Raw genomic sequence first — 116,343 nt, forward strand, 5'->3', positions numbered from 1 at the left:
TATCTACATGTTTTATGCACACTTTATGTCATATTCGTGCATTTTCTGGAACTAATCTATTAACAAGATGCCGAAGTGCCAGTTCCTGTTTTGTGCTGTTTTTGGTTTCAGAAATCCTAGTAACGAAATATTCTCGGAATCGGACGAAATCAACGCCCAGGTTCCTATTTTTCCCGGAACCATCCAGAACACCCGAGAGCCGCCAGAGGGGATCCCTGGGGGCCCCACACCACACCCTGGCGCGGCCAGAGGGGGGGGGCCGCGCCGCCCTATGGTGTGGGCCCCCCAGAAGCCCTCCTGCGCCGCCTCTTCGCCTATATAAAGCCTCTGTCGCGAAAACCCTGATGCGTTCGACGAAACCCACAGAAACCTTCCAGAGCCGCCGCCATCGCGAAGCCAAGATCTGGGGGACAGAGTCTCTGCTCGCACGCCGCCGGAACGGGGAAGTGCCCCCGGAAGGCTTCTCCATCGACACCGCTGCCATCTTCACCGCCATCTTCATCACCGCTGCTGCTCCCATGAGGAGGGAGTAGTTCTCCATCGAGGCTCGGGGCTGTACCGGTAGCTATGTGGTTCATCTCTCTCCTATGTACTTCAATACAATAATCTCATGAGCTGCCTTACATGATTGAGATTCATATGATGATGCTTGTAATCTAGATGTCATTATGCTAGTCAAGTGAGTTTTACTTATGTGATCTCCGGAGACTCCTTGTCCCACGTGTGTAAAGGTGACAGTGTGTGCACCGTGTGGGTCTCTTAGGCTATATTTCACAGAATACTTATTCACTGTTGAATGGCATAGTGAGGTGCTTATTTATATCTCTTTATGATTGCAATGTGTTTGTATCACAATTTATCTATGTGCTACTCTAGCAATGTTATTAAAGTAGTTTTATTCCTCCTGCACGATGTAATGGTAACAGTGTGTGCATCCGTGTTAGTACTTGGTTTATGCTATGATCATGATCTCTTGTAGATTGCGAAGTTAACTATTGCTATGATAGTATTGATGTGATCTATTCCTCCTACATATGCATGAAGGTGACAGTGTGCATGCTATGTTAGTACTTGGTTTAGTCTTTTGATCTATCTTACACTATAAGGTTACTAAAATATGAACATTAATTGTGGAGCTTGTTAACTCCGGCATTGAGGGTTCGTGTAATCCTACGCAATGTGTTCATCATCCAACAAAAGTGTAGAGTATGCATTTATCTATTCTGTTATGTGATCAATGTTGAGAGTGTCCACTAGTGAAAGTGTAATCCCTAGGCCTTGTTCCTAAATATCGCTTATCGCTGCTTGTTTACTATTTTACTGTGTTACTACTGCTGCAATACTACCACCATCAACTACACGCCAGCAAGCTATTTTCTGGCACCGTTGCTACTGCTCATATATATTCATACCACCTGTATTTCACTATCTCTTCGCCGAACTAGTGCACCTATTAGGTGTGTTGGGGACACAAGAGACTTCTTGCTTTGTGGTTGCAGGGTTGCATGAGAGGGATATCTTTGACCTCTTCCTCCCTGAGTTCGATAAACCTTGGGTGATCCACTTAAGGGAAAACTTGTTGCTGTTCTACAAACCTCTGCTCTTGGAGGCCCAACACTGTCTACAGGAAAGGAGGGGGAACGTAGACATCAATGACGCCAGAGAGATAACATCAAATCTGACTAAATCTTTCATGACCATGGATACCGCGGGCATGCCACGGCCAAAAACCGTTGCAGCAGCAACGGCCAACCTCGCCGCTTACCTCATCAACCAGCGCCCTGAAGGATCTATGGCTCAGGCTCACCGAGGTGCCCTCGAGAGTCTCGCGATATTGGGAAACAACCTGGTCCCGCAAAAGGAAAAAACTATGGCCCAAGGCAGTGGGTCAAAACATCATGCGAGAGACGCTCGGGACGAGATCACCCAGAGCAGGATCGACAAAGCAAGGCGTCGACGCGCCACCAGGAAAGACGACGATAGCGATTCTTCGGATGAAGACCAGGAGTACGACGGCAAGCTCAGGGGAGCCGACTGCCTAAGTTACAAGATACGCGAAGCAATGCCGCCTAAAAAGTTTAAGCCTACCCCTACTGACGCCGCCAAGTACGATGGGCAGCAAGAACCGAGATCTTGGATAGATGATTACCTGCAGACAGTGATCTTGCACAAAGGAAACCAGATAGCGGCAATGCAATGCTTACAACTTTACTTGAAGGATTCAGCACGGGCCTGGCTACGGGGTCTGCCGAAAGGTTCTGTCAAATCATGGGATGACCTAGTAGACGCCTTCGTTGCCAACTTCCAAGCAACATATAAGAGGCCCGTCGGGATCGAAGAGCTACGGAATTGTCGGCAGAAGCAGAAGGAGCCGATGCGTTCTTACATTGGGAGATTCACAAAGCTCCTGAATGCTGCCGAAGACGTATCTGTCGACAGAGCAATCGACGCTTTCAGCGACGGCGTCCAGTGGGAAAGTTACATAGAAGAACTCGGGCGCAAAAAACCATAACCAAGTTAATGGAAATTGCCAACAGCTGGGCCGACGGCGAAGATAACGTGCGAAGGCCACGGCAGCGCAGCGATGACGAAGATGATGATCAGCCGAAGCACGACTCGGGTAGCCGAAGGGATCGACACAAGAGGAGGAAAAACCGCAACTACGATGATAACAATCTGGTAGCAGCAGGGTATGCCGATCGGCAGGACGACCGAAACGACGGGCACGATGGTAACCGGAACAACTCTGGGAACCGTGGTAACTATAAACCACGGCAGCAGAGGACTCCCGAACTACCCTACGCTGAACAGGTCAACGCCCCTTGTTACCTACATTCGTATGTCGATTCCAAAGACGGCAAAACGAAGTCGAGTCACCTGCTCAGGGACTGTCGACAGTTCCTTGACATGCACAAACTCATCCAGCCGTCAGGCCAACAACAGCTACCACCACCGCCACCACCTCCCCCGCAGCACCAAGTCCAGCAGGCTCAACCCAACGAGGCATTCCCACCGCCACGTGGGCAGATGAGTATGATCCACAGGACAGGCGTTTCAAAAAGAGAGATGAAGAGGCTCACCCGAGAGATCAATTTGGCAGAAAGCATCATGGCAAACATCCCTGAGTACGTCGATTGGTCTTCTCAGAACATTACATTTAGTCGAGCAGATCACCCGATGACCATACCAAAACCCGGACACGCCGCATTGGTAGTCGAAGCACAAATTGGGGGGTTCAAGATGAGCAAAGTCTTCATGAATGGTGGAAGCGGACTAAACCTGATATTCGTCGACACAATCAGAAGCATGGGGATCACCATGAACATGCTGGAAGAAACAGACACCTGCTTCCACGGGATCCTTCCAACCGCACCGGGTCACTCTCTTGGCAAAGTTTACCTGAATGTTATCTTCGGTAGAGCCGATAATTTCAGGAAGGAAAAAATCGAGTTTGAAGTGGTGAACTGGGAGTCGCAGTATCACGCTATACTCGGGAGACCAGCGTATGCCAAGTTCATGGCTGTACCACATTATGCTCAAGCTGAAAATGCCTGGGAATAATGGGACAAACATCACAGTCTATGGAAGTTTTTCGCGCTCGGACAATTGTGATCGCGACTTTCAGAGGATTGCTGCGAAGTTCGGGAAACAGCAAGAAATCATCGACCTTCCGCCCAAGCTGTCTTTATGAGAGATCAAGGAAGAAAAAGATGGCCGGGAAATAAAGAAGAAGCCAGCCGCTCTCGCCCTTAAAGCTTCGGCAGCAGAAGCTTCTACAGAAGCTTCGGCAGCAAAGGGTTCGGCTTGATGGCACGTAAGGTTTAGGAGAAAGCAAGACGCTGGCAACCACCGCTCAAACCCCTGATGAAACCAGCAACGCTGCAGCAATCACTAACGCGGAGAAGAAGCCAGAAGAAGAAAAGAACCCCTTCCTTGACTAAGCAGTTTACCAGCCTTTACTTTCTTTCTTTCCCTTCATTATAAACATGGCCTTCCTCTTTTCGCCCTCTAGCATCGTGCTTACCTTATTAATAAGTACTTAAAGCTTCGATTCTTGTTAAGCATTGCAGTAACTACAAACTTCTAAGCCCCATCACTATGCAAACATAGTACAGGGCGGAAGATCGTGCTCCAAAAAGCCTCTACGAGTGCTACAATGACGTCACCTTTCCCTCTGCTTCAGATGCCTCTACGAGTGCCGTATAAAGCAAGAGTTTGGAAAAACTTACACACAACCCACGCTCGATATTTTACTTATGGAAATATCAGAGAGCAACGGGCTTATCGGCAGAACCATTACACCCGAAAAATTCGGGAATGACTGCCGAAATTTACAAACGGTTGAAAGCAAAGTTGCGCATACAACAGGTTTAGCAAAACCTGCAACACGAGCTGATCACTCATAATGATTTGCTAACCAACTAGTACTCATACATCCAACGGGCAATTAAGCTTCGCCCCTTTAAATATTTGCCAACGGCATGGTAAAAGTACACATTCATGTACCAACCAGATAAGAAGTTTTTGGCCCAAAAAACCCGAACACTCGGATGAATTAGCCAATACAATTTACAAAAGTAACTTTACACCTTTACATCACCCTTGCGGAGTTTCCTTTTCCTCAGGTACCTTTGACATCTCCTCAAGCCTGTCGACAATTACATGAGCAGGAGCTAAAACCTTCGGGTACAGCTCCCCGAAATCACCAAATATGCGTTGGCAATAGACAGAAGCAAGTCAAGGATAACAAGCAAGCACAAGGGCAAGCGTACATTTGGCCCCCGCAAAGACTTGAGATCTTACTAGCTCCCGAACCTTCTTGGCACTTCCAAATTCAGACATCAAAGTCAAAAGGGTAGGGGAATCGCATTGAGAGGAAACATTGTTTTCCAAACTACCCTCATGGCCTTGTAGCACTTGTCGAAGAACTGGTGGACCTGTTGCACTCGATCTTGAAATTTGACGACGGCCGAAGCCTTCGAGTGTTCCCGCCAGAAAATCTCTTCGGCTTAGGAAAGCTGAGTCAAAGCATGCACCCGCTCGTGTATCCGCTTGTTCTCTTCCGCAGGGTTCAACGCTATGACTGCCAAAAGAATTAGTAAAAGACTCAGACAAGAAGTTGCTAGCAAGCAGGCAAAAGGATCAAGAAACTTACAGTTTAAACCTTCGGTAGCCTTATGCAGCTCGCCAAGAATATACCGCTCCACGTCGGCTGCAATCTCGCTCTTTTTATTGACGATAGCAGCTAAGGCGTAAGTGCTGCGTAAATCCTTCTCCATCTGTGTTATTCGGTCTTTCATGCGCTGGATCCGATCGCTTTCAGGAAGCGCACCCGACGAGTCGTCTGCAAATGAGGGCACTGGAAGACTCGTGCGCATCGGCTATAAAAAAGTGATGGATATGGTACAGCCCAACGTCCAAAATAACTCCCATCGGGAGAAGTGCAAGAAAGTGATATCATAGCAAAACTGGGCCTACAACAAATGCTAGCACGAAGTTTATTACAAAAACATGAGTTTGGCGGCAGAGCAATGTTTCGCATCAACTCAAGGCACAAGTTTGGTACAAGAATCAAGGAAGCTGTGTTTGAGTCGATGAACTAGGGCCAGTCGATGATTTCCTTGATGAAACCAGTTCAAGAAGCTGACGGGCACAAGTAAGAGCAGATGCCTTAAAGGTGCTGAAATCAACAGCGTCTGCCTTGCCCTTTTGGAAGCCCCTTAGTCATTCCCTCGATGTCACCCTTAAAGCCGTAACCCATCATAAGCTGGAAGGCTAGGACAGCACCAAAAGTGCGCGATGTACGCTTGAATACCTCGATGACCTCCTTGGTGTCAACCGCGAAGGTATCGATCAGCTGTCCCAGGGTCTTCTCTTGCTTAATCTTGGGGAAGATCATCGAGTGCATCCGCGCCAGAGCACCCTTCCCCTTCACAAGAAGCTCTTGTGTAAGCTGGTGAGAAGCGAGAATCGTTGACACCGCGTTCGCCGGGGAATTATTTGGAACTCTTTCCAGGGCATCGACAGGAATGTTTGCTGCCTCTGCAACACAAAAGAAGGAAAAAATTCAGTCATTGACAAAAAGTTCAAATCCATAAGAACGTCTCCCGACAAAAGTATGTTAGAGATTACCAAGCAAGGCCAAAGAAGATTGACGAAGGACTTCATCCTTTTTGGCTGCTCGAGCCTCAGCTACCAGCCTGGATGCTTCTTCTTCCTTCAGCTTCCCTTTCAGTTTGGCCAGCTCCTCCTTCAGAGAATCAATCTCTTGGCGAGCCGTGATACGTCCCCGACGTATCCATAATTTCTGTTGTTCCATGCTTGTTTTATGACAATACTTACATGTTTTGCTTGCACTTTATGATGTTTTCATGCATTTTCCGGAACTAACCTATTAACGAGATGCCACAGTGCGCTTCCGTTTTCTGCTGTTTTTGGTTCCAGAAAGGCTGTTCGGGCAATATTCTCGGAATTGGACGAAATCAACGCCAAACCTCCTATTTTTCCCGGAAGGCTCCAGAACACCGAAGAAGGGTCGGAGAGGGGCCAGGGGGCCACCACACCACATGGCGGCGCGGCCGACCCCTGGCCGCACCGGCCTAGGGTGTGGCGCCCCCAGGTGCCCCCCTGCGCCGCCTCTTCGCCTATAAAATCCCTTTCGACCTAAAAACGCAGTACCAATTGACGAAACTCCAGAAAGACTCTAGGGGCGCCGCCACCGTCGCGAAACTCCACCCGGGGACAGACTCGTCCGGCACCCTGCCGGGACGGGGAAGTGCCCCCGGAAGCCATCTCCATCAACGCCACTGCCTCCGCCATGCTCCGTGAGTAGTTCCCCCATGGACTACGGGTTCTAGCAGTAGCTATGTCGGTATACTCTCCCCCATGTACTTCAATACAATGGTCTCATGAGCTGCCTTACATGATTGAGATTCATCTGGTGTAATCGGTGTTGTGTTTGTTGGGATCCGATGGATGATACATTATGATTAGTCTATCTATAAAGTTTGTGAAGTTATTGTTGCTGCAATCTTGTTATTCTTAATGCTTGTCACTAGGGCCCGAGTGGCATGATCTTAGATTTGAGCTCTATATTGTTGCTAGATTGTATCTACAAGTTGTATGCACATGTCACTGTCCGGAACCAATGGCCCCGAAGTGACAGAAATCGGGACAACCGGAGGGGATGGTAGTGATGTGAGGATCACATGTTTTCACGGTGTGTTAATGCTTTGCTCCGGTACTCTATTAAAAGGAGTACCTTAATATCCAGTAGTTTCCCTTGAGGCCCGGCTGCCACCGGCTGGTAGGACAAAAGATGTTGTGCAAGTTTCTCATTGCGAGCACGTACGACTATATACGGAAAACATGCCTACATAATTAATAAGCCTGATGTTCTATCTTAATGCTTTGATTCCTATCAATTGCCCAACTGTAATTTGTTCACCCAACACTTGTCACTTATTGGAGAGTTACCACTAGTGTAGATCGCTGGGAACCCCGGTCCATCTCTCATCATTATATACTTGTTCTACATGTCATTGGAAGTAGTATCTACTATTTTCTGGTGCCATTGCTCTCATATTGCTATTACTGCTGCTGTGTTACTGTTACTACTGCTCTCATATTACTGCTACTTTCACATCACCCCTGTTGCTAGTGTTTTTCCAGGTGCAGCTGAATTGACAACTCAGTTGTTAAGGCTTATCAGTATTCTTTACCTCCCCTTGTGTCGAATCAATAAATTGGGTTATACTACCCTCGAAGACTGTTGCGATCCCCTATACTTGTGGGTCATCAAGACTATTTTCTGGCGCCGTTGCCGGGGAGGCATAGCTCTACTCATAAGTTCACCTGGGGAGTACACTCTACCTCTCTCTCTGTTTTTAATTTGTTTTATTTTGCTTTGCTTAGTTTACTTTTGCCTAGTTTATTTGTGCTTAGTTTATTTCTGTCTAGTATTAGTTTGCGTAGTTTACTTTTGCTTAGTTTATTTTTGTCTTGTTTTATTTGTCTCATATACCCAAAAATCCATAAATATTTGAAAAACCGAAAAATTAAAAACTGCTATTATGGGAGAACCTACAACCTACTTGGAGCTTATGGAATGTTATAATTGTTATAGAGAATCAAGAACGGGAAAAGTGATGAGTGCTATGATAGAAAAATTAAATACAATTGCTAGAATCTTGCTTAGACGCCATGACATAAACTGTTGCTCTCAACAGGATACTAAACATCTTAAATTTCAATGTGGCTTTAGTGAGGAATATTTTATTAAGAGCTATAATCGGAATTGCTATATTCATTATGGGTTCGAAGAGGTAGAACAATTTGTCTTATTTATGGGAGCCTCCGAGATAGAATCCTTCATGGTTGAGAATTATGAAACTTGTGCTATTTGTAAGGACCTTAAAGATTATGTCTCTACTATCCTTAATTCTTGCATAGAATGCTACAGTAGGAATCTTTATATCCTTGATTATAAAGAGAGACACATTAATGCACAAGAATGCACTCACAATTTGCAGGAACCGGTGGAAGAAGAAATTGATGAACCTGAAAGCTCATTGGATGAAAAAGAGGAGGAAATTGATGAACCTGAAAGCTCATTGGATGAAAAAGAAGAGGAGAGCGACGAACAAAAGGAGGAAGAATGGATTAGCTACCCATGCCAACCTTCTAATGAGAGTAACTCTTCATCTCTTACACTATTTGATTGTCCTTCATGCTTACCAAAAGAGGTTGAATGTTATGTTCCTGTGGATTCTCTTGAAATGTTACCTATAAGTAAAACTTGTGAGAATAATTATGCTACTGTTATTTATGATAATCCATGCTACTTTGATAAATCTTATGATAATGCTTTGTTTGTGCCTGATGTCGAAATGCATGGTACTAAAGAATTTTGCTTGGCAAATGTTTATGATAAAGCTCTAGATGATGGTCCTATGTTACTTGATAATATTAATTGTACTACTAATGAAAATGGGATTGGAGAGGATTTAACTTTATCTATGTGTCCCATATCTCTTGAGATTGATCAACTACCTTGTTATATTATTAATAAAAGTAAGTTTGAAAGTTTTAATTCCACTATTCTTGAACTTGATAAAAATTATGTGTTTGGAAATCATGGAAAGTATGCTGCATGTGATAGTTATATTGTTGAGTTTGTTCATGAAGCTACTGAAAATTATTATGAGAGAGGAAAATATGGTTGTAGAAATTTTCATGGTACTAATACACCTCTCTATATGCTGAAATTGTTGAAGTTACACTTGTTCTATCTTCTTATGCTTGTCACTTTGTTCTTCATGAATTTATTTGTGTACAAGATTTCTTTTCATAGGAAGCATGTTAGGCTTAAATGTGTTTTGAATTTGCCTCTTGATGCTCTCTTTTGCTTCAAATACTATTTCTTGCGAGTGCATCATTAAAATTGCTGAGCCCATCTTAACGGCTATAAAGAAAGCAACTTCTTGGGAGATAACCCATGTGTTATTTTGCTACAGTACTTTGTTTTATATTTGTATCTTGGAAGTTGTTTACTACTGTAGCAACCTCTCCTTATCTTAGTTTTGTGTTTTGTTGTGCCAAGTGAAGCCTCTAATCGAAGGTTGATGCTAGATTTGGATTTCTGCGCAGAAACAGATTTCTATCTGTCACGAATCTGGGTCAAATTCTCTGTAGGAAACTCAGAAAATTATGCCAATTTACGTGCGTGTTCCGCAGATATGTACGCAACTTTCATTAGTTTTGAGTTTTCTGATTTGAGCAACGGAAGTATTTTATTAAAATTCGTCTTTACTGGCTGTTCTGTTTTGGCAGATTCTGTCTCTGTTTTTTGCATTGTCTCTTGTGGACTTTAAGCGAGCTTTTCTAGACATAGAGAGCTGTAGCTAATGTTTTATTGAGTTCTTGCAATGTGCCACTACAGGACCAAGGTGGATTCAAATTTTTTTGTTGAGTACTAACCCCTCTAATGAAGTTTATGAGAAGTTTGTTGTGAAGGAAGTTTTCAAGGGTCAAGAGAGGAGGATGATATATGATCAAGAAGAGTGAAAAGTCTAAGCTTGGGGATGCCCCCGTGGTTCATCCCTGCATATTTCGAGGAGACTCAAGCGTCTAAGCTTGGGGATGCCCAAGGCATCCCCTTCTTCATCAACTTATCAGGTTCCTCCCCTGAAACTATATTTTTATTCGGTCACATCATATGTGCTTTACTTGGAGTGTCTGTGTGTTTATTTTTGTTTTGTTTGTTTGAATAAGATCGGATCCTAGCAATCCTTGTTTGGGAGAGAGACACGCTCCGCTTTTTCATATGAACGCTTGTTCTTCGTTTTACTTTTAATGTTCAATGATAAAAGTTGGAAGCTACAATAATAATTATTATTTGGTTGGAAAAAGAAAATGCCTCATAATGTCTTGGATAATTTGACACTTAGCAATTGTTTTGAGCTCTCAAGTAGATCATGATTAAGTTTTTTCATGTAGTTTAAACCTATTAGTGGAGAACTACTGTAGAGCTTGTTAAAATTGGTTTGCATAATTGATCTCTCTTAAGGTCTAGATATTTTCTGGTAAAAGTGTTTGAACAACAAGGAAGACAGTGTAGAGTATTATAATGCTTGCAATATGTTCTTATGTAAGTTTTGCTGTACCGGTTCATACTTGTGTTTGCTTCAAACAACCTTGCTAGCCTAAGCCTTGTACTGAGAGGGAATACTTCTCATGCATCCAAAATCCTTGAGCCAACCACTATGCCATTTGTGTCCACCATACCTACCTACTATGTGGTATTTCCTGCCATTCCAAAGTAAATTGCTTGAGTGCTACCTTTAAACAATTCAAAATGCTTCTCAATTTGTGTTAATGTTTTATAGCTCATGAGGAAGTATGTGGTGTTTATCTTTCAATCTTGTTGGGCAACTTTCACCAATGGACTAGTGGCTTCATCCGCTTATCTAATAATTTTGCAAAAAGAGCTGGCAATGGGATTCCCAGTCCCAAATTAATTAACCTAAATAGACACTCCTCCATGGTATGTGATTGTTGGACGGCACCCGAAGGATTCGGTTAGCCATGGCTTGTGTAAGCAAAGGTTGGGAGGAGTGTCATCATAATAAAACTATAATAAAAAGGCACTCCTTCATGGTATGAGATTGTTGGCAGGCACCCGAGGATTCGGTTAGCCATGGTTTGTGAAAGAAAGGTTGGAAGGAGTGCCACCCAAAAATAAAATAAAATGGGAGCCGCTCTTTGAAGGTTTGTCTGGCGAGGGGGTTAGAGTGCCCACTACCATTCGTTGACAACAACAAACACCTCTCAAAACTTTAATTTTTATGCTCTCTATATGTTTTCAAAACCAAAGCTCTAGCACAAACATAGCAATCAATGCTTCCCTCTGCGAAGGGCCATTCTTTTACTTTTATGTTGAGTCAGTATACCTAATTCCTTCCACCTTAGAAGCAAACACTTGTGTCAACTGTGCATTGATTCTTACATACTTGCATATTTGCATTCATCATATTACTCTATGTTGACAATATCCATGAGATATACATGTTGAAAGTTGAAAGCAACCGCTGAAACTTATATCCTCCTTTGTGTTGCTTCGATGCCTTTACTTTGAATTTATTGCTTTATGAGTTAACTCTTGTGCAAGACTTTTGATGCTTGTCTTGAAAGTACTATTCATGAAAAGTTTTGCTATATGTTATCTACTTGTTAGCAACTATAGATCATTGCCTTGAGTCACTTCATTCATTTCATATGCTTTGTAATAGTATGATCAAGGTTATGTAAGTAGCATGTCACTACAGAAATTATTCTTTTTATCGTTTACCTACTGGACGAGCAGAACTAAGCTTGGGGATGCCGATACGTCCCCGACGTATCCATAATTTCGTTGTTCCATGCTTGTTTTATGACAATACTTACATGTTTTGCTTGCACTTTATGATGTTTTCATGCATTTTCCTAACTAACCTATTAACGAGATGCCACGGTGCCGCTTCTGTTTTCTGCTGCTTTTGGTTCCAGAAGGCTGTTCGGGCAATATTCTCGGAATTGGACGAAATCAACGCCAAACCTCCTATTTTTCCCGGAAGGCTCCGAACACCGAAGAAGGGTCGGAGAGGGGCCAGGCCACCACACCACATGGCGGCGCGGGGCTGCACTCGGCCGCGCCGGCCTAGGGTGTGGCGCCCTGTGTGCCCCCGCGCCGCCTCTTCGCCTATAAAATCCCTTTCGACCTAAAAACGCAGTACCAATTGACGAAACTCCGTAAAGACTCTAGGGCGCCGCCACCGTCGCGAAACTCCAATTCGGGGACAGAACTCGTCCCGGCACCTGCCGGACGGGGAAGTGCCCCTAAGCCATCTCCATCAACGCCACCGCCTCCGCCATGCTCCGTGAGTAGTTCCCCCATGGACTACGGGTTCTAGCAAAGTAGCTATGTCGGTATACTCTCCCCATGTACTTCAATACAATGGTCTCATGAGCTGCCTTACATGATTGAGATTCATCTGATGTAATCGGTGTTGTGTTTGTTGGGATCCGATGGATGATACATTATGATTAGTCTATCTATAAAGTTTGTGAAGTTATTGTTGCTGCAATCTTGTTATTCTTAATGCTTGTCACTAGGGCCCGAGTGGCATGATCTTAGATTTGAGCTCTATATTGTTGCTAGATTGTATCTACAAGTTGTATGCACATGTCACTGTCCGGAACCAATGGCCCCGAAGTGACAGAAATCGGGACAACCGGAGGGGATGGTAGTGATGTGAGGATCACATGTTTTCACGGTGTGTTAATGCTTTGCTCCGGTACTCTATTAAAAGGAGTACCTTAATATCCAGTAGTTTCCCTTGAGGCCCGGCTGCCACCGGCTGGTAGGACAAAAGATGTTGTGCAAGTTTCTCATTGCGAGCACGTACGACTATATATGGAAAACATGCCTACATAATTAATAAGCCTGATGTTCTATCTTAATGCTTTGATTCCTATCAATTGCCCAACTGTAATTTGTTCACCCAACACTTGTCACTTATTGGAGAGTTACCACTAGTGTAGATCGCTGGGAACCCCGGTCCATCTCTCATCATTATATACTTGTTCTACATGTCATTGGAAGTAGTATCTACTATTTTCTGGTGCCATTGCTCTCATATTGCTATTATCGTCGTGTTATCACATTACTACTGCTCTCATATTACTGCTACTTTCACATCACCCCTGTTGCTAGTGTTTTTCCAGGTGCAGCTGAATTGACAACTCAGTTGTTAAGGCTTATCAGTATTCTTTACCTCCCCTTGTGTCGAATCAATAAATTGGGTTATACTACCCCCGAAGACTGTTGCGATCCCCTATACTTGTGGGTCATCAAGCCGCGGCAGCTATCTTGACTGCGCCATCCAGTTTTGAGGAGGAAGATTCGACCTCCTTTTGTAGCCGAACTTTGTCAGCCTCTAGAGAAGTGAACCGGGAGGCGAAAATCTCCAGAGAAGAGATAACGCCACGCAGGTCCTTAAGAAAGAGAGAAACAAAATAATTAAACAAGGCACGCTCCAAGGAATTCATATTGAGATCAAAAGAGGACTTACAGAAAAAGGAGCCGCAGTAGCAGCAGCTGGAGAAATATCCTTTCCTTTGGAAAGGGAAGACGCGGTCGAAGCTTAAGCCGTGGGAGCGGCCTTAGGCGCCGAAGCTTCAGAAGCTACCACGACTGGCGAAGCAGCATCGGACTTGGCCTTCTTAGGAGGAGGCTCAACAAAACCCTCGTCACTGCAAAAGTAAACAGTCGGCTGTGATTAAAATAGGAGTACGACAGATAAAAAAGGCACAGTATAACCTTCGAGAGGAAACTACTTACATGTCGAAGAGATCATCTTCATCGGCGAAGCCGCCGGTTGATCTCTTCGCGGGAGAAGCCTTGGCCCCATCCGCAGTTGCATCAACAAAAGTATCACGATCAGCGTCGACATTGCGCACTGATCCGTCTCATGCATGTGTGTTATCGGCTGAGGAGGGAAGATCAGCATGGGCTACTTCAAGATTCATTGGATCATTATATTCATCCTCTAAACCTGTTCGATCCATGGTATGAAAATCTATGGGGATTGAGGAGCCTTTTCCCTCAGAAGTGTCATCCGGTGAGTCATGTGTATTATCAGAAGGCACGAGGATCTGACAAAGAGGAATGACAAATAAGAACAAAGATAATCATGTCAGCTAAGCAAAGAGCTGTAATAAGAGATATGAGAAAGAAAGGAAAGTACCCCTAATGGCGGATGATCAACGTCTAGGGGAGCATAAGAAGAAATCAGCGGAATCGAATCTTCCTGGTTAAAGGAAGTGAGGCGACAGACTTCATCGAGCAATTCTTTTTCTGATAGATCGGCAGCATTGATCCTGGTCACATCCTTTGGACCTGAGTACAACCACATCGGGTGAATTCTGGCCATGACTGGTTGGATTCGGCGCCTCAGGAAAACTGCTGCCACCTCCGTACCAGTCATAGTTTGGCCGTCAGCTTCTTTAATTTGAAGGAATTTGGCAAACAATTCTTCGGCTGAGGCCCTTTCATCGGTTGAGAGGATGTTCTTCCAGGAGTCTTTAGGTTTGGCTTCAGAAACGTCGGCATAGCAGGGGAGTCGACATTCGGGTGACGAGGAATCCCTAACGTAAAACCATTTCAACCTCCATCCTTGCACGGATTCTCTCATTGGGAAATTAAAGTAATTAACTTCTGAGCGAGCAACAAAACCTACTCCTCCGGTGACAAAGTGCCCATTACTACTGCTGTATCTTTTCACATAGAAGATCTTCTTCCACAGCCCGAAGTGAGGCTCAATGCCCAAAAACGCCTCGCAAAGGGTGATGAACACAGCAACGTGAAGGATCGAATTGGGGGTAAGTTGCCATAATTGAATTTCATACGTCCGCAAGAGATGGAGGAGGAATCCATGAGCAGGGAGTGAAAGGCCTCGATGAAGAAAAGATAAGAACATCACAGAAAATCCAGCAGGAGGATCAGGCCGAGAGATCGCACCTGGAAGGATTACATCTCCGGCATTGGAGGATATCAATCCTAGGCTTCGAGACCTGTTTTCATCACGCTTGGTGACGGTTGAAGCTACCCAATCCCCGGGTTTGGCCATCGAGCCCGACGGCGCTGACGGCGCCGGAGCTGGGGGAGGGGCGTTCCCCTTCGGAAGGGAAGAAGAAGACTTGGCAGCGGCACCTTCGCTGGTGGAGCTAGCAGCGCCGGTGGTATTCCTCTTCTTCACCATCGCGAGATCTGGAGAAGATTGGAACTGTGGCGGCGGCGCAACAATGGCGGAAGAAGGAAGAAGAGGAAGAATGAGGAGCTGCTGCGGGAACTGTGGAGAAAACTGGGGACTTTGAGGGAAAAATTAAAGCAAGCACATGGCGCTTAAGGAAGGGAGAGAACTGACGGCCCACTACGCCCACGGTTGCGCGAAAATCGAGGAGCCACCTCGATCGTTACACGGTCAAGCCCTAAAACGTTGAATGAACAGAGCTAGGGCTAGCTTGTCATGATGGACCCGTCAAATCAGCCTGCAGCAGTTATACGTCATCAATGACGTCATGATTTGAAAGCATTCGAAGGAAACATGAAAAGTTATCGGATGAAGGACTTGAGTCTAAGCACGGATTGCAAGCATCCGTACCTAGACTCGGGGGCTACTCCCATCGGGAGCGCTGACGCGCACTCGATAAATGAGGACTCGACAGAATGAGCAGTCAAAGGATAAAGTTTTGAGCCAGCACTCGGTTGCAAAACGCTCGCACCCAGATACTCGGGGCCTGTTACTCCCATCGGGAGTTCGTGATGCACACCCGATAGAAATTTTTTGCACTCCAGGATCATGCCCGGGGACTTGATTCTGTGTAGGGTAACGGTGTTTTGCCATCGGCAGTTAACTAAACAACAGTTGGGCACGTTACTCAGTATCCTTTGCGTAAAAAATATATCAGATGATTTATGAAGACCTCGGCAGCGGAAAGTATTCGAGTGGTACAACTTGAGTCTACGCACAGATTGCAAGCATCCGTACCTAGACTCGGGGGCTACTCCCATCGGGAGCGCTGACGCGCACCCGATAAGAAGAAGATGAAGCACAATTAAGGATGAGCAAGAACAGTGAAGGAGAAGAAAACATGCATCAGTCTCTACCCGAATTATTTTCGGCTAGACACTCGGGGGCTACTGACGTGGGCATTACCCTTCGGGTAACCAGTATTGCCCTATCTGATATTGACAAGTTGGAGGCCCATGAAGCTACCAGAAGGCGAGATGGGCCACTAGGCCGGTGCGTCAGAAGATTCCTTGGCGGACAAGATCAGGAAACGGACAAACAAGGAAAGATTAGATCTAATCTACTGTAAACCTAGTCGTCCTCGGGTAGGACCCTTGAGACCTGGCCTTCTATATAAAGGCCAGGAGAGGGCCTGCCGAGGGACACAACCAATCTTAGCAGCAATAGCCAACAGAAGCTTAGAACTAGGTTACCCTAGCAACTAGCATCTCGACGAGATCACAGCCGAACTATTCGGCACCCCATTGTAATCTGTTTTCATCATAATCAAAGAACAGACAGGCAGGACGTAAGGGTTTTACCTCATCGAGGGCCCCGAACCTGGGTAAATCGCTCTCCCCGCTTGTCTGTGTACCGATGTCTCGTGTCAGCTTGCAGGATTCCATCAACCCTAAGCCCCTATCGGAGGGCATTGCCGAGGAGCACCCTCGACACACGTAGGTTTCTGGATGTTCTTCCTCGAAAGGACCAACAGAGCTATCATCACTAGCTGGAATTTGAAGTTTGAGTGATTGGGAGTGCCTATGAGTGTTTTTTCTTGGCAGGGAACACATGAAATCTGCTGTGCCAACACTAGTTAGATTTCCTCATTTTCCAATGTTTTAATTTGTGTCAATCATGGTTCAAACTATGTATTAGTTTGTGTAAACCATGTTTCAAACTATGTATTAGTTTGTGTAAAACCATGTGCCTAGCTATGTGTTAGTTTGTGTAAACCATTTTCCCAATTAGTTTGAGGAATGTTTCTTCTCTCTATTGAAATAAAAATGCAACAAAAAACAAAAAACAAAATTAATGTTAAAAAAATTTGGGGGCGGCATGGGGGATGCGGCTGGGGAGCGACATCCCACAAACGCGATATTAACAAAACATGTCCCCAAACGCTCAATCCGACGCCGTTTGAGGGACGCTTTGGGAGACGCGGCTAGGGAGATGCTCTTAGAGCTCATGTGTGATATAATGTAGTGTCCTATAATATTTGCTACGAAAGGAAGAGTCGTGTTCTTTGATGGGAAATTTGATGATTTGCCCTTTATTACTTTGCAAATGATTTTTTTTGCCACTCATTACTCTAGACTTTGACATTTTGCCATCTACCATACTGGGCCCACGTGACATGTTTTGTTTAGGGCATCTCGAATGAGGTGACGCAAACGGATGTTCAAATTGTCCGCGCGCGTTCGTTTGCGTCGCATTGCGGGCGCGAAAATGGTTGTTTTTATCCGCGCGTCCATTTACGCTTCGGGTGTCTCCAGCGACCCGACGCATATTATTTTCCTACTTTTTTTCCTCTTTTTAATTTAAACATAGTTAAAAACATTACACAAATAATACATAATTAGAAACATGGTTTTACATAAACTAATACATAGTTTGAAACATGCTTTACACAAACTAATACATAGTTAGAACATTGCAAAATAAGGAAATCTAGCTAGTGTTGGCGTCGCAGATTTTGTATGTTCGCTCCCAAGAAAGAACACTCTCGGGCACACTCAATCACCCAAACTGAAAAATCCAGCTGTCAATGATAGCCCTATTGTTCCCACCAAGGGAGGACATACGGAAACCGCCACTAGTGGCTTCAATAATTGGCCCGTGCCATCTTCGCTGCAAAGAAAGAACAAACTGACATTTCTAACTATCGGTGCTCGAGCCGGACTCGTCAGTGTGGTAGTGTCTGCGACAGGATGTATTGTCGAACACCTTGACGATCATCTCGCCACCCCCCTCGTAGAGGAAGGTGAGCTGGCAGCCGGGCTCGAGAGCGAGGTCGTGAGCGAACTTGTCCCACCCGGTGTGCAGGTACATCTTGCACTGCCCGTCGAACAAAACCTCGATAGGCAACAGGCAAAAGTTGCAGCTTGCCTCCCGTAGCTGCAACTGGGTCGGCTCGACGCCATCGACGAACTCGGTGAAGTTTTTCGGGAGCCGCTTGATGACGAGGGGGTCCTGGTCGATGTGGAGGAGGAACTCGAAGCACCGGTCCTCCTGCGAAGACGACGACGACAGAGGAGACGGCGATCGTGGGGCCGTAGCTTCTCCACCTCTGCAGCCCCGGCCCTGGGGGCGGCCTCGACCACCTCCCGGCCACCCGGACCCGCCATGGAGTTCCTCGCGGAGCTGGTTGCGTCGTAGGAAGAGCTAGTCGGCGCTACGGTGAAGGTTGTGGCGGCTAGGGTTTGTTTGGAGGAGAGGATGAGGAAGATGAGGAAGATGAGGATGTGCCCTCTTTATATATGCCGGAGGCAGGCGAGGGGCGTGGCACGCGTGGCATCGCCATAACTTTGTTGCCAGAGGTGGGTGGCCGCCGATCGGCATGGAAGGCATCGCCATTAACGTGGCATAGACTGCCGAAGCGACCCAGCGGCGCCAGTGACTGGTGCGCCTGAGAAGACGCATCGAGCCAGGGTCACTGCCAAGCGGGCCCGGCGGAACGTCTGCCAGACATGAGCAAACACTCGGCGCATCCGCGTAGCGTCCGGGGAGACGCATTCGAGTGGCATATTTGAGCCAGGTTTGCGTCTCCGCGGACGGCCCGTTCAATATACTCTAGGGTTCGTAGCATGGAAAACAAAAAATTCCTACTGCAAGAAGAACAAAGAGCCAAGATCTAATCTACTAGATGGCAGCAACAAGATGGGATCAACGTACCCTCGAAGATCCTAAGCGTTTAACGGGATGGATCTCGTGGATGATGTAGTCGATCACTTGCTGCTCTTAGGAGCGAGTAGAAGATCCCGTCGGTGCCGCAATCGGGCAGCACCTCTGCACCCGGTCACACGTACGGTGTTAATGAAGACGTCCTTCCCCCGTTCTAGCGGGCACCGGAAGTAGTAGATCCTCCTTGGAATCCCGGCAGCACGATGACGTGGTGACGGTGGTGGTGGAGATCTCCTGCAGGGCTTCGTCGTCGTCGTGCGGGAGATTGGTGGAGGAGGGTGAGGTCTGGAGCTAGGGTTTGGGGAGAGAGAGGAGTGCGGCCAATGCAGCCAAGGTGTAGCCGGTCATCCCTCTTTCCTCCTATTTATATAGGTGGAACCTCGTTACCGGTAATGGCTTCCATATATTCAACGATAACTTCATGATCAAAAGAACCATTACCATACGATATTGATTCCCTTTGTCGTGCGATACTTTACTTATCCGAGGTTCGATCATCGGTATCTCCATACCTTGTGGCCTAGTCACATGCTTGCAAGCTAGTTGGATGACATTCCACCGAGAGGGCCTAGAGCATATCTATCAGTCATTTGGATGGACAAATCTCACTATTTATCCATGCGCTTCAAATCATACTTTCAGAACACTTAATGCCACCTTTATAACCACCCAATTACGAAGTGGTGTTTGATGTCATCAAAGCATCCATCGGGTGCAAATGATTAACACGATCTCATGATCGAAAGATTAGGCAACTATGTATTTGAAAGCTTGTAGAAAAATGAACTTAATGAGTTGATCTTATCCTTTGCTTACTTTGGGTGTGTGTCCATCACATCATTCTGCTAATGATATGATCTTGTTATTAATAACATCCAATGTTCATGATCAGGAAACCATGATCATCTATTAATCAATAAGCTAGTTTAACAAGAGGCTTACTAGGGACCCTTTTATGTTTACAAAACACACAAGTAGTAATATTTTCGGTTAATACAATTGTAGCATGAGATGCAAATATTTATCATAAACACAAATATATAATAATAACCACTTTATTATTGCCTCTTGGGCATATCTTCAACATATGCGTCGCCCCGCTGGAGCAAGGTGCAGCCGCATTTTTCGACCGCGCGAACGCAAACGGTCACACAGCGTCCGAAATGTGTCGCCCCGCTGTAAGGGCATCTCCATCGGAGCGACACATTTCACACGCCAAAACGGACGCGTCACGTCCTTTTGCGTCGGGTCGAATTGTTGAAATCGACCGTGCGTCTGTTTGCATCTAAGGGTGTCCCTAACAGGGCCAACCCATAATTCCCCCCCATTGATGAACCCATAATTTACATTAATAAAAATACATAAAAAGATTTAAAAATGGTCAGCAAGGTCGTCGCTGACGAGGTCGATGAACTCCGGCGTCCGCCATGGAAGCTGGTACGCCGATGGTGGAGCAGGAAGGGCAACATGTGGCAATTGCGGCCAGGCCGGCGGCGGTAGGAGGTTGTGGTGAAGGTGGCCACGGATCCTAGGCCATTAAAGGAGTAAGAGTCGGCGTGCGGGCATTGGAACACGTCGACGTGGTCGGAGGAGTCGCCTGCCTCCCCTCCGCGAGCGCCGACTCGCGAAGCTGGATGGTGAGCCCGTCCCACATAGCGAGCTCGCTGAGCTCGCTATTGGCCAGTGCCATGGCAATGGCCTCCTCCTCTCTAATGTTGGCGGCTGGGTCTCCGGATCCCCGCCGGCCCACCATCATCGTGGTCATTGTATCCGCCTTGGACATGGCCGTACGACGAGGTCTCGCACTCGGCCTTGGTGGCGTTGTCCTCGTCCTCGTCCTCGTGCACATCTTCTTCCGCGGCGATCTCGCGGCCGAAGTAGTCGAGGTCGCCGAGGTATCCCGCTCGGCGGCGCGTGATGTCTACTTCCCCCTCCTTTTCCTGTAGACAGTGTTGGGCCTCCAAGAGCAGAGGTTTGTAGAACAGCAGCAAGTTTTCCCTTAAGTGGATCACCCAAGGTTTATCGAACTCAGGGAGGAAGAGGTCAAAGATATCCCTCTCATGCAACCCTGCAACCACAAAGCAAGAAGTCTCTTGTGTCCCCAACACACCTAATAGGTGCACTAGTTCGGCGAAGAGATAGTGAAATACAGGTGGTATGAATATATATGAGCAGTAGCAACGGTGCCAGAAAATAGCTTGCTGGCGTGTAGTCGATGGTGGTAGTATTGCAAGAAAGAGTAACGCAAAGAAACAAGAAACAAGCAGCGATAGCAGTATTTAGGAACAAGGCCTAGGGATTACACTTTCACTAGTGGACACTCTCAACATTGATCACATAACAGAATAGATAAATGCATACTCTACACTCTTGTTGGATGATGAACACATTGCGGAGGATTACACGAACCCTCAATGCCGGAGTTAACAAGCTCCACAATTAATGTTCATATTTTAGTAACCTTATAGTGTAAGATAGATCAAAAGACTAAACCAAGTACTAACATAGCATGCACACTGTCACCTTCATGCATATGTAGGAGGAATAGATCACATCAATACTATCATAGCAATAGTTAACTTCGCAATCTACAAGAGATCATGATCATAGCATAAACCAAGTACTAACACGGATGCACACACTGTCACCATTACATCGTGCAGGAGGAATAGAACTACTTTAATAACATTGCTAGAGTAGCACATAGATAAATTGTGATACAAACACATTGCAATCGTAAAGAGATATAAATAAGCACCTCACTATGCTATTCATCAGTGAATAAGTATTCTGTGAAATATAGCCTAAGAGACCCACACGGTGCACACACTGTCACCTTTACACACGTGGGACAAGGAGTCTCCGGAGATCACATAAGTAAAATTCACTTGACTAGCATAATGACATCTAGATTACAAGCATCATCATATGAATCTCAATCATGTAAAGCAGCTCATGAGATTATTGTATTGAAGCACATATGAGAGAGATGAACCACATAGCTACCGGTACAGCCCCGAGCCTCGATGGAGAACTACTCCCTCCTCATGGGAGCAGCAGCGGTGATGAAGATGGCGGTAGAGATGGCAGCGGTGTCGATGGAGAAGCCTTCCGGGCACTTCCCGTTCGGCAGCGTGCCGGAACAGAGACTCTGTCCCCGGATCTTGGCTTCGCGATGGCGGCGGCTCGAAGGTTTACGTGGGTTTCGTCGAACGCATCGGGGTTTTCGCGACGGAGGCTTTATATAGGCGAAGAGGCGGCGCAGAGGGCTTCTGGGGCCCACACCATAGGGCGGCGCGCCCCCTCTGGCCGCGCCAGGGTGTGGTGTGGGGCCCCTGTGGCTCCCCTCCGGCGGCTCTCGGGTGTTACGGATGGTTCCGGGAAAAATAGGAACCCGGGCGTTGATTTCGTCCGATTCCGAGAATATTTCGTTACTAGGATTTCTGAAACCAAAAACAGCAAAAAACAGAACCGGCACTTCGGCATCTTGTTAATAGGTTAGGTCCAGAAAATGCACGAATATGACATAAAGTGTGCATAAAACATGTAGATAACATCAATAATGTGGCATGGAACATAAGAAATTATCGATACGTCGGAGACGTATTAGCATCCCCAAGCTTAGTTCTGCTCGTTCCGAGCAGGTAAAACGATAACACAGATAATTTCTGGAGTGACATGCCATCATAACCTTGACCATACTATTTGTAAAGCATATGTAGTGAATGCAGCAATCAAAACAATGTATATGACATGAGTAAACAAGTGAATCATATAGCAAAGACTTTTCATGAATAGCACTTCAAGACAAGCATCAATAAGTCTTGCATAAGAGTTAACTCATAAAGCAATAATTCAAAGTAAAGGTATTGAAGCAACACAAAGGAAGATTAAGTTTCAGCGGTTGCTTTCAACTTATAACATGTATATCTCATGGATATTGTCAACATAGAGTAATATAATAAGTGCAATATGCAAGTATGTAGGAATCAATGCACAGTTCACACAAGTGTTTGCTTCTTGAGGTGGAGAGAAATAGGTGAACTGACTCAACATTGAAAGTAAAAGAATGGTCCTCATAGAGGAAAAGCATCGATTGCTATATTTGTGCTAGAGCTTTGATTTTGAAAACATGAAACAATTTTGTCAATGGTAGTAATAAAGCATATGAGTTATGTAAATTATATCTTACAAGTTGCAAGCCTCATGCATAGTATACTAATAGTGCCCGCACCTTGTCCTAATTAGCTTGGACTACCGGATCATCACAATACACATGTTTTAACCAAGTGTCACAATGGGGTACCTCTATGCCGCCTGTACAAAGGTCTAAGGAGAAAGCTCGCATTGGATTTCTCGCTATTGATTATTCTCAACTTAGACATCCATACCGGGACAACATAGACAACAGATAATGGACTCCTCTTTTATGCATAAGCATGTAACAACAATTAATAATTTTCTCATTTGAGATTGAGGATATATGTCCAAAACTGAAACTTCCACCATGGATCATGGCTTTAGTTAGCGGCCCAATGTTCTTCTCTAACAATATGTATGCTCCAACCATTAAGGTGGTAGATCTCTCTTACTTCAGACAAGACGGACATGCATAGCAACTCACATGATATTCAACAAAGAATAGTTGATGGCGTCCCCAGAAACATGGTTATCGCACAACAAGCAACTTAATAAGAGATAAAGTGCATAAGTACATATTCAATACCACAGTAGTTTTTAAGCTATTTGTCCCATGAGCTATATATTGTAAAGGTGAATGATGGAATTTTAAAGGTAGCACTCAAGCAATTTACTTTGGAATGGCGGAGAAATACCATGTAGTAGGTAGGTATGGTGGACACAAATGGCATAGTGGTTGGCTCAAGTATTTTGGATGCATGAGAAGTATTCCCTCTCGATACAAGGTTTAGGCTAGCAAGGCTTATTTGAAACAAACACAAGGATGAACCGGTGCAGCAAAACTCACATAAAAGACATATTGTAAACATTATAAGACTCTACACCGTCTTCCTTGTTGTTCAAACTCAATACTAGAAATTATCTAGACCTTAGAGAAACCAAATATGCAAACCAAATTTTAGCATGCTCTATGTATTTCTTCATTAATGGGTGCAAAGCATATGATGCAAGAGCTTAAACATGAGCACAACAATTGCCAAGTATCACATTACCCAAGACATTTATAGCAATTACTACATGTATCATTTTCCAATTCCAACCATATAACAATTTAACGAAGAAGAAACTTCGCCATGAATATTATGAGCTAAGAACACATGTGTTCATACGAACCAGCGGAGCGTGTCTCTCTCCCACACAAGCATGATGTAATCCAATTTATTCAAACACAAACAAAAACAAAAAACAAACCGACGCTCCAAGCAAAGCACATAAGATGTGATGGAATAAAAATATAGTTTCAGGGGAGGAACCTGATAATGTTGTCGATGAAGAAGGGGATGCCTTGGGCATCCCCAAGCTTAGACGCTTGAGTCTTCTTGATATATGCAGGGGTGAACCACCGGGGCATCCCCAAGCTTAGACTTTTCACTCTTCTTGATCGTAGTATATCATCCTCCTCTCTTGATCCTTGAAAACTTCCTCCACACCAAACTCGAAACAAACTCATTAGAGGGTTAGTGCATAATCAAAAACTCACATGTTCAGAGGTGACACAATCATTCTTAACACTTCTGGACATTGCCTAAAGCTACTGGAAGGTAATGGAACAAAGAAATCCACCCAACACAACGAAAGAAGCAATGCGAAATAAAAGGCAGAATCTGTCAAAACAGAACAGTCCGTAAAGACGAATTTTAAAAGGGCACCAGACTTGCTCAGATGAAAATGCTCAAATTGAATGAAAGTTGCGTACATATCTGAGGATCACTCACGTAAATTGGCATAATTTTCTGAGTTACCTACAGAGAATTTTGCCCAGATCCGTGACAGCAAAGAAAACAGTTTCTGCGCAGTAATCCAAATCTAGTATTGACTTTACTATCAAAGACTTTACTTGGCACAACAAAACACAAAACTAAGATAAGGAGAGGTTGCTACAGTAGTAAACAACTTCCAAGACACAAATATAAAACAAAGTACTGTAGCAAAATGACACATGGGTTATCTCCCAAGAAGTTCTTTTCTTTATAGCCATTAAGATGGGCTCAGCAGTTTTAATGATGCACTCGCAAGAAATAGTATTTGAAGCAAAAGAGAGCATCAAGAGGCAAATTCAAAACACATTTAAGTCTAACATGCTTCCTATGCATAGGAATCTTGTAAATAAACAAGTTCATGAAAAGAAAATTAACAAGCATAGGAAGATAAAACAAGTATAGCTTCAAAAATTTCAGCACATAGAGAGGTGTTTTAGTAACATGAAAATTTCTACAACCATATTTTCCTCTCTCATAATAACTTTCAGTAGTGTCATGAGCAAACTCAACAATATAACCATCACATAAAGCATTCTTATCATGAGTCTCATGCATAAAATTATTACTCTCCACATAAGCATAACAAATTTTATTAGTTGTTATGGGAGCAAATTCAACAAAGTAGCTATCATTATTATTCTCATCAAGTGTTGGAGGCATAGTATAATCACAACAAAATTTACTCTCCATAGTAGGTGGCACTAAAAGACCAATATCATTATAATCATCGTAAATAGGAGACAAAGTATCATCAAAGAAAATTTTCTCCTCAATGCTTGGGGGACTAAAAAGATCATGAAAACCAGCTTCCCCAAGCTTAGAACTTTCTATATTATTATCAACAATGGTGTTCAAAGCGTTCATACTAATATTACTACCAGCATGCAAATAAGATTCCATAGGTTTTTTAATTTTCGCATCAAACAATCCATGTTTTAAATCAGGAAATAGAATAAGAAGCTCATTGTTGTCCATTATGCCAAACTAGTGTAAACAAGAAATAAAAAGATGCAATTGCAGGATCTAAAGGAAATAGCTTCGAGTACTTACAACGGCGGAAAATAGCTTAGTAGCCGAGGTCCGGAGTGTGAGTACCTTTTACCTTTCCTCCCCGGCAACGGCGCCAGAAAATACTTGATGCTGTCCAGGACTGGCGCGTGGTTGACGAGGGAGGAAATCCCTGTTGTGTAGCTTTCTATTCCCCGGCAACGGCGCCAGAAAATAGCTTGATGTCTACTTCCCCCTCCTTTTCCTGTAGACAGTGTTGGGCCTCCAAGAGCAGAGGTTTGTAGAACAGCAACAAGTTTTCCCTTAAGTGGATCACCCAAGGTTTATCGAACTCAGGGAGGAAGAGGTCAAAGATATACCTCTCATGCAACCCTGCAACCACAAAGCAAGAAGTCTCTTGTGTCCCCAACACACCTAATAGGTGCACTAGTTCGGCGAAGAGATAGTGAAATACAGGTGGTATGAATATATATGAGCAGTAGCAACGGTGCCAGAAAATAGCTTGTTGGCGTGTAGTCGATGGTGGTAGTATTGCAGCAGTAGTAACGCAGTAAAACAGTAAACAAGCAGCGATAGCAGTATTTAGGAATAAGGCCTAGGGATTACACTTTCACTAGTGGACACTCTCAACATTGATCACATAACAGAATAGATAAATGCATACTCTACACTCTTGTTGGATGATGAACACATTGCGTAGGATTACACGAACCCTCAATACCGGAGTTAACAAGCTCCACAATTAATGTTCATATTTTAGTAACCTTATAGTGTAAGATAGATCAAAAGACTAAACCAAGTACTAACATAGCATGCACACTGTCACCTTCATGCATATGTAGGAGGAATAGATCACATCAATACTATCATAGCAATAGTTAACTTCGCAATCTACAAGAGATCATGATCATAGCATAAACCAAGTACTAACACGGATGCACACACTGTCACCATTACATCGTGCAAGAGGAATAGAACTACTTTAATAACATTGCTAGAGTAGCACATAGATAAATTATGATACAAACACATTGCAATCGTAAAGAGATATAAATAAGCACCTCACTATGCTATTCATCAGTGAATAAGTATTCTGTGAAATATAGCCTAAGAGACCCACACGGTGCACACACTGTCACCTTTACACACGTGGGACAAGGAGTCTCCGGAGATCACATAAGTAAAATTCACTTGACTAGCATAATGATATCTAGATTACAAGCATCATCATATGAATCTCAATCATGTAAAGCAGCTCATGAGATTATTGTATTGAAGCACATATGAGAGAGATGAACCACATAGCTACCGGTACAGCCCCGAGCCTCGATGGAGAACTACTCCCTCCTCATGGGAGCAGCAGCGGTGATGAAGATGGCGGTGGAGATGGCAGCGGTGTCGATGGAGAAGCCTTCCGGGGGCACTTCCCCGTTCCGGCAGCGTGCCGGAACAGAGACTCCTGTCCCCCAGATCTTGGCTTCGCGATGGCGACGGCTCTGGAAGGTTTCTGTGGGTTTCGTCGAACGCATCAGGGTTTTCGCGACGGAGGCTTTATATAGGCGAAGAGGCGGCGCAGGAGGGCTTCTGGGGGGCCTACACCATAGGGCGGCGCGGCCCCCCCTCTGGCCGCGCCAGGGTGTGGTGTGGGGCCCCAGGGCTCCCCTCTGGCGGCTCTCGGGTGTTCTGGATGGTTCCGGGAAAAATAGGAACCTGGGCGTTGATTTCGTCCGATTCCGAGAATATTTCGTTACTAGGATTTCTGAAACCAAAAACAGCAGAAAACAGGAACTGGCACTTCGGCATCTTGTTAATAGGTTAGTTCCAGAAAATGCACGAATATGACATAAAGTGTGCATAAAACATGTAGATAACATCAATAATGTGGCATGGAACATAAGAAATTATCGATACGTCGGAGACGTATCAGCGCGCATCGAACTCCCACGTCCCGAACAAGATCCAATTATAGGAGTTGAGCGTGTACGCCGGATCTTCTCAGAGATCGGCCGGCAAGATGGCTCGGCGGCGGCGCACCTCATCACGACGCTCTCGGCCCTCGCGTGGCACGAGGGGGGGGCATACGCCTGGAGTTTAGGTACCAACCTCCTCCAGGCAGGTTAGCGTCCGATCATGGCACCGGCCGGTTTTCCTCCTAGGGGTGGCATGCATAGTTGTCAGAATCATGATCCTACTGTTTGCGATCTTACCATGGAGGTTCCGATCCGATTCAAAATCACGATTCTGACAACATTGCCGCATGCGAACTCGATACGGACGTATCGCCCGACTCACGACTTTTTGCCGGACCGCGAGCCGCTAGCCTCGTGGTCATTCTTGGTTTTGCGGAACGGCCAATATTTCTTCTCCATGGCGTCGGTCGGGTGGATACGGAGGACTCTAGCAATGGTGTGGTCGAGAAAATGGGCGTCGCCATCGAACCTTTAAAAGGCCCGGACGCCATCTAGCCTTCAGTGTCATGCCACTTCGACACAAGCGCGCGAAAGGCGAGGCGCACCATTAACGTGGCCCTAAAAAGGTCCAGCGCACCGCCCGTAAGTTATGCCGCGTTGAAGACGAAGCATATGTGTCGCTGCCAGGCGGGCCCGTGCGAGAAGCGCGCGGACGACCGCTGTGTCCGCGCAGACGCAAACGTGCCGTATATTTAGGACGCGTTGCAGACTGGTCGGACACAATGCGTCTGGCCACTGGAACGGGATACAAACGCATTTTCGGTCCACCCGCGGATGCAAACGAACATTTGCCTCGCCCCGTTGGAGATCCAAAATCCCATCTGCCACCTCGAGCGATCGATCGAATTTGTATCGTTTCTTCCCCCTTCTCCGTCTCGTCCAAGCACATAGACCCGTACGTACATGTCAAAGAGTCAGTAGAAGAAGAATATCAGACGATATGTTTCTCGAAGTAAATGACAGAGCCGCCGCGATCTCCACCTACCGTACCTAGTGTAGCCACAACGTTTCCGTTATCACAAAGAGGAGCATGCACGTCGACGTTGTGACGGAAGACAAACGACGACCGGTCGATGGCGCCTTGGACCTTCATGTCGACGGCGGCGCCACGCCTCGTGAGAGGTCGAAGGGTGAGTGGGGATGAGCTGGAGGTGGAGGTTCTATTTGCTTTGAGATATTATGTTGTAATGGAGATTGGAGAGTGGCCTCACACGGGAGGAGATGCGGAAGTCGTAGGTGTCCACCGGTTTCCGCCGGGAATGCGGAAAGTCCAAACTCACGGACAGCGATTGCGGAAGGTGCGGCTCACGCCGACAGTCCGCGCCGCATCCTGAAGTTATCCGGATGGATGTCCATCACATCGGGCTCAGCTCTTTATCCGTTGAGCAAGAAAGTTCATTAACCTGTTGAGCGAGGAAACTTCTTTTACATGAGCGAAGAAAGTTCTGCCCCCAAACGCGACCCGTTGAGCCGAGGGACCTACTCCACGACATCTCCACCATGGTACAAATAGCGCTGCCGCGTTGCACTGAAAACGCCATCAGCATCATCATCAGCAGCAGCCATCCCACACGCACGTAGAAACACACGACGCCCCCCGGACGCCATGGCTTCTGTTGTTCCGGTGGTTGTGCCGCGCATGAAGCTGGGGTCGCAGGGGCTGGAGGTCTCGGCGCAGGGCCTCGGCTGCATGGGCATGTCTTGCGCCTACGGCGAGCGCAGGCCCGAGCCGGAAATGATCGCGCTCCTTCACCGCGCGGTCGCCGCCGGCGTCACCTTTCTCGACACGTCCGACGTCTACGGGCCTCACACCAACGAGATCCTCGTCGGCAAGGTCGGTTCTGGACTCTAAACTAGTTAGCCCCGTACGTCTTGTCACCTTGACCCTTGAGGGAAACGATGACAGGGGCAAGACATGTTTTTTCGTGTGCTTCGATGTAATGCTCGTATATGATACTATGACAGGGGCTGCAAGGCGGCGTGAGGGAGAAGGTGGAGCTGGCCACCAAGTTCGGCAGCGCGTTAGCCGACGGCCAGTGGGAGGTCCGCGGGGACCCGCCGTTCGTGCGAGCGGCATGTGAGGCCAGCCTCGCCCGGCTGGGCGTCGACTGCATCGACCTCTATTACCAGCACCGCATTGACAATAATGTCCCCGTCGAGATCACGGTCAGTAGTTATCTGTTCATTCCATGTAAAAAAAAACATCACGATATAGCTGTAGATATGGACGAGCCTGGCCGGTTTCTTGACTTGTGTGTTCTGTCGGCAGATGGGCGAACTCAAGAAACTAGTGGAAGAAGGAAAGGTGAAATATGTTGGGTTATCCGAAGCCTCGGCGTCCACAATCAGAAGGGCACATGCTGTTCATCCTATTACTGCCATCCAGCTGGAGTGGTCGCTGTGGTCAAGAGACGTCGAAGAAGATATAATCCCCACTTGCAGGTATTTGTCCATATTTTGTCTTCAAAAATAGTTCTGTAATGCTTACTTACCTCGCGCCCTGCTGTGTGTAATCCTACAAAGAACCTCCTAATTAATTGTTTTCATTTCAGAGAACTTGGCATTGGAATTGTGGCATACAGTCCACTAGGCAGAGGGTTCTTATCCAGTGGATCTAAACTGGTGGACACATTACGTGAGGACGATTTTCGCAAGGTGAATGAACACAAGTATAGCCATGATCATACATGCGGCTACCTACCTTACTTTTTCTAACAAATATCTCTCCTCAATGCATTCCTAGATTCTCCCAAGATTTCAACCCGAGAACATGGTGAAGAACGCTGCCATATTCGAGCATGTAAGTGAGATGGCTGCGAGGAAAGGATGCACGCCGTCGCAGCTCGCGCTGTCCTGGGTTCACCACCAGGGAAATGATGTGTGCCCAATACCTGGGACGACAAAAATTGAGAATTTCAACGACAACGTGATAGCTTTGTCTCTCAGGATCACGCCCGAGGAGATGGCTGAGCTAGAGTCCTATGCCGCCATGGAGTCTATTCATGGTGATCGGTATGCCAGTTCCCTCTACACCTGGAAGGACTCTGAGACCCCTCCCTTGTCATCATGGAAAGCTACTTAGATATTTCGCTCTTCCGCTCTCTCCTTATCTCTACAGTAAAGGAGACCGAAAGAGGCGATCGTTTCTTCCGGCTCTGGATCCGGCGTCTCCCCTCCCCTGGCGGCCCTGTGCTCGTCGGTGTGGAGAGGGTCGCCGGATCTGGAGCTCGGATATGTATAGCTGTAGGTTTTTAGGGCCTAGTAGCTTAGGTTTCGTCCGTCTGGCGGCGTGGTCTTCGGCAACGGCGTCGACGGTGTCGAAGGTCTGCACGTTTCCCCGTTCGTCCCCAGCGACGAGGGTGAAGGTGCTGAATAAATTGGCCTTGGTTCCCGTCAAATCGCAGCGTTTTCCGTTGCGGTTGTGGACGGACCTGTGTGCCAGGCTTCCTTGTGGGTTTGTCGCGGCGGCGGCGGCGATCCTGCTGTGGATTTTGTCCTCCGGCTCGGCCGCCGTAGCCGCGCGCGTTCCCGCGTCACTACGGAGCTTGGGAGGAGTTGTACAGGAGCGGGGCTGGCGGCTGCTGTCCTTCCTGGCGGCGCTGTCAGCGAACTCGAGGCGCTGGCGGACCCGGTGCTGGGCTCGTGGTCGAAGGTGGGCGGTGCTGTTTGGCTCAGTCGACTACGTCGACTGGCTCAGGCAGTACGGCGATCTGGACAAGCACGGGGTCTTCCCCGGCCGATGTTCCCCAGAGCTAGCGACTGCGTCGTTCGCGGCGAGTCCCAATAGAGGTCCACAAAGCAGCCTGTCTGCGAGGATGCTTCTCCAGGTCTTGGCGCAGTGGAAGCTCATCTTCGTCTCCGGCGTCGTCTTCGGCGGCGGCGGTCCTGCAAGCCGAGTGTTGGTGCTCTACGCAGAGATTCCCTGGGGCTTGTTTGTTTTTTCTTGTTGGTTGGGGGTCTTTTGTGTAAAGTATCGTGGTGTGCTGGCGCTTCTCGAGCGTTCTGGGTGGTGCGTGTGTTGTACCGTCTCGACTTGGCTTGAATGAACACATGGTAACCTTCAAAAAAAAAAAAAAAAAAGATATTTCTTGTGGGGTTCGCTATGCTCATGGAGTCATGGTTCCTGCATGCCACTGGTTGGAAATAGCTGCACGTCTCTTAATGACATACTACTAAACTAACGGAAGTTATACTTGGTGTAATTAACATGAAGATGCTACTTCACCCGCAAAAAAAAAAACATGAAGAATGCTACTTATGAAAGGCTAGCCACTTGTTTTTTGCCTTTTGTTAGATTTCTGCGGCTATGTGCATGTAGGTTATGGAGATGTGTGGTGTAAGCTCTTTTTAATTGTATCTTCACAATGTTATCTTATGAATAACAAAGCATCCTTTACCAAAGAAAAAAAAACATCAATTTGGTTTTCTGCATTTCGGGGAGGATAGCTATACCCTACTATGTGTATCTGCTCTAACTAAAACGTTGTGAGACCATATATACACCCTCTTACTTAAACTACAAGTGGGAGGGGCCGGATGCCTCCAATCTTTGGATGCTAGATTCATGTGGTCGATCATAGGCTAATTTGATGCAATATGGAATAACATATCGTATGCCAAAAAAGAAGTGTTACATGATTGTGACAAACTATATGTACAGCCTTTTCTGAACACAAATACATTTTTTTGGCAAAGGCATGGGACATGAACCTCCATGACACGCGTTAAGAAATAAAATATTATTTTTTGAGAGCAACACGTATCATTAATAGGAAATATAGTTACATACATGAAAAACAAATAAAAATAATTTTTTTTGGATGGTACCTTCGTCGAGGAGTCATCCTCACCAAAGACAATCTTGTTAAGCGGAATTGGCAAGGAAGCTCTAGATGTGTTTTTTGTCATCATGATGAAACTATTAAACACCTCTTCTTCCAGTGCCAGTTTGCGATATCTATTTGGTCTGTCATCCAAGTAGCGTCTACCTTGTATCCTCCCACTAGTGTGGCCAATGTCTTTGGTAATTGGCTTCATGGTATAGATTCAAGGTTCAAGTTGCTTCTTAGGGTGGGGGCGCTAGCAGTTATCTGGGCGCTTTGGCTGAGTAGAAATGACAAGATTTTTAATGACATTAACTCCTCTTTGTTGCAGGTCATCTACAGATGTACAGGGATTCTTCGTTCATGGTTACCTCTTCAGCGTATGGAGAACCGAGACCTATTTACGGAGGTCTGTACATGATTGGAGGCTACGGCGAGGGATACTTTTTCCCTACATGGGTGGCAGCATAGTCTACGGAATGAAGCCCCACCCACATCTTAGGCGTTTTGCGATTCATCGTTCCGATATGTATTTCGCCTAGATTTTAGTTTGGCGTCTTTTTAGACTTGACTATCATAAACGGCTGTGTGCATCCTGATTATGCAGAGGCTGGATGTAATTGCTTCCCATAAGTAATAAAGCATCCTTTATCAAAAAAATACATGAAAAACAAACATGGAAACGAAAAGATAGACCGGCAGAAAATGATTGTCCTAAAAACTTTGCAAATAGTAACCTAAAATATAGAAAATACAAAACAATCTTTAGAGTTTTCTACAGAAACCGAAGCCAGAAGTCATTGCCCAACTCCAGCGTCGCCACGGTATATGAAGGAAGAGATGTTGAACCTCCACCATTACCAAGATTCAAAGAAGCACTTGTCGATGATATATTTGCTTGCCAATGTTACACCAACTTATAGGTGGGCCCCTATAAGATAAGGATCAAGTATCTAGAAAAAAGAACTCGCTGACCTACGACTGGAAATCGAACTAGATTTCTGGATGCGTAGAATACTAACTCGAAAAGTGCGGTGGGGGAAAACCGACCAATACGTGAAGATCAAGGGGCAGAGACCTACCATGTCGCAGAAAAGTGGGCACCACTTTCAGGGCACGACGCCCACGGCGATTACATTTCATTTCTCTCACGGCAAATTTCATCTTATGGAAACGATCAACACTCACTTCATTAGTAATTGTGTCCATCAATCCATTTTCCACGTAGCATATAAGGCTATAGCTCAAATAATCATCACCATTTTTTTACGCAAAGCATCCTTCGCGGTCTTTATAGCTGAAAAACATATCTCTACGGTGATAGTAACAATAGGAAGAGTTAGGGCTAACGTCAACAGCCTATAGACCATAGGTTAAGAGAAATGGTTCCTTGTATCTACCATGAGTTTATCTAAATCAGTAATATTGTTCAGACTAGCAAACCTTGTATCATTGAGTATTTTCTCAATATAGAGGCTAAGTTCATGCTCAAGAGTGAACATATCTTTGTGATTAAAGTCATCAATATAAATCTTTGCTAATTTCAGCAACTTCTCCTCGTGAAACTGACAAAATAGATCACTTGGGCTCAAAGCAAACATACATAGAAGCAATTCAGAATTTACCACATTGAATCTATCATTAAAATCTTTTCCCAAGAGATCCAAAACAGCAAAAACAATCAACACGGTAATGATGCTCAATGAAGAGGACATGATGATCCTCGTAAAGGTTGTGTTCCCAGAAAGCAACCTCCGCCCAAACTTAGGTGTCATTCTCGTTCTTTAATTGAACCACCAAGCATATGAAGCTTGTGGCCCCATATGCGGAGGTGGAGTCATCACCGTCTTGGCAAGAAGGCTAAATATCAATGTAAGTAATTTACGAGCATTGAAAAGCCCTCGCCGTCTTGGTTTTACTACTCTTAATTCATGTGGTATGGTTAGAAAAATAGAAGGTAGAAATTACTTCAATATACCGGTAGCTGATCACTTGATCTCTGGCCCTCTACCTAATGGTCTATTGATAAGGGGTGGCCCGATCTTCTCAGTAAGCGACGGTGGTGATGATGATCACGGGGTGATGGCAGCGGAGGAACACGATGATGAAGTGGATGATAACTTGTATGACGCAACGAGATCTCTCGATTGGTCCCTGTCGCCAATGCAACAGCTCTCAACCCTGCAAGATATTCGCAACTCCACACACTTGCGCACGTAGCCGCCGACCACGAAGCGGTAAGTTGCAACCGTCTAATTCCCAATGGAACAACAGATCACACAAGACTTTTTCAAGATCTACACAATATCAAGCAATATGGTGTAGGGATTCAATAGTTTTGCTAGAGCAAACAACTAAGAACTAGGGTTTATCTTAAACGTGGTCTAAAGTAGCTAGGGGGCGTCCTAGGCACTTATATAGGCGTCCGAGACGAGTTCTGGTCGAAAAGATACAAAAATAACCGACCCAGAATAGATCTGGTCGAAACAGACTCGGACAAATCCGGTCTGGAATCCGCTCAACCGGGCCAGGGACCGGGTCGGCCGGTCTGGGGCCGGTCAACCGGGCGGCAACCGGGTCGGCCGGTCTGGGGTCCGGTCAACCGGGCGGCAACCGGATAGTTGCGAGGTTTTTCCGGTTTTCATCCGGTACGATAAATCACGTCCGGTTGGCGCCCGGTCGACCGGGTCAGTGACCGGGTTGGCCGGTCTGGCGGCCGGTCGGACCGGGTGCTGGACCGGCCTGGACGTATTCTTCTCCTCTCGCGCATGCCTCCCGCTCCTCCCTCGCGCGTCCATGAGATATCTTCATGTCCAGCTCCATGTCCAGCTTCACGTCCATCTTGACGTCCGTATTCATGTCCAGCTGCTCCTCTCCTCCTCGTGCGATGCTCGTCTCTTCTTGATACCTGATGATACATAAGTAATAGGACTTAGGCAGTATACAGTTCTCGTCAATCAAAGTACCGTTTAGAAACAAGTTCACCTGTTGTTTAAGTAGCTTCGCACGAGCCCTTGTAATTGGTCCAATCCGAACTTCATGGGACTTGAGCTCCACAGCAGGTTCATCTTCAATTATTAATGACGGAGGTAGTGGTGTAGTAGGGATGTCCTCATCATCTATTCTCTCTCAAGGAAAGGTCTCTGCATTATGATGCGCATGTTGAGGCAAATCTACCCCCACAGCAAGATGAACCCAGTGGCGGACCTACCAGGGGGGCGAGCAGGGGCGGCCACCCCGGGTCTCCTAGCGTGGAGCAGGGCACCCAAGCGGTTAGCAACTCCAAGTCTTGGATGGCCGGGCCGCCATTGACGAACAAAGAGCTCTGTGAGCTTTTCCGATCGAACTGGTACATGCAACGGAGGGCAAAGAAAACTGGGCTAGGTGGGCTCTTAGACTATTGGGCTGATAGGCACGTTGGTTATTAGAGCATCTTCAGCCGTTTGGGCTCCCCACGCCCAAATCCGGCGATATTGTCGTCCGGATTGGAGAAAAATTTGGCCTAGGGAGGCCCATTTTCCCAGCCGCGAGCACATGATGGATGTAACGGACTTCGGCGAATTCAGACAAAATTGGCGAGTTCGTTCAAACATAAGCGAAATTTAATGATATTTAACATATAGAGGCGAGTTCGTACATAAGTAGGCCGAATTCGAACATATATTTGAATTCGGTGATTGGCAAACTAAAATTTAAACTAAAGAACGGCCTACTACATGCCGAAATGGCGGTAGAAGGACGTGTAGTCGCCGCTGTCGCCGTCGTCGCTCGAGCCGGTGTTGTCCTGGGGCGGCGGAGCCTCGTACCAGCGGCTCGTGCCCTGGCCAGCGTCGCCGGCGCGTGGCGGCGATGGACGGTACATGTCGTCGTCGCTGCTGTCCTCGACCTTGACCACCTCCCTGGGCGCGGCGTTCCTAGCGGCGGATGGTGTGGCGGCGCGGGCGGCGCTGTTGACGCGCGGGCGGCGCTGCTGACGCGCGGCAGCCAGATCCGGCGGCCGCCGTTGTCGCTCCGCCTCCTCGCGCTCCCAGTCCCGCCTGGACCACTCCAGTGCGGCGTCTTCGGGGAGGGTGTTGTCGGCGGGCACCAGGTCCTTCAGCGACCTGGCGATCGCCTCCGCCACCGCGGCGTCCTCCGCGCGCCTCGCCTCCTCCTCGGCGAGCTGGTTTGCGGCGTCCTCCTTCTTCGATGTCTTCCTCTTCCGCCCGCTTTGCGGAGAGGTGAAGGAGATATGCCCTAGAGGCAATAATAAAGTGGTTATTATTTATATCTTAATGTTTATGATAAATGTTTATATATCATGCTAGAATTGTATTAACCGAAACATTAGTACATGTGTGATATGTAGACAAACAAGAAGTCCCTAGTATGCCTCTTAAACTAGCTTGTTGATTAATGGATGATTAGTTTCATAATCATGAACATTGGATGTTATTAATAACAAGGTTATATCATTATATGAATGATGTAATGGACACACCCAATTAAGCGTAGCATAAGATCTCGTCATTAAGTTATTTGCTATAAGCTTTCGATACATAGTTACCTAGTCCTTATGACCATGAGATCATGTAAATCACTTATACCGGAAAGGTACTTTGATTACACCAAACACCACTGCGTAAATGGGTGGCTATAAAGGTGGGATTAAGTATCCGGAAAGTATGAGTTGAGGCATATGGATCAACAGTGGGATTTGTCCATCCCGATGACTCGATAGATATACTCCGGGCCCTCTCGGTGGAATGTCGTCTAATGTCTTGCAAGCATATGAATGAGTTCATAAGAGACCACATACCACGGTACGAGTAAAGAGTACTTGTCAGGAGACGAGGTTGAACAAGGTATAGAGTGATACCGAAGATCAAACCTCGGACAAGTAAAATATCGCGAGACAAAGGGAATTGGTAATGTATGTGAATGGTTCATTCGATCACTAAAGTCATCGTTGAATATGTGGGAGCCATTATGGATCTCCAGATCCCGCTATTGGTTATTGGTCTGAGTGAGTACTCAACCATGTCCGCATAGTTCACGAACCGTAGGGTGACACACTTAAAGTTGGATGTTGAAATGGTAGTACTTGAATATGGAATGGAGTTCGAATATTTGTTCGGAGTCCCGGATGAGATCCCGGACATCACGAGGGAGTTCCGAATGGTCCGGAGAATAAGATTCATATATAGGATGTCATTTTATGTGAAATAAAATGTCGCGGAAGGTTCTATGGAAGGTTCTAGAAGGTTCTAGAAAAGTCTAGAAGAAACCACCAAGGAAGGTGGAGTCCACATGGGACTCCACCTCCATGGCCGGCCAGCCCTAGATGGGGTGGAGTCCCAAGTGGACTCCACCATAGGGGGCCGGCCACCCCCCACATGGGAGGTGGAAATCCCACCTTTGGGTGGGAGTCCTAGTTGGGCTAGGTTTCCTCTTATGGAAGGTTTTGGTTTCGGGTCTTATTCGAAGACTTGGACACCAACACTTGGGATCCACCTATATAATGAGGGGCCAAGGGAGGGGGCCGGCCACCCCAAGACCACAAGCTGGCCGCCCCACATATAGTGGCCGGCCACCCCCAACCAAACCCTAACCGCCCCCTTCTCCTCCATATTGCCCGCGTAGCTTAGCGAAGCTCCGCCGGACTTCTTCACCGCCACCGACACCACGCCGTCGTGCTGTCGGATTCAAGAGGAGCTACTACTTCCGCTGCCCGCTGGAACGGGAGGTGGACGTCGTCTTCATCAACAACCGAACGTGTGACCGAGTACGGAGGTGCTGCCCGTTCGTGGCGCCGGAACCGATCGTGATCAAGATCTTCTACGCGCTTTTGCAAGCGGCAAGTGATCGTCTACCGCAGCAACAAGAGCCTCATCTTGTAGGCTTTGGAATCTCTTCAAGGGTGAGACTCGATACCCCCTCGTTGCTACCGTCTTCTATATTGCATCTTTGCATGGATTGCGTGTTCGCCGTAGTAAATTTTTTTGATTTCTATGAAACGATATCCTACAAAGTGGTATCGTAGCCGTGTCTATGCATAGATGGTTGCACGAGTAGAACACAATGGTTTGTGGGCGTTGATGCTCTTGTTATCTTTAGTTTGAGTACTTTGCATCTTTATGGCATAGTGGGATGAAGCGGCTCGGACTAACTTTACATGACCGCGTTCATGAGACTTGTTCCTCGTTCGACATGCAACTTGTATTGCATAAGAGGCTTTGCGGGTGTCTGTCTCTCCTACTATAGTAAAGATTCAATTTACTCTTCTATTGAAAACATTAGTATCAACGTTGTGGTTCATGTTCGTAGGTAGATTAAATCTCTCTCGAAAACCCTAAACCACGTAAAATATGCAAACCAAATTAGAGACGTCTAACTTGTTTTTGCAGGGTTTGGTGATGTGATATGGCCATAATGTGATGATGAATATGTATGAGATGATCATTATTGTATTGTGGCAACCGGCAGGAGCCTTATGGTTGTCTTTAAATTTCATGTTGAGTAGTATTTCAAAGTAGTTGTAATAGTTGCTACATGGAGGACAATCATGAAGACGGCGCCATTGACCTTGACGCTACGCCGACGATGATGGAGATCATGCCCGAAGATGATGGAGATCATGTCCGTGCTTTGGAGATGAAGATCAAAGGCGCAAGAACAAAAGGGCCATATCATATCACATATGAACTGCATGTGATGTTAATCCTTTTTATGCATCTTATTTTGCTTAGATCGCGACGGTAGCATTATAAGATGATCCCTCACTAAAATCTCAAGATAATAAAGTGTTCATCCTTAGTAGCACCGTTGCCAAGACTTGTCGTTTCGAAGCATCTCGTGATGATCGGGTGTGATAGAATCAACAAGTGCATACAACGGGTGCAAGACAGTTTTGCACATGCGGATACTAAGGTGGCCTTGACGAGCCTAGCATGTACAGACATGGTCTCGGAACACGTGATACCGAAAGGTAGAGCATGAATCATATGGTTGATATGATGAACACTTTGAGTGTTCGCCATTGAAGTCACACCTTTTCTCGTGATGATCGGGCTTAGGTGCGGTGGATTTGGTTCGTGTAATCACTAAGACAATGCGAGGGATATTGTTTTGAGTGGGAGTTCACCTAGATTTTTAATTATGTTGAATTAAAATTTGAACTCAATTTGTCATAAACTTAGTCTAAACTATTGCAAATATATGTTGTAGAGATGGCGTCCCCAATCAATTTTAATCAGCTCCTAGAGAAAGAGAAACTTAAGAGCAACGGTAGCAACTTCACCGATCGGTTCCGTCATGTGAGGATCTTCCTCTCTCGGCGGAAATCTGCAATTTGTGCTTGATGCACCGCTAGGTGACCCTCCCGCAGAAGATGAATCCGATGAAGTAAAAGTCGTTTACGCGACTCGGAAAACTCGGTACTCTCAAGTTCGGTGTGCCATCCCGTGCGATCTGGAATCCGATCTTCAAAAACGTTTTGAGCACCACGATCCTCACGCGTTGATGAATGAGCCGAAAGCTATAGTCGAGACTCATGCGGCAGTGGAAGGCTATGAAGCATCGAAACATTTCTTCAACTGTATGATGGAAGAAGGCAGCTCCGTTAGTGAGCACATGCTCGCCATGACCGGCATGCGAAGAAACTCGGTGACTTGGGAATAGTGATTCCTAACAGATCGGGGATTAATCGTGTCCTTCAATCACCGCCACCAAGTTACAAGAACTTTGTGATGAACTACAATATGCGTAACATGAACAAGGAGTTACCTGAACTCTTTGGCATGCTAAAAGCTGCTGAGATTGAGACCAAGAAAGAGCACCAAGTGTTGATGGTCAACAAGACCACCGGGCTTCAAGAAACAGGGCAAGTCTAAGGGAAAATTCAAGAAGGGTGGCAAGAAAGCTGCCACGCCTCCTATGAAACCTAAGAACGGCCCTAAGCCCGATGCCGAGTGCTATTATCGCAAGGAGAAGGGACACCGGAAGCGTAATTGCTCCAAGTATCCGCTGATCCGAAGAAGCGGCCTTGTCAAGAAGAAGAAAGAAGGTATATCTGATATACATGTTATAGATGTTTATCTCAATCGGTTCTCGTACTAGTACACGGGTATTTGATACGGGTTCGGTTGCTCATATATGTAACTCGATACAGAACTAAAGAATAAACGAAGACTACGAAAGATGAAGTGACGATGCGCGTTGGAAATGGATCCAAAGTCGATGTGATCGGCTCGGCACACTTCCTCTACATCTACCTTCGGGATTAGTTTTAAGCCTAAATAATTGTTATTTTGTACCGCGTTGAGCATGAACATTATATCTGGATCTTGTTTAATGCAAGACGGTTATTCATTCAAGTCTAAGAATAATGGTTGTTCTATTTTTATGAATAATATCTTTTATGGTCGAGCACCACAAAAGAATGGCTTATTTCGTTAGATCTCGATAGTAGTGATACGCATATACATAACATTGATGCTAAGCGAATTAAATTGAATGATAATTCTACTTATATGTGGCACTCGCTGCCTTGGTCATATTGGAGTGAAACGCATGAAGAAACTCCATACCGATGGATTACTTGAATCACTTGACTTTGAGTCACTCGATAGATGCGAAGCATGTCTAATGGGAAAAATGACAAGGACTCCATTTTCTCAGTATGATGGAGCGAGCTACAGACTTGTTGGAAATCATACATACTGATGTATGTGGACCAATGAGTGTAGCATCGCGCGGTGGTTATCGTTATGTTCTAACCTTCACAGATGATCTGAGTAGATATGGGTATATCTATTTCATGAAACATAAATCCGAAACTTTCGAGAAGTTTAAGGAATTTCAAAGTGAAGTAGAAAATCAACGTAACAAGAAGATCAAATTTCTACGATCTGATCGTGGAGGTGAATATCTGAGTTATGAGTTTGGCATGCATTTAAAGAAATGCGGAATACTTTCACAATTGACACCGCCGGAACACCTCAACGAAACGGTGTGTCCGAACGTCGTAATCGAACTCTCTTAGATATGGTTCGTAGTATGATGTCTCTTACCGATTTGCCGTTATCATTTTGGAGTTATGCATTAGAGACAGCCGCATTCACTTTAAATAGAGCACCATCAAAATCCGTAGAAACGACACCGTATGAATTATGGTTTAATAAGAAACCTAAGCTGTCGTTCTGAAAGTTTGGGGTTGCGAAGCCTATGTAAAGAAGTTACAACCGGACAAGCTAGAACCCAAAGCGGAGAAATGCGTCTTCATAGGATACCCTAAGGAAACTATAGGGTACACTTTCTATCCACAGATCCGAAGGCAAAATCTTTGTTGCTAAGAACGGAACCTTTCTTGAGAAAGAATTTCTCACTAAAGAAGTGACTGGAAGAAAAGTAGAACTCGATGAGATTGATGAATCTATACTCGTTGATCGTAGTAGCGTAGTACGGAAGTTGTACCTGTACCGCCTACACCGGCAACAGAGGAAGCTAATGATAATGATCATGAAACTTCGAACGAGGAAACTACCGAACCTCGCAGATCGACAAGGAACGTGCCACTCCCGATTGGTATGATCCTTGTCTAAATGTCATGATTGTGGATAACAATGATGAGGACCCTGCGACGTATGAAGAAGCGATGATGAGCCCAGTATTCCAACAAATGGCAAGAAGCCATGAAATCCGAAATGGGATCCATGTATGATAACAAAGTATGGACTTTGGTAGACTTACCCGATAGCCGAAAGGCTGTCGAGAATAAATGGATCTTCAAGAGAAAAACAGATGCCGATGGTAATATTATCGTCTATAAAGCTCGACTTGTCGCAAAGGGTTTCCGAGCAAATTCAAGGAGTTGACTACGATGAGACTTTCTCACCCGTAGCGAAGCTAAAATCTGTGAGGATTTTGTTAGCAATAGCTGCATTTTTCGATTATGAGATTTGGCGTATGGATGTCAAAACGGCGTTCCTTAATGGAGACATTGAGGAAGAGTTGTATATGGTACAACCCAAAGGTTTTGTCGATCCTAAAAATGTCGACAAAGTATGCAAACTTCAGCGTTCAATCTATGGACCGAAGCAAGCATCAAGAAGTTGGAACCGACGCTTTGATAAGGTGATCAAAGACTTCGGGTTTATACAAGGTCATGGAGAGGCCTGTATTTACAAGAAAGTGAGTGGGAGCTCTGTAGCATTCCCGATATTATATGTAGATGACATATTATTGATCGGGAATGATATAGAACTATTAAGCAAGTTGTTAAGGGTTATTTGAATAATAGTTTTTCAATGAAAGACCTTGGTGAAGCATCGTATATATTAGGCATCAAGATTTATAGAGATAGATCAAGATGCCTAATAGGGCTATCACAGAGTACATATCTGGACAAGATTCTAAAGAAGTTTAGAATGGACGAAAGTAAGAAAGGGTTCTTACCTATGTTACCGTGCAAGGTATTGAGTAAGACTCAAGGACCGGCTACGGCAGAAGAAAGAGAAAGGATGAGTAATATCCCCTATGCTTCGGCAAGAGGATCTATCATGTATGCCATGCTATATACTAGACCGGATATAGCACATGCCGTTAGTTTGACTAGCAGATATCAAAGTGATCCAGAATGGAACACTGGATGATGGTCAAGAATATCCTGAAGTACTTGAAAAGAACTAAGGATATGTTTCTTTGTTATGGAGGTGACCAAGAGCTCGTTGTAAACGGTTACACCGATGCAAGTTGGAACACCGATCCCGATGACTCTAAGTCACAATCCAGGTACGTGTTTATATTGAATGGTGTCAGCAGAAGCTGGGCAAGCTCGAAGCGATTGCACGATGGCGAAGTCTTCAACGTAATCAGAGTACATAGCGGCTTCAGAGGCTTCATCGAAGCGGTATGGATGAAGAGGTTCATTGTAGAGCTCGGTGTGGTTCCTAGTGCATTGGACCCATTAATCATTTATCGTGATAACATGGGTGCCATCGCCAATGCACAAGAGCCAAGGTCACACAAGAGGCTGAAGCATATCAAGCTGCGTTACCACTCGATTCGCGAGTACATCGAAGATGGAGAAGTAAAGATTTGCAAAGTACACCGATCTGAATGTAGCAGATCCGTTGACTAAAGCTCTCCCTAGGGCAAAGCATGACCAACACCGTAATGCCATGGGTGTTAGGTATATTACAATGTAATCTAGATTATTGACTCTAGTGCAAGTGGGAGATCAAGGAGATATGCCCTAGAGGCAATAATAAAGTGGTTATTATTTATATCTTAATGCTTATGATAAATGTTTATATATCATGCTAGAATTGTATTAACCGAAACATTAGTACATGTGTGATATGTAGACAAACAAGAAGTCCCTAGTATGCCTCTTAAACTAGCTTGTTGATTAATGGATGATTAGTTTCATAATCATGAACATTGGATGTTATTAATAACAAGGTTATATCATTATATGAATGATGTAATGGACACACCCAATTAAGCGTAGCATAAGATCTCGTCATTAAGTTATTTGCTATAAGCTTTCGATACATAGTTACCTAGTCCTTATGACCATGAGATCATGTAAATCACTTATACCGGAAAGGTACTTTGATTACACCAAACACCACTGCGTAAATGGGTGGCTATAAAGGTGGGATTAAGTATCCTAAAGTATGAGTTGAGGCATATGGATCAACAAAGTGGGATTTGTCCATCCCGATGACGGATAGATATACTGGGCCCTCTCGGTGGAATGTCGTCTAATGTCTTGCAAGCATATGAATGAGTTCATAAGAGACCACATACCACGGTACGAGTAAAGAGTACTTGTCAGGAGACGAGGTTGAACAAGGTATAGAGTGATACCGAAGATCAAACCTCGGACAAGTAAAATATCGCGAGACAAAGGGAATTGGTAATGTATGTGAATGGTTCATTCGATCACTAAAGTCATCGTTGAATATGTGGGAGCCATTATGGATCTCCGTATCCCGCTATTGGTTATTGGTCGGAGTGAGTACTCAACCATGTCCGCATAGTTCACGAACCGTAGGGTGACACACTTAAAGTTGGATGTTGAAATGGTAGTACTTGAATATGGAATGGAGTTCGAATATTTGTTCGGAGTCCCGGATGAGATCCCGGACATCACGAGGAGTTCCGGAATGGTCCGGAGAATAAGATTCATATATAGGATGTCATTTTATGTGAAATAAAATGTCGCGGAAGGTTCTATGGAAGGTTCTAGAAGGTTCTAGAAAAGTCTGGAAGAAACCACCAAGGAAGGTGGAGTCCACATGGGACTCCACCTCCATGGCCGGCCAGCCCTAGATGGGGTGGAGTCCCAAGTGGACTCCACCATAGGGGGCCGGCCACCCCCCACATGGGAGGTGGAAATCCCACCTTTGGGTGGGAGTCCTAGTTGGGCTAGGTTTCCCCCTCTTATGGAAGGTTTTGGTTTCGGGTCTTATTCGAAGACTTGGACACCAACACTTGGGATCCACCTATATAATGAGGGGCCAAGGGAGGGGGCCGGCCACCCCAAGACCACAAGCTGGCCGCCCCCCATAGAGTGGCCGGCCACCCCTCCCAAACCCTAGCCGCCCCCTTCTCCTCCATATTGCCCGCGTAGCTTAGCGAAGCTCCGCCGGACTTCTTCACCGCCACCGACACCACGCCGTCGTGCTGTCGGATTCAAGAGGAGCTACTACTTCCGCTGCCCGCTGGAACGGGAGGTGGACGTCGTCTTCATCAACAACCGAACGTGTGACCGAGTACGGAGGTGCTGCCCGTTCGTGGCGCCGGAACCGATCGTGATCAAGATCTTCTACGCGCTTTTGCAAGCGGCAAGTGATCGTCTACCGCAGCAACAAGAGCCTCATCTTGTAGGCTTTGGAATCTCTTCAAGGGTGAGACTCGATACCCCCTCGTTGCTACCGTCTTCTAGATTGCATCTTGGCTTGGATTGCGTGTTCGCCGTAGGAATTTTTTTTGTTTTCTATGCAACGTTATCCTACAAGAGGACGGCTGGTCGCGGATGACGAGGGCGCCGCTACTGCGCCGTCTGCTCGGCGGTGGAGACGATGGTTCCTTCTTGATGGTCGAAGGAGCCGCCCATTCCTGCTTGACGGTGGCCGGCGTCGACCCACCGGAACTGGATGCCGACCGCGAGCCAGACGAGGAGGAGGACGGCGTCATCCTCCTCGGCATCCACGAACTACCGTGTCGGCGCGATACGGTAGCCGCCACCGGCGGTGGCATCCCCAGGACGGGGGAGTTTCCATCCTCGATGTGCGCGAGCACGTTCTCAAGGGTGCGGCCAGGCGCGCTCCACCATCGTTTGCGGCCGGCGGCGTTGTTCCTTGCCGGAGGAGGAGGAGGGCCGTCGTAGGACGCCAGTTCCCGTTCATACCTGCACCGGAAGAACGCGATCCACGACTCGTGGTTGTCGGGGAAGAAACGCGGTTCCGCGCGCTGCTCATCACTGAGAGTGACGAGCACCTCGTCGATCGCCGCTTCGAGTAAGGCACCGCCCGTTGGCGGCGGCGGGATCGGCACGCCGCCTGCGCTCAGCCTCCATCCCCCCGGTGCGCGGAAGTCCGGCGGCGCCGGGTAGCCCGCCGCGTGGAGGAGTCGTCCCTCCCATTGGTGGAGAGCGGCGGCCGAAGCCGTTGTTGGCCGCACCGTCGTTCGCCATTGCTCGTTCGAGTTCGGGGAAGATTTGGTGGAAGGCGAGTGAGGTGAATGCGGGGCAGACGCGGTAGTTCGGCGATAAATAGAGGTAGGCGCGCGTGATACCGAGGTGACGGCATTAACTCGCCGCGTGGAAGCTACGCGGCCGGCGAATGCTGACCGGCGGCAGGCTTTTACAGCGCGCGGAAGACGATGCGATGAGGACGACGATCGGTGTCTCTCGCCGACAAGTTGGGGCCACCAGACGCGCGGGAAGTTTCCTCGCCGTTTCACGCGCTTTTGTTTCGTCCGGAGTCCCCGAGAGCTCCCCGGGGGGGCCGGGGATGGCGTGGGATCGCCGGATGAATTTAGGCCCAAATCCGGACGAAAACGAGGAACCGGGGGCGCGACTGGGCGGAATTTCGCCGTCCGGATGGAAAAAACGTCGTTCGGGCGCCTCGTCGGGGAGACGAGTGGAGATGCTCTTATTTTTAATGCTGAAATACCACGCTTGCATACAGTATACTGTAGACACGACGATGGGTCCATCGTTCCGCATTGGAAAAATCCCCACATCGCTCGCCCTCAAATCCCTGAAGACTAGCACGTTCTCTCAATGCTTGACGGAGGACGAAGGATCTGCACCGTCGCACACAACGCCGGCCACTGTGAGGCCTTGAGCAGCTGGGCTCCTGATCTGGGCACCGACGCCGATGGTCCTGGACGAGGAGCCCGGTTCAATTGCATAGGTATTCCAGGTCCTTGAAGTTACTATTATGATTGCCAATGGGTATCTCACGCGGCAAGAGTCTATGTTAGTAGGTTTTAAATGTTTTTCTTTACATTTTCATGTTTCTCGTAGTTATATTTCATTGATTGTGGCTGCTGAACTTTTTGTGTACCACTTACCCTATAATTTCCATGTACTAGAATTTTATTTGTGCGTTAAGAATTTTTTCTTAAAATTGTTCGCCCCGGCTAACCAAAATTTCTGGGTCCGCCACTGGATGAACCTGAAGAAGAAGAGGAGGTTGAACATGTACCTCAAGGACCGGAACAAGAGCAGCAATCACTCAATGACTTCACCACCTACCAGGACATGTACGCACTCGAAGAAAGCATTGAAAACATGAGCAACCTCACCATCAACCTTTGAGATCACATCACCGAACTCAATTGTTCATTCGTTGGAGCAGCCAATGGAACGATGTGAATTATCCTCCACCACAATGAACCCACCAAAAGCGCTTGCAAAAGCCTAAGCTAGCATTTTTATTTGTGTTGAATAAATTTTTACTCCAGCTCTTTGAGAGAGCTTTGAAGCACTTGTGTTGGTTTGTTCCAACACTTAGTTGCCAATGATCTAAGGAGTAACTGTTGTAGTTGGTGCACTTATTTACTGAATCCATGAAAATGTACCTTCAGGAAAGTCAAGTGTTTTTTTATTGACCCCTCTTGTTTTCTGCGGTGTAGATTGTGAAAGCCATGGACGCAGTTTCAAGGTAGCAGTTGCTAACTTGCTACACCTTGCTGGATATTTTGGAGTCGGGAGCAGGCCCGGGCCCACGGGAGTGCGGCCCGTGCGGCCGCACAGGGCCCCAAATTTTGGGGGGCCCATAATTTCTAAGTTGGCCTTTTTATATAGATAATAGTCAAGTATGTCAAATATTAATCACGAAATCATCCTAGCTCAGGTGGTTCTATGGTCTCACCCGACGACCCGGATGTTACTCTGATTTTCTGTATTTTGATTAGTGCTTCTTTTTTTCCCTCTAATCCAACAACCTTTTCCAATTCTTTTTTTTACATTTTCCTATTCTGGTTGATGCCTATGCCTATGATACAAATACTTAATTATTCATTTTATTAGTATCAAATAAAACTTACCTGGTGGATGCATAAATCACACTATATCCACTTTTGAGACAAATTTTATAAATCACACCATATCTATTTTGGGTACAAATTTCTAATTCAAGCCTTAAACATATAAAGTTTGAAATTTGATATTATGATACTGCATTTCTCTCATAGGGTAGTTCTTATAATAGGATTACCCATATTTCTCTCATAGGCTTTACTCCTATTAGACATAGATATTTTTGGTTAGACCGTTGGTTCGATATTCAGAATATAGAGGTGTTGAGGGTAGTTATTGGGTTTGAATGTACATCGACGACATATATATGTTATAATTATTTAATATTTTATATTTATATAGTGAAATAGGGCCCATTTTAAAATGTCGCACAGGGCCCCGGATTTTGCCGGCCCGGCCCTGGTCGGGAGGAAGAGACGGGGAGGCCGAGCGGTGGTAGTGGCTAGTGAGATGGCTGGGTAGGGCCTTGGGGTCGTCGGAATCTCGGAAATGCGGCCCAACTAGGATGGGCCTGATGAACCCTGGGCCTCAATTTTTAACTGCGCTGCGGCCCGTATTCTGATTAAAGCGTGCCACCGTGCTCCGGTTGGTGGGGTGGGCCTCGTCTGCTCTCCCCTTTTCTTCTCCGGCGAGCTGTGCGCCACCGCCGCCGTCGACGGAATGGACGCTCAGGCGACCTGGAGGGCGGGGTCGGTGGGCTCCAGGATGTCTTACAAGAACGCCACCCTCGCCCTGTGCGCCATCAACGTCCTCGCGGTAGCCCTCCTCCTTCGCAACCACTTCTCGGCCTGGCCGCGCCTCGCCGGCAGCCACCGGTTCGACTCAGGTACGGTAGGGTAATCCACAGCCGACTGTGCTACTTACGAGAATCTGGTCTGCCGCTGGACCGTTCGGGTCGAGAAATCTGCTCGATTTCGTCCCAAATGTAGCACGATTAACTGCATCAGGCGCAGTAAATCTAACCCGATTGGGAATATTTTCCTTTAATTCAAGTAAATGTAGTGTATGATCTTTGAAATAACACCATACGAAACTAAATTTCGGATTGTTCGTTGCAACTTGCAAGGTCACCAAAAATTTCCTTTTTCATTCGGAATCCCATACGAGCAGAGCTTCTAAGCTTCTAAGTCCAGAGCGTGTTCTTTTTGCTCCAAATACAAGACATATCCCCTTGCTACAGTATACATGTAGCTTTGCATGTTTAGGTCATCATATACCAGCACCTTTCCTTTATCGCACTCGGTATCCTTCAAGCTTAGATGGCTTATCTTTATCCTTCCACTACAAATGATAGAATCATGGGACACAACTTCCTTAGGAGAAATCAGACCATACAGTTTCAATGTATTTCACTATTGATTGATAACTCAACTGAGTGGAAAGACCGGGCGCTACTGTTTGGCAGCTCAGCTGCGGTATATATGGGAGTCTGAAGAGTTGCGCCGTGCTATGGAGCCTGCGGATTTGATCAAGAGAGTAAGTCGATGCACGCTTTGTCCCTTTGTTTCTCCTGATTTGAAGAAACTCACCGTGTTGCCAAACAAACAAGGAAAAGTATCACCTAGTGGTAATGCTCATCGATTGTTGCATAGGTGAAGGAAATCGAGCAGGAATCTTATGGCGAGCATGGCATGTCAACGCAAGAAGATCCCAAGCAGACGGCTGCCGTTGACTTATCAAACAGGCTGAAGGATTTACGGCAAGGGAATGATGGCAGCAGCCAAAGAGGTTATTTAATCCATCTCTGCCTCTTTTCTTCGCTGCATATTTAGGAATATGCTATATATTCGGCAGAAATAGCTATACTATCTCTATCAGTTTAAAACCTGGAGGATTTTCATACATGGTTGTGCAAGTAACTGGTTTGAAATGCTGTTTTATTGCTGTCTGTGCCCCATAATTTCAAACGCCTTAGCACGCCAAGGTTATCGTATTTTGGTTCAACAGTGCTGCAAGCTCTCACAGTTAAAAATTAATCTTGGTGGTCTACTGATGCACTGGATCCACATCAAAATGGTCTTTCCTCTGTTTACATTCACTGCCCTTTACTGTGGCCTGCAACATAACATCATACTCCATGGAACAGAAGACTGGTTACACAGTGGAACTATCAACCAAACTAATCTGCAAATCATACACGTGGAACTTGAAGCTCTTCATCACAGCACTGACAATGTGAAACATTGAATTTAGTATTGTGCATGCTTAGCTAACATTAATTCTAAGCTGGTCTTTTATGCTCCAGCAATCCATTCTAGCCCACTGCAAAGACAATGACAGGAAACCATGAACGATGCAAACTAGGCATACATTTGTGTGTTCTCTCCATGAAGCAATATTTTGTTTTTCTAGACGAACTGGCCATTTGCCGTTCTCGAGCAGTACTGCTCTGTGATCATTAGTTTTCGCATTTGTTAGAGGCAGGCACATAGCATGCCCGATGCTTTCCCTACCTGGCCTGGTAGCCTGTAGAACCTAACGATCTCTTGTGTTAAAACATGCTCAGCTCTGGAGGAGTGGCGTAAGCGGAAGATGGAGCGCGCGAGGCAGCGAGCGATCGACAAGGACGCGGCGATGCCTGGGACGAAAGCGCGGTGAAGCGTATGTATGTATTAGAGGTGTTCCGGAACGCAAGGGCGGCGTTCTTCCTCTGCTTAGTTCGGAGCTGGTGCGGTGCGTAAATAATGATATATCTTGGCACGTTGGAGTGCCAGCACCTGCATGATCATGTCTGTAAAATGACCTGGGAATCTGGGATACTATCGTCCTGTCTGTGAATTCACCTGTAACACCGTTGTTCTGGAGAAGAACCGAAAATCAGATGGGTGTTTTTAGTGATTTGTCTTGCATTTTTGCCGGCAAACACAAAGAGCCGTGCTGGTCTTTGACGTTCCTACAAATTAGACTGCCTGTGTGTAGATGAGAAGAGTGCATCATGGTTCACTGGTCGTTGAAAGCAACATTGTTGTCGATTTTTATGCACTTGTAACCATCTGAATTTCCATGAAAGCAGCCGCCCTCTTTTCTTGAGCAGTAGCAAGATCACAGTGCTCTCTTGGGCCGTTGTGGTCTTGTGCAAATGAGCGATCCGATTTACCTTTCGGGTGAGTGGTAGAGACAGACCTGCTCCACTGGTCTTCCCGCCGTCCACGCGTTCGCCGTGGGCGCCAGGCGAGAGGCCACTGCCACCACAAGCGCCGCCCGCCCGCGCGCGTGGCCGCGCCTGCGCCCACCACCACCACCACCCACCGCGAGGCAAAAAGAGCACCGCGGCAGGCTAAAAACGTTATTCCCGTCCACCACTCCAGCTCGGAGTCTCCGTCCGGACTGTATTCGTCTTCACCTCCCGCCGTCCTGCACGCCGGGCCGCCATGGAGGCAACGGCATCGGCATCCGCGTCGGCGCCGCACCTCCTGCACTGCGGCGGCTTCGGCCGGACCCGCGTCGCGGGGCTCGTCTCCCCGCTCCCGCGCCGCTCCAGCCGGCGCCGCCTCCGCCGCGTGCTCGCCGTCGCCACCGACCCCAGGCCGCCGCCGCCGGCCTCCCGCCAAAGGGCTGCCGCCATCACCTCCACCGTAAGCCCATCCACACGGTTCACCTTCTGCCGCCTGCTGGCGTTTGTTATTTCTGCCTGCCTGCCTGCGATGATGATCTCGCTGACGCCTGCCAACGGATCGACAACGAATGCAGAGGTTCGGGGACGTGTCCCAGGAGATCAAGCGGGTGCGGAAGCAGATGGAGGAGGACGAGCAGCTGGCCTCCCTCATGCGCGGCCTCCGCGGCTCCAACCTCCGCGACGACCAGTTCGCCGACAAGGACGTCACCATGCGACTAGTCGAGGTCCGTTCCCCTCACCTCAATCCCCATATTCCCCCACCCCCACACCCCAATCCACTCTCGCCCGCACTTCAACATTTCCACACACTTCGATCATTAACACCCATGGAATCGGACAGTTTACTCGGCCCTTTTACTCTCTGAATGAATCTTGCTGCACACTCACGCACCTGCAATACCATGTCATCTGAATTCCGCTGCCCTTTTCTCTTGTCTGATTCCAGGTGACCAACACCGAGGGGCTGCCGCTCGTGTACAGCCCGGAGATCATCTCAGCCTACTGGGGCAAGCGCCCGGGGGCTGTCGCAACCCGAGTAGTGCAGCTGCTGTCCGTGGCCGGCGGCTTCATCTCCGGCATCATATCCGACCTCATCGGCGACAAAATCAAAGAGGTACTTACTTCCCTCAACACTCACCAGTTCATACAACACCTGCTGCAATTTTCTTTCAAAATGGTGTGTACCAGTCCATCGATCTACTCAACTGACCCTTCTCTTTGGATGGTTGGTAGAACGAAGTGACACGCGCGATCGAGCTGAGGGAGATCGTCACGTCCTTGGGCCCGGCCTACATTAAGCTCGGCCAGGCGCTGAGCATCCGGCCAGACATCCTGTCCCCCGCGGCCATGACCGAGCTGCAGAAGCTGTGCGACAAGGTTCCTTCGTTCCCGGACGACATCGCCATGGCCCTCCTTGAAGAGGAGCTTGGCAAGCCGTGGCAGGAAATATACTCGGAACTGTCTCCCTCCCCAATTGCTGCAGGTAATTTGATTATACTAGAAGAAATCATGGTGTTATAAGCTTTGCTGCACTGACCAGTTAAGGCTGAGCTAATTGCGTATACCGTGCCACAGCGTCTCTGGGACAGGTGTACAAAGGCCGGTTGAAAGAAACGGGAGAACTGGTGGCTGTGAAAGTGCAGAGACCGTTTGTGCTTGAGACTGTCACCATAGATCTATTCATCATTAGAAATCTGGGTCTGGTCCTCAAGAGGTTTCCCCAGGTAGAAATAGAATACTCTTTCGTATCGTTGGTGAGAGATGATTGTAAAGGCAACTGATGCTGAAATTACTGAATTCCGCCAGGTCGCCCTTGATGTTGTTGGCCTAGTAGATGAATGGGCTGCCCGGTTTTTTGAAGAACTTGATTACATAAATGAAGGGGAAAATGGCCTCCGCTTTGCTGAGATGATGAGAGAAGATCTTCCACAGGTAATCCCTTTGGTAGCTTAGTAGAAGCAGTGTAATGATATGGTTGTACTGAGTGATTTTATTTTTGTACTGTTGGATTTTTTTTTGAAGTATTTATTATGGTGTACACGTGCAAGCTTCACTGCCGTGCTGTCCACTTACGAATTTATTCAACAATCTTCCAGGTTGTTGTGCCAAAGACATATCCTAAATACACGTCCAGGAAAGTTCTTACTACAGGGTGGGTAGATGGAGAGAAGCTATCACAAAGTACTGAGGACGATGTTGGGTCATTGGTTAATGTAGGAGTTATATGCTATCTAAAGCAGGTTTGTTTTTCTTCTTCTTTCCTGTACATTACTCATGTTATTCAGAATTGCATGATTGCACACGTACTTTCTAATGGGAAGAAGTGTTACTTATTCAAAGAAATTTGTGGTCATGTTATGTATTGCAGTTGCTTGATACTGGATTCTTCCATGCGGACCCACATCCCGGAAATATGATTAGGACACCAGATGGAAAGCTTGCCATTCTTGATTTTGGTAAGTCAAGAGTATGAACAACCTATGCTTCTCAAGTTCTTATGTAGAACCTTAAAAAATTGCTCTGTTTCTCATTAACTGGTAAGCAAAACTTATAAATGTTTATTGATTCGGTGTTGCAGTAATGAAAAATTTATAACCTATGCTTCTCAAGTTCTCATGTACAACTTTACAACTTTCTAGTAGTACGATGACTTACTCGCAAAATAATTTCCAACCTGTTTTACTAATTAGTGTGTAATACACTAGATTAAGCATGACAAGTGCAAACGTTTTGATCTCATCATTTGCATATCTTAGCCTGTTTGCCCCTTTTGGTAAACAAATATTGTATAACATGGGAAACTAATTCTGCTGACTAAATTACAGCTGTTTATTCTTATCTCTTTAACACCCTATTTTTTTGTAAATTTTGATACCATCTTCTTTAATGCACATGAAAATAAGTAACAAAACAGACCTTCTTTTCTTCAGGGCTTGTAACAAAACTGACTGATGATCAAAAGTATGGAATGATTGAAGCAATAGCTCACCTTATTCATCGCGATTATGATGCAATCGTTAAGGACTTTGTGAAGCTTGGTTTCATCCCTGAGGGAGTAAACCTGGATCCAATCTTACCTGTGCTGGCTAAAGTTTTTGATCAAGCACTTGAAGGAGGCGGTGCAAAGAATATCAACTTCCAAGAGTTGGCAGCGGATCTAGCACAAATAACATTTGATTATCCATTCAGGATACCTCCGTATTTTGCTTTGATTATTAGAGCAATTGGAGTATTAGAAGGTATAGCTTTGGTAGGAGACCCTGAGTTTGCCATCGTGGATGAAGCATACCCATATATTGCACAGGTCAGCATCTTAACCTTTGATTTAACTTCATGTCATCCGCATGAATTTCTATGTTTTGAAATGATCCGATTTTAAGTATTGCATCTATGAAAAATACATAATACATGCATGTAGATATTAAAATATTACTTCTTTGGTTTCACAAAAAAAACATTCGTCTGTTGTGATGAGAGGCCAAGTTTTTCTATCACTTATTCATTTCTTTGGTTGATTCTAACAGAGGCTACTAACGGACGAATCGCCCCGACTAAGAAGTGCCTTGCGTTACACAATATATGGCAAAACAGGTGTCTTTGACGCAGAAAGGTTCATTGACGTTATGCAAGCTTTTGAGAATTTCATTACTGCAGCAAAAAGTGGTGGTGGGGAGGACATGCAGGGTAACATGGCTGGGCTGGGTGCTATAGGATTCCAACCTACTACTGGTTTAGTTCCTGCATTTCCAGTGGCCACATCGCAACCTGAGAACCCAATCCAGGCTCGGGCTGCTCTTGGTTTTCTACTCTCTGATCGGGGCGACTTCTTCCGGGAGTTCATTCTTGACGAGGTGAGCTCTCGTGTCGCAGCCGTTGTTCTTGGTGCAGTGATTTACTGAGTGCAGGAAAATTTACCTTTAGAAAATTTAAGTGCTTTTTATTGATCCCTCTTGTTTTCTCTGGTGTAGATTGTGAAAGCCATCGACGCAGTTTCAAGGGAGCAATTGCTACAAATTGCTGGATCTTTTGGGATCAGAAATCCGACCCCAGTTTTTGGTATGGTTCCTGTCAGGTCCAGTGCGTTGCTTCCTACAATCACAGAGGAGGACAGGATCATCTTGAACAATGTCGAGAAGGTTGTCAAATTCTTAACAGCTGGGACAGCAAGTCCAACAGCGAATGGGGTATGCATGCTAAACTGTTAGCACTTTTTTTCTTCTCAAGAAAACAAAAAAACATACATTTTGTATTTTCTTAGCAAGATGAATTGATATCGATACATGTTCTTTCTTTTTATTGCAGGACGTAAATATCGTGTCTGTAGTACAAGAGCTTCTACCTATTTTGCCGAGCATCTCGTCGAAGATCCTACCAGACATTTTGAGCCGGTTGTCATCAAGGGTGTTCGCACGGGTTATCCGGGAAGCATTTTTGTGAAGCGGTCTTTTTTTCTTCTTCTGACTGGAAACTAGAGAGTTGTTTCTCCTTTTCTTTGTATACAAACAACACACATACACAACGATAGAATGTTGTACAGAAGTACGATGTATATAATTATGCCTATATATATGCAGATTAACCACTGTTTAACCAGCAATTCTGACTTGTCTTGCGACACCTTGCATGTGAAAAGAAATGCATGAATAAATAGCAAACACATAATCATTTTTTGAGATATAGAAAACACATGATTCAGTATCTTAGAAGTCGGGCTCATCAGTCAATGGATACACGAACTCATATGAAACATCTCACGGAATGAGTTTCTGATATATCAACAATACAAATCAAGATGACTGCTGACATTTCAACAAAACAAAGGTTTTGAAGTCCAAGTTAATATCCGGTTGGCTTAGAGTTTCAACCTCTGGTCGCTCTCCGCCTCTGCTATCTCATCAATTCGGCCTACAATAGATTGGAAAAGCTGAAGACAAGATCACAAATAATGTTAAATTTTGCTATAAAAATCAGAACGGTACCAGAGTTGCTTTCAGGTCTGCCACTGCGGCGTCAAGTCTCTTATGGCAGTCTGGGACCATCATCCTTGACTCAGCCAAGACATTCTCCTGAAGAAGTGAATGGCATTAAGATGGAGTGCACATCATATAGAGCTACAACTTGAAATGACTGCGAGGGTACCAATAATCAACACTTGCTCATCTAAAAAGAGCACTTCCACTGTAGCTCTATATATGATGTGTGCTTGCTCTGATGGCAGACTCTGTTCTAAATAGTGAATAATTAGAATAGAGCATACTCTGTTCTAACTAAACCATTTTTTCTGACTTAGCTATCCATTGCCCCCTTGGAAGAATTGTACAGCAATCAAGTACGAAGAATATCAAGAAACGAGATTCCAAAAAGAGGAGCGAAAACACTTGACAAGCACGTTCTTACTCCCAAAATCACACTGCATATGATCTTAGCAAAAGAAAAGACAAACACTGCATGTCCAGCACTAGGAAGATGAGGAATAATCAAAAGGAAGTCCTGCCAGTGGAAGATTTTTTCACCTGCTGCTTGAGGTCGTCAAGATTGGCGCCTCTGTTCTTCATGACGGCGGCCTTGGCCGCCTCCCTCCCCACCACCTCCTCGTACGACCACAGCTCCTTGGCCACCCTCATGCACGTCGAGGTCTTGATCTTGAGGCTCCTCAGAGTCGCCATCCTGAAAACGCAAGAACCAGCGGCAGGCCGGCAGCAACAGATGGATGCAGTGAGCGAAGAGATGGAAATGAAGGGATTGTTTCTCTCCAGGGTGTCAGGTCGAGGAGGCGAATGCGAACCGGGAAAGGGTGGCCTACCTCAGGGTCAGGGTTGCTTCTCCGACGAGGCCTCGCGGCGGCGGCGGCAAGGCTGCACGGTCCGGCGGCTACAGGAAGCAAAGATGGGCGGTGAAGCCGTATGCTGGGCCAAGTAAGCTGAGGATCGGGTCGGTCCAGTAGAACAGAGAAACACTGCTCAGTGGTGCCCAGTAGATGCAACCCGTCGTCTCCAGCTCTGGTGCCAGAGCATGCTGAACACTTGTTTTTTTAACCTACTTTTTTTTGTTTGGGTGTACAAAATCCACTCTCATGAAAGGAAGATGAATTGATATTGAAAAAGGTTATTTTATTGATGCCAGGAGGTAAATATTGTGTCTCTTGTGCAAGAGCTTCTACCTGTTTTGCCGAGCATCTCGTCAAAGATCCTACCAGATATCTTGAGCCGGCTGTCATCAAGGGTATTGCATTTGTAAAATGATTATCTTTTCTTCTAAACAGGAAAATACATAGTCATTTCCCCTTTTTTACAAACAACACACACACCCGCAACAATAGAATGTTGTAGGCCAATACGATGTGCTCAAGTGTATAATTATGCCTATAAATATGCAGATTAACCAACATTCCAGACTTTTCTTGTGAATTCTTTGCATGTGGCAAGAAACACATGGTTATATATCCTAGAAGTCAGGCTCATGAGTCATAAATGAATACACTAATTCACAAATAACATCGCATGGAACGAGTTTCTGAGGTATCAGATATACAAAGAAAGATGCTTGCTAAATTTACTACTACAAAACAATAATTTTGATTTTAGATCTTCGGTTTGCTTGAATAGAGTTTCAACTTATGTGGTCACACTCTCCGCATCTGACATCTCCTACCTCGGCACCATTTTCACCTAACTCCTTCAATTCAGCCTTATGAAGCAGCTCAAGGTGTGGTGCACGGTTGATGGACTCTGAATTCAGCATGTTTTTTATTGATGAAAAAAATACACTGTATTATTGTATTGAGTTGTTTTAATGATTTTTAAGTTCCTTGAAATATCAAAAAAAATATGGCATGTTATAAATCGGTAGTCTATAAAAGTGTGAAAGCTGATGTATTGTAAACATTGTACTTATTTACCTTTTGTAGCAGCTGTACTGTTGCATACGGCCTCAGATGGATGTGCGTGCATATTTTTGACACATAATGGAGCTTTTATTTACTTTGGAACATCCAATGTTTATTTTTGTTCCCACATACATTTTGTTAACGGACTGGAAACATTCATACCAGTTCCCACATTCTACAGACGACATTATTATCAACCTTTGTTAACGGACTGAAAACATCACTACACTTTACCCAGCTGCTGAAGAAACACTGATCAACATACATTTTGACTGGTGTTTACAACAACCTACATTAGTAAAAAGAATGACCAAGCACCAAGACGGCCCATATTGCTAAAACCGACTCACTGATTAAGCATTTAAGCAGTTGTAGCTGATGTTTAAACACAGGGGCACGCTGTTGTATCAGTATACAAATGAGTGTCTGAACACACACTTAACAATTTAATCTCCCTACCATGTCCGCAGCACATACAAGTAAATACATTTCTTTTGTGAGGCGCAAATAGAATCAGCCTGATCAGAATGATTGTGGTTGAGAATGACAAAACTACTCAAAATTGGAATGACGCTTGAAGACAAGAATCAAGAACAGAATCAAGAACGATTAGCCAGATAAAAATCGCCAGCACTAAGAAAGACATGCTTTCCTAGCTGCAGAACGATCGGTGGATAGCCTTCCATGCAGCTCACCGTAATCTGCAAGAACAGAGTCAAAACATATAAGAGCTGAAGAACACACCATGGAAAATTGTTAACAGCAGTGTGGATTCCCTACCTTGCCATTTCCCGTCTGGAATTCGTTCTTCAGTCTGGAAATGGACCTTGATGACAAATACACTCTTAGCGCATCAACGTGGTCACTGTTACCTGCTCCGTTCAAGGTACCACATAGGTTACTCACATAATTTCTCGGACAATGCCATGATATGAACACAAAAAATAGCGACTACTTGCACGAGTTCTTCGCAATTGCACAATGTAGATACCTGAGGCATGGGGAAGGAGATCGGGTGCGAGCACAGGCATGCACCTCGCAATGTAGATGACAAACGACATGTCATGTACACCGTGAGACTCCTCACAGATAACTACCTGCAAACCATACAATTACATTGCCATGAGAAGTGTAATGACCCATTAAAATCACTTCAACACCATATTTTCCACAAATCACTTTGTGCATGTATTACCGAGTTATGGAATAAATGCTTGAAATTGGCAGTAAACCCAGACTGTATGATAGGCTCAAAACTTAACACCACAAAAGTTGCCCTCACATAGCTGCTTATGCTCACAAAGTTAGCCAAAAATCCAGCTTATCTGGTCTACTTTTGGCTCTCTTATGATGTGAAACTTGATCTTATATTTCAATTACCAGAGTCTGCTAAGTCACAGATATATTTCTCCATTTTCAAGGTTACTATTCAACAAAAAAACTATGAGCAAATGTACTGAAGATGCAAAGTAATTAAAGGTTGATGTTCAATTTAAATTTATTTGATGGTTGATGAAGGTTAAAGGTTGAAAATACAAGCTCACCGTATCTGATGGTGCCATTGCCTTTGGAACTAAAGAATTACCAAGAACTTCCCTAATATATTGATCCTGCACAAAATAATAATTTTCGTGAAAGGATGTTCCAGTTTCTGAAACAAGAAAGCTTAATTTGAGAAATTTGACTGGCCTGTGACAGCAAAATCTCTTCAAGTCTACTGCTGCAATCGTCCACAGGTTTGTAGTACACATCAATTAAGTCTGTAGGTTCTAGCTGAGCAGTCTTTCGCAATTTCTGGATTTTGTTTACAACCTGAACAGAGTTGCTCATGAATTAGGAGACCACACTATTGACTGAAGAAAAACAGAAAATAAACTGGAGTAATAACATGAAAGTTCAACACAAGAAATGCTATAGTTTTCCTTTATTCATTACCAAAGTTTCAGCAATGTCTGTATTCAATACTAAAACATCATGATGTGCGTCAGGGAGAATTAGTGAATTTTTGGGCATCAAGAAAATGTGTTACCATTTACCAGACAGCAAACATCAATTGTAAATTTTAATACACCAAAGACCAAAACAGTCTGTGTTAAGCAAGAACCAAGAGCACTAGTTATATATAAATAAATAATTGATTACCTCTCGAGCCACTCCGGCTTCGATCAATGATTGATCAGCTCTGAGATCCAAAATGACCAACACATCACCTACAAAAAAAAGGTACTGATGGTATCCATAGTAACTAACTAAGGATGAGCAGAACTACCAAGAGTGGCATTTATGGCATACCATCTCCTGCTGCATCAATTTCCTTCTCTGACACGTTTGCAGGACGCTTGAACTCTCGAACCACCTAAACACACAAAGTTCATCAGGTAATGTCATAGACATAGTGATGCAGTAAATTTTGTGCTAAATAATGTAACTGCACATGAAGGGAGCTCATGATAATCAGGAAGAGTGCCTAAATAATAAAAGAAACACCATGTATTATCTTGGCAATCAAACCAGTTGCTAGATAAAGATATGTTCTGGAATACCAACAAACCAATTGGGAAACTTATTTGTATCTTAGAGACTACAAAAATTAACCAACATAATACCACAGATGTATCTTCTTGAGATAAACTGAAAATTCTCAATTCAATTCGCATCTGCTATCAATCATTCCTGTCCTGAAACTAACAACCTAAAGACTAGAAGCATGTAATGTTACCTTAATGTCATCTAGCTTCAAGCAATGACCAAAGAAAGAAATCTCTCCGCTTTGCTCAAAGGCTAAGACTTGTTCCTGGGTCATTTTCTTCACTCCATTTGATACTTTGCCCATGTCCTTACCTAGTCTTTTCCCTAGAACACTGAGAAAATAGAAGGCAATGAGCCATGGCTAAAAATGGCAACAATTCTTGCACGTTAGGAACACATACCTAAAATTGGGTTCTGCCCGCAGAGAAGCATACATCATGGGATCATTACATGGAGTCACAGTCTTAACATTCATCTCCTCCATGACATACTGTATGGTAGAAAGTACATTATTTCAACATTAAAGAATAAGCAAACCAAGAAGCCACTCTACATGATGAAAACTAAATAGCAAGACAGTTACACAGTCCCAGAAAAGAAAAGGATTATAGGTGTAAATCTGACAACTTTTGGCCTCATAAACAAACCTCTTTTAATTTTCCCGTGATATCTTCGAGAAATTCACTGTCAGGATGAACAACCACCATTTCCCTGGGATTTGAACTGGTTAAGCCGGATTGTAATTTGTACTATAGTATGATGTCGAAAGGAACATATGCTTTTTAACAGGTGGTCTCATGAAGTAAAAGGATTACAGGTATACAATTTGAATAAAACTGATAATACTGTCTTCAGGTTGCAATAGAACTGCACCAATGTTATGACAACTACCACAATGATTCTGACTTGTATATACAGGGGGAACCGAACCGATGTTATGACAACTACTACAACCAAAAAAGTTACACGCACTTCTATGGTTGTGAGAGGAAAAGTTATAACCAACATGCGCACACTAAAAACAAAATCCTTGAAATTATCTTTTGTCATACCACTGCATTAATTAACAGGAAATTACAGATCACATAATACAATGCAGCCTACCTAACTAACCAAAATGCCCCTACAAAAAAACACTGTTACAGAAAAAAAGTAGAAGAGAGTCCGGACATACTTCAGTGGTGTTTTGAGAGCTTTGCTGTGCCGTTCACGAATATTGCGTGCAAGATCAATGATGGTCATCATCCTATTCACACTTTGCTCAACACGCTCATCTCTCTGATCATGTGGGGAGAGAAAGCATTAGAAGACAGAAATGGTAAATAAAAGCTGTATAGCTGCTTTGATCCTTGTATGTGCCTAATATAATGAAAAATACAGAAGAACACTATGTGCCTTATAGAAAGAACTGAAAGGAGTGAAGACTATCTGGTGAGAAAAAGTTACCTCCCCAGTTGTGGAAGGGAAACTGCAGAAATGAATGCTCTCATGTGATTTACTTGACACCTTCCTCAGATTTTGATAAAGAACTTCAGTAAAGAACGGCGTAAATGGAGCCATCGCCACACAAGTTGTTACAAGTGCCTACATTTCATGGTTAAAACCCTTAGAGAAGAAAAAACACCAAAAGGTATACTTGATACATAAACCACTGCACGAAATGTAGTAGATGGTACCAAACAAGAAAAAGATAATTCTCAGGACTTGAGTATCTTATTGATGTTAAGAAAATGAGGGGTCACAAGAAAATAGTCACAATGCTGGTTACAGGCTCGTGAACTACTTCCAGAAGAGAAAGGTGCAAAAAAAAAACCATTGGCTCATCAGCAACAGGTAAAAGGGCATCTAAGAGAGGTTGTAACGTGCAATATATGAGTATAGCACTTAAGGATAGAAATCCCAACACTCCATCAACTATTTGTAGCATTGACTACTCCTTCCGGTCGATAATAAGTGTCGTGGTTTTATTTCAAATTTGGTCAAATTTGAAATAAAATCAGACACTTATTATGGATCGGAGTATCTAAATAAGTTGAAACTGTACACTGCTTGATATTTACTTACATGGTAGAGAGTTGAAAGAGAAATTTTGCAGTCTACTTCTCCAGTCCGTCCTTTTAAACGTTTGCGGTTGAACCGCACATAAATATTGGTGAGATTGTCAATATATTTTACCAAGTATGGCACCACCTGTATGGGTAAACAAGCTATCAAGTTTGGCCATAGCACGGAAAGATGAATTGACATGACCAATACAAAATATCCAGGAAGATCTACCGTGTAAAGCCGATATGCATCCATCTCCTGGAGAACAAAGCTAACAAGACTTTCAGTTGCAGAGTTTATCCAATGATCCAACACATTGGATGACTTCTGAAGTGAAGCTTGATCAATTGGAGAAAATGCTCCAAGACCCTCAACTTCAAGTCTCTTCGCGTTTTGGACAAGAAACCTATAAGCATTATACCACGGGAGGAAAACATCTTTCACCTGATCAAATCAAAACCTGTTAGGTCACAGAAGATACTCTTCACAAAGACACTTACATACTGAAGGAAGACACTTACAACACCAAAAACACCAATCCTTTTAAACCGTAGAGACTCCGCACGTACAACTGGAGAATTTACCAAGTACAGCCTCAAAGCATCCTGGAAAGAAAAGGAAAGAAACAACAAATTAATTACAATTCTAACTCGGACAAATTGCACAATCGCAATCCTTATGAGCTCAAAACACATGTATCTTCAAACAAAACAATAATACTGTATACACTATAGAGCATCCGTCATATAACGAGTGAAAACTGGTAACAACCATTGACTTGTAAAGAGACACGACATACCGCTCCATATTCATTAATGACGTCCACGGGTGAAGGGTAATTCTTTTTACTCTTGCTCATTTTCTTACCATCCTCCGCCAAAACAAGACCATTGCATATAAGATTCTTAAAAGCAGGCTTCCCAAATAATGCTGTTGACAACACCATCAAGGTATAAAACCTGTAGGATGAAATCAAATCATGAAGGTGATTATAACACAAATGAGGAGCGCCTGAAGAAAAATATACTACTGGTATACATTATAGACTAATAGAAATGAGACTAGCATTATAAGTAGCAAGTAGCCAAATGATTGCTACAAACTCACACAAGTACAAAATTAAAAAAACATAAGTATTCCAAAAAAAGGATGCCAAATTATTTGAAAAGGGGAAAAAGATACCAGAAACAATATCAATGGACATAATTCATGTTAATCTTAGAATAATATTTCAAGCTCTTCTGTACAGGATATATCGGGATTTTAAGCCAAGAATTGAAAAGAACTAAAAGATGCCTGACAGTGAGCTATTAGCATTTTCTGTTGTGCTGCGTATTTTGTTGGTTTTCTGGCTTGGTTGTGCATTTCATCAGTTTTTTGGGCAGGTCCTTGAAATTTAAATCTTTGCCAAATGATGATAGCCATGCCATAATTTATAATTTATAAAGTAAATAAAAGCAACATCAGAATTTCCCATGTTGATTTGATGGCGAAACAAATTTTTGATCTAGATTGCTAGAGTGGTACACGAAAAGAATGAAATAAATAACAAAAACCCTACTAATTCTTAATTATTTGCGAGAACATGGTGACAAATAACTGCCGAAGATTGTGAAGGGAGTAACTAACCATCCACGTGTTTGGTCTAAGCCCTCTGCCACAAAGTTGCCAGGAAAATTCTTCTCAAATAGTTCACGATTCTCAAATGGATAATGAATGGAGGCGTATGGCATGGATCCACTCTCAAACCAGCAGTCAAAAACCTGAAGGCATCACAACCGTTGCTCAATGAGAACCATTTGAAATGAAAGCATTGATATGCAGTCACAAACATTCACATACATGACAGTTGATGGGTTGGCCAAAGTGTACCCTACAAATATTTTGGTCATCACCAGAAAATCGTTCTTTGTTTGAATAGTAGCCAATTTTTTAGCATACCGATGACACCAACTCTGGTTTGTTCTTTTAGCCAATGTGGCCAACTCATGGGCAAGCAAAACCTCAAGAAATATTTTGGCTAGCCAAATATTTGCTAGGATAACCGTGGGCAAAAAACAAACACATCCATAACCTTGGCATGGATAAATCATGAACTACACAAGTACAAGTTGAAAATAACCTTACGGCATGCAATTAACTAGGAAATTTAGCCATGTATATCATTCTAGCAATGCATGGGCTGTGGCACATTTCTCGTTTCTGTTCTTCCAAACTTCAGGAATCTGAATACTAGAAATAACTTACGCAAAAACCAATGTCACATATAATGCCATGAAGATTAGGCAACAAGACAAATAGGTGTAAATGGGTTTGTTAAGGGCTTCTTACCTAGACATTCCCAAAATATTAGTTCATCAAGCTTAAGAAAGCAATTCCATTACTTGATTGATATATAGATATAATATGTTTTCAAAAACATAATTTCATATACTCTCTCTGTCCTGAATTAAATGTCACGATTTGTCTGATTCGCATGTATCTATACATTAATTTATCTAGAAAAATCTGCGACAAGTAATTCAGGACAGAGGGAGTATTAGATATTACAGAACTATTAGTTAGCATCTAAATGACCATAGATCTGCAATCCGAGATCTACCTTTGCCACATTCCCTACCATACAAATCTAACCTCCCCTCCCACCTTTATAATTCTTTCTGTTCTAATCCTCTATTTTTTTATTATTGATCCAAGGACAGAGTTCGACAAAGTAACACATAGAACAATGTACAACGAAGATGTAGAAGGTAGGGAAATGTAATATATGTCAACATAAAAGAATATGTACTCCATCCATTTTAAAATATATAGCATACTAGTTTTTTGGTCGAAGTCAAATTTTTTGAAGTTTGCCCTAGTATGTTGATGTTGATATTATTTTCTACATACTAGTTTGACCAAGTATGTTGATGTTGATATTATTTTCTAGATACTTGGTCAAACTTCACAAAGTTTGACTTTGACCAAACTAAAATGGACTATACTTTCAAATGGAGGGAGTACTGGACAAGTGAGGCTAATGCACCCTAAATGTGGGTTGAAACGAACTTACATCCTCAACACGTTTGAGCACCCCACGCCCTTCTCTGCTAGGAATCGTAATATCATCAACATGGTGGCGGTGAAGATCGTTAACCTGACCGAAAAAATCCAAAATGCTTACATCAGGACCAAACACATTAATGTCCACGAAAAAACATGTGTAAAAAGGTTAACTATTGTTTCAATTTTTCAATTAAAACAACATCAAATCACAAGAATATGTATATTCAGCCACAAATAGCGCAAACAATGAAATGAATCTTGCACAGTGGAGATATTAACCTTGACGCCAGATAATCTTTCAAGTTCTTCAATGGAATCTATAACAACAATTTCTTCACCATCTTGGCTGATCCAAACTGGAAGTGGAGTACCCCAAAATCTACTTCTGCTAACAGCCCAGTCCCTAGCACCTTCTAGCCAATTATGGAATCTCTTTTCCTGCATATACATTGTTAACAAGAAAATATAGATCAAACACACTAGACCAAATCATCTTTCATAACTATACCATTTCCTGTCACCTAAACGCTCCAAGCAGTTTCGTAACAATCAACTGAACTATAGTACATAAGTACTAGGTGCACAAAACAGAAAGAAGGCTGGTATTAATTACATGGTTAGGGGAACAGAAATTGATATAGCAAGACAACGTGTGCATTGATGGGAAAAAAAACAAGGTAGCTGTAAGTACATATCAAAATGAATATTAATTATTAAAAAAAGGTGGAAAGCTTGAGCAGATCAAATGGCTAAGGGCACATCCATGAGTTAAGACCCGTAAGTTTCTTCCTAAATACACTGTCACAGGCTACAAACCATAACATACCTTGACATAATCTGGAACCCAGTAGGTCTCCTTGTTGCATTCGAGTAACTGGTCCCTAATCTTTTCAACCTTGATGAACCTACAGAAAAGTTCTTTCAGACTTTTATGCCTCAATAAAATAAGTAATGCAACCGGAAAACTGTAGTGGACATAAAAGCAGACAGGCACAGCTAAAAAAGGGAACCCAGAAGATTCAACAGAAGCCTATGATGGAACGATAGAAGGATAAAGCCAGACTTCATAAATGGATTGCTCCATGTAGTAAGAAGAGCACATAAAAATGGACTGAAATATCAGGTTCTTTAGAAAAGATAAAAGCATTTGGTGCTAACTTAATAGCAGGCAGAACAATGAATGCACGTAGATTGTGGAATTTCATTTCACATGAAAGAAAACAAATTTGATCACGATGCTACTCATGGAAGAAACTTAAGATAACATCCTATGATCTGTAGCATAAAGAGGCTCATATGTTTTTTTTTTGACAATAGGCTCATATATTTAGTTATTTGAACATTTGAGGAGAATTCCCCTTAACCACCAAAATTATAAGACGGAGAAAAAGGCTACCCTCTCCCCAAATAGCATGTGTTCCTTGTGGTGAGCTAGTTCATGTATAACAGCACTCGACACCAGTCAGCACATAATCAAACTAATTTACACAGTAGTGGCAGAAGATGTTTACCAGCTTGGAACAGCCCGGTAAATAAGAGGAGTGCCCGAGCGCCAACAAAATGGATAAGAGTGCTCGATGCTCCCTTTGCTAACAAGTCTCCCTTTATCCTGTTTATGTAGATGGTCAATCCTAAGGACAACATAAACTATCCAGTTTATGCAATGAACTATATTAAAGTGGTTTCGAAACAATGCACAGTATTATCTATAATAACAAGACAAAGTATGCTGAGAAAGTAAAGCACGCTTATGCTAACAGTCTATAGCGTACACTGGCATAGATTGAGACCATTCATGCTATAAACCTCATTTACTATTGCTTGTATTGTATTCCATGAAGATTACCAGGATAAAAAATATGATAATACATCAAGATTTATACACAAGCTTATAAGGCTGTTCGATACTAGAATCAAAAGTATATATCATGTAATGTCTTGTGCACTAGATTAGAACTCGACTCAAAAATAGTGTATAGTGGTTGCCAGTACTGCTGAGCAAGCAACTAAATGGCAATGTATTCTTTACAGCTAAGAGCACATTAAACACTGGAAAAACGGCTTACTTTAACAGCGCTGATGATATCCTTGTCAGCCTCTTTGACATGTCGCCCTTTGAAGTCAGTTATCTTCTCAATGAAGCAACCATCATCATCAACAGCTACAACAAGTCCACTAGCCTGGACGTGATGCAGATACCAACAGACAGAGAACAAAAGATATTCAAGCAAGTCATGCTCGCAGCAGAATACATGTGAAAGATGCATATATAACTTCAAAATGCTGGATAAAAAGCAACACATGACATGTCTATCTCGGAAAAGTGGCAGAGTTAAAAAGGCGACCTCTTCAAGAGATGGCTCGCTAGACGTAACAAGCTGCACAACTACAAAGCAGAAAGCATGCAATAAACAGTGAGGTCCCTCCAAATTGAAAAACAAGATAAGCGAATAAGATGGTGCGGTCGCGTGCCATCAAATGATTGGCAAAACCCCATAAACATGTTCTTCGATTCAACCTATGGGCACTGAGAGTGAGAGGATATTACTACATACTATCCAATAGTTTCAGCATCAATTTCGAAAAATCGGCAATTAATCAGCCAGTTAATCACTGCTCGTGGTGTGACCGTGTTGAATATTGGGTATTCGTCGAGTTAATTGGGAGATTCTCAATTAATCGGCATAGCTACATGTTGGTCCGGTCCAACTTAACTGTTCGATTAATGGTCGACCGATTAAATCACTTAATCAGATGATTAGCAGATACTCCCTAGCTAACCGAGCAGTTATCGATTAGCAACTAGCAGCACGTATAGTAAGTAGTTTGACTCATCTACTCTTTTCTCTCAGCCACCAAGGCCTTAGCAACACAGCAGCATGGTAGTTATTCAATATTCAAATCATATGAGAATTATTCTAACCTCAATTATCCCACCGCTAAGGCAGACACGATGATCATCTTCACCAAACGCGGGAGCACAATGAACAACTCCGGTTCCACTATCATCAGTTACATAGTTATCCGCAATCACCCTAAATGCAGTGTCTTGAAGCTCCAAGAAAAAATCAAACAGAGGAGTGTATCTGCGACCAGAGAAAACTAACAATGAAAACCCACAGAAAAACTCTAGATAGTCTTGGCTACAAAATTTTGGAATTGCTCAAACAACTCCAGCAGAATTATTGTGAACAAAGCTATAAGAGGCTACCTAAGGAGAATTGCTATCCTGCAGCATACTACATCCAGTTTTTTTTAAATAATAGTTAAGTAGTTACAGTCCTTATGGACACCTCCAAAGTAGAGGTTAGTGATAATGATAATGTTATTTCCATTATGCTGTCGATAACAAAACCCATATTCCCATGAGCTAAGACAGAAGTAGAAGATAACTCACTTTTTGCCTACTAAACTTGAGCCAGGAAACTTTTCCAATAATTCATATGATTCAGTGTCCAAACCACCCTGGGAAGCTTCAGCAGTGCTTCCCTTTGCTTGCTTCTTTCCAGCAGCTTTGGCTTTAACTGGCAACTGCCCAAGCCTAGTTTCCCCGACAATGTATACTGTTCCATTTGACTTGTCCTTAACCTGACAACACAGTACACATTCTCAACACAGAAACAAATAGAAGTTCGCAAGTGTAGAAGAGTGTCAAAAGATAGAATTCTTGTGACACAAGGACTACAGGTGATCTCGTCACACTGAGCATAGCAGACAGGCAGTATGACAAATACGATATTTGTTAGCAGCCAACTCGATACAGTTCTAAAAAAAAAGGTATCATCATAGTTGTTCCAAGAATAAATCATTAGAAATGTTATATATCCTTTGTGCACAAACATTACAAATATGTCTAGTTGGCATTGCTGCAGGTAAACGCTTCTCAATACTGATACTGTGATACATGAGGAATTATCCAGAACTTGGCAAATAAGTTCCTGGTGGAGAACTCAATTAATCCAGGAGATAGACGCGTGCATTGCACATGCAAGAGCATTGTAGAGACAGAGAATAATACGTAGAACCCTAAGAGTAAGATCAGGTAAATGATGCTAATATACCAGGCATAACATACTTCTAAGAAGCTGATTGACAGTTCTTGTTATGCTTGCATTATGCCATATAGTTTAGATGAACATCCAAGGTTCAAGTGTCACGTAATTGTTCACTTTATAAAATTCCTGGGTACCTTCAGTTTTTCACTGCGTTTTTTTTATCAGCTCTGTTCCTTGCAGAACAAGGTTTTCAAGTGTGGAGTGCAAAGTACTACTAACAGACAGGAAACTCGAAATAAACCATAGCATTGCAATGTGGAGAAAAAAAAAATGCAATGCAGCAAAACAGAGAAGCACTAACCTTGGCATACACAAGATTGGCATTGACACACAATGCTAGGTTGCTCGGGAGTGTCCAAGGTGTGGTAGTCCATGCAACAAGAGCCGCATTGTCGGCATCACCAACAACAGGGAAAGACACCATCACTGCTGGGTCTGGGACAGTCTATGGCAGCATAGAAGACACGGTTACTACAAACTGCAACAGCAGATTATTATGAGGTTAACCAGGAAGAAAGGGAATCACTCACCCTGTAGTCCAGGCCTGCCTCGAAGTTTGAGAGTGCGGTTTTGCAACCTGTGCTGTAAGGCATAACCTGGAACAAGAGCAACAGTTGAGGACTGCCAAATTCGGACATAGATATTCGATATTATTAAAAACAAATCAGACTATGAGCTTATGAAATGTCCACTACTACCCTGAACTAGCCTAAGCTTGCTTGTACCAAAGTATGAGCTCAGGATTGATTGTGCACAGATTCGAAGATTAACAGGGGGTTGGGGGTGGGATTACCTTGAAACCCTTGTAGACGAGGTCCTTCTTCCAGAGCTGTCCGAAGACCCACCATACGCTCTCCATGTAGTTGAGGTCCATGGTCTTGTAGTCGTCCCTGAAGTCGATCCACCTCCCGGAGCGCGTGACGACGGCCTCCCACTCGGCGACGTACTTGGTGACGATGCCGCGGCAGGTCTCGTTGTACTTGCCGATGCCGAGGTCGAGCACCTGCTGGCGGTTGGTGATGCCGAGCGCCTTGTCGATCTCGAACTCGACGGGGAGGCCGTGGCAGTCCCAGCCGAAGCGGCGCGAGACGTGGCGGCCGCGCATGGCCTGGTGCCGGGTGACCACGTCCTTGATGGTGCCGGCGAGGATGTGGCCGTAGTGCGGCAGGCCCGTGGCGAAGGGCGGCCCGTCGTAGAAGACGAACTCGTCGCCGCCCGCCGTGCGCCGCAGCTGCTCGTGGAAGGCGTCGATGTGCTGCCATAGCTTGAGCATGCGCTCCTCCTCCTCCGGGAAGGAGAAGTCCTTCCCCTCGCACACGTCGTCCATGGCGGGGAGGGGGGCTAGGGTTTGGGGCGGCGGCGGCGGCGGCGGAGAGGGGATGAGTTTGGGCGGAGGAGAGGAGAAAGGGTTTAGAGTGGGGGGCTTCACGTCACGTGCCGCGCGCGTGCTTCCTGTTCCTGCCTGCCGTCCAGAGGAAATTTTCACTTCGGTCCCTCCTTTCCTTCGCTCGAGGGAACAACAAGTTATTAGTACAGTCTGCTGCGCCGTGGGAGTCACGAAAGACACCAACGACTTTCAGCTATTTACATGAGGAAAGAAGACTTTGAGTTGTTTTTATATTACTATTACTATGATCCTCGTTCGTTCAAGGGTAGAGTGGAGTGCAAGTTTGGTGTCTGTATGTATGTACCAGTCATTAACCAAGTTATGACCTACATGAGCTGTGTATTTCGTCAAAAGACCTTCTTTTGTTAACTTTCTAAAGCTAATCTTGTATTCTTAACTACTCGTCTCAAGCTACTGGTTTTCATGGCGTTCTAGTAACGCCAACGCCATTTTGCCCGAAAGGAATTCCCATTGGATTTCGCATTGGTTCCTTTCTCGTTCATTTGATCTTACCGTCCAGATGATGTTACATGATCTGACCGTCCAAGAATAGTAGAAAGGGGGCTAATTAAACACTTAGGGGTCTATCCATGTATTATCTTGGGGGCTTTCAGAAAAAACCAGCGTAGGCGGCCATGGCCCACGTCTCCACCCTCTACCTATGTTGTTCTTCTGACCCTGCCGCATTCCTCTCTTGCGTTACTACCTCTCAATCATTGTCTCGTGTGTTCGAAAACGTATAGGTGGAGTAGTTGTTGTTTTCCTCATCCGGTTGTTCCTCTTCAATCCATTGAGCTTCCTTCCCTAATCCTCCATTAAATGGATGAAGAGTCATATCATGTCATCCCCCACTTCCAACCCCTATGTCCACATATGTGTAGCAGCAGGTTATAGGGTACGCCGCTACTGTGTTTGTCGGATTATGTATGTTTGGAAGATAGTAATCCGTGTTCCTTCTTGCGAGACAATCAATTCAACTTGGAATACGTGTTTGTCCATACTTATAGTGCTCACATTTGAGCAACTTAGCGAAATGCTTCGATCGTAGAGGTCAAAGCTTGACATAGAAACCACAACCGTAGCACCAATGATGGGTGCATTCACTGCCATCGAGAATGCCTAAGCTAACAGGACTAGGCAATGCATTTCATTAATTACCCCATGGTCGCACAAGGAGTACGGATATGAGCAGGGGAAGTTATGAGTTAGTCAAGCGTCGAGATGAAGCGCAAGAGGCGTTTGGACATACCGAAAACAGGAAACTCTCTTGATCTATCGAGTTGAAACTTGAAAGCCTTCGTATTGTGAGTGAGCTTGACATCCTGAACATGGCATAAATTTGTCGTCGTAAGAGCATCTCCAACAACCTTTCTAAATAGGATTGCTAAAAACTGGTTATATGAAAAGGAGAAAGAAGGTATATCAATTAATCCAGCGAACTTTTTTGCTTTGGTAGCATTCATGTAATAGCAATCCACAAACTAGAATGCCAAGCAGGCATTTTCTCGAACACCTCTTGGGCGGATCCGAGTCGAGTGGAGGACGCGGCGAAGTGTCAGCCCAGCGCAACCCCGAGGCGGGGCGGTGAGTAGTCGTCGCGCGAGCTCGCATGGTGGTACAGGTCTACGAGCCGGTGCGGGGCGAGGGAGTGCAAGCAGGGTGGGAAGGAGGCGAGGGGAAGCATAGCGAAGTATTATTGTAATGAGTTGTTATGTGAATTTTGTGAGTGTACTAATATGTTGAGCTAGAGCCCTGTTGTTTTCTGAGAATTTTTGTTTCTTCAGGAAGTATAATACTATTTTATAATGAAAACTCCTTGCGGAATGATGGCGTGTAACTCACACGTTCGTTGGGAACCCCAAGAGGAAGGTATGATGCGCACAGCAGCAAGTTTTCCCTTAGAAAGAAACCAAGGTTTATCGAACCAGGAGGAGCCAAGAAGCACGTTGAAGGTTGATGGCGGCGGGATGTAGTGCGGCGCAACACCGTAGATTCGGCGCCAACGTGGAACTGCACAACACAACCAAAGTACTTTGCCCCAACGAAAGCAGTGAGGTTGTCAATCTCACCGGCTTGTCAGTAACAAAGGATTAACCGTATTGTGTGGAAGATGATTGTTTGCGTAAAACAAAGAAACAAAGATTGCGATGGGATTGTATTTCAAGAAAGAGAATTGGACCGGGGTCCACAGTTCACTAGAGGTGTCTCTCCCATAAGACAAACAGCATGTTGGGTGAACAAATTACAGTTGGGCAATTGACAAATAAAGAGAGCATGACCATGCACATACATATCATGATGAGTATAGTGAGATTTAATTGGGCATTACGACAAAGTACATAGACCGCCATCCAACTGCATCTATGCCTAAAAAGTCCACCTTCAAAGTTATCATCCGAACCCCTTCCAAAGTATTAAGTTGCAAAGCAACAAACAATTGCATTAAGTATGGTGCGTAATGTAATCAACAACTACATCCTTAGACATAGCATCAATGTTTTATCCCTAGTGGCAACAAGACAACACAACCTTAGAACTTTCTCGTCACGTCCTGTGTCAATGCGAGGCATGAACCCACTATCGAGCATAAATACTCCCTCTTGGAGTTACAAGCATCTACTTGGCCAGAGCATCTACTAGTAACGGAGAGCATGCAAGATCATAAACAACACATAGATATAACTTTGATAATCAACATAACAAGTATTCTCTATTCATCGGATCCCAACAAATGCAACATATAGAATTACAGATAGATGATCTTGATCATGTTAGGCAGCTCACAAGATCCGACAATGATAGCACAATGGGGAGAAGACAACCATCTAGCTACAGCTATGGACCCATAGTCCAGGGGTAGACTACTCACACATCACACCGGAGGCGACCATGGCGGCGTAGAGTCCTCCGGAGATGATTCCCCTCTCGGCAGGTGCGGAGGCGATCTCTGGATCCCCCGAGATGGGATCGGCGGCGGCGGCGTCTCGCAAGGTTTTCCGTATCGTGGCTCTCGCATGCGGGGGTTTCGTCACGGATGCTTTAAGTAGGCGGAAGGGTAGGTCAAGAGGCGGCGCGAGGGGCCCAGACCATAGGGCTGCGCGGCCAGGGCAGGGGCCGCGCCGCCCTATGCTCTGGCTGCCTCGTGGCCCCTCTTCGTTTCGTCTTCGGACTTCTGGAAGCTTCGTGGAAAAATAGGCCCCTGGGCGTTGATTTCGTCCAATTCCGAGAATATTTCGTTACTAGGATTTCTGAAACCAAAAACAGCAGACAAAGAATCGGCACTTCGACATCTTGTTAATAGGTTAGTTCCAGAAAATGCACGAATATGACATAAAGTGTGCATAAAACATGTAGATAACATCAATAATGTGGCATGGAACATAAGAAATTACCGATACGTCGGAGACGTATCAGCATCCCCAAGCTTAGTTCTGCTCGTCCCGAGCAGGTAAAACGATAAACACGTATAATTTACGGAGTGACATGCCATCATAACCTTGATCATACTATTTGTAAAGCATATGTAGTGAATGCAGCGATCAAAACAATGTATATGACATGAGTAAACAAGTGAATCATAAAGCAAAGACTTTTCATGAATAGCACTTCAAGACAAGCATCAAATAGTCTTGCATAAGAGTTAACTCATAAAGCAATAATTCAAAGTAAAAGCATTGAAGCAACACAAAAGAAGATTAAGTTTCAGCGGTTGCTTTCAACTTGTAACATGTATATCTCATGGATATTGTCAACATAGAGTAATATAATAAGTGCAATAAGCAAGTATGTAGGAATCAATGCACAGTTCACACAAGTGTTTGCTTCTTGAGGTGGAGAGAAATAGGTGAACTGACTCAACATTGAAAGTAAAAGAATGGTCCTCCATAGAGGAAAAGCATCGATTGCTATATTTGTGCTAGAGCTTTGATTTTGAAAACATGAAACAATTTTGTCAACGGTAGTAATAAAGCATATGTATCATGTAAATTATATCTTACAAGTTGCAAGCCTCATGCATAGTGTACTAATAGTGCCCGCACCTTGTCCTAATTAGCTTGGACTACCGGATCATCACAATGCACATGTTTTGACCAAGTGTCACAAAGGGGTACCTCTATGCCGCCTGTACAAAGGTCTAAGGAGAAAGCTCGCATTGGATTTCTCGCTATTGATTATTCTTCAACTTAGACATCCATACCGGGACAACATAGACAACAGATAATGGACTCCTCTTTTATGCATAAGCATGTAACAACAATTAATAATTTTCTCATTTGAGATTGAGGATATTTGTCCAAAACTGAAACTTCCACCATGGATCATGGCTTTAGTTAGCGGCCCAATGTTCTTCTCTAACAATATGCATGCTTAACCATAAGGTGGTAGATCTCTCTTACTTCAGACAAGACGGACATGCATAGCAACTCACATGAAATTCAACAAAGAGTAGTTGATGGCGTCCCCAGTGAACATGGTTATTGCACAACAAGCAACTTAATAAGAGATAAAGTGCATAATTACATATTCAATACCACAATAGTTTTTAAGCTATTTGTCCCATGAGCTATATATTGCAAAGGTGAATGATGGAATTTTAAAGGTAGCACTCAAGCAATTTACTTTGGAATGGCGGAGAAATACCATGTAGTAGGTAGGTATGGTGGACACAAATGGCATAGTGGTTGGCTCAAGTATTTTGGATGCATGAGAAGTATTCCCTCTCGATACAAGGTTTAGGCTAGCAAGGCTTATTTGAAACAAACACAAGGATGAACCGGTGCAGCAAAACTCACATAAAAGACATATTGTAAACATTATAAGTGACATAGGCATCCCAAATGGGCCTGCCGAAAATAGTACCCGGGGTTTACTGAAGGCCCAATACTCGAAGAATAAGAAGATTCGGGAGCCCAAGATATATTAAGGAAAGTTAGAATTGTAATAGGAAGTGTTATTTGTAAATCTGGCGGGATGAGTTAGAAACCGTCCCGGACTCTGTAACTTGTACAAAACGAAACCCTCGGCTCCACCTCCTATATAAAGGGGGAGTCGAGGGACGAAGAGGCAATCGAATCATTGCTACAAACCCTAGTTCTCATAATCGTCGAGTACTTTTCGGCTGAAACCTTCGGGATCTACTTGCCCTCTACTTTCAACTAAACCCTAGCCTGTAATCCATAGGCATTGACAAGTCGATACCTTGTCAATTGGCACCGTCTGTGGGAACTAGAGGCGTAAGGATCTGATCTCGATGGCACGTTCAAGATCTTCAACATCATCAACCGCAAGCAACACAATGGATCGAGGTAAACAGATCGCTGCTGGTCTTGTCGATTTTGTTCCTCACCCACCCTCCCGTTTGGATGCATATGCGTACCTGGCGGAGCCTATGGAGATGACGTTCGGAAGGTTTCGCTTTCGCGTCGAGAAAGAAGGATCGTATCGTGTCAAAATTCCGATCTCGTCGGGATCGTCGGCGGTCGATTCCGATTTTTCAAGCTATACATCGCCAAACGAGTCAGAAGAAGAAGAAACTTCATCGACACGCTACGTCGGCACCAGGACAAGAGAGAAACTCGCCAAGATCTTCAACGACATGTTGTTTGAGTCATCTGCGGACTCACATATAAGTGATGGCTCAAGTGATGTCGACAGTTACGACTTCATAGACAAATCTATCACAGTGGGCAAGGTCTTCATCAATCTCAGCGATGATGTCACCAAACCCAACATAGATCTGAGTACAAAGCATCATCAGATTTACGCCATTGAAGATCAAGAGGAAACATCTGAGGCTTTCGACGATTTGGGAAATCCATACGTCGATCCCTCCAATCTGCGACAAGGCCTGGGCAACAAATACGTCGGACCAGAGCCGCGAGACAGAGTTCAACTTTCACAAGCAGCATGGGACAGAGCCACTAGAGCTATGAACGGTACCGAACCAATGGCTACCACGGCCACACCAGAGGAATTACAAGCATATCAATATAGGCTCGCACGAGCCGCCAGAGAGTTGGAAAAACAGACAGTCGAGTTAAACAGAAGAAAGGAGGCAGCTTCTGCATCCAGCAGAAGAAGGGCAGATCTAAGTCGACAATCTAGAACTTCGGGTGATAGCCACAGGGAGGCTCGGAACAGAGGAAGATCAAGGTTACAACACATACCCGAAGCTGAAAGAGAGCACTTGGTTCAAAATCTCGACATGTCCTTTATGTCGATAGATACAAGAGGGAACATTATCCCTAAGACACCAGAAGCTGGGTATATGGCGACACAAGCCTTTATCCTTGCATCTAAACCACCTCCAGGTGATCCAAGGGAAACACTATACAATATGGCGATAGCAGGGGTTGGAGCTATGGGAACAAAGATTTGTATCAACGCCTCCCGAAGGAACGGCAAGACAAAATAGTCCACGACCTGCAGCAGCAACGGCGGCAGCACCTGAAGGACCAAGTGGAGCCAGAGACACAGCAGCACAAACAAGGGTCGACAGAGCGCGGCAAAGCAGAAGGGATCATCGGCAATCTCCGGAGCTTAACGATGAAGATATGTGCGGCTTGCCATGCTTCACGAGGAGAGTCCGAAAAACTCGAGTCCCTTCAGGATTCAAGTTACCCGACAACTTCAAGAAGTTCGACGGCCTTCAAGATCCAGAGGATTGGCTAGTTGATTATCTCGAGACAGTGAAGCTCACAGGAGGAACCAGGGCAACAGCTATGCAAAGCATTCGGGTGCATTTGAGTGGAGCCGCACGATCGTGGATAAAGAAACTCACTCCGGATCTATCGGCAGTGGGAAAGTTTCGAGGACGTGTTCGTCAAGAACTTCAGATCCACGTGCAAAAAACCTGCGTCGTTAGAGGAGTTGAGAGCATGTCGACAAAAGCCGATGAGCCAATGAGAAAGTACATCCAAAGGTGGAATATCATCAAAAACTCGGCGAGAAAATATATCGACGAGAGAGCAATAGATGCGTTTGTCGCAAGAATCGAGCGTGGAGATTTTGTCGAGGACTTGGGAAGGACCAATCCAAAGACGAAGATTCTGCGTTAATGGAGATAGCAAACAAATGGGCAGATGGAGAAGATGGTGTCTACAACAAACGGCACAGTCGCCGAGAGGAGGACCGTGGTCGAAATTATCAACCGAGACGACGATTTCCTCGACAGTACCGAATTATGATGCTCCAGGCAAATTTCAGCAGGTTTTCGAGCAAACACAGGAGGAAACAACAGAGATGATTATCGTAGAAGCGATGAACAGCGAGGTGATAATAGGGATGATTCTCGCAACAACAGGCAAAATAGCGGGCCTAGGTTCCCAAGGCCTTTCGTGTCCCCTGAAGAGATGATGAACGGGCCGTGTCAGATGCACTTTTTCCTCGACAGCAACGGTAAAAGACAGTCAGGCACCTGCAGAAAGACCGTCGAAATTTTCAGGCAATGTTAAGATATGCAGAGCACGCTACGCGCGGGCAACACGGAGAAATCCTCGAGAACCCGGGAGCGAGATTCACTGCCACCACCTGCCGCGATTACAGACGACAATCGACACCAGCTCGAATAGCGGCGACACCCCACCACCACCTTATGTTGATCCCAACTCTCATGGGGCGGTGTCGATGATTCGAAGGCAAGGCCGTCAAATAGAGCTCAAAAGTAATCTCACGACAAGTGTTTATGGCAAAAAAATGCCTCCACCAACCGTCGAGTATCTTAATTGGTCGGGGCAAGATATTGGCTTCACAATAGCAGATCATCCGCAACAAGTTCCTCGACCAGGGGCAGTCAAGACTTATTCTACCGGTAGTTATTGCGGGGTTTGATGTCTCTCGGGTATTCATAGACGGCGGCAGAGCTTAAACCTCATGTATGCGGACACACCGAGGAAGATGAACATATCCTTAGCAAACCTCGAAGCCAACAGACACAAGGTTCCACGGTATCACACCGGAGAAGCCAAATTATCCATTGGGGAAAATTAATCTCGACGTTCGGTTTGGAACCCGAGAGAATTATAGAATCGAGAGGCTGGAATTTGAAGTCGTAGATTTTCCGTCAGCAATACACGCTTTGTTGGGACGACCAGCATATGCTAGATTCATGGCGGTGCCACACTATACATATCTGTTATGGAGATTGCCTGGACCAAGGGGACCAATCACAGTCAAAGGAAGCTTCGCTTTAGCCGATAAATGCGATAAGGATTTTCATCGGCTGTCAGAAACTTTCGGGATGCAAGCTGAGTATTTGGCGTCAAAAAGTATGACTGACTACGACGTGCTGCCAGATGTTGGAAGGCCAAATAAAGACTCAACCTTCAATACCGAGAAAAATTCTAAGGAGGTGCAGATTCACCCGACAGACCCGAAAAAGACGACGTCCATTGCAACAAATATGGATATCGCATAGGAAAGCGCGCTCGTCAAGTTCCTCCGTGAGAACTGGAAAATCTTCGCATGGTGTCCAGCTGACATGCCAGGAGTACCCAGGGAACTTGCCGGGCATCACCTCAACCTAGATCCTCTCGCGAGACCAATCAAACAACCCTTGCGGCGTTTTTCGGAACCAAACCGCAAATCTATGCTATCAGAAATAAATCGACTCAAGGATGCTGGTTTTATCAAAGAGATATCTATAGAAGCCACATGGGTAGCTAACCCAGTGATGGTGCCGAAGAAACACACGACAGTCCTTCGCATGTGCGTCGACTTTACGTGTCTCAATAAACATTGTCCAAAGGATCACTTTTCCCTCCCGAGGATCGATCAAATTATCGATTCCACGGCTGGATGCGAACGTCTTTCCTTCCTGGACGCTTATTCTGGTTATAACCAGATCAGATTGAAAAAAGAAGATGAAGTAAAGAACGCATTTATTACACCATACGGCGTGTTTTGCTACAGAACAATGCCCTTTGGTCTAAAAAATGCGGGAGCAACATATCAGAGGATGATGCAGAAGTGTTTGGCGACACAGATTGGGAAAAACGTGCAAGTATACATTGATGATGTCGTCATAACGTCAAAAAAGGGGCAACACTAATCGAGGATCTCAAGGAAACTTTTGACAACCTCGACAAATTTTGCCTCAAGCTGAACCCGACGAAATGTTCTTTTGGCGTCCCAGCAGGAGAACTTATGGGGTTTCTGGTCTCAGCAAGAGGGATTGAAGCAAATCCCGACAAAATACAAGCTATAGTAACAATGAGGAAGCCAACAAAGTTGAAAGAGATACAGCAGCTAACTGGGCGAGTCGCAGCATTGAGCAGATTCGTCGCCAGGCTGGGAGAAAAAGCGTTACCATTTTACGCTTTGATAAAGCAAGGAGATAAATTCCAATGGAACGAAGAGGCCGATAGAGCTTTCGAGGATTTGAAGCGCAAAATTTCGACACCACCAATCCTGGTGGGCCAAAGGAAAAGGAACCTCTCCTGCTGTATATTGCAGCCACACCTCAAGTGGTTAGCACGGTGCACTTTGCGTCAGTTGCACATCCTCAAACCAATGGGCAAGTCGAGAAAGCCAATGGCATCATTTGCAATAGCATCAAGAAACGCCTGTTAGGACCACTGGAAAAAGCTCGGCATACCTGGCCAGAAGAACTACCAAGTGTGTTGTGGAGCATCCGAACAACACCAAATACGGCGACACAGGAGACCCCGTTTTTTCTGGTCCATGGAGCAGAGGCAGTATTGCCAATAGAAATAGAGCACGACTCCCCCAGAGTCACAGAATATAATGAAAAAACTTCTAAGACAGCATTGGAAGATGATGTCGACGCACTCGACGAAGCTCGAGATGAAGTACTATCAAGGGTAACTAAATACCAACAGGACTTGAAGAACTACCACAGTCGACGTTTGCGGCCGAGATCTTTTCAGGTGGGAGACCTAGTTCTTCGGCTCACGCAAAAAAGTCATGAAAAACTCGAGTCACCATGGCTTGGCCCTTACATTGTCACGGAAGTAATCGGAGGAGGAGCATACAGGATAAAGGACAAGAAGACAGGGGTGGAGGAGCAAAACCCCTGGAACGTGGCGCAACTCAGGCGGTTCTATGCCTAGAGCCGAAATATAGTCCTTGTAAAACTTCAATGTACTGAAACGCCCGCGAGTTTTCAGACGCACTCTTTTCCTTTTTCGGGGCACCGAGTGGGGCCGGGAAAGGTTTTTAATGAGGCGGGCTCGCGGTGCTGCAATATAATAAAGATAGTATCAATCTAACTTTTCTTCATCGACACGCTCAAAGTCTCCGACATGACGAATTCCAATATAATTCCTCGAAAAGAAACGCCTCGCCTTGGTATTAAAATACCTCGCGAGTCAATAAAGATAAAAAATAGTACTTAACAAAAAAGCTCGGGGGCTGATTCTTGTTAAACACTGCGTATTGAATAAATGCTTTGGTTCAAAACCTCGCAATACACAAACACCAAAGTAGCCACCACAACACTCGGGGGCTAGACAAATATAGAAATATGATGATTGTTTCACAATACAAATCACAATAGTGAGTTACAAAGAAGAAGTTATCTACCCGAGGAAAATAATCAGTCATGATTCAATATATTATCAAGGGTAATTCTATTTTCTTCAGGAGCAGCGCCAAGAAAGTCAGCATAATGACCATCTGCAAAAAAGTCAGCATCCATCCGAAGAAGGTCTTCAATCATTTCTTCGGCTACAGGCGAAACCTTCGTGTTAATTCGGTCGACACCAATTCTTCGGCGCTTTACCTTCTCATGAACCTTCGCAACAACTTCGGTCAGATCAAGCTTTGAGTGGCAAATCTGAAGCATGATAAGGGCAAATCTGGCGCCAGCTACAAGTTGCGCTCTGACAAAATCATGGATCCTGTGGGCATCCTTGAATTTCTCCATTAACTCGGGAAGAGTTTTTGGCTGAACGTTCCGAGGAAACATGGAGTTGTAAACCATAAACAGGGTCTTGGTACAAAAGTTAAGGAAGTCGCGAGTTTGAGAGACGCGATCCTGAAATCTGACAATCTGGCGAGTCCTCTCTGGGGTAGCCCAAAACAGAGAACCATGGTCAAGGGAAAGGTTAACAAGGAAGTTCGTCCTAGTGTTTACCCTCTCTTCTTCGGCAACAGTATCAGCAAAGGAACCTATTCAAGTAATGAAGCAGAAAACTTCAAGAAACATAGCATGAAGACGGAAGATATTGGAGGATGAAACAAGCGTACCCGACATATCTGCACTGGCTTCACTCATTAACTCGAGCATGAAATTTTCTCGAGTAGTCGCCTTTTCAGCCTCAGAAGCAGCGATTTCTTTAGCAGCCACGGCCTCGCGAGCTTGCTGAAGTGCAATTTTTTCGGCTTCAGATGACTTACGATACTTCTCCATCATCGCAAGCGTTTGTTTCTTCATGGATTGAAGTTGCTGTCGAAGTTCTTGCAAATCTTCTGACGAATGTTTGTTTGAAAAACCTTCGAGAGGGTTATCGGCGATTGGCATTTTCTTCGAGAAGGAAGAAGCGGGAGAGGCATCGGCAGATCAAGGATTGGCAGAATAGTTGTCAAATATTAACTGGAAAAGAAAGCGCCAGGATCAATGATAGAGTCAGAGGAAATTTCATTAATTTCTAGAAACATTTACATAGGCATTACAAAAAAAAGTTTCTTCTAAAGGACTATCAGGGTGATTGTCGCCACAGCTAAATTTGGCGACAAGGGCAACAGAAGCAGAGAACGAAAAAACAAAGAGGCATGCAACTAGACCTCCGGCCTTGATGAGCTAGGAGTTGAAGCCGGTTTGATCCCAAGATAAGCCAGGATTTTCTTCGTGTTGGGCTTGGCTGCCTTAATCAGCGACCTCCATCTTGATTGCTCTATCTGATTGGTGTCGCCAACTTTCATCCAATCAATATTCTGTTGGCTGTCGGCAACCAGGGCAACAGTGCTTTCGACAACAATCTTCATGTTTTCCTGACGCATCTTCAGTCCAAGGTCTTCTGATGAATTAAAGCTCTTGGCTAAGGTAAGGAAAGTCGGGGGCTCTTCTTTCTTCGGGAAGAAGTAGGGAAACAGCGCCGACAGTCCCGCACTAGCATTCGCCACGCCTTCACGAATTTCGGCTCCATGAAGCTCAAGATAAGAAAGTGCGTCAAGGAGAGGATCATTGTCGGGATTCTCCAGGTCAAACTCTTGGTTTGTTTGGTCTGCCACATGAAATAAAACGTTGGTCAAAAACAAGAAACAGCGGGTAACACAAAAATAGAAGAAGTCAATAATATTACTTTGAGTGCGTCGACTTTGTGATTTCAGACGCTTGAGGATCCCCTGCTCACGATCAGCCTGTGCAGCTTTGTGCTCATTTAAAAAGCAGTTTCAGCATCCTCAAGTCTCTTCTGCAGTTCCTCGACACTAGCAGCCTTTGCTTTAGCTTGATCAGCCTCGGCTTTGGCTTTGCTAGCAACAAGTTCGGCCTTCTTGCGAGCCGCCTCACTTTGCTCGAGTTTTTGAGCAAGTGCGTCGGCACGTTTGTTGGCCTCTGCAAGTTTCTCTGTTAAAGTAAAAAAGAAAAAAGAAAGGTCAAAAAGGTTGCGACAAAGGACAGGAGCAAGAAGTCGAAAACAAAGACAGCAAAAAAGTTATTACCTTCAGCTCTGTTGGCATACTCACGATACCCGACGAATTGGGATCCGATGCGAATAAGCTCTTTGATCATGGGCTATCAAAGAAGAGCAAAGAAAGAAAAATAACGATATCAAAAACGAGTGAAGGCGTGAAAATTCAACACAGAGGAAATATAGATATCGACAAACTTACATCATCCAAGAGCAGGGTCGAAGAGCTGCTCAATTGAGGGGCAGGTTCACGAATTATTTCAACCCTTGTCCTTTTTGGTGACGGGGCAAGGGAGCTTGCTGGCGGAGTTGCGGTGACGACGTTTCGTTGAGGAGGCGAGGATTCTTCTCCTTCAACTAGCGTGTCTGAGGCAAGTACAGTATGTGACGTACTTGTTCGAGGAGCCACATCAACAGTTGGTACTTCTTCCTCGTCATCACTATTAGTTAAAAATCGACAGCTTAAAAAGCAAGACAAGATAAACATTTCGAGTACAGAAATAAGAAGAAAAGTAAAAAGGACTTACGAACTGACGAGGGATCCAAGATAAGGATCGTAAGCTGCCTTCTGATGTGAAGGATCAACTTCTTCGGCTTTGGAAGTGCCGGAATCTTCGACATCATTCCTTTTCCTTTTGCCTTTCGGGGAGACAGCGGGAGGAGGAGATTGTGCCGATAAAGTATCTTCGGAATTACCCGCAGATTTTCGAGAATCCACGGGTTCGTTCACAAAAGATGGAGCTTCCTGATTGTCATCCGTGACAATGGCCCTTTCTTCGACTTCTCCATCCTCAGGAAGAGGAGGAAGGGAAGCCATAGTAGGATGGTTCTGCAAGAAAATAGCGACAAAAGGAAAATTAGGGAGATATCAATACAATGAGATGCAGGGAAAGTTCGGAACAAGACAGAAACTCGAGAAGACAACATACCTCGGGGAGAGGATTGGCGGAGCTGTATGGTACCACGCGACAAGAGGAGGGAATAGGATCCTTCTTGGCCAAAGTAGAAACTCTTCGAATCAATTTTTCCAAGTCCTTTGCAGAAAGATCACTGGAGATTCTATTGGCATCGTTTTCACCAGAATACGTCCAAAGGGGATTTTTGCGAGCCTGAAGAGGCTGCACTCTAATCCTAAGGAAGTAGGCAGTGATTTGAACACCGGATATTTCTTTGCCTCGAGTATTTTGAAGCTGATGAATACGAGAGATAAGAGCTTCTATCGCCTTTCTTTCTTCTTCGGAAGCTTCAGCGTCCCAGGAACGGCGGCGCTGAATTCTGGCACTTCCGTCGAAAGGAATTATGTTGTGTTCCACAGAGTTGGCACTTTCTTCGTGAATATAGAGCCATCTTTTGCGCCATCCTTGAACAGAATCAGAAACTTGACGTCGAAATAATCAACGTCGGTTCGGACACGAGATAACAACGCCGCCTATGTTATAAGTGGCGTTGTGAGAGCCATTGCGGCGGAGGCGAGAAAATGCGTTTCCACGAGCCCAATTAGGAGGGATTCCGAGGAAGCATTCGCACGGTGTGATAAAAATGGAAATGTGAAGGATGGAATTGGGGGTCAAGCGGTGCAGTTGAATCCCGTAAACAAACGAAGGCCGCGGAGAAAATCGTGAATTGGGGCCGAAAGGCCGCGGATGAGGTGATCAACAAAACTAACCCGATACTCCATTGGAGGGTTGGGGTAGCTTTCTTATTTGGGAAAGCGGATGGCGTCTTCTTTCTTCATCGTGCCAAGCCTCTTCAAAGCGTGTTGACGTCCTGGTTGGAGATTTTAGATCTCTCCCACTCAAGATCTTCGGCGGCCATCTTGGACTCGGAGTCTTTGTGGCGAGTGAGTCGCGTGCGCGGTGGCATCAACAGCAATGGAAAAAGCAATGTTCGTGAATGCGGAAGATCAGCGAGAGCTGGGCGCAGGGGAAGTTTTTGCAAAGAGGAACAGATGTGCGGCGCAAGCGAAGGAGTGAACGGAGGTTGAAGAAAGATTTATATAAGAATCGGACGGAGCAATGCACCGTTGGATGAGGAAATCGTGTGGTGAAAAAAGATCTTCTAGATAAAAGGGTAAAAAGGTATTTTTACTGAGATAGGCGTTACCGTACATGCGCCAGGAAAAGCGGAGGACGTGTGTCCCCCACTTGCACGACGTGTCAACGTGGTGGAAGCAATGGACCCACAATACAGAAAAATCACGACTATTCACAGAAATAAAGTAAAGCATCTCGATAAAGAAAAATAAAAGAAGATTGGCGACAGGAGAAGCTATCAAATACTTCGGGAGCCTTTGATCAAATACAAGTTTTTGCCCAAATGCTCGGGGGCTACTTCGACAAAAAGTAAAATTTTGAGTATGGCAGTATAGAAATTGCGGGAGCCTACAACCAAGCACAAGTTCTTGGCTGTAGCCTCGGGGGCTACTCCCATCGGGAGCGCTGTTCGCGCACCCGAGAGATGAAGAGAAGATCATATTGGGAAATAATGACAATATAGCGACAAGGTGGACTAGAATGTTGAGCCTACAACCAAGCACAAGTTCTTGGCTGTAGCCTCGGGGGCTACTCCCATCGGGAACGCTGTTCGCGTGCCCGATGAAGTTAAAAAAGAAAAAAGATAGAAAAGCAAGAGAGTATATTTCGAGTTTTAATTAACTCTACATATACTCCCATCGGGAGCGCAATATAAGTCATACTTGACTCGATAAAATGTGCCATTTCAACAGCCGGAAAAGCACTCGATAATATATTCTCAGAACGCCAAAGTTGCGATCAATTTCTGAATGCCGCAAATTTGCGAAGGTAAGACCCCAGATCCGTTCTGCTGGGCGTGGCATCGCCGAAGACTGCGCTCTGCTAGTTTTATCCGTATCAACAGATACGAAGAAAAATCCTAACGGACGCGTTAGGTACTCGATAAATTTGACTGGGACTCGACAGAATGGTAAGACCTTAAGCGGCACCTGTCGAAGTTTACACCAGTATCCCGAGATCATGTCCAGGGACGTGATCTTGAAGTAGGTTTTTGCGGATTGCCACTAGAGCAGTTAACTAGTACCTGATCCATCAGATGAACTAGCCCCAATTACCAGTATCCCTGTACAATATAGAATTTTGTGTGAAGAAATATAGAAAGGTGAAAGCTCTCGAATAAAAATAGACAGTAGAGATTTTCCCTGACTCTACGATTCAAGCAAAATCTCGGGGGCTACTGACATAGGCATCCCAAATGGGCCTGCCGAAGATAGTACCCGGGGTTTACTGAAGGCCCAATACTCGAAGAATAAGAAGATTCGGGAGCCCAAGATATATTAAGGAAAGTTAGAATTGTAATAGGAAGTGTTATTTGTAAATCTGACGGGATGAGTTAGAAACCGTCCCGGACTCTGTAACTTGTACAAAACGAAACCCTCGGCTCCACCTCCTATATAAAGGGGGAGTCGAGGGACGAAGAGGCAATCGAATCATTGTTACAAACCCTAGTTCTCATAATCGTCGAGTACTTTTCGGCTGAAACCTTCGGGATCTACTTGCCCTCTACTTTCAACTAAACTCTAGCCTGTAATTCATAGGCATTGACAAGTCGATACCTTGTCAATAAGACTTTACACCGTCTTCCTTGTTGTTCAAACTCAATACTAGAAATTATCTAGACCTTAGAGAAACCAAATGTGCAAACCAAATTTTAGCATGCTCTATGTATTTCTTCATTAATAGGTGCAAAGCATATGATGCAAGAGCTTAATCATGATCACAACAATTGCCAAGTATCACATTACCCAAGACATTTATAGCAATTACTACATGTATCATTTTCCAATTCCAACCATATAACAATTTAACGAAGGAGAAACTTCGCCATGAATACTATGAGTAGAAACCAAGGACATACTTGTCCATATGCAACAGCGGAGCGTGTCTCTCTCCCATAAAGTGAATGCTAGGATCCATTTTATTCAAACAAAACAAAAAACAAAAACAAACCGACGCTCCAAGCAAAGCACATAAGATGTGATGGAATAAAAATATAGTTTCAGGGGAGGAACCTGATAATGTTGTCGATGAAGAAGGGGATGCCTTGGGCATCCCCAAGCTTAGACGCTTGAGTTTTCTTAATATATGCTGGGGTGAACCACCGGGGCATCCCCAAGCTTAGAGCTTTCACTCTCCTTGATCATGTTGCATCATACTCCTCTCTTGATCCTTGAAAACTTCCTCCACACCAAACTCGAAACAACTTATTAGAGGGTTAGTGCACAATAAAAATTAACATATTCAGAGGTGACACAATCATTCTTAACACTTCTGGACATTGCATAATGCTACTGGACATTAGTGGATCAAAGAAATTCATCCATCATAGCAAAAGAGGCAATGCGAAATAAAAGGCAGAATCTGTCAAAACAGAACAGTTCGTATTGACGAATTTTAAAATGGCACCAGACTTGCTCAAATGAAAATGCTCAAATTGAATGAAAGTTGCGTACATATCTGAGGATCATGCACGTAAATTGGCTTAATTTTCTGAGCTACCTACAGGGAGGTAGACCCAGATTCGTGACAGCAAAGAAATCTGGAACTGCGCAGTAATCCAAATCTAGTACTTACTTTTCTATCAAAGGCTTAACTTGGCACAACAAAACACAAAACTAAGATAAGGAGAGGTTGCTACAGTAGTAAACAACTTCCAAGACACAAAATAAAAACAAAGTACTGTAGGTAAAAACATGGGTTGTCTCCCATAAGCGCTTTTCTTTAACGCCTTTCAGCTAGGCGCAGAAAGTGTGTATCAAGTATTATCAAAGGGTGGTGCATTCTCAGCGGGGTGCGGAGTTTTCTCAACTATGCATACTATCTTTTCTATGTGAGTTTCAGAGGCTCCCTTTTCATTAGTCTTAGGCGTGCTACTCTCATCAAACAAATTTTCAGGAACAAGCCAAGCATAGTTATTTTCTAGTGCATCATTCATAGCTAGGAGCTTACATGGTATTGGTGCTTTGATCTCCCCACCATCATCAATATTATTAGTGTATCTTATTCTATCCATGTCCATCTTTTCAAGGAGACTAACAAAATTAGTATGGGAACCAAGCATATTAAATTTAGCAAAGACCTTTCTGGCTTCTCTTGCTAGACCACCAAATTCTCTAAGAAAGGTTTCTAAAACAAAATCTTTCTTTTCCCCTTACTTCCATATCACCAAGTGTGAGAAACATGTGTTGGATTATAGGATTAAGATTAACAAATTTAGTTTCCAACATGTGAACTAAAGAAGCAGCAGCAATTTCATAAGTAGGCGCAAGGTCTACCAAGTGTCTATCTTCAAAGTCTTCAATGGTACTAACATGATTGAAAAATTCTTCTATATTATTTCTCCCAACTATAGACCCACGTCCTACCGGTATGTCTTTCGTGGTAAAATTAAAAGGGAACATGATGAAATAAGTAAAGTAAATGCAAGTAACTAATTTTTTTTTGTGTTTTTGATATAGCAAACAAGATAGCAAATAAAGTAAAACTAGCAACTATTTTTTTTGTATTTTGATTTTGTGCAGCAAACAAAGTAGTAAATAAAACTAAGCAAGACAAAAACAAAGTAAAGAGATTGAGAAGTGGAGACTCCCCTTGCAGCGTGTCTTGATCTCCCCGGCAACGGCGCCAGAAATCTAGCTTGATGGCGTGTAACTCACACGTTCGTTGGGAACCCCAAGAGGAAGGTATGATGCGCACAGCAGCAAGTTTTCCCTCAGAAAGAAACCAAGGTTTATCGAACCAGGAGGAGCCAAGAAGCACGTTGAAGGTTGATGGCGGCGGGATGTAGTGCGGCGCAACACCAGCGATTCCGGCGCCAACGTGGAACCTGCACAACACAACCAAAGTACTTTGCCCCAACGAAACAGTGAGGTTGTCAATCTCACCGGCTTGCTGTAACAAAGGATTAACCGTATTGTGTGGAGGATGATTGTTTGCAGAAAATAGTAGAACAAGTATTGCAGTAGATTGTATTTCAGTAAAGAGAATTGGACCGGGGTCCACAGTTCACTAGAGGTGTCTCTCCCATAAGATAAACAGCATGTTGGGTGAACAAATTACAGTTGGGCAATTGACAAATAAAGAGAGCATGACAATGCACATACATATCATGATGAGTATAGTGAGATTTAATTGGGCATTACGACAAAGTACATAGACCGCCATCCAACTGCATCTATGCCTAAAAAGTCCACCTTCAGGTTATCATCCGAACCCCTCCGATATTAAGTTGCAAAGCAACAGACAATTGCATTAAGTATGGTGCGTAATGTAATCAACAACTACATCCTTAGACATAGCATCAATGTTTTATCCCTAGTGGCAACAGCACAACACAACCTTAGAACTTTCTCACATGTCGGTGTCAATGCGAGGCATGAACCCACTATCGAGCATAAATACTCCCTCTTGGAGTTACAAGCATCTACTTGGCCAGAGCATCTACTAGTAACGGAGAGCATGCAAGATCATAAACAACACATAGATATAACTTTGATAATCAACATAACAAGTATTCTCTATTCATCGGATCCCAACAAACGCAACATATAGAATTACAGATAGATGATCTTGATCATGTTAGGCAGCTCACAAGATCCGACAATGATAGCACAATGGGGAGAAGACAACCATCTAGCTACAGCTATGGACCCATAGTCCAGGGGTAGACTACTCACACATCACACCGGAGGCGACCATGGCGGCGTAGAGTCCTCCGGGAGATGATTCCCCTCTCCGGCAGGGTGCCGGAGGCGATCTCCTGGATCCCCCCGAGATGGGATCGGCGGCGGCGGCGTCTCAGTAAGGTTTTCCGTATCGTGGCTCTCGGTACTGGGGGTTTCGTCACGGAGGCTTTAAGTAGGCGGAAGGGTAGGTCAAGAGGCGGCGCGAGGGGCCCAGACCATAGGGCCGCGCGGCCGAGCGAGGGCCGCGCCGCCCTATGCTCGGCTGCCTCGTGGCCCCTCTTCGTTTCGTCTTCGGACTTACGGAAGCTTCGTGGAAAAATAGGCCCTGGCGTTGATTTCGTCCAATTCCGAGAATATTTCGTTACTAGGATTTCTGAAACCAAAAATAGCGAAAACAAAGAATCGGCACTTCGGCATCTTGTTAATAGGTTAGTTCCAGAAAATGCACGAATATGATATAAAGTGTGCATAAAACATGTAGATAACATCAATAATGTGGCATGGAACATAAGAAATTATCGATACGTCGGAGACGTATCACGGAACCATATTTTAATGATTTTCAAGTTCCTGGAAATATCAAAAAACATATGGCATGTTATAAATCAGTGTTCTATAAAAGTGTGAAAGCTGATGTCTTGGTAAACATTGATCTTATTTACCTTTTGTAACAATTGTACTGTTGCATACGGCCTCGTATGTAGGGTTGAAAATGAAACAGAAACGGACGAAAACATGCTTTATCGTTTTTGTTTCACTCTATCTTGTTAAAATTGAAAATAAAATCGGAAACCCCGCAAACGAATAGGAAAACGGAAATCATCAGATATGAATACAGAACGGATACGTAGAAACTACGTTACGAAAAATGGATATTTTCCACAATATAATACGGCATAATATCTTAATTTATAGACCGAAAGACACACATAAATAAAAAGACAATAAGACAAGATATATCACTTAACTTCGACAAGCGTCTATTCAACATAAAGTAACACAAATAGTTTAAGGGCTGCATGCACACACAATTATACAAAGTGAATAGGTTTAGAGTAATTAGTGGACTTGATACGTGGCTAAGCCTAGTTTCATGTGTAAATATAGATCTACTAAATACACGGGCCTCTCTAGGTTATATTTCCGAAAACTTTCCGTATTTATTTTTCCAAAATTTCCTCTGCCGTTTCCCCTTTCGTCGGAAAGGGCTTCCTCGTTTTCTTTTCCGTTTCCGCTTATGATTTTGCCGTTTCCGTTTCTTTTCCTCTAAATGCCGCTTCTTTTTCCGTATTTGGTCCTTCATTTTTTTTTCTTCGGAAATGGACGGAAAGTTTCCCTTTTATTTTCAACCCTACTCGTATGGATGTGCGTGCATATTTTTGACACATAATGGTGCTTTTATTTACTTTGGAACATCATATGTTTATTTGTGTTCCCACATACATTTTGTTAACGGACTGGAAACATTCATACCAGTTCCCACATTCTACAGACGACATCATTATCACTCTTTGTTAACGGACTGAAAACGTCACTACACTTACCCAGCTGCTGAAGAAACACTGATCAACATACATTTTGAGTGGTGTTTACAACAACCTACATTAGTAAAAATAATTGGAACTCGGTAACTAACACGGAAACCCCTGTGCAATTGGAACAGGCTGAGACACCAGACAACATATTAGGCTGCGCCAGATCGTAAGAGCTTTTGGTACGCGCAGGTGAGTATCCAGCACGCCCAAATCTTTTTGGGGACATGCTTGCTAGCTGCCAGCGGCTGCATGCGTCTTGCTAGCAGCGCAACCATCCATCTGCTAGCTATCTGGTCTAGCACAGCCAAACCGCTCGCATGCTGGCTTTGTGAATATTTGCCAACATTGCACAAAGTTTAAAATGGCTCAAACCTTAATAACCAACGGTTAACCATTTAAACCATAAACCTAATGGTTAACCAATATTATTATCCTTTTACACAAAATGGTTAGCCAATATTATCCTTTTACTCGCGGGAGCCGAGGTACCGCGTGGAGTTCCATCCCGTCGATTCTCCGTACCACCCGGTGATACATGACCTTTCTCTCGTTCAGAATTAGTGTGCTGTAATTTAAGCCACAAAAGGCTGGTACCAAGAAATAATCAATTCAGGACATCTTGATGTAGCTAAGTAGTACAGTACCAACTAGCTAGGATTTCAGAAGAGTGAGGGTAGCAGTTGGAAGAACTGCTGACCTGGCCTCTCTTTCTCGAATAGGAGAATGTGCTATAAGCAAATGCTGGCTCACCATGTTCCTACTAAAGTCATGTGTATCAGATGCCGTTTTGTCAGAAAATCCTGAATTTGAATCTTTTACCTAAATTCCTTGTTGCTATTTGACAAACCTACTTCCTCTAACTATGACCTCTTACTGACTGTTTTCTTTTTCTGCACGAGAACGGCCAGGAATCTGAACCGATGACTAGCCACGAGGGGAAACATTACACGTGCTACCTACCAGTCGAAGAGACTAAGACCATGAAGTCGATTATCCCGCAAAATGCAACCAATGTTATAGTAGAAAGCGAGCGGAAAGTTAAGCCAAAGGAGCCAGATGAACTGCTGGAGGTCCTCAAAGATCAGTGCTTTTACAGGGTGAGTGTACAACTCTTTCTCTGTGCTCGGGCGCGTGGGGCTTATGATTGGTCTTGTGTGAGGTTATTAGAATGTCCGAAACAAGTCCTGATCATTATTATTGTTGTTAACTCAGCACGAAGGTTGGTGGACCTATGAATTCTGCTATTATGGGAAAATCCGACAGGTTCATGTGGAGGGTGAGAAGGTGAAAGCTGTTTTCTTTTGCGAGGCTCATAATGGTTATGAATTGTTTTAGCACAAGAAACTAATTCTGAATTGTTTTAGCACAAGAATTGCTAGCTTTAAGAGATACCAGAACTGAACTCATTTATATTTCTTGTAGAAGAAAGAAACAATTTAATCTTTAGCTCCAATAGTACTAGTATGGCTTCATTTAAATGTTACCATGCTTTGACACTGTCGTATAGACACTTTGTAGTTGCTAGAGCTTTGGGGTTGCTTTATTAAGTGTGCATCTTTTGCTGAAGGTTATTCAAGAGTATGTTCTAGGTGAATTTGATGCTGATGCAACTGATGCTTACCATGAAAATCACACCTCTGAGTCTGATGATGAGGATCATGTGAAAGATACTTCTAAGCGGTATTATACTGAAATTTCGGAAAAGTATAGCTGTATAAGACTATACGTACAAACAGTAGACTACATCTGGAAGCAGAACTCGAATTAATACTTCCTCCACCGCAGATATCATGTCCACCTGTACTCAAATGGGACTGTCTGTGTACACAGAGGTACAGTAAAACTAGGGAAGTACTAGTATTGTAATCCATGTGGCTGTGGTGCTAACTTCAAGCAGTTTGATCGCCTAGGCGTCCTCCTGTTTAGTACTGCATTTGACTGTACCCGCCCTACCTTCTTCTTACAGGTCAGATTTGTTTGTTCTGAGACCATAGTACTGATCAGCTCGATAAAGGAGATATCCTCCTGCAAATACGTTTTGACAGTCCAAAGCCCAATGCTCTGCAAGAACCCGTAAGTGGATCACGTTTCTGTGTCAATTAATAGCATCGTATCTTTGGATGGTTTCAGCTCATTACCTTTTTCTGCCTGCAGATTATTTTAGCAGGAAAAAAGCGCACCTTCTTCATCAATTGCAACGAGGTGCTTGCTGAAGTTGATACCACTGTAGATGAAGACTCTCTGCCAAAAGAAGCTCAGATGTCCATCGTTCCAGATCCAGATGAATTGCATGATTACGCAGCTTATGCTACCTGATTACCTCCTAATCGCCATTCGTCGCTATCCTCGTCCACTGAAGAAATAGTTATTTTGGAGGTACAAGCAACGGCATGTTGGTAGCATCACCATCCCTTAACTTGTTCTTTCTGACAGTAATTAGTGTTATATGGTGCTTATGAGCATATATGCATTCATTCATCTGAAGCAGGTTGAGATTGTCAGACTAGCACTGATCATACAACAATATGAGAGCAAAGAGTGTCATTCTGTACTATAGTAGTATATAAGTTAGTAATGGAGATATTTGAGATCCATTGCCAGGCTATAGACACCAACATTTGGTTGAAATGTTTAAGAAATAATGCTTAAGAAATATTTGAGATCCATTGCCAGGCTATAAGACACCAACAGTTGTTTTGTAATGAACTTTTCTTTGCAAAGCTCTGATGTGAAGAATAGCAAATGATCTTGTGTGAGACTGAGCAAAGAGTGTCATTCTCGGAAATTCAATTCGGCTCCCGGGTGCGTATGCTCCCTCTACCAACAAAACATATTTTGAAGTGTGGAAAAATTTTGACAAAAAATTCTACATGTACATCTCCATAATATATGTGTATGCATCAAGTTTCACGAAAAAATAATATTTTTTTTGGCCTATGTAAAAAAGAGAAAACTTATCCTGTGAAAAGCATTTTTTTCAGCACTGAATTTTGTCTTTTTTACACACGTCACATGATAAGTTCATTTTTTATGAAACGACTTTGTGAGAGCGTAGCACGTGAATATGTACGTGCGAATTTTTTATTTTCAATTTTTCTGAAATTTAAAATATGTGTAAGATGCATTTCCAAATATAGGGAGCATATGCTCCCATGTTGTATATAAGTTAGTAATGGAGATATTTGAGATCCATTGCCAGGCTATAGACACCAACATTTGGTTGAAATGTTTAAGAAATAATGCTTAAGAAATATTTGAGATCCATTGCCAGGCTATAAGACACCAACAGTTGTTTTGTAATGAACTTTTCTTTGCAAAGCTCTGATGTGAAGAATAGCAAATGATCTTGTGTGAGGTTGGAGCAAAGCTGCAAAGGTAGTTTCTTCTGACTGCAGATCAAGCCAGCATGTAGGCAAGAACAGATTTGCTAGGTAATAGGATTGCCATAACAGCTTTGCGTTGCCATGCCATGCCCAAGTAGTATGTACGTGGTTCAGTGCTTGGAGAATAGTGGGAGTATCTCTGAAAAATCTGCACCCATGTTAGTATGTTACACAGTGCTAAAGATATGACATGCCGATATAATAAGAAGATTATCAATGGTGATTTCTAGCCAAGCAATTATGCCGGCAGAGAACTATAAAATCAAGAGAGCACTAAAAGAGAAATACAATCATGGGATGACTTAAAATACCAGCACTTGATGCAAGTAGCGGCGTCACATAGTGTCATCCACTAAAGAACAACAAACTAAGTATAGTTTGTTGCCAGTTCTCCACGGTGCAACTCTAGTCGTGAAGGTAAGAGGTAAGTGAGCGCCCTCCCCCCGTGCCGGCGCGCCGCCGCTGCCCGTCGCCGGCGGCCGGCCGTCCCGTCGGCTTTTCTCCCTCTTCCTCCTCTCCCCGCCATGCCTTCGTCCAGTAGAGTGGCCCTCTCAGACTCTGATCTCTCGTCCGCGTCGGCCTCTTCGGCGCGGGGGGAGAGAAGCGGTTCCCCCGTGGCGCAGGTTGTGGGTGAGCCTGGCCAGTTCCCTTGGCAGGTGGCCGAGGGGTCTCGCCAGCGCCGCCGCGCTCTGCGAAAGAGGCTCCTTCGGCCTCGAAGGCAGTTGCCTGCTCCACGTCCGCCGCCACATCGTCGTCTCCCGGCCGGCATGGAAGGTAAGTGCTACAACTGCCTTGGGGATAGCTGCATCGCGGCGCAGTGCTTGAACAGGGTGAGATGCGTGCTCTGTGGTGAGGAGGGGCACATCTCTCGTGCGTGTACCTCCGTCGGGGGCAAACGGCCCAGATCTCCGTCGTGCTCGGAAGGTGGGGGCTTTCCGCCGCCGCCGCCTTCCTCGAGGGCCCGGGGGCAATCTCCGCCCTGGTTGCCACCTCCGCCACCTGGGCCGCCGCCGCCCGGGGCTGTTCGGCTCGTTGAGGGCGCTCATCTCCCTCCGCCTCCGCCGCCGCCCCCCCCTGCTGGTGCGGTTCGGATGGAACGCTCGTGGAGCAGGGTCGTGCGTGAGGGATCAGAGGAGTCCTCCGCGCGCGGCCCGGCGTTTAGCGTTCCGTTCGTCCCACAGCCGAGGCTGGCCTCGCCGTCCGTGGCAAGGGGGGTGGGCGCGGCGCCGGTGGCTCCGGCGTTGTCGGCCTGTTTCCTCGAATATTCCGAGGAGATGGGGCACATGGAGGAGCAGCTTCGTCGGGCGGTCGTCGTCTCCATCACCGGGACGCGGCCGCATGTGGATCTTGCGGATGCGGCGTTGGCTCTACATCAGGAGTTCGACATTGGGCCAACTGACATGTCCATTCGGGCGTTTGCTCCGGAGGATTTTCTGGTTCTCTGCAGGTCCGCGGGTCTTCGAGATGAGATGGTGGCGAGAGGAAGCGCCCATGCGCCTTGGTTCTCACTCTCGCTCCGAGGGTGGCTTCGCCAGGCGCAGGCCACGGCCGTGCCGCTGCCGTTGCTCGTCCCTTTGGAGCTGCTGGGCGTGCCGGCGCACGCGTGGCATAGGCGCACTGCGGAGGCGGTGCTCGAGGGCACTGGCTTCGTCGTGGATGTGGCGGCGCCGACGGCGCGCAGGGATGATATGTCTGGGTTCAAGGTCTGGGTTCGTACTGACTCGCCTGCGCGCATTCCGGCAGGGAGGCTGCTGTTCATAGAAGAGCCACCGTTGTTGCATCGAGCTGGAGGCAGGCACAGAGGTCCGGCGGTCCGGCGCCGGGCGAAAACTCTGCGGTACTTCATCAAGATCAGACGCATCAGCGACGCTGTGGAGGCACTCATTTCGGACTCTCCGCCGCCACCCTCACCGCCACTGCCTCCTCCTCCTCCGCCACCGCCGTTCTTCGAAGGCGGACATTCTGTTGGGCCGGACGCAAGCTCATCTCCCAGCGGAGCGGGAGGGGCGGGGTCAGAGAGCTCGGCGCCAGCACCAGCTCCAGCTCCGGGGGGCAACGCGGCTGGTGGCGACAGAACGGCCCTTGGGGTCGGCGGCAACGGCGGCGGCGGCGCCGTCGGAGTTGCCGCTGCGGATCAGGGCAGCGAGACTGGGAGTTTTCGAATTTCGAACCGGTCCGTGGATGACGTGGAAAGAGCATGCGACAGGAGCGGTGACGAGCAACTGTCGGCCCCCCGCTCTGATTCTCCAGCTGACCGGCGTTCGATAGTGGGAGAAGAGACCGTTGGTCAAAAGATGTCTGTTCTTTTCGGAAGGGAGCAACTCTTGTCCTCGTGCGCTTCGGTACAACTTGGGTCCTTTGGATCCGTGCCATTGGTGGTGGAAGGTTCTCCGCTTTCTGTCCAAGGGCCAAGACTTGTGACACCTGTCGGCCGCTCAGTGGGTCCTGTCTCTGTCCAACCCAGGGGCAGCTATTCTTTGGGATCGCGTGTGGGGGTTGCGAGGGACCAGCATCTGTGTGGCGCGGCAAGGGGAAATTCACCAAGACCCTGTGATGGGGTTGTTCCCAGCGAAGGGGAAGGTAGCGCGCAGCTGATCGCGCGTGATGTCGGGGATTCTGGCCGGAGGTCGAGTGCAGTGCGAGCCACAGAAGAACCAGCCACTGAGGATCCAGTCCTTGAGGCCCAGATCAGGCGGGAAACGAGGAACTCTGGAGGCACACCTCCTTTGCAGGAGGAGCGCAGCTGTGCACCCCAGGGCACTGTTCATGTCCAGACAACTCCTCCACGCCCACAAGTCTCTGCTTCAGCCCCAGCTTCACCTGTGGATGGATTCTCCACACCGCCGGATCGAGATTTTGATCGTGGGGTAGATCAGTCAATTAGGGCAGTTATTTCGCAGATTCGTAGCCACATTCAAGCCCCGGTACTACCACTGCCTGAGGTACAACGTGGCCGGAAAAGGAGGCTTTTTGTTCCTGAAGATGAGAGGAGAAGAAGCTCGCGGATTGCACACAAGGCTCAAGGGAAGCCAGCATCCTACATCAAAAAGGCGCAGCTGGTGCTGATGACTCGCCTGGGCATCTGCGAGGTTGAGGGCGAGCCACCTGTTGATTGCCTGGAGAGGTATGCGAAATTCTTCCAGGAGCCACTGCCATCGTCACGTATTGATGCCTTGGCCAAGTTGTTCTTCCTTGAGTCTGCTGCGTTGGCAGGGACATGGGAATGATTTTGTAGACAGTGGATCACATTGTAGCTTGTTTCTTATGGATTTGTTAAACCATAATATTGTTGTGTGGAATCCCAGAGGGCTAAATGCTCCAAATAGAGGTACGGTGGTGAAAACTGTGGTTCAGGATGCAGCAGCCTCTGTTGTCTGTATGGTTGAATCCAAGCTGGATAACGTGGACAGATTCACTATCATGGGGCTTCTTGGGCAGAGTTTCGATGGTTTTGTGGCTTTGCCGGCCGTGGGTACCGCGGGTGGCATTATAGTAGCCTGGCAGAGTAATCTTGTCGATGTGTCGCATACCCAGGTGAATAATTTTTCGGTCACCATTACGTTGCAGTTCCAGGGAGGAGAACCTTGGTCGCTTACCACAGTTTATGGGCCAACTCAGGAGGCTTTGAAGGTGGATTTTTTGGAGGAGTTACGCGCTATACGGGCTGGGCTTCAAGGCTGTTGGGCGGTTACTGGAGATTTCAATCTCATATTGGAGGCGGCTGACAAGAATAACCCCAACCTGCACAGGCGAATGATGGGGCGTTTTCGCCGTCTGATCAATGACCTTGAGCTCAAGGAGGTGGACCTGATTGGCAGAAGGTACACATGGAGCAATGAGAGGCAAGCGCCTACTCTTGAAAAACTGGATCGTTGGTTCTGTACCGTGGATTGGGATGAGGGACATCCGGATTGCCTTCTACAAGCTCTCTCATCCTCCCTCTCTGATCATTGTGCTATCATGCTATCCACCAACGTGTCTTATCAGAGGAAATCCAGGTTCCACTTTCAGTCGTTTTGGTCTACCATGAAGGATTTCCAGGAGGTGGTGGCAACAGGCTGGTTCGATGTGGAGGAGCACCATGATCCATTCGTCGACCTCAGCAATAGGTTGAGATCCACTGCCAGGGTCCTCTCTCGATGGAGTCAGAGGAGAGTCGGCAACATCAAAGAGCAGATTTTGCTAGCTAATGAGGTCATTCTGCAGCTAGACAAAGCCATGGATTTCAGAGAACTCGTGTCGGAAGAGAGGTGGTTAAGAGGAGAGCTCAAGAAAAAGGTTCTCGGCTTGGCTTCGCTTGAGCGAACCATAGCGAGGCAGCGATCCAGAATTGCTTGGCTACAAGAGGGGGACGCAAACACGGCATTCTTTCACATTCATGCAAGCGCCCGTAGGAGGAAGAACCATATATTCAGGTTGCGCAAAGGAGATGTCACAGAAACTGAACCTGAGGCAATGTGTGCCGTGGCTACCCAACACTTTGTGGATTTGATGGGTACGCCAATTGCTAGAGGAGGCACTTTAAATCTTGGGGTTTTGAACTTACCAACCGTGGACACCTCTGACCTGGAGCTCCCCTTTTCCGAGGCTGAAATATGGGAAGTCATCAAGAGTTTGCCACCGGACAAGGCTCCAGGCCCTGACGGATTCACTGCCAGATTCTACCAATGCTGTTGGCCACTGATCAAGGATGCTGTCATGAGGGCGGTTGCTTGGTTTGACTCGGCAGATGGCCGGGGGTTTCATGCTGTCAACGATGCCTTCCTCACTCTCTTACCCAAACATACTGGTGCGGTGGACGTTGGGGAATTCAGACCAATTAGCTTGATTCACAGCTTTGCCAAAATCATCTCCAAGGCTATGGCTACCAGATTGGCCAAGCACTTGCCTCAGTTGGTGGATTACAATCAAAGTGCTTTTGTTAAAGGGAGAACCATCCAGGACAATTTTCATATGGTCAAGCACTCTGTCCAAACCCTACACAAGCGACACACCCCTGCTCTCATGTTGAAATTGGATATCGCAAAGGCCTTTGATTCGGTGGCGTGGGCTTTTCTGTTCGAGGTTCTCAGACATAGGGGTTTTGGCCCACGGTGGTTAGCTCGGGTGGCGCTTCTCCTCTCCACCTCTTCAACTCGGATACTGGTCAATGGACAGCCAGGGGATCAGTTCTGGCATGCCCGAGGGCTACGACAGGGTGATTCCAGTTCCCCAATGTTCTTCGTGTTGGTTTTCAATGTGCTGAATGCATTGTTCAGCTTTGCCGAGGGCGCGGGGATTTTTCATCCATTGGCAAATTTGGGGATCAAACACCGGCTATCCTTCTTTGCTGATGATGTTGTGCTGCTAATCCGCCCCTGCATCAGAGAAGTAAGGGCCACGGTGGAATTGCTGCAGGCTTTCGGGGACGCTTCTGGGCTTCAATGCAACTTGGCCAAGAGTTCAGTAACACCCATCAGATGCTCGGAGGCCGACATACAACCGCTGCTCAATGTCTTGGGATGCCCAGTGATCAACTTCCCTATCCAGTACCTTGGCCTGCCCCTTTCAGTCTACAGGCTTTCGAAGGCCCAGCTGCAGCCCCTCGTCGACAAAGTCGCCAAGAATGTGCCTTCCTGGTCTGCATCCCTTATGAAAAAGAGTGGGAGACTGATATACCTGAATTCCAAACTCGCAGCTACGCCCATCTATCACATGCTCTCGCTGGATCTACCACCTTGGTTCTTTGGCACAATCAATAAGCTCCTCCGTGGTTTCTTTTGGTCAGCTACTACAGAAGCTAGGAAGGGACACTGTGTTGTGGCTTGGAATGCAGTGTGTGCCCCAAAGGACTTAGGAGGCTTGGGGATCAAGAACCTAAACTTGCTAAACCATGCCCTACGCATGCGCTGGAGGTGGATGGAGATGTCTGGAGAGGATAAACCATGGGTAGGTCTCAACTTCAAGATCAACAACGAAGCAGAGGAGATGTTGCAAGCTTGTGTCAAGTGTGAAGTGGGCAATGGGCAACGGTTTCGCTTCTGGACGGATCGATGGCTCGGAGGACGCAACATTCAACAGATGGCGCCGAATCTGATGCAGTTTGTTCGTCATGGCGCCCTCACCATGACTGTGGCGGAGGCTCTAAGCGATGACAAGTGGATTGTACAGATTAGAGGAGCCCTCACAGTACCAGCAATTGTGGAATTTGTGGAGCTGTGGGACACAATCAGAGGGGTTCAGCTCACGGAGGAGAGTGACAAAACAACTTGGAAGCTCACAGCCTCTGGCACCTACACCACCAAGTCAGCCTACCTTGCCTTCTTCTCTGGCAGGACAAGGGCGCTGGCTGCCACCGAACTTTGGTCAGCCGGTGCTCCGTTGAAACATAAATTACACGTATGGTTTGCAATGAAGAATCGCCTCTGGACGGCGGATAGGCTGGAACGTAGAGGGTTGGATCACCCGGAGGAATGCGCGCTTTGTTGCCAGGAGCAGGAGACATGCAATCACATTATGGTGCAATGTTCGTTCTCGCGGCAAATCTGGTATACCTTACTACTGGAATACAGGCTGCATCGCTTTACCCCGGATATCCATGCTGAGTTTGCAACCTGGTGGACTTCTTTGTCTGAGGCTTTGCCAAGAAGCAAGAAAAAAGAGATCAATGCCCTTGTAATCCTTGTAGTTCGCTCCATTTGGCTGGAAAGAAATAGTAGAGTCTTTGATAGGTTTGCTACCTTGCCGATGGAAGTCTGTCGGAAACTTAGAGTAGAGTTTGCTCAATGGAAAAGAGCAAAACTGTGTGGAGATGTGGGCACTGGCGAGGAGTAGCACGTGAGTCTCAGTGGAGGTGTTGGAGCTCGATCGCCTGTGATCTGAGTTCCGGTGGAGTTTCTTGTACTTAAAGCCTCTTTCTATCTTAACATGAAAGACACGCAATTCTCGTGCGTGTTCTTGAAAAAAGAAATACAATCATACAGGTCCCAAAATCAAATGATGTACTGCAACTAATTAATCTGTCCAAGAGTACTAAAATTGAAACTATTGCCATTTTTCTTTTTTTTTCAAAAGTATGCCAATGCGTAACATGTTTTTTTAGGAGGATAATACAACTTTTTCTGATTTTCGCAAGGAACAAAAAAGTTGTTTTAGATGTTTCTGGTGTAGATCTCCTGTTTTGAATCTATTGCTTCTAAATAGTTTTGCAATAAGCCATATTTGCAGATAAATTTCACCACCTCTGCAGTTTTGTGGGGGATTTGGAATTCTAAAAGGAGAAGCGCTGGCGAAACGTGCCAATCTTTTGGGCAAGCGCGGAAATGACCGTCGTCGCGCGAGAGCCGGTAATCGACGGCGGCAGGCCTTGAGAGGACGTTAAACCGCCATTAACGATCTTGACGGTGGTTGTGGTAAAAAAAAATGCGTCCGCACCGCTGGGATACCCTGACGCAAACGGTCATCCTGGCTCGTATGGCGGCCGCGGACTGACGCAAACGGACGCTGGCGGGCAATTTGGACGTCCGAAAATGCGACGGAGATGCCCTTATAGACATGAGTATGTGACTCAATTTTGTATGGTTGGGGTATGGATTCTACATGGATATGGTTGGGGTGCCAGCCGTAGCCGAATGCACAGAGCTGCAGCTTGTGGCGTGAGGATTACCTTGACTAGATTTAGATGTGCGCCTTGGCGCACGATCCCGTGAAGCCCATGCCGACATACATTTTATATAACCGCGATATAAATTGCACGATTCAGCGATCAAAATTAACTGCCTACATGATAATACACTTTTTATGTTCTACCAAACTATATTGGTACGATGGAATTAGGGTCAATCACACAGAACTACAAACGGAGTAGCAAACTAAGTGTACCAAATAGGTGAGCAATCTCTTAGACAGATACACGGATATAACCATTGTATAGTTTGGGAGTTGTAGCAAAAAAAAAAACATACCAATATACAAATAGATGCAAAATGCTAAGCTCAGTGGCAGTGTGTGCAACCAAAATATAGTAAAAAGCATAAGATCTACACCTTATGCTTTTTTACTATGATGTTCGGGCTCCATCTTTTACACTGACAAACATTATGTCAAACATTTTCTATGTAGCTTAGAGAGTAATGGAGGAAGGAACCAATACGAAATCATTATCTGAGAAGAATTTATATACAGCCAACTATCATCTTGGTTATACAGAAGTGGCTTTCATTGTCCTTGCTTTCTCCTTAATCTGTGCTTCATATTTGGTTGCTTTACTGAGGAAAAAATTTCCAAAGTGATATTTATTGGCCTGCCAAGTGATATCTGTAGATTATATAAAAGCTTCTAAATTTGTCTTACCATATTGTCTCATAGCTCATGCAGGACCGGATAATGTGTAAAAAAATTATCTCCTCAAACTCAACCGGAGGTGCCAACTGAAACACACCTTCAGACCCAATCCGAGGCGAGCGATTCCTGGAACAACACTCTCCTGACAGATCAGTTGATAACAGTCTTGTCGTCGCTATACAAAATGCGAGATGGTATTTAGATTGAACAGAGTAACTCCTCATGTAGATGAACTAACACGTGAAGATCAAATCCGTGAAAACTTACCTAGGTCCAGTTGATTCGAAACAGAACATATAAATGTGATGAATGTACTGCATATTCCTGCAGCAGCCCACAACCTGAAACAGTGAAAATCAAAGACATAAAGTTAGGCAGCATATGATATATTTCTTAAGCAAATGTTTGTGATTTTCTCCAGCTCATCATGTTAGACACCAATGAAAACCAAGTTAGATTTTTTGGTAAATCAAATAGAAATTCGTAAATCAACAACGTGTTTCTCTAGCTCATCAAGTTAGTTAGCAAAGGAAATCAAAGGAAAAAAAAACTCCGTTGCAGTTAAGATATAAAAACTAACTAATTGGAGGAACTCATATGACCCTCTTAGCTAGTCCAAGCGGAAAAATAATCATTGCCCTATAGAACACTTATTATATCTGAAACCGAAAGAAAACCTCAATATCGCATATCGATTATATGCTTGTTATCTGATTAATGTATGAAGATGGATTGGTAAGCAGGTTTCAGCCATGAAAATCAACGAATGGTTTAGTAAGCAGGTTGGAAGATAGTTACTTTGCCATTGTAATCGAGAAATAGCATTGCACATCTTCAACTTTAGGTTCTACACCCGCTATCCAAGTCCATCTTCAAATTTAGAATTAACCCAGGTCTTTGGTATAAAAACAAGGTGAGCCGAGCCATGTTAAGTGCCAACCTAAGGTCCCCTCCAGGCTGCAATGAAGGGCAGATAGATGGTTAATTATCTACACGATGTGTATGAAACCAATTAAGACAACCATATTTAGGAGAAATAAAACCCGCTTCTCATGTTTTGGTATTACTGCGTATTCAACTAAACAGCATTGATAAAGTAAAATCCACTGAGACAAATAACAAGACGTTACAAATCTTAAGACCCTTCTAAATTTAGAGAGATTCAATCAAGAACAGCTAACAATTGACAATTGCAGTTCTTGTCTATATAAATGAGATCATCTTCTATTTAGCAGCATAATATATAATATATATGTCTAAGAAGCTAAAGCTTCATCCTGGATAAGACAGGCTATGGCATATTCACAATTTTTGAACCACCACTTGCCAAAAAATGGCACATAAATCCTAGACAAAATCCAAAATCTTAACACGGTCATGGGATTCAAATCTGAGACATTACTTGATGTGTTTCTCAGAAAATCCCGCGCAAATATGTTTCTCCATGAATTACTCATTTAATTTATCAGTGGCAGCTTACACAGGCAAGTACCATGACTGAGAGGGTCAAGTTATTAAACAGTCAAGTCACGTATTTAAGTGCAGCAGTATATTTCACATGCAACTATGCAAGTCGGGAAAAGCAAAATATTCAGAAGGCAATCAAACCATATACATTACAAAAATAAATCGTTTTGATGTTATACCTATTGATCTAGGACCTCTTCTTTGTCTGAACATTTGCCACAGTTGCCGCAACTTTCTGTGACAGCGGCCTTGCCAATAAACGGTTTACAGAAAACTTTGGTCAGCATAAAAACACATGACGGATACCTATACATCTAAGACTGTTCCCACTAAGAATAGAAGCTACCTTTTATCATTAGGCAGGTCAGGTGGCGGGTCCAAATCCCTAGCTGAACCAACCTCTTTAGACCCAATTTGAGGAAGCAACTCCAAAACAGGGCTCTCTTGACAGATAAAATACAACCCTCTTTGACAACACTATACAAACGACATCGGACATTTGTACCAACAAATCAAAGGGGCCGAGAACGAAAAATTCCTCGTCATTCCTCTTCAGTTCACAGATACTCCAGCCTGCAAGGAGAAAACTTCATGTTACAAGGGGCCGATTTTCCCATTTGGCGCAACACTTGCAAGTACGGTAAGCATAACAGGATGCTGGTGTGAAAAGGAAAGGACAATGGAACATATATGCGTTAAGGAATGTGTAACTGCAGCTCATAAGAAGTATTTCACCCTGTTATCTCTTCTCATGGCACAGTAGATAGCCTGGACCTCATCATCTATTTTAGAACAGAGGTAGTACAATATATACTCCTACCCGCTCAGTAGAAACCACACGAATTGGTTCGACCTTTTATATAAAACTATTTTCCGCTCGAAGATATTTTTTGAGTTACTTGTTCATGTACAAACCAAGTTGATCCATATTAAGAGAAGGAAAAAACAGCAAAAGATATATCCAATACACTTAAGCGTTGACGCCATCTAAGCAATAAAGTTTGACAGCCCCTAAAGTGTGGTACAAATTTTACTCCACCGTAAGAGAAACTTCTGAATCTAGGTCAGTGCATAATTAATATTTTCATCGTGAATAATCATTACCTTTAGTTGACAAATTTCTTCAACAAATGCAGACCAACCTTGGGAATTGGCTCTTGAAGAACTGATTAAACAACATCAACCATTGCGGGAGAAAATTCTTCACCTCCAATACCAATTGTTGTAAATCCTCGGTTCGTTGGGATACGAATTCACCTGTGAAATAGAAGTAGGGTATTATGGATCCCTAAAGTAAGATCCAAAATGTTCGGTCTTTCATGGTTCCTTAAAAATTAGTTGGAAAACTGATAGACCAAAGAATGCTCCTACATAATTATCATTGCTATGGCTTCCAAAATATACAATGTAACTAAACCCGGAGCAAACCTAGAGATCCAACATTGGCATACAACATGAATGATGGGATAATTTCTGGACAAAATTTGGTATACAAGGTATTTCATATACAGTTCTTCCATGTAAAGCTATTGCAGGCCATCTTGCAGTAAAACCACAACAACAAATAGGACATGGCCGATATAAGAGGATTACCTTTTGATCCAGATTAAGCCACTCATCACCTGAATCATCTTTGGCAATACCACCGATGATCATATTTGTGGTGAGTGCAGCCATACATTTTGATCCAGATTAAGCCGTTCATCACCTGAATCATCTTTGGCAGTACCACCGATGATCTAATTGTGGTGAGTGCAGCCATTCCTTTAGATATTGCCACCTCTGTAAGAAGTGAACAGTAAGGGGAAAAGTATATCTCAACTATCTTAGGATGCAATTTAGCCACACACACAATGGGCTATTATGTAAACTGCGACTGTGACCACTCATATAGCATTTAACAGTAGAAGATAAAACCATCTCAATACATCAATTTCATTTTGCATAGTAAGAATTTTGTAGAACGTCGTAACTAATACATGGCGTACAACTTAAATAAATCCAATGGTGTCCATGGATTTCAGTAAAGATGGATAATTATAAGAAGAAAACATTCTAGAAGCAGAAGACATAAGAAAAGAAAAAGAAGAGAGTGTAGACCTCATGTTTCACCATATCTCACAGTGAGGAGGCGAGGCATGAGCAGCATAATGGAACCGCTACAGCAAAGCTAGCTTAAGTGAGTTGGGCAAACTCAAATCCGATTCTTTATTATCCGTAGTCAACCAAAAGATCAATAAGTAGTACAACAATATGAGGACAGAGAGGATGACATGCATTTGCATGAGAATATTTAAACATACATGTATTTGGTCTAATTGAAGGGTTCCATGACACATATGGTTACTCCTCATCTCTAATTTAGGGAGATACTATAATTAATAATGAAGGTTAGTTAAAGTGTAAAAAACATCAAGAAAGAATAAAGAATTTCTACCTACATTGTGCCCAGTAACCACTCTACATGTTGATGCATATAAGGCCATCAGTCCACACCTGTGAAACAAACGCATGCCAACACCTAACAGAGACATCCCATGAAACTCGTCAGAGATATCGATCGTTTCAGCCTGTGCATCTTCTGAATTTGGAACAAGATATGGATAGGTTTGTTCTGCAGAGATGTTACCTACGAATGCCCATTGAGGAAGTTCTCTAAAGCTGGGATGCAGCAGCACCTTGCCCAGATCTGCACACTGTGACAACTCACATGAGCAACTGTACAACCACATAGACGGATCGAGCTGAGTTAAAATTTTGATTTTACAATGAAAATGGTAAGGTATTTTTGTCAAATGGCTATAAGTTGGAACATAACAACATACATCGCAGAGGCAAGTATTCTAGCAGTAAAATCAGATGTGAACCAAAGAAGCATCAGCTAGTAAAAATTAAACACCACTAATAGCACAATCTAGTCAATTGCCAATCAAACAAAAGAACAAATCTGCATAACAATTTGGTGCGGGAGGAAATATGCACTTACTATATTCTCCGGTGTGCATGTATGACTCCCTGACTTATTTCCATCCCTCTTCAAACAAATACCGATTGGCCAGCACACTTGCCACAACCGAATCCACCAGATTGAGCACCTCACATGTATCCTCCGGCCTGATTTTTTTCTCTAACACAACATAGAGCAAAAGTGTGGGTCACAATCACCATCCACCTGACACTCAAAAACATATTTGTAATCAAAGGGCTTACCTCTCATTGTAATACCTAATGCTGCACCATATATAAGAGGCTACACAAATTCAGTTAAACATTGATCAACAGAAGCTAGTGTAAGTGAAATAGACATAATTTTTTTTGCACAAGCAATAGAAAACAACGTCATCTAATCTCCAAGCAAAGTTAATCCAAAGGTGAAGGTGATGAAGAAGAATGTAGAAAGATGATCTGCTGCTACCTCTAGATCTGGTTGTCCATGACAACCAATGCGAAGGAGTTGTGACATAGTAGGCTTTGGTTCCCTGACCATACGTCCACCGAGTACTCCATCTTTGTGCACTCTCCCTGACACCAACCCCGGTTAACCCGTGATAACCTGCAACATAATCCTCAAATAAAATAGTTATATGTCTCATACACATATCATCAAACAAGTTACGTACATAGGTTTCTCTACAACCTTTTTCTGCCTCTCTCCTGAATGATGGTGGCAAAAACGATGGAACAAGCCTGGATAAAATTATGTTATGCATAAGATATGTATTATACCCGGTTAGGTGACTTCTCCAATTCCATGTTGGCCCTTTTTAACCAAACCAGCGACATCGCTGTGCTGATGCTCTGCAGCCATATGTCCTTGCAGAATCAGAGGTCTCGGGGAATCGTTGAGCATGAGAGTTTCTTTGCCTGTCTTTCCAAATAGAAAGTAAATCTTTTTATTTCACTACATATGCATATATCCCAATCAATTATTTCAGTCTAATCAAATAAACAAAGGTGCAGAGAAAACCATTTTTATTTTTGATAAAGTAGACTAAACATGAGTCAACTTACATCTGAATAATGTGGAGAAACTAAAAACAAAATTAGAGATGAGATGAGATTCAATTGGAACTTACATATAAATGATGTGCAAAATCGGTGTATGCTGATCCTTTTGCATCTCACGGTAGGAGAACACTATAAATGACACCCAACGCTCCTGGAGGATTCACGATCTTGTCATCCCTAGCAGCATTAACACGGACAAACGTAGCCACGATGAGTGAGGGGAGGAGACAAGGAGGCCACGAGGAGGAGATTTACCGACAAATGGTGCAGCAGCAGTAGCGTCATTGGTGGCCTCCTCCACGCTGCCAGTTTCATCAGGTGAAAGCCCCATGGCGGCGCAAAATCGCGGAGAGGAAGGGAGGGGAGGAGGAAGCAGCGATGGAGGTGCTGGTGGAGCCCTCCCTCAATCAGGCGCTCGTCCATGGCCTGGCGGCGTCTTCCCCTCGCGCGTCGATGTGGGCCTCCTCGTTGCGGCGTGCTAGGAGCGCTAGGGCGCTCGTGACGCCCGGAGGCGGCGGCCGCACCCAAGGCCGACGCTACTACCGGCCGACCATGGCGACGACGGGAGGCAGCACTCGCGCCCAAGGTTTGCGCTGCTCCTGGCCAGCCATGGCAACGATGGGAGATCGACCGGAGAAGGGAGAGGCCGGGGACGAACGGGAGTGGAGGGGGCAGGCAGAGAAATCTCCAGCAGCCATTGGAGAGGAGGAAGGTCGCGCGGGGATTGGGGGAAAGGCAGCTAGGGTTTCCCCCATCGCGACGAAGACGAGTTGGCGTTGGGGATGGCTCGGGTCGATGCTGGTGGGCGCGGAGGATGGAACCAGAAAGAGGAGGGGCGTCAAGTCGGAGGCTTCGCGCCATTGGAGCCGAGGAAGAGGGACGGGCGGGAGCTAGCAGCCAGTGAGGTGGGGATTTGGCTAGGGTTTGGAGGGATTGGGGGAGACGAGCTACTGAGGGATTGGGGGAGAGGAATGGTGCAGGGATTGGGTGGGCGGACGACCCTACGCCCGCAGCCACGCGTGACCAACTGCAAACCCACCCGCAACGACCGACGAGCGGCCCCAGCTGTACGTGGGACCCACATGCAGCCACAGGCAGGTAAAACACTGCCATTCCATGGCTTTACCTAGCCGGAGGAAAACCCCCACGCGCGACTCAGCCAACCAGCACACCTGCTGTGAGCCCACATCGAACGGACGAGATCAAATGTTGGTCAGTTACAGTAAAAATCGACGGTTCACACGCTGAAATCGCTGTGAGGCCCCCTATGGGGGGCATCGTTTATACCTTTAGATGTGAGTCACCCATGTACCCTCAGCCAACTGCAGCGTGTAGGCACATGTGACAGGGCAAGGGTGCTACGCCAAATGCAGATTTTCCGTTCAATCCCCAGTCTCTCCAAAAATGTGTTTTGTTCCACTGCCCACCAATACTGACCAAAGGCTTGTCGAGCTGGGTATCATTCATCATTGGTAGCCCGTGCCATGGTCTAGTGTCATCCGTTCTTCCCAGCGCATGCATCCTCAAAGAGAGTCCCCTCCCTGCAGTTGCAGTTTCAGGTGTTTGACTCGCAAACCACCGTAGCAGCATTTTGGTTTACATATAGTTTACCATGCTACCAGACATTGGCCGCCTAATCTTTCCCTGCCAGAAAAAAAGCTCTGAAACACTTGGCCACTTCTTCTTTCTGCCAGCCAACAAGGGGCTTCCGCGCGCCTTTATTTGCTTCATGGGCTGCAGGGTTAGGGTACACACTAAATTACATCCAGGATTCTACTTGCTAATCTGTCAACCGAGAACTGCCTCCTGGTGTCAGCAAAGGCCCAGGAGTTTCGGTTTTTCCACAACGACCACCAGACAAGCCATAAAATTGTGTCCAACCCTCTTCTGTGTCTTCCCTGAACCCTGTCTCTTTGTAAGCACAACTAATCCTGCAGGCTGATTGTAAATCTCGGGTGCTGCTATTTGGACCTGCAGGTCTTGAAACAAGTGTACTAAACTTGTCTGGCTACTAGGATGTGTTCAACCGTGTCTTCTTCCTGGAGACAGACAGAGCATGCATTGCTAGCCAGTAATACTTGCTCTACCAGCCAACAAGGGTCTTCCGCCTTATTTGATTCATGGGCTGCAGGGTACACACTAAATTACATGAGCACGACCCCCGAGTGAGCTTTGTGGTATCAAGTAGCAGCTTGTTTGGCGCTGGATGAAATGCAGCTCCGGCGTGAGCTCGACGGCCGTGAAGGAGACAAGGCTGCGCTTCTCAGAGTTGTGGCTGGTAACGGAGATGCAAAACCTGCCGCCTCCAAAGTAGCTCAGCTGGCCGATGTACGGGCATTGCATATATCCGCCGGCGCGCCACGCCTGCTGGGGACGGGGACACTTCCACGACGCAACAATCACCGGCGGCCTGGCATCCATGTCGACGACGCACAAGGGGCGACTTAAATCAAAGGAGTATTGAAAGCCGAAGAGCAGCCGCCGGCCGGTGCCCAGGAAGTCGGGGACCAAGATGGCCCGGCCTTGGACGGGTAGCACCCATGCGCCCTCATTGCGCCACCGGCGGCGCGCCGTGTCGTAGGAGTAGGTGCCTTGCCTCTCCAAGGAGACATAGACGAGCGCGCCCGAGACGAAGTATGCCGTCACGTCTTTTCTGCTTGAAACAGGCGACTGGGTGGGGCAAGCTGAGCACCGGCTCCGGCTCGCCGTCGGGTTGGGATGCCTCCGGCTGGGGGGAGAAGATATGCTTGAGGTTGAGGCTGAAGACGAGGTTGCCTACTACGCTTGCGTCTTGCGCCACAATTAACACTCGGCTGCGGCGGCGGGCGGCGGCGGCCATGGATCGACGACTCCTTGATGAGGAAAAGGTACAAATTTTGGACACGGATCCGGTGCCCCCATGAAGGCAGGGCACGGATGAACAGTACCGTGCCCTGCAGTTTCGGCCGTTGGATCAAAAATAGAGAGCCAAGATTAATCACTGTAGCTTGGTACTGTACACTACCCTGTAGCAGATGCACTGTAGATAAATACTGTAGCGAATGTCCTGTAGCAAGCGCACTGTTTGTTGTCCTGTAGCAGATGCACTGTTCATAGTCATCTGTCCATTCATTTTTGATCCGACGGCTAAAAAAGGGGGGAGGGCACCGTACTGTTCATCGGTGCCCTGCCTTAGTCAGGGCACCGGATCTCAATCCCAAATTTTCTTTGGCGATTTGATCTGGGTGGGATGAACTAATAATAAGATGGGGAGGGGAAGGGAGTCGGATCGGAACCGCTCCCGAATAGGACAGGGTTTGCTTTGGTGCTAGGGCCACCGGTTTGCTGACCCAGTAACTTCTATTCCACACAACAACCCTATCCCTAGTATTTGGGCCGGCCCTTCCTTTCTTTCTTCTTCCTATTTTTTTTCGCCAGAAAAGGCTGAGGCCCGGCTTAATTTCTTTCTTCTTCCTAATCTTTCTCCATTCCCTAATTCTTGTGGTTTTAGTTCAACGGAAGGCATGGATTAGGGTAAAAAAAAAACACAACCTAGCCCAACAATCAGAAAAAAAAGGAAAGGTAGAACTGTTCGTTTGCAATGGAGAAGAAATAACACGGCCATGAAATTCCATGTCATTATTTGTAATCTAGATGGCCAACATTTTTTTGTCAAAAAAGTTTCCGGGACAAATGATTATACATTGACCTCCCAAGTTTCCCTAAAACTCGGTAGAATCTTCCATGCACGAAGGAGATCGATCCCAACATAACGCCTCTCGAACCGCACAACAATCAAGCATACCAATAGAACACCGGAAGAGAAGATGGCCAACCATTTCTGCAGACCACAAAAGCTGTCATACCTATGGAATTTTTGTTATGGTGCAGTTTTTCAGACATACGTAGGTGCAAATGGGTGGTGTAAATATGTTTTCCTTGAGTTTGGAATGGAAGGGATGCCACATACGAGGCTCCCGATATACTAGTAGATAACGGATGTTGCGACGCTTCTATCGAGGTTTGACTGCTTGATTAGGTTTTAGTACACTATTCGTGGCTTGGTTTAGCAGTTCAATTAATTGCAAAATGGTGGAGGGGCGGCTTCATTGCGTTGCATCTGAGGTTTTCGTGAAGATATCCAGGGCATTCCCCAAAGTATCCAAAATCATATTCTAGGGCATGTTGATTCATAGGAATTCAAAAGCACACGTATAGAAAAAATGCAAAAAAAGTGTCATGACATGTCCTACAGAAAAATGCAAGAATTAGTTGCATTGCATGATAAGAAAGGGAAAAGGATCCACTTTTGAATCCATCTTTTCCCTAGTTGAACAATAGGTTTTTCCGGTGAACCCGCTCGCGTTCCTCCTGGATGGAATGACAGTCGATTAAGGACCTCCAGATCGAAAGGTTAGAACAGACTTGGTTATCCCTCCAATTGCTCCTCCACAGCATGATCGTGTTCTCATTGCGGAGACAAATAGATTCATACCTGTTCACTTGAGGCAATCTGCCAGAGAGGACATTAGGGATATGCTGGTAGAAGATGGTTTTATTGTTCGCTATTTTGATGATCATCCATTTGGTATTAGCGTCTATACTTTTGCTCAAACTTTGCGGCATATGCGGTAGTAGGTGTTACTCTGCAGCTAGATGAAATCACTACAGTTACTTTTGTGCGCCATGATGCTGCTAGGAATATGCCTCTGACAACTTTTGGTAGAGAAACCTGAATCCTCTACGTTGGTTTTCCTCTAGACTACCAGACAGACTATTATATCAATGGAGCTGTGGAAGATTTTGGTCAGTTATCTATCTGGTACAACCCTAGGGGTAATAACAAATTTGTTCTAGTCAAGGCCTGGATTGTTGATCCAAAGTTTGTGCCCAAGTGTCTTGTTTATGCATCAACTTGGTGGTGCAAGACGTAGTTGGGCTGTACCTGTCATTATGCTCAGGAGTGCTGATTGGGATGCACACATTCATGATGTGCCTCCTCCCCCGGAAGATCCAACACCAGCCAATGGTAATCCACATCCTATGTTTGGGCCAGAAGTTACTGCAGAACAGTTGTTTCAACAGCAGCTTGCAATATGGCTTCAGCAGAATATGCAGTTTGGAGGGAATAATGGTGGTAATAATCAACATGTGCAGCATATGCAGGTGCCTGATCAAGTGCCCCTCCCTGTTCAGGAGGAGATCAATATCCCACAGTTGGTGCAGATGCTTCAAGATTCTCCCTTGTATAACTTCCAACACATGCTTGCTAAACAAGGTGTGCATTTCTCTGCTGGAGTCCATCCTCCTCACAACAATCTGACAGACAACCCAATGCAGGCATGGAATGATAGCATCTCCAGCTCTTCATCTTCAGGGGGGGAAGTGGAATGTCAATTGATGCTTTTGATGCATTTCATATTAATTCCTTCATAGTAAACTCCTTTACCCATATGCATTCTGAGATTTGGGCTAGGCTGTCAGTAGTTAAAGCAGTGGTCAATTCCTTTTCACAGCCAAGTGTCCATGATAACAGCAGGCACCTATCCATTACTGTTGAATTGCCAAAACCAATGCTCTTTGAAATGTTGGGTGAATTTTTTACCCTGACATAGAATAGAGATTAGGCTACATATCTATCTACTACTAGCAGTTCTATGATCATGGACAATGAGAGCACTGGTAACCAGGATAGCTCCTATTCTTCAGCTCTGATGGGTGAGACAGGAAGGAAAAGGAAGACAATGGCAGGAAAAGCACCTGAATGCACTGTTCAAGTCAGAATAAGCCCAAGATGCAATAAGTTCAATGGCTTTAAACCAAGAAATGACTTAGATACAAAAGCAGTGTCATCCAAAGTCAAGCCTTGGAAGTACCCTACTATTAAATCTGTGCAAGATGAAGCAGGGCCCTCCACTTCTATCCCTGGGGAAACTTCTGTGCCTACTATTCAAGCAATTGTTGTGAATCTTTGTGGTGTGCCACCTGGAGATGTGTCACCCAAGAAACTGCTTGCTTCTCTCCAGGAAGAGGAAGTTCAGAGGACTCTGTTTAAGTCTATCTATTTTATTTGTGTATCACCTTTATTGTAATGAACTTCCTTAAGAAGTGGTTTGTGTTATGTTGGAACATCAGGGGACTTAATGCCAGATCTAAGCAATTAGCTCTTATGAATGTTACTAATATCAGTGGTTGCTCTTTTATTTTCTTGCAAGAAACAAAAAAGGAGGATTTTGATATGGCTTTTATTAAGGCATGTTGTCCTAGTCATTTTGATGAATATGTTTTCATCCCTTCAACTGGTGCTTCTGGTGGTTTAATAATTATTTGGATCAGTTATGTTTTCTCTAGAATGGTAATGCACTGTGAGCCTTTTGTTATTTCTGTGCATTTCACCTCAAAACAATCTACACAGTAATGGACACTTGTGAATGTGTATGGACCCTGTAATGGAGATCTCACGGATGCTTTTGTGCAATGGCTATATAACCTACATATCCCTGATGATGAAGACGTACTGGTTGATTTTGGGGGACTTTAATTTCATTAGATCTCCAGCCAACAGAAATAAACCTGGTGGTAATGTGGATGATATGCTCACTTTCAATGATTTTATTAGAACACAAAATCTAACAGAACTGCCTATTAAAGGAAGGAAATATACATGGAGTAACATGCAAGATGATCCTTTACTTGAACAACTGGATTGGTTTTTTACCTATGTGCATTCGAAAAGTATTTATCCAGCAACTTTTTCACTCCCCAAGGCAAACCTACATCTGATCATACTCCTTGCTTGGTTACAATTCAGACTAATATTCTTGGCTCCAAAATATTTCGTTTTGAATCATTCTGGACTGCACATCCTGGTTTTCAACAGATAGTGACATAAAGATGGTCCAAGCCAACTCTTAAACCTAATAGTGCTGCAAATATCAATGCCAAATTCAAGAGACTAAG

General features: G+C 45.0%; 5 protein-coding genes and 2 long non-coding RNA genes across 27 annotated transcripts; 4 read left to right on the forward strand and 3 right to left on the reverse strand.

Moving 5' to 3' along the window:
* Positions 1-29,476: 29,476 nt before the first annotated feature.
* Positions 29,477-32,054, forward strand: LOC127305356 (probable aldo-keto reductase 2). The gene is made up of 5 exons (XM_051335769.2): positions 29,477-29,785; positions 29,917-30,117; positions 30,221-30,393; positions 30,504-30,606; positions 30,695-32,054. Exons 1-5 carry the CDS (start codon positions 29,558-29,560, stop codon positions 31,031-31,033), a joined length of 1,044 nt encoding a protein of 347 aa, XP_051191729.1. The 5' UTR covers positions 29,477-29,557; the 3' UTR covers positions 31,034-32,054.
* A 16,829-nt stretch (positions 32,055-48,883) lies between these two features.
* LOC127305357 (uncharacterized) lies at positions 48,884-51,152 on the forward strand. Its single transcript, XM_051335770.1, has 4 exons — positions 48,884-49,138; positions 49,718-49,788; positions 49,905-50,040; positions 50,819-51,152. The coding sequence occupies exons 1-4, from the start codon at positions 48,973-48,975 to the stop codon at positions 50,908-50,910; spliced, it is 465 nt and encodes a 154-aa protein (XP_051191730.1). The 5' UTR covers positions 48,884-48,972; the 3' UTR covers positions 50,911-51,152.
* Positions 51,153-51,514: 362 nt separating this feature from the next.
* LOC127305355 (uncharacterized) lies at positions 51,515-56,024 on the forward strand. Its single transcript, XM_051335768.2, has 12 exons — positions 51,515-51,887; positions 52,003-52,152; positions 52,374-52,541; positions 52,661-52,910; positions 53,003-53,151; positions 53,234-53,359; positions 53,524-53,667; positions 53,796-53,883; positions 54,358-54,731; positions 54,952-55,278; positions 55,396-55,611; positions 55,730-56,024. Exons 1-12 carry the CDS (start codon positions 51,684-51,686, stop codon positions 55,862-55,864), a joined length of 2,331 nt encoding a protein of 776 aa, XP_051191728.1. The 5' UTR covers positions 51,515-51,683; the 3' UTR covers positions 55,865-56,024.
* Positions 56,025-56,051: 27 nt separating this feature from the next.
* LOC127305358 (tubulin-folding cofactor A) lies at positions 56,052-57,625 on the reverse strand. Its single transcript, XM_051335771.2, has 4 exons — positions 57,231-57,625; positions 56,941-57,094; positions 56,407-56,493; positions 56,052-56,332 (listed from the first exon to the last, which is right to left on the reverse strand). The coding sequence occupies exons 2-4, from the start codon at positions 57,091-57,093 to the stop codon at positions 56,315-56,317; spliced, it is 258 nt and encodes an 85-aa protein (XP_051191731.1). The 5' UTR covers position 57,094; positions 57,231-57,625; the 3' UTR covers positions 56,052-56,314.
* A 1,020-nt stretch (positions 57,626-58,645) lies between these two features.
* Positions 58,646-71,426, reverse strand: LOC127305359 (isoleucine--tRNA ligase, cytoplasmic). The gene is made up of 27 exons (XM_051335772.1): positions 70,785-71,426; positions 70,522-70,587; positions 70,293-70,436; positions 69,334-69,524; positions 68,860-69,022; positions 68,003-68,116; positions 67,448-67,545; positions 66,763-66,841; positions 66,216-66,374; positions 65,944-66,027; positions 64,518-64,651; positions 63,688-63,847; positions 63,410-63,493; positions 63,120-63,332; positions 62,907-63,032; positions 62,289-62,426; positions 62,017-62,120; positions 61,490-61,553; positions 61,244-61,332; positions 61,033-61,174; positions 60,606-60,669; positions 60,456-60,523; positions 60,003-60,125; positions 59,858-59,923; positions 59,305-59,410; positions 59,094-59,185; positions 58,646-59,014 (listed from the first exon to the last, which is right to left on the reverse strand). Exons 1-27 carry the CDS (start codon positions 71,316-71,318, stop codon positions 58,913-58,915), a joined length of 3,507 nt encoding a protein of 1,168 aa, XP_051191732.1. The 5' UTR covers positions 71,319-71,426; the 3' UTR covers positions 58,646-58,912.
* A 22,009-nt stretch (positions 71,427-93,435) lies between these two features.
* On the forward strand, positions 93,436-94,047 carry LOC127305361 (uncharacterized). Its single transcript, XR_007853878.1, has 3 exons — positions 93,436-93,508; positions 93,792-93,904; positions 94,010-94,047. It is a non-coding gene; the product is annotated as an uncharacterized lncRNA (long non-coding RNA).
* Positions 94,048-103,462: 9,415 nt separating this feature from the next.
* On the reverse strand, positions 103,463-110,375 carry LOC127305360 (uncharacterized). 21 transcript variants are annotated; one of them, XR_007853855.2, is made up of 17 exons: positions 109,473-110,374; positions 109,123-109,260; positions 108,812-108,949; positions 108,607-108,646; positions 108,383-108,523; positions 108,026-108,092; positions 107,838-107,917; positions 107,700-107,752; positions 107,497-107,555; positions 106,990-107,178; positions 106,501-106,653; positions 105,743-105,969; positions 105,576-105,644; positions 104,728-104,886; positions 104,197-104,270; positions 103,939-104,104; positions 103,463-103,853 (listed from the first exon to the last, which is right to left on the reverse strand). It is a non-coding gene; the product is annotated as an uncharacterized lncRNA (long non-coding RNA). The 21 variants fall into 21 exon arrangements; XR_011746208.1 differs by lacking the exons at positions 107,497-107,555; positions 107,700-107,752 and having other exon boundaries at positions 107,834-107,917; positions 109,123-109,264; positions 109,473-109,581; positions 109,664-110,375; XR_011746205.1 differs by lacking the exons at positions 107,497-107,555; positions 107,700-107,752 and having other exon boundaries at positions 107,834-107,917; positions 109,473-109,581; positions 109,664-110,374.
* Positions 110,376-116,343: the final 5,968 nt, after the last annotated feature.

The sequence above is a fragment of the Lolium perenne genome, chromosome 6 (genome assembly GCF_019359855.2).
Source record: "Lolium perenne isolate Kyuss_39 chromosome 6, Kyuss_2.0, whole genome shotgun sequence".
In the NCBI taxonomy this organism is placed as follows: Eukaryota; Viridiplantae; Streptophyta; class Magnoliopsida; order Poales; family Poaceae; genus Lolium; species Lolium perenne.

Coding starts and splice junctions, on each gene's coding strand:
- LOC127305358 (XM_051335771.2), bottom strand. CDS start 57,093: ATGGCGACTCTGAGGAGCCTCAAGATCAAGACCTCGACGTGCATGAGG. Junction 56,494..56,940: donor TTGACGACCTCAAGCAGCAG/GTGAAAAAATCT, acceptor TCACTTCTTCAG/GAGAATGTCTTGGCTGAGTC.
- LOC127305357 (XM_051335770.1), top strand. CDS start 48,973: ATGGACGCTCAGGCGACCTGGAGGGCGGGGTCGGTGGGCTCCAGGATG. Junction 49,139..49,717: donor CAGCCACCGGTTCGACTCAG/GTACGGTAGGGT, acceptor ACTGTTTGGCAG/CTCAGCTGCGGTATATATGG. Junction 50,041..50,818: donor TGATGGCAGCAGCCAAAGAG/GTTATTTAATCC, acceptor AAACATGCTCAG/CTCTGGAGGAGTGGCGTAAG.
- LOC127305356 (XM_051335769.2), top strand. CDS start 29,558: ATGGCTTCTGTTGTTCCGGTGGTTGTGCCGCGCATGAAGCTGGGGTCG. Junction 29,786..29,916: donor ACGAGATCCTCGTCGGCAAG/GTCGGTTCTGGA, acceptor ATACTATGACAG/GGGCTGCAAGGCGGCGTGAG. Junction 30,607..30,694: donor GTGAGGACGATTTTCGCAAG/GTGAATGAACAC, acceptor ATGCATTCCTAG/ATTCTCCCAAGATTTCAACC.
- LOC127305355 (XM_051335768.2), top strand. CDS start 51,684: ATGGAGGCAACGGCATCGGCATCCGCGTCGGCGCCGCACCTCCTGCAC. Junction 53,668..53,795: donor TTATATGCTATCTAAAGCAG/GTTTGTTTTTCT, acceptor TATGTATTGCAG/TTGCTTGATACTGGATTCTT. Junction 55,612..55,729: donor CAAGTCCAACAGCGAATGGG/GTATGCATGCTA, acceptor TTTTTATTGCAG/GACGTAAATATCGTGTCTGT.
- LOC127305359 (XM_051335772.1), bottom strand. CDS start 71,318: ATGGACGACGTGTGCGAGGGGAAGGACTTCTCCTTCCCGGAGGAGGAG. Junction 63,494..63,687: donor TCATTAATGAATATGGAGCG/GTATGTCGTGTC, acceptor TTTTCTTTCCAG/GATGCTTTGAGGCTGTACTT. Junction 59,015..59,093: donor TCCAGACGGGAAATGGCAAG/GTAGGGAATCCA, acceptor CTGTTCTTGCAG/ATTACGGTGAGCTGCATGGA.